At 39.2% G+C, this 144,179-nt stretch overlaps 6 protein-coding genes across 11 annotated transcripts; 3 read left to right on the top strand and 3 right to left on the bottom strand.

The window, feature by feature from the left end:
* Positions 1-265: 265 nt before the first annotated feature.
* agxta (alanine--glyoxylate and serine--pyruvate aminotransferase a) lies at positions 266-9,149 on the top strand. Its single transcript, XM_028028356.1, has 11 exons — positions 266-551; positions 803-995; positions 1,813-1,877; positions 1,972-2,072; positions 2,150-2,220; positions 2,340-2,424; positions 2,504-2,602; positions 2,683-2,752; positions 8,549-8,644; positions 8,719-8,847; positions 8,935-9,149. Exons 1-11 carry the CDS (start codon positions 393-395, stop codon positions 9,040-9,042), a joined length of 1,176 nt encoding a protein of 391 aa, XP_027884157.1. The 5' UTR covers positions 266-392; the 3' UTR covers positions 9,043-9,149.
* A 1,255-nt stretch (positions 9,150-10,404) lies between these two features.
* On the top strand, positions 10,405-13,549 carry dtymk (deoxythymidylate kinase (thymidylate kinase)). The gene is made up of 5 exons (XM_028028357.1): positions 10,405-10,660; positions 10,773-10,881; positions 12,822-12,912; positions 12,998-13,195; positions 13,308-13,549. Exons 1-5 carry the CDS (start codon positions 10,531-10,533, stop codon positions 13,422-13,424), a joined length of 645 nt encoding a protein of 214 aa, XP_027884158.1. The 5' UTR covers positions 10,405-10,530; the 3' UTR covers positions 13,425-13,549.
* Positions 13,550-13,890: 341 nt separating this feature from the next.
* On the bottom strand, positions 13,891-22,743 carry atg4b (autophagy related 4B, cysteine peptidase). The gene is made up of 13 exons (XM_028028355.1): positions 22,591-22,743; positions 19,837-19,938; positions 19,665-19,736; positions 19,489-19,587; positions 18,859-18,960; positions 18,705-18,777; positions 17,561-17,640; positions 17,054-17,241; positions 16,448-16,526; positions 16,128-16,273; positions 15,996-16,052; positions 14,747-14,840; positions 13,891-14,639 (listed from the first exon to the last, which is right to left on the bottom strand). The coding sequence occupies exons 1-13, from the start codon at positions 22,598-22,600 to the stop codon at positions 14,566-14,568; spliced, it is 1,176 nt and encodes a 391-aa protein (XP_027884156.1). The 5' UTR covers positions 22,601-22,743; the 3' UTR covers positions 13,891-14,565.
* Positions 22,744-24,247: 1,504 nt separating this feature from the next.
* On the bottom strand, positions 24,248-38,289 carry boka (BCL2 family apoptosis regulator BOK a). Of its 2 annotated transcripts, none has more exons than XM_028028358.1 (5): positions 38,054-38,282; positions 37,502-37,853; positions 32,815-32,943; positions 28,795-28,958; positions 24,248-25,626 (listed from the first exon to the last, which is right to left on the bottom strand). In XM_028028358.1, the coding sequence occupies exons 2-5, from the start codon at positions 37,713-37,715 to the stop codon at positions 25,501-25,503; spliced, it is 633 nt and encodes a 210-aa protein (XP_027884159.1). In that variant the 5' UTR covers positions 37,716-37,853; positions 38,054-38,282; the 3' UTR covers positions 24,248-25,500. The 2 variants fall into 2 exon arrangements, with proteins under 2 accessions (XP_027884159.1, XP_027884160.1); XM_028028359.1 differs by having other exon boundaries at positions 25,612-25,735; positions 38,054-38,289.
* Positions 38,290-39,976: 1,687 nt separating this feature from the next.
* farp2 (FERM, RhoGEF and pleckstrin domain protein 2) lies at positions 39,977-78,619 on the bottom strand. Of its 2 annotated transcripts, none has more exons than XM_028027508.1 (27): positions 78,313-78,619; positions 75,928-76,150; positions 65,141-65,245; positions 63,023-63,065; positions 62,870-62,948; positions 62,149-62,246; positions 61,848-61,962; positions 59,239-59,386; positions 59,060-59,155; positions 58,806-58,969; positions 58,623-58,691; positions 57,124-57,181; positions 56,032-56,284; positions 51,795-51,931; positions 50,273-50,362; positions 49,284-49,417; positions 49,110-49,191; positions 48,782-49,019; positions 47,817-47,947; positions 47,648-47,716; positions 47,477-47,566; positions 45,445-45,527; positions 44,647-44,765; positions 44,282-44,445; positions 42,462-42,569; positions 42,220-42,371; positions 39,977-41,326 (listed from the first exon to the last, which is right to left on the bottom strand). In XM_028027508.1, the coding sequence occupies exons 2-27, from the start codon at positions 76,126-76,128 to the stop codon at positions 41,233-41,235; spliced, it is 3,120 nt and encodes a 1,039-aa protein (XP_027883309.1). In that variant the 5' UTR covers positions 76,129-76,150; positions 78,313-78,619; the 3' UTR covers positions 39,977-41,232. The 2 variants fall into 2 exon arrangements, with proteins under 2 accessions (XP_027883309.1, XP_027883308.1); XM_028027507.1 differs by having other exon boundaries at positions 51,747-51,931.
* Positions 78,620-87,753: 9,134 nt separating this feature from the next.
* hdlbpa (high density lipoprotein binding protein a) lies at positions 87,754-102,603 on the top strand. Of its 4 annotated transcripts, none has more exons than XM_028027478.1 (28): positions 87,754-87,856; positions 90,303-90,373; positions 91,905-92,020; positions 92,078-92,259; positions 93,078-93,293; positions 93,375-93,581; positions 93,677-93,892; positions 93,985-94,191; positions 94,280-94,387; positions 94,474-94,578; positions 94,884-94,962; positions 95,064-95,203; positions 95,282-95,386; positions 95,475-95,588; positions 96,150-96,236; positions 96,319-96,450; positions 96,532-96,750; positions 96,981-97,202; positions 98,237-98,455; positions 98,561-98,699; positions 98,796-98,947; positions 99,025-99,129; positions 99,207-99,341; positions 100,128-100,271; positions 100,383-100,562; positions 100,823-100,939; positions 101,026-101,166; positions 101,245-102,603. In XM_028027478.1, the coding sequence occupies exons 3-28, from the start codon at positions 91,945-91,947 to the stop codon at positions 101,332-101,334; spliced, it is 3,837 nt and encodes a 1,278-aa protein (XP_027883279.1). In that variant the 5' UTR covers positions 87,754-87,856; positions 90,303-90,373; positions 91,905-91,944; the 3' UTR covers positions 101,335-102,603. The 4 variants fall into 4 exon arrangements, with proteins under 4 accessions (XP_027883279.1, XP_027883280.1, XP_027883281.1 ...); XM_028027479.1 differs by having other exon boundaries at positions 98,799-98,947; XM_028027480.1 differs by having other exon boundaries at positions 92,096-92,259.
* The last annotated feature ends 41,576 nt before the right edge of the window (positions 102,604-144,179 follow it).

The following is a 144,179-nucleotide window of genomic DNA, read 5'->3' on the forward strand; positions in this document are numbered from 1 at the left end:
GATTAAAACTGAATTCTGGGTAACTAGAGTCACTTATGTTGTAGTTTTCAAACAATTATTTGTTCAAAAACAAAAAAAAAAGAAAGAAAAAAGCATTTAAAATGAAGAGTACAAGAAATAAACAGTTAATTCTGAAAGCCTGTAAGCTAATTATTAACAAACAGCCACATGTCTGGTGACGTCCTTATCACTGGGAATAGGAACAGATATGTTGTCAGAGCTGGGTACACACTCAGTTGACAGAAGATGAAAAGGGTAAATACTGTGACAGACGTTTGACCCGAGGACTTCACTGGTCAGACGGAGGGGTGTGTCTGGCTGAGGGAATACTTCACCTCCGTCCCTTGCGTCTCTTTCATCTTTTTTTGCTCTGCTCGTCCTGCTGTAAAGTCATGTCGCCCGTCTCCATGCCTCCACCACAATGCCTGAAGAAACGAATGGTTGTTCCTCACCGTTACATGTTTGGACCAGGACCGTCCAATGTTCCTCGACGCATTCTGGAAGCCGGAGCCAAGCCGGTCATTGGACACATGCACCCAGAGACATTTGAGGTAAGTCAGCAAGTTCAACCACCATCATGTTGTATATGCAGGGGAAGACCAACACACAGCCATGGATTCCAGAATTGCATTCTATGTAGCTGACGGATGGCTTTCCCGATCCTGAATTTATGAACCACCCCAACTTTTGCTAACCCTCCTTTTTTGACCTTGGATTGTAGGCAATACGTTTCAGTTGGACCCTCAAGTAACAAAGGCAAAATATTCAAATTTTACCTACAGAAGTTTAATTTTAATTGCAGATCATGAGCGACATCAAGAGTGGAATCCAATACCTGTTCCAAACACAGAACAGGACAACCTTTGCCGTGAGCGGCACTGGCCACACTGCAATGGAGTGTGCCATCTTCAACACGGTGGAGTCTGGGGAAAGTGTGCTGGTAGCGGTCAATGGTATCTGGGGAGAGCGGGCGGCCGATATGGGGGAGAGGGTTGGTAAGTCACTGAAAAGCTCCTTGATAGAAATAAAGATATTTTATATTTGCATTGGCAGACATATATCTAAATTTGGGGATAAAGCCTATTGCCTTGAAATATACTCGGAACCTTGCTCTGTTAGTCTGGTACAAACCAGATTCTTACTCTAAGCTTTTCTTCGTAAAAAATGTTCTGGACTCTTGGTTATTAAGAAATTATTGCTTGCTGTAGGTGTGGACTATTAAAAGTTTTAAATGATTGGATCTGATTTTACCCAATAACTAACGTTTGATCATGACATAGGTAACTCAACTGTGAAGGAAGCTACGCTATGAAGCTTACCAGAAATTGCTTGCGCTGTAAACAACCCCATGAGGAGCAGGGCCACAACATCTTTGCCAATAATGAAATGTCTTAAACATTTCTTTGGCTCTGACTTGAATAACTCAATATTTGTAGGTGTGGCCAACAATGACTGAATGACTTTGTTCTCCTCCTCTGGTGCTGCTGACTTCAACCGTAGGCAAACTACAATTAAAAAAAACATGTAGAAACTCTGAATCCTTGTTCACAACTCCTCCTCCTTTCTGCTGATTGGCCAGGATGCAATTCCTCCTGAGAAATCCAGGTCAATGGGACAAATCCCAACTGGAGCACTGAAGGGAGATGACAGTCAAGATGGATTGCGTGGGTTTCCCTTTGGTTCACACTTCACTACTCCGAACATTTGTTCATTTTGCTCAAAACAAAGAAAATGTGGAACAGGCTAAAAACACATACATTACATACATATTTTGGAATGGATCCAAATACAGAATGTGCCTCCATCCAACAGGTGCAAAAGTAAAAACCATTGTGGCGCCCCCTGGTGGCTACTTGACTAATGCAGAGATTGAGAAGGTATTGCCACACATCACTGTAGTGATCAGACTAAATAAAGCAAAACTCTCCTGCTGCTATAAACTAATGCAGTTATTGTATGATCTCATCGCAGGCTTTATCAGAACACAGACCGGTTCTGTTCTTCCTCGCGCATGGAGAGTCTTCCACAGGAGTCTTGCATCCTTTAGACGGCATTGGCGACTTGTGCCATAAGTAAGACCTGCTGCTGCAGCATGTTCTCAATGTAGGACATGAGGTGATTTCCGATCTCTGCTGATTTGTTTCCCCAGGTATAACTGCCTTTTCCTTGTTGATTCTGTGGCGTCGATAGGAGGCACTCCTCTCTACATGGACCAGCAAGGTTAGAGCTCATTATGTCTTCCATGTAGATCAAATGAACTCTTGGATCAATCTGTTTGGTGTGACATAATGATCTTTACAGCAAATTAAAGACGTTTTAGCCAATGATTGTATATGCAGGGATCGACATTTTGTATACCGGCTCGCAAAAGGTTCTGAATGCCCCTCCTGGTACAGCACCCATTTCATTCAGCGAGAGAGCATGGTGAGAATGTGTTTTGTGTACTGCATATGCAAACGTGCAATGGAAAAACGTGTATTGAAGGGAGGAAAATTGTTCACAGCCAAAAAGTGTTCAGTCGCACAACAAAACCTGTGTCGTTCTTCTTGGATTTGAGTTGGCTTTCAAACTACTGGGGATGTGATGACAAGCCAGCAAGAATGTAAGACACCTACGACTGAAGACGACGCAAGAGAAAATGCCACTTTGCAAAGTTCTGTCCTCTTTCTGTCTTCTCAACAGATACCACCACACAGTGCCGGTCACCGCCCTTTACTCCCTGAGGGAGAGCCTGGCTGTGCTTGCTGATGAGGTGGGGCATGAGTTGGAATCAACTCAGTAATTACTCGTGGATCGTATGTTATACTAAAGCCAACAATAGGTCAAACATTTTGCCAGGTTCTGTCTCAGAGTCCCAAGATGAATTTTACAGCGCCTTGCCAAAGTGCTAATGCTTTCTGAACTGATTTATTTTTATTTATTTATTTATTTATTTCGAACAGACTTTAAAACAATCAAAAAGAAAATAAAATAAAATGGAATGAAACAACTTAAGAAATAAAATATGAAACAAATTATTATGCCCATGTGACATGCAAAATTTTTCTGTTCGAAAAGGAGCAGGTAGAAGATACATCTTATAATGTCCTGCCCCTTTCCTACTTGTCAATGTATTTACAATGAACTGTCATAACATCAAAAAGAAAATTTTTTCCATTTTTCCATCATGTATAACTATACAAAATTATTTTAAGTACTATTTATATCATCAATTACATTATAGCCTATTGGATATTAAACATCTTATACAGCATATTTTGAAATGAGCTCTGCTTTAATCAGCTTTTTAAATTGGTTTACATTTGTAATTTGTTTTAACTCATCATTCAATCCATTCCAGACATTTACTCCACACACAGATAAACAAAAACTCTTCCTTGTTGTTCTAATATGTTGTTTTTTAAAATATCCTTCACCTCTTAGATAATACCCACCCTCTCTGTCAGCAAACATTTCCTGTATACTGTGTGGAAGTTTTTGATGTCTGACCTTAAACATGAATTGTGTCGTTTTAAATGTTACCAGGTCCCAGAATTTCAGTATATTTGATTTAATAAATAACTGGTTTGTGTGTTCCCAGTATCCCACTTTATGTAATATTCGGATGGATTGTTTTTGTAAGAGGTATAATTGCTGTAAATTTGTTTTGTATGTATTCCCCCAGACTTCCACACAATATGTCAGGTGTGGTGCAATGAGTGTATTATATAGAATAAACAAAGATTTATAGTCTAGTACGAAGTTAATTCTTCTTATAACAGCAACACTCTTGGCTATTTTAGATTTTACTTGTCCGATGTGTGGTTTCCAGCTGAATTTATTATCTAATGTGACACCCAAGAATTTTATTTCATGTACTTCTTCTAAATTAACACTGTCAATTGATATTTTAATTGGATTATTTTCCTGTTTTTTATTGTTTCCGAATATCATAAATTTGGTTTTATCTAAATTTACAAATAATTTATTGTTTTTGAGCCAATGCTGTAATTTTTCTATTTCTGTGTTGATCACTTTAGAGAGTTGTTGAATGTTTTCTCCGGTACAGAAGATACTTGTATCATCTGCAAATATAATATATTTTATAAGATTTGATATTTTAACTATGCCATTTATATACAAAATGAACAATTTGGGTCCCAAAACTGATCCCTGCGGAACTCCACAGGTTATGTTGAGTACATCTGATTTCTGACCATCTAATTCTACAAATTGTTTCCTATCTCCAATGTAGCTCCTAATCCAGTTTAATGGCACCCCTCTAATGCCATACCTTTCCAGTTTTTTTAATAACATGTCATGATTAATGGTATCAAAAGCTTTTTTGAGATCCAGAAATACACCAATTGCACATTTCTTTTTATCCATATTGTCTATAATTTCTTCTGTTAATGCCATCAGTGCCATCGAAGTTGATCTTTTTTCTCTAAAACCATACTGACAATCAGTCAGAATGTTTTGCTTTTCAATGAAATTATCCAACCTTTTACTAAAAACTTTTTCTAGTATTTTTGAAAATTGACAGAGAAGTGACACTGGTCTATAGTTGCTAATTATATTCTTATCTCCAGATTTAAATAGAGGAATAACCTTCGCTATTTTCATTGCATTTGGAAATGTTCCAGAAATGAATGACAGGTTGCAGATGTAAGTTAGAGGATCTGCCACATCATCAATTATCTGTTTTATAAGTGACATGTTAATGTCCTTCCAGTCCATTGATTTTTTATTGTTACATTGATTAACTATTTCCTTAATTTCAATTTTGTCTACTGGTTTCAGGTACATAGATGATGTATTTTGCTTAATACATATTTCCGATGAATCCCCATCCAGTGGGTTTGATTTATTTATTTGTTCTGCTAACGTAGACCCTACATTTACAAAATATTCATTAAATCCATTTACTATCCCAACTTTTTCATTCAGGGTTTTATCATTATAAATAATATATTTAGGGTGAGTAGTATTAGAAGAATTTTTTCTTATCAAGCTATGTAAAGTTTTCCAAATTCCTTTAATGTTTAGTTTATTATTTTCTAATATTTTAGAATAATAATCTGTTTTGCATTTTCTCATAATAATAGTTAATTTATTTTTATAAGATTTATATTTTTGTTCTGCTTCAACCGTTTTATATTTTATAAATTGTTTATATAGATTATTCTTTTTCTTACATGCCTTATGTATGCCTTTTGTAATCCAAGGCTTATGTTTGTTTTTTTGCCTGTAATTACAAGTTACGATTGGACAGTTTTTATCATAAAATGCTTTAAATATTTCGGTGAATATGTCAAAAGCCTTATCAATATTTCTTTCTTCATACAACACTTTCCAGTTCTGTGATTGAAGATCTTTTCTTAATGCTCTTATTGAGTCCTCTGATATTATTCTTTTGTAAGTGATGTTTGTGACCTTGTTTATTTTTCTGCAAACATCTTCAAGTATAACAAACACTGGTAGATGGTCACTGATATCATTTATAAGAAGTCCACTTCTCAATTCACTTTCCATATAATTAGTAAATATATTGTCAATCAGGGTTGAACTCTGTGTTGTTATTCTGCTTGGTTTAGTAATTAGTGGATATAAACCTAAACTATGTATAGAATCAATAAAGTTAGATGTACTTTTAACCATATGTGGATTCAGCATATCAATATTAAAGTCTCCACAGATGAAAATTACCTTTTGATGCATCTTAGCAAACAATGTTTCCATGTAATTTGTAAAGATGTCAGTATCAGATGCCGGTGCTCTGTACACACAGCTGACCATTATATTTTTCTGCTTTTCAAATTGGATTTCAATAGTAATACATTCCATAACTTCATCAATTGGCATTGACATTTTTTCTAGCATCTTATATTTTAGATCATTCTTAATGTACAAAGCAACACCTCCACCTTTTTTATTCTTTCTGTTAACGTAATTGAACTCATACCCCTCCAGTGGGAAATCTACTCCCTTCTCAGAGGTGAGCCAGGTTTCTGTTATTGCTATAACGCTAAATGACCTTTTTAGTTGATGTAAATATTCTTTTATTTTGTCATAATTTGCATAAAGGCTACGGCTATTGAAGTGAATAATTGACATTTCTTGATCCGAATTATAGCATTGGCTATAGTTCTCATCAGTATAGTAATGGCAGTTGTCATTCAAATAATCAAGAAAATTGTTGTCGGGGTCAATATCTGTGTCTATGTTCATATATATATTTTCTTATCATCACTGGTTTTCAGAAAGTTGATCATGGTTACCCGGTTATCATGTTTCACTGATATTTGTCCAACTCTTCAATTTTTCTGATGAACAGTATCTTAGCTTCTTCCGGTGAACCGTTCAATTTGATATAGACTCTGCAGTTTGAGGTCCATGTTGATTGTATTTTCTTTTGTTTCCTGAGAAAACGTGCTTGTCTTGCTATATCTGCGTTTAGTTTGGTTAGATGCTCATTTATATAAACATTGGTTCCCTTTAATTTCCTTCCTTGTTTTAAGAGTTCATTTTTGTGTTTCCTGTTTGTAAATCTCATTACAATAGCTGGTTTAAGTCCTTTGTTTTTTTGTGGAATTGGATGGCAAGCTTCAATGCCATTATTATCAATGCTGATTCCCTTATTGCTGAAGAATGATATTATCTGTTTTTCAAAAGTTCCTTGCTCTTCATCCCTTTCTTCGGTATTGTTTGCTTCTGTAACAGCCCGGGCATATGATCGTGGCTTCATTTCCAACCCACTAATTATAACATCATTCATTCGACTGTACTGTTCCAAATCAGCCACACGATGTTCCAGGAAGGCTATTTGTTTGTCTTTCTCTACATTCTGTCTCTTCAATTCTTTAACCTCCCCCATTAAGTTCATTATTAGTTTTTGTTGTTGTGAGATTGTTGCTATCTCACCAGACATGAAATCCAAGGATTTCTTTATCTCCTCAAACTCCTCCTCTGTCGTGGATCGACTTTGCTTCGTATTTCTTTTCGACATTTCCGTTTACTCTGAACAATTTGATGGTCCGGCGTTGGAGTTCCAGCTCAGGAGTTGCAGCAGCTACCCTGCTTTGTTGCCGCCAGTCAGATACTGTAGTGGGAACCCAGCGTAGTCGCAGCCGCTAGGTGTTATCTCAGCAATAGCAGCCCAGCATTGTAGCCGTAGCTCAGGTATGGAGACCCACCTCAGATGTTGTAGCCGCCTACCATGTGTTGCCGCCGCAACCCCCTCTCAGCGTTGTCGCCGCCGGTCAGGTGTTGCCTCCACAGCAGCCTCTCAGCGTTGTAGCCTCCGGTCAGGTGTTGTAGCCTCCGGTCAGGTGTTGCCTCCACAGCAGCCTCTCAGCGTTGTAGCCGCCGGTCAGGTGTTGTAGCCTCCGGTCAGGTGTTGCCTCCACAGCAGCCTCTCAGCGTTGTAGCCGCCGGTCAGGTGTTGTCGCCGCCGGTCAGGTGTTACCGCCACAGCAGCCTCAGTGTAAAATCCCAAGCCACACTGAGGCGTGTGGCTTCACAGTCGTGGTAGTGACTCAGTGCTCAGTAAGTTAGCAAATACTTCCGAGAACCAGTGTGACAGGTTGTCTGCGCGAAAACCGGGAGTGTGGACTCAGCTCCACACGCCCGGTGTTTAATTTCTGGAAACCTGACAGAAACCTTTGTATGCCATTGACCCTCAGTGTATCCGCTTTGTCTGTTGACTTCTAATAAACAATGTGTTTTTCAATCACGGCTCAAAAAGCTACGAACACTGATGGTTTCATCCGCTAGGGGGCTATTTAGACTTTGTCGTGTAACAACCACATTATTCTGTGGATTTTATTTGGATGTTATGTCATAAACCAACAGAAAGCAAGGACAAGCTGTGAAAGGTTAGGGAAAGGATGCAGTGCTTTCAACATTTGTACAAATGCAGTGTGCATTTGACTTGATGCTTTGTAGAGGCATCTTCCAGGGCAACTGTGACAGAGTGGTTGTTTTGTAATCCAAAGATTGATTCCAGGTTCTTCCTGCCATGACAGTGTGCTCCTGGGCAAGGCATTTAAACCCAGGTTGTCAGTGGTCAGTATAACTATGAAAGTGCATAGTGGTAATTGGAGTGGACCAATTACCACTCCTTTTACAGGTGCAAGTATTTTGCATTCTAGAAACTGACATTTCTGCCATGTCTTTTTACATGATAGTGATTGGAAACTGTCTATAGAGCAAGTTTTAGATTTTGCCACAGAATCACAGTAAGGTTTGGTCAAAGTTTGTTATTGACAGTAATGTAAAGGACGCAGAACTAATATTGTTGACAGTTTGTCATTCGTGCAGGTTATGTGGTCTGGACTTTGACTGGGTCATTGTAACACTTGACTGCTTAATGTCATTCTTTCCATTGTAGCTTTTGCTCTTAGGTTTAGTGTTTCATTGAAGTTTGTGGATGAACTACTAAAAAAAACCATTGAAAAATGCACAGTTACAATGTTATTTGGTGTCCTGAGACGTGGTGACGCGATTCTTTTGTTCACATGAATACTCAGCTGATTTTCATCGTCTTTTTAACGGCTTTTCACGTAAGGGTCTGGAGAAATCCTGGGACAGACATCAGAAGATGGCAGAGTATTTCCACGCTGGCCTGGAGAGCATGGGTCTCAAACTTTTTGTCAAAGAAAAGGTGAGGCAGAGAAGCGGTCATAAAACACGCGGCCATCGAGGGCTCTGGGTTAACTCACGAACCGTTTGTTACAGCATGCAAGACTTCCCACAGTCACCACAATCGTCGCTCCTCATGGATACGACTGGAAAGAGATCACAACCTACATCATGAAAACACACAGCTTAGAGATTTCTGGAGGATTGGGGACGTCGGTTGGTTTGGTATGAGAGACTGGCACGTTCTGTCACGTGCAGCCTGGTTGTGTTCATGTGAATTAAGTGTGTTGATGTTGTTCCCCATCCTCTCAGGTGTTGCGTGTGGGATTGATGGGATGCAACAGCAGTAAAGCGAATGCAGACATGGTGCTGGCAGCACTAAAAGATGCCCTGAAACACTGCCACCGGAGCAAAGTGTAAGATGATGGCAGCAGGTTTTACTGTAACTCAAAAAATAAATGTGGAAAAGAAATATTGCTCCTTTTTGCATCTGTACGCTTTGCAATAAACTGTCATTTATGCTAGAATTGTTTTGTTTGAAACATTGTAATTTATATTTCAAGTAAATTCATAAAAATCTGTTTGAGTTTTAAAAATGCATGAGTGAGAAAATTTCTTTTAAGTTAATCTATACAGCAGATTTTAAAACTGCATCAATGACCAAAATGCTGTAGAGACATTTTTTTAAAAATGACTGCAAATCAATAAACTTAATTTACCGGTATGCACAATTTAAATCTGGACTGGGCCATAAAATACAACATGACCAATAAGACATAAGTCCAATTTGTATTCAGAGTAGAATAAGCAGGAATTCCACTACAAATTGAATGACTTAGTTTGACATCAACTAGACTCGCCAAAACAAAATGAAACCTGGAGAGCATGCATTACTTCAATTCTAGAAGTAAGGCTGTTTGGATGGGGACCAACGCAGAATTATATTTCGGAGCCCACTTGCAGTTTAAAACACCAGAGGTCAGCCACCGTAGCACCACCAACATGTTTTACATTGCCATCTTTGCTGCTTTGCACACAGTGTGTTTAACAGAACATGCTTGGTTAATAGTGAGTCAACACAGAATTCCTTAAATTCCCTGGATGACAGAATATGACCAGTTACTTTACAATATCTAAACAAATAAATAAAAGTACTTGAGATAAAGAAGTGTAAACCGCTGGATTAACATTTCCTTCTATAGTGGAGTAGTTCAATTGTTTTTCAGTTATTGATCATTGCGTGAAATGCGACATCACAACAAGCACAGGCCGCATAACATTCATAAATCACAACAGCAGCATTTAACTTTAACTGTGATACCAGTGAAAGTTTTGAGATTTTCCTTTGTTAAATTCTTTTTTTTTTTTTTAAGAATTTGCAAATTCTTTATAATCTTGAGTATAATTTAATTTGAATAACTTGGAAAACATTGGAGGCCGTTTAAAAGTACGCTCAGGTTCTTAGTTTTAATGTAAAGTTTGTAGGGCTGTTTCTGCTATTAAAACGCATTCTTGGGCGCCCCCTGCTGGCTTCGGGGCCTTAAGGAGCGGCTTTAGATGCTCTAGCTCGAAATACAACTTTAAAAAGTATCCGTTTAGTTTAGCTCATAATGCAAAAGAAGCATTGTCATTTCCAAGTCTTCAGTAACAGAGTCAACGACAGCACTCAGTGCCCCTCTTCCCTCCAGGACGGGCCGCCCATAGACATAATAAAATTCTTACATTACGTCTATGAGCCCGCCGCTCCAGGTGGTGGCAGTGAAACGAAGAAAACGTCAGAAAAAATGACGTCTTTCCTGTCTGTTAGTAAATGGCGGGTAAATCGTGAGAGAGCAGCTGTTAATTTCGCTACAAAGAAAAACAGGTTGATGAACTTCACCACGTCCCCGACAACCGGCCGACAGAGTAATGGCGTCTAAAAGAGGCGCCCTCATTGTCCTGGAGGGGGTGGACAGAGCCGGGAAGACGACACAGTGCAAGAAGCTGGTTCAGGCGCTGCAGCAGAGCGGCCGTCCGGCGGAGATGATGAGGTTTCCCGGTGAGGGGTGTTAGCATCTTTAGCCTTCAACAGTAGCCTTAGTCTCTGTCTTCTCTCGTCAGAGATGGTTCCTCTCCTCGAGTTTTACATGAACTTAGTTGTGTTTCTGCAGACAGGAGCACAACCATTGGGCAGCTTATCAGCGCCTACCTGGAGAAGAAGAGTGACCTGGAGGACCACACGGTGCACCTCCTGTTCTCTGCGAACCGCTGGGAGCTGGTGTAAGGCTAGTGCTTGTGTTGGACTTTACTGCGGTGCTACATTCCTCGAACCTGCTGGTAACACTCCTGGGGATGGATAATAGTTCAAACTAACCTAAATAATAAACACCGTGAAGCAGTCGTTTTATATGTAATAATAAGCCATTTTATGGCGGACCGGGTACTTTTTCGTTACTGTCAGCATAGATAACTTTATTAAATCTGCCCTCAACACAGTCGCTACTGATGCGTTCCAGTGGAAGTCGGGATTTCAACACAGCAACTCCGATATAGACATTGTTAGCAGTACTTCTTACTAAGATAATTTCAAGATTTACTTTCCATAAGTAGACCTCTAAATTAACTTATGGAAATGTCAGGATTTCCATAAGATTTCCATAAGTAAATCTTGAAATTACAAATTAATTTGTACAGTTTAGAGTTGCAGGCACTACATTTAACACTAATTGTAGACACACTCTTGCATATGTCGTTTAAAAGAAACATGTTTGCATAGTTCCACCACAGCTTACTACTGTTGCCATACTGTTTCAATATGGCCAGTCAACTTGGCCTTACAAGTTGGTACTGGGGGAAGTCGGAGTTGCTCCTAATTCCCCTGTAATTTAACTTCGGACAGTGCATTAGTTGATTCTTCTGACTGGGAAGTTTGTATTTCCTGGTTCTGACTACAACTGGAACGCAGCCTACAAGCTTATTGTCACACCCAGTTATTCAGGGAGAATGCCAGCAAGGCTGCAGGAAATAAGTGATGCATTGTTTGTTTTATCAGGACTATGTGGACCCTGATGGAGAATACAACCCGATTTTATTCCCATTTTATTAAAAATTCTGTCCTTTTTTTTGTCCCTCTTTAGCTCATTGCTAATATCATTCCTTCCCTCTCTTTCATTTCTTCTAATCTCTGAAACTTGAGCCTGGAACAATTTTGATTTTTGACATGAAACATGAGAAATGATCCTACACTTTCATTATTCTGTTAAAAAAAACAACTTTCACTATTAGTTTCTGTTGTGAACTGTTAAGCTTTTACCTATAGAGGAAAATATTCCTCATGTTTTCTCTGAACTGCACATATATATATATATATATATGTAACAGTTGTGATGAATCTTACGTTAAACACACAGATCCTCACGAACTTCTACCGCTGCACCATTGAGAGCATCCTCACCAACTGTATTACAGCTTGGTACAGGATCTGCTCTGTCTCCGACCGGCAGGCGCTGCAGAGGGTGGTGAAAACTGCCCAGTATATCGCCGGGGCACCGCTCCCTGCCATCGAGGACATCTACAGGAAGCGGTGTTTGAAAAGGGCCGGGAAAAATCACAAAGGACTCCACTCACCCAGCACACACACCCTTTTCCCTCCTGCCCTCTGGGAGGCGTTACAGAAGCCTACGGACCAGAACCACCAGGCACCGGAACAGCTTCTTTCCCACAGCTGTCACGCTTTTGAACGCCTCCTGACATAAAACATATACTATAAGGACTGTACTCCCCTATCCTCTCATACAACAATAACACATGGACTATCCTCACACACACACATCAAGGACTGTTTTCTCACACACACATACAACCTGTAATCTTTATCTGCCATTATTTATCTTGTATTATATTATATACATATATAATCCATTCCCTAACATTCTTGTATATTCTGTATACAAGAATGTATACAGAACCGTATGGCACAGATTATAAGCCATAAAATGGCTTATAATCTGTGCATATAGCTCCCATATTTATATTTATACACAATATCTATATCTCTTGCTATAACCCCTTATAGTCCATACATACATAGTCTTGTACATCTGTAAATAAATATTTATATCTCCTAGAGCACTTCTGGACAGATGCAAACTACATCTTGTTGCTTGTACTTGTGACAGTGCAATGACAATAAAGTTGAATTCTATTCTATTCTAATTCAGACCTGTAATGAAGAAGAAGCTGGATCAGGGCATCACTCTGGTGGTGGACCGATACGCCTTCTCCGGAGTCGCCTTCACCAGCGCCAAGCCGGTCAGTGTTCTCTGAAAACCCACATCTGTCTGCTGGTGTTTCCATGTGTCTGAAGAGCAGCGGCCGGGGTCCTTGTCGTCCGCAGGGCTTCTGCCTGGACTGGTGCAAGCGACCCGATGTGGGCCTGCCCAAGCCCGACCTGGTGATGTTCCTGCAACTGAACCCGGCCGAGGCCGCACTTCGAGGTCAGTTCGGCAACGAACGATACGAAACAAGCGCTTTCCAGAAATCGGTGCAGGAGAAGTTTGAGCAGCTCATGAAGGATCCGTCGGTCAACTGGAAGGTATGGAGATCATTCGCTGTTGTTGGGTTATTTGGGTTGGATCTCTCTGTTGTTCAATGTGGAGATGTAACTAAAGAAAAATAATTCACATGCTTTCTCTTTTCTTTTTTAGATCATTGATGCCTCCCAGAACGTTGAAGGTGTTCACGCCGACATCAGAACACACAGCCTCAACGCCATCAACGAAACCCAGAACATGCCTCTAGGGGAGCTGTGGAAGTCAGCCTAAGCAGGTCACGAAGAAGCCATAGCAACTGAATGATAAGACAGCATACAAGGGCCATTGTAGAGAAAGTTTCTAAAAAGAAAAGAAAAACTTCCAATTTTTCTGGAAAATAAAGTCTAAAGTTTTTAGATTTGTCTCAGAAACTTTCTAGAAAATTTAAAAGTGGAAAATATTTCCACTTTAGACACTCCGAAAATTTCCTAAACAGGAAAATGTTTGACTGTTTCCAATTGTTTTCTAGAAATTAGATTTTTGTTTATTTCCAGCAATTTCTTTCTTTTACTTTTTCAACTCAGAAATTTTTGAGGTTTCCGAGAAGTTTTTTTGGCCGTACATTTACTCTTTTTATTCATATATATATATATCTACAACGACCCTAATACACCATCTTATAACTTTTTTACACACCGCACACTTTCCCTCTTAGCAGCAGGAAATATGTAATATAACTTTTTCTTATACAACCAGAAAGAGATAAACAGTTGTGATTTATTTTTAGTCCTCTTACATGTCTCTTGCTCCATCACTTGCCTGCATGTTGTTTTGATTAAATAATTTTCAAACAAAACTAGCGTATGCTCTAGACTTGGCAAGGATACGTTTGCGTCAGCTGCTAACACAAGTCGCCTTTCCGAATTTGGTTTCGTTACAAGCTTGTTACAGACTGAAGATATTAGTGGACAAACTGCGGAAGCCGTAGGCGTCATGAGCCACTGTGGGTCTACTCCACATAAAACCATGATGGCGGCTTTTTTTCCCTCTTTTTTCTTTTCTTTTTTTACTTAGGGACTCAGGGAAAGGCACCAGATTCACTTCAGCATAAACATCGAAAGTGTTAAGACTCGAATGGAAACACACGTATGTGAGAGATGTGCATACAGAATTGATCCTGAGCTCCTGCTACAGCTGCCACCGGGCCGTCTGGATGTCCGGAGGCTGATGAGAAGGAACGCTGCGTCGACTGCCCACGGACTGCGCCACTGGAGCTGGACCGGCTCAACGGGTCTCTTAACAAATGTTCGTCTCCCTCCCTATCCCACCCCATGCCCGCCTCCCCTCGGGGATTTCTCTTCTGGATCCAGAGAAGAGACCGGAATCTTCCGCCTACTGTTCAGAACAGTAAAATAATTGTTCGTTGCGTTCCTTACAGAGACAAGATTTCAAACTCCTCGTCCTCCGAATCAAAGAACCGCTCCAGCCTGTCTGAGTCCGAGAAATCTGTGAAAGGAATTTCAGAAAAGAATTAAATACTTAATTTACGGTATTTAAAAATGTGTGTATATATATATATACACACATAAAGGAGTAGAATACAGTTGATTTACCAGGAGTAAGGTTAAAGGTGTCGACGCTGACCATGTGGACGGGCTGGCTGTCTACTAATTCAAACATGGGTAGGCCTCCTTTCTTGCAGGACAACTGGAAGCAATGTCACACAGATGCATCTCAATAAATGGCAAAAATCTGAAACGTTTATGTTTGGGTAAGGTTTATGAGTAATAATCTTCATTTCTGGTAAAAGCAGAAATGAAAACGTCCACATTTTAATGTAATGCCAGAATGCATTTTAAAACCAGAAATGTTTGCCTACTGAAAAGCACATCCATATCTTTGAAGGTCCTAAAAAGCACAACGCAAGTTTGATCAACAATTCTGAAAACTGGGACCTGACACTTTTGTCCCGGGTGCTACAAAATAAAATTGGGGCCGCAAGACACTGTTTTCAAAATATGTATTACCGTACATAAAATGTTTTATTGTGAAAGCTAAAAGATGCAACTATAATTTTTTCATTTTATAACATAACCAATACTCGATTACTAAAGAAAAAAATAAGTGAAATGAGGTTTCTATAAGTATGGAAAATGAAGAACGATGGATAGCCCAGTGTGAAGTTAGTTACTTTTTAAAAACATGTAGAGATTTTACATAAGAACTTGCCGAGAAAGACTCGTAAAAATTACAATTTCTTGTTTCATTCATAATCAAACATTTCCTGTTTGGACTTTGTAAGTAAAAAAAACCCAAATGATGAATTTGGGTTTTTTATTTGCTATAAGCCAAAGTTATTAGCATTAGCAGAAATAAACACTTAACAGATCACAGTCTAATAAATGTAAGTTTTCATTTTTTAATTGAATTAAGACTCTTAAGTTGACTGCACACATTCATAGATCAACATATTTCTATATATTTTAGAAATATGACCCACTTTTCGATGTTTTCTCTTTTACACCGAAGAGAAAACGTGAGGCAACTGCTAAAAATGATCAAATTAGGTTTATTAGAGTAAATATATTAAGTTTGACAAACTTAATTTAGTTACATGCAACTACGGTAACTTTTTTTTTTTTAAGTTGGAACTCCATTCTCTGTTTTTCAGTGTATTTCTATGACAGTTACGTATATATATATTTTGTGTGTGTGTAAATTTCATATTTGTATTTGCTAATATTTAACAGTTTGAGTATTTCAACAAATAAGCAATTTCAATAAAGTGCATTCTTTTCTACAGTAAGTTTGAGAAAACATAACCCAAAATCTTGCTTTATGAAACAGAGGAATGAGACGTACCCTGCGTATGCGCATACACCAGTCGTCGAAATCGTCCTCCGTTTTGCAGAAGAAACCCTAAAAAAAAAAAAAAAAAGGAAAAATGGAGTCTCCTCAAGGCTAAAGATGCCAGCGCGTCCCCTGGAGACTTACCGCCGCGATGGATGGGTCCAGCTCACAGATGTGCATGCGGCAGGGCGGGTGCTGACAGTGGTACGTGTCATCAGGGACCTGGCCATCTTCGCACGGCTCCACGGCGGGCTGCGTGGTGTGTGGGTCTAAATAGATGAGCTCCTCCCCTGGAGACAAAGAGACGAGTTCACATCCAAAATGGCCTCTTGAGAAACGGTTTGGAAAAGAATTAAAAAATAAATAAATCAACAAAATAAAATGTGATGAGTACAAGCTGCTTTTCATTATTGTTATTATTACAGCTGAGAGAGTTTATTATACAAACATGAGATCAGACATACCGACATAACCAATGAAGTAATGGGCACTGTTGGGTTTCCCCCCAATAACACCCAGCGACTGAGGCAGCATGAAGCATTGCTGTGAAGAAGACAACAGGGTTGGTCTCACCCCGACTATAGGTGAATTTACCTCAGTGTTTTGCATTGCAGTTTTTAAGGAGACTGGAATTCAAAAATCTGAAAGAGTTTCACTCATTTACTAGCTACTAAAAATATATATTAACTGTGATTACTTCTTAGGGCAAGAACCTTTCATTCAGGCAGTTTATTATAAAGCATGTGAGAGTGATTGACAGCGTTAAGACCCGCCTCCTAGCTCTGATTGGTTGTTTCTAGTTAGCACTGGGATAAGGCGAAGGAGCTTGATCTTTTCATAGATTATTTCTTATACCATACCGCTACGAAATGGTGACAGTTTCAACAAATATGTAAAAAGAGTTGCATAGTACAGCTTTAATTAAAATAAACAATAAATCTGAAAACAAAAGTAAGTACAAAATTTAATTAGAATTTCAGAGCTTATTTCAAATATCACCTGCATTTTTCCCCCCTGCAACACCTGTAATGTAACGGGGAGTACAACTCCTGGCTGTGGAGGTTTCTAACCTTGAGCGTTTCGATGTAGGCCTCATTGATGTCACTCAGGCCCAGCCTGAGAGGAATGAGCAGGACCAGCGGCCTCCAGAGGGCCGTCTCCTCCTCAGCCAGGGCGCACGCTCCCTCCAGACAGCCGTTCACCTCCCCCTCTCCTGCCGCTTCACCTGCTAGGTCCAGCCACGGCATGCAAAGACGCTCTGCAGGGAACACGACAGGAAACAGACAGAATTCCTCAAATTACGTGCTCACTCTACTGCATTCTCAACTCAGAATTAGTCTTTACACAGAAAAAAATGGAGATCGCCGAGTATGATATGAGCGACAAAGTGAGATTTGGTGTAAATACATCATTTTCATCGGATTTCAAAGTTTTAATCTCCATTAAATACATCCCAAACTGGCTGCCGTTCTGTGTAAACAATCTAAGCAAAGTCCACCGTATTTAAACTGGAGTGCTATTTAAAGAGCCTCCGCTGACGAAACAGAGAGCTGCAACACACACACAGCTGCACTCACTGATCTCCTCGATGATCACAGTGTTGTCCATCGCCACGTGTACAACTAATCTGCTCCACGTATCAAACACAGCCAGCTTCCTGAAAGAAAAAACCCCACAAATTATAGTTTCTATTCCAAACGGAACAGAAACTTTGAGCTCCCATTTAACAATGTTGTTATGTCATTCTGTGGCTTTTTGTGTTTTCTCCTCGCACTTGAACTTGGGAATAAAATAAAGACAGACATCTGACATTCTGTAAGAGTGAAGTGAAAATTGCACATTTTTTATGGTACTCTGTGCGACTGACTAAGAGACATGATCAGATTCTTACTCAAGTTGAAGAGATTATCGTTTAACTCCTTTTAACGTACGTTACTTCGTATGGGTTAACAAGGGAGCCAGTGGCAGAGACAAACGTTGTCCAGGCAACCAGCGATAAAATTACATTTACCCATGATGGACGCAAAAAACAAGCATGCTAGATAGCAGGGGAATATTAGCGGCTAGTTAGTCACTGAACTAGGCCTGCTACGAAACAAATTTTACTGGATGATAAACGGTTCCAGAAATTATTGTCAGAAACAATAATGTTGTCTTGAAACCACTCTCAAGTAATAATATTGGCATATTAATATAAGTCCACCCTTTCAACAACTAAAAAGTTCATTTTGCACAAAACTCTGCACACTGGAACTGAAAGACATTTAAAAGATCTTTAGTAAAATACAACAATAAAAAACAACAAATAAAAAAGAAATAAAAAAACACACACATAAAAAGACATGAGTAAAACAGATTATGAAGTCTTTGTAAACAAAATTGCACCTCAAAAAGAATTAATCATCAGAATGGGAATTATGGAGCTCATTTCAACTTATCATGCGATTCCTTATTGCGACAGGCAATAAGGAATCACACGATTCCTGCGATTCAAACGTTTGCCTGACAGAAAAGTCACATGAGCAAAAAACAGAAAAAAAAGACACAAAATATGAGATTAAATAGTACTGCCGTGACAAAATTTAAGACGTGTGATTGACATAAGGTCAACTTACTTTTTGTTTTTATAACGAATTTAAGACACTTTAAGGACTTAATTTTAGATATATGAATCTAACACCTTTTAAGGACCCCCTGATAAAGATAGGTACCAGTACTCACTTCAGAACTTGGGCGACCGTGTTAGGCCCATACCACTGTCCAATGGGCTTCCCCTCTCCGACGCCCATCTGGGCTGCAGCATTCAGGAACAAGGAAAACAATTTGATGAGCGCATTCTCGATCTGGTCGGAGGCGTCCGACTATCGCTACTCACCGATTTGATGGATGGAATAATAGCTGTCTTTTTTGTCGATGAAGGCGTTGAGAATACTGATGTACTCTTCTCTTTGTTTCTGCTCTCTGGCCCATCTCCAGTCTGAAAACAAAAAGCACCAGTTATCACGTCTGCCCCCCAGCAAGCTCTGCTTGGTACAGTGCTGCCAGTTTTATTATTTATTTTACGTTATATTTGAACTTAAAAACGTCACTTGATGAATCATCTGAAAGACAGTTCGTTGCAGTCTATTTTTTACACGTTTGATCAAGAGAGTCCACCTGTTGTTTTTGTTGTTCAGTTTATTATTATTTTACATGGACTTTTATGCTCATAATTGCACAGACTGAACAAATTAAAGTTGGTTTTACATGTTTGACCAAACTTGTGAAGCTATTGGTGCCTTTAAAAGTGCTGCACTGGTGCAGAGTTATGAAAATTAATTTGTAACTTTGTACATTTTATGTTTTCCAAAAAAAAAAAGAAAAAAGAAAGAACTTAAATCAAGTCAGCCCTGATCTTCTGTATTTTATCTGTTTTGGGCGATACTGAACATCAGATATCGGTATCAGTGCATCCCTACGCAACAATAAACTGCTTCCTACTTGCTGCGTGACAATTGTGCCTCACCTCTGCCTAAGTGTCTGCACATCAAGGCCTCTCCCAGAATCATCTGGCCGCACCGCAACATGCATCCCCATCCCGTGTCCGATGTCGGCCCGGTGCCTCCTGGAACACAATCGCCCTCTAGTGGTCAGTAGAAGCATAACTGAGAGGAGATGGAGTTCAACATTCTGCCAACTCACCGATGGGCGGGAAGTTTTTTCTGTACGTGAACCACAGCCGTGACGTGACGTCGGACAGAATCTCGTCTTTCTCTACATTCGGAAAAAAAATAAAAATAAAAACACACACTTGCTGGTCTGATTTTAGTGACAGAAAAATGATAGGAGGAGCAAACCACGGACAAAGTTCCACCTGTAAGCGCATTGTATTCTTTCCCCAAGATCCACACGGGCTCCGAGGTCTCGGGAAAATCTTCAAACTCTCCAAAGCGAAGTGTGTCGTATGTCAATGTAGCTACAAACAAACAAGCAAACAAAAAGAAGACAGTTATAATGAAACTGTTAATGTGCTGTGCATTAGGCTGCTAGACGATATGAGGCAGGAACTTAAATGGTGTGTCCATTAGCTTGCCTGATCAGAACCCCGGTAACTTCCAGGATGTTTATTTTTACACTGTAAGCTTTAAGTAAAAAAAACAAAAAAACGTCTACATCTTTGAATTAATAGGGCTTACATTAAATATGCAACAACAAACCAGGATGTAGTCCACTTTCAGACTCTCACAATTAATTTCAAATTGAAAACATGTCAGAGAGTCTAAAGTCAAACACGGTTCTGTTTATTGATTTAGCTCCACTTCGCTGATCCAACTTAGAGAGTAAATTCATTAATATGGCTTCATAATTCATGTTTCCATTAATACTAATGACAACAAATGTGAATAGTACATTTAAAATTAGCTTGAAGGTCAAAAGCAAACGACAACAGATAAAAATAACGTACAAGTTGAAGCATATCTGACTTAGTGGACATATCTATCATTATCTGTGTTTGCAGACTTATCACAACCTGGAGCGGGCCAAAAAGTCAAAGTTGACTTCGAGTTGGTAGGTCTTAAAGCCACCAACTAGAGGTTTCTTTAAAGTCAAACTGGATTTAGTTTTCATCACCCATTAAACATGTAAAAAGTATTTATTTTTCTTCCTTTTGCTGTCTTGTAAGTTATTATTTGGACAAGATCAATCCTGACCTCTCAAATGCAAGCTTCCATCAACACATGACTCCTGTGACATCAAGTAAGACCAACGATCTGATGGGTTTCAACTTTCCTGTGTTTTTTTTTACTTTTATTTGAATATTTTAATCCAATCCTTCCTTAGATTTTACAGATACATCGATCCAATATTAATATCTGCATCAGTCCTGATACTGAAAGAAATCACAGATCAGCTATCAGTGACAATGTGTACAATCGATGAGGGCAGATCTACTCAGTCTCACTCTGTTTTGTGCTCCGAGTGACGTCACGCTTTATTATTTATCTTACATTATATTTAGAATTCCTCATTACATTTTCCGAGCCGTTTGAAAAAAGGTTTGTTGCAGTTTATTTTTTACATGTTTGACCAAGGTAGTCAACATATTGCTCTTGTCATTTTCAGTTTTATTATTATTTATTTTCCATTGGTTGTTCTACTCCTAATCGTAACTGAACAAATTAAAGTTGTTTCTACATGTTTGACCAAACTTGTGAAGCTATTGGTGTAATGTACTGGTTAAGATTTATCAAACACATTTATCAATCAGTACATTTATGTCTGTGTTTTAAAAAAAAAAATCACTGAAAATCATTTCAGCTGTTTTTCTGCATCAGATCGGTATCAGGCTGATACTAAGCATCAGATATTGGTATCGGAAGTGGACAGAAATGGATCGGTGCGCTCCTAGTTAATTTAGAAAATAAAAATCCAAGTCGTATGATGGATTTTGAGGAAATTTTAGCAAAGATTTCCCAGATAGCGTAAGGAAAGTGATCACCATGCCGACAGGCTCGTGATGTCCACCATGCAGTACAACCTACGCCAGGGTAAATATATTATACTATATTATATATTGTGAATCACGTAATTTCAAGCAGAATCAGGCTCTTAAATACAGAAACCAACTGAATGAAACAGGAAATCAAATGACCTCTAAGATAGGTCATCGGGGGCAAACTCTGCCTTAAACATGTAAGGAGTGATTCAAAGGCAACCTTAATGCTTTAAAATCTGTTATAAACTATCAAAATCTGCTTATCTGCCACAAAGCTTATTGCCGCCTTTCGTGATGTCATCAAACTGAAATCATAGCAGAATTGGTTGGATTCTTCAGCAGGCTGAAAAAAAACTGTGCATTTCATGAAACCACAGAGGAAAACCATGCCTCATCACCTAACCGCATTTTTTTAATGTCAGTGTACATTAATAAGTACAAACCAGCCATCACTGAACAGTATCTTTAAAGAGGAGCCTAAATTTGGTAGCACAGTCTGTTAAAAATAAATCATAGCTGTTGACTTGGAAATGAACTCCCATAAAGTTTTGAAGGTTTTTGTTGGTAAAGAACGCGATATGGAGGTAAAGCAGCTCAATCGGTGGGAGATTCGAGGCTATTAGCGGTCATAAGAGGGGGAAATGAAACTAAGAGTCAGACTAGCCTTTAGCATTTTTCCTAATTGTAACAAAATACCTGCTGAGACGTTGGCGCATAAACTGAGATGCTCGCCTTGGGCGTAACACGGTGTCTACGTAAGCGGCCAAACAAAAGAAAGTAGAGTAACTTATTAAGAAGGAAACTTTACAGCAACACATAACATTGCTACAGTTGACAACGAGCGTCGTGACTAGAGTTTATAAAGCGACGCAGCAAGCTGTCAACGCGAAAATTTACAGCTAATTTACCAGTGACAGTAGGCTAACGTGAGTTAGCTTTAGTCATCACTTTAGCTGGCTAACGTCACCGAGGCTACAAAGCACTACAGCTCGGCTAGCTTTCCCAGTAATGACATGGCAAAAAGAGAAATATATCCACATATGTGATGATAATATCGAGAGTACTTCTAATGCTAATACGGGCTGATAGTGAAAGAAAAATAACACTCATTTTCTATAAAATATTGCCTACCTGCATCCATCCCGACGATCTTCACCCTATCTTGTTTGTTGTTCTCTGCACTCAGACCTGCTGGACCAATGGGAGTAAAGTACCACTGCGGAATTCCAAAGGAGGCGGGACACTTCCCCCAGCATCCAATAAAAACCGACAAGGGCAAATCAGCGTTCTCTGCTGAACACATTGGGGCGTTTAGGGGGAAAAAGGGGGGCGAACGCCCTCTAACGGCCTGAATGTGTAAGTTCAGTCACGGACGCAAAAGTATGAAGTAACGGAGAAGTTACTCATGTGTCATCTGAATGTTGTAACAGTAGCCCACTTTGTGGGAGTCAATTGTGTGAATTGTGAGACAGTTTTTTTTGTTTTTAAGCATATGCACTGACTGATGGCACCTTTTAAATTTCGTTGTTCTTGTGACAATGACAATAAAGATTTATCTTATCTTATCTTAAGCTACTAAGATATGAAGAAGACTTTTTCGTCCACAAAAAAGTTATTTTATTGGTCGTTTTCCATAACAATGCTTTTACATGGTCAGAGAAGAATATTTTAATGGAATTTAAAGTTGTAGGGAATTAGAACAAGCAGGAAGATGTCTGTTGGCCTAAAACCCAATGAATCATGATTAAATTGTGAAAACGTTTGTTTTTGGAACAACAAACGCCTCAGAATGTTTTCTTTTTTATTTACTGTATAGCTTTAAAGCGCTCGCACTCATTCTTAAGAGAAATTTAGAGACAAATTAACATGTGGCGCATATTTTTAGCCTGTGGGAGGAAGCCGGAGTACCAGGAGAAAACCCATGCAGGGAAAAGAACCTGCAAACTCAGTGTAAAAAGTCTCCAAGCTGAGATTCGTACCCAAGACCCTGATGGCAATCACAACCATGCTAGTGTGTTGCCCAGTGGAGTAGAGACATAGTGAAAATGAAAATAAAGCTTTTAGCAATGGCAGTTCAAATAACTGAAACCAAATGTTGACAAACACTGTAAAATAATAATAATAAAATAAAGAAATTGCATATTTCTCACATTACAGGAAATTTTTCATGGTTTAGGTCAGTTTCCATTCCCAAAATATGTTCCATTTTCTTAATGGCAGAATATTCCAAGAGATTTCTTACCCGACATGCACTGAGATTACTATAAACAAAAAAATTGAAAGAACAAATGATGACGCAATGACTTGGCAAGCTTCTGATAGGCCAATTCACATCCATGTTAATTAGAGAAACACCTGTGGATGTATCACAGATACCTCAAACTCACTGAAAAATCTGAAAAACGTTGGATCTCTGCAAGTCTGGTTCATCCTGAGCTACATTTCCTAGACAATGTGGGTAAAACAACTATCTGCAAGCAAAAATGTCATTAAAATATCCAAATATTGCAATAATATGGAAGGAGATGAGCCTTCGATGAGCGTGATCATGTCTAAAATGTGTGCATCCACAGATCTGAAGCTAAAAACAGCTTCTGAAGATAAATACCTACTAATATATCTTTAAAACAGAGCAAACTGATCAGAGGAACATAGCTGTGTGGAATAAACATTAAAAAAGTATTAATACAAAATTTTAGTTATTTTTGCATAGTGAAGAGTAAACAAAATCTAAAATATCCTCATTTCTACATTAAACTGCAAAGAATAAAGTCATTTGCAACAAATGTAAAAACTAATTTTATACCATTTATTGCTATTTACAGTTCTGACAAACATTTATTTAATAGGTTGCTTAATGCTACACACAGCAGTGAAATTATTCATGGAATAAAATGTATTTACAAACTGCATGTGTATCATCACTTAACAACTCCTTTTACAGTGCAGCAACAGTAGTGGTAACCATAGAGATGGAGGGAAACCTGCTCGGAAACCCCTCACTAGGAACTCATCTTTAATCTTTCTTAAATAATTTCTTTGTTCGTTGATATACATTTTTTTTTAAAACTGAAAAGCAGCAGAAAAATAAGAGTCGTGAGAAAGTAATGTAAAATTTCCCATGTGAATCAGAGCGTTGCAAAAGTATTGAACCTCCTTGGAATTTCTAACATCTGCTAACCTTACGGTGATTATAAGTGGTAGACAAACCCAACATCGTTGATGTTTTTGAAATGGAAGGAAATTTACACATGCTTTATTAACAACAACAAAAAAAGTGTTTTGCATTTGTTTTCCACCCACTTTTCAAATTCAATCAGCTACCTTCAAATTTCACCTAATTAGCAAATAGAGTCCACCTTTGTGTGTAATTTCATCTCAGTATGAACTCAGCTGAAGGCCTCTGATAGAGATAATTAGTGAAAAAGCATTAAGGAAAACAGCGGTCAAGAATAAAGGTAGCTATTTAAAACATAAACGATATCTGGTTTTGGTCTATCCCCTAAAATTTAAGTGAAATAAGTTACACTGCATGGTTGTGACATAAAAACATTTTTTACTCTTAACGGGTGTGAATACTTTTGCAATGCACTCTTTAGTGTACCTTTGTACTTCATGGCAAAATACATTTTTGAACTGCTTTCCCAAAACAATCATTTCAATGTTTTGAACTTTAACCTCTCTAATAATTTTCTCCACACTCTTGTTCAAATAAATAAATGTCTTGGTTATTCATCGATGTGAAGCATTTGCCCTTAATTACCACAAGGTGGCATGCAAGTCCCCCATACAGGAATACATACAGTGCAGCAGCTTGAGAAAAAAAAAGAGTTTTTCTAAAAAAAACATAATAATAATTCTTTTTAAAAGAGTTCCAAAGTGTGATTGCGTAATCTCAATTTAAAAAAGCGTGCCCTAACACAAGCAGCGCCAACAATAAATAGACAGGAGATCAGCGGCCCGTCGACCGAGGCTCAGTGCAAAACAGTGTAAACGTTGGTCCCACACGGCGGAGGCTCTGGTGGCGCTGGCGGAGTCTTTTCACTTCTCTCTGAGAAGGTACAACACCACGGCCTTCAGGTAATGTCCAAACGCAAAGGCAGCGGACACCAGCCAGTGGGAGTACAGGGTGGGGCCGGTGTTCACCACGCACTTCGTGATGTCCGCCTGCAGGGAGACAGAGATCTTTAAGAGACGTTTTGGAGGAGGACGTGGACAGAGGCAGGCGGCACAGACGGGATTCACATCAAACGTCAGCGAGGAGGATCAGCCAGCTCTGTCGGGATGAAAATAATTTAGAACTTTACGTGGCGTAACGGACAGGACACTGACTTGAAGCAAAATCGTCAGCTCTGGCTGGTCACTGTGCTTTGGAAAACTTTTCACCCAACATTAGAACCATAAACTTCAGTTTGTATACTGGAAATTTGCATGTTAGACAACATGACAAGCTTTTCCATGTCATGTCCTTCCACCCCCCCAAAGAGCATTAACCTCTGACCCAACTTGCAATACCTACATGCAGTGCTAAAAATCAATGCAAACAAGAAACATCCAGGTTTTTTTTTTTAAATAAACTATTCAATAATACATTCATTTAGCATAAATGCTGCCTCACACTGTCTGATTTTAGATGCCGGAGTTCTGTGGCGAAAAATGGTATTATCAGATAATATCTTATGACTTTACTACCAGAAAATGCACCTTTTCATCACAATCCCCTCTTTTTATTATAAGAAGATATGTAATATTTAATATTGACATCAATTTTTAATTTATTCCCACGGTTTTTATGGCTATGGAGCTGATGTACGGTTCCTCTGGTCTTTGTCTTGTCAGAAACTTTTCCATTTCTTGCTGGCCACGCTAGCTCGGGCTGCAAAGCAGCTTGATGAATTTGACAGGCAGCCAATCAGAAAATGAGCATCAGAAATAAAGTTTAGATCTATTATTTTAAATGAGATTTTATGAAAAAGATTGAAGAACAAAACAAAAATCATGATGAAAAACGTAAGATTGAAAAAAAAAATGACGGGATTCAGGTTGTTTATTATTATTATTGCATTCCGCCCCCCTTCATCTTCCCTCCAACCTCTTGAAGCCACCACAGCGCCCCCTGGCGGCCTCCACTTTGAAAAACCGCATTAGACCAAAGCAAAGAAAGGTAATGATGCCGTTTGTTCACTAATGTTCTCTTACAAAACTCTGAAAACGTGTGCCACATTCCACACTTTTCTCTCTCTTTTTTAATGAATTTTCAGTAATGCTCTTCCTAATGTTGGTCTGTCACATACAATCTTAATGACAAAATGTGGAAAAAGTTAAATGCTTACAACTGCTCTACCAAGGCAGCTTACAGAACTAGTTTGACAGAGAGTGACATACCCCAGGCAGCACGGCGCAGCATCAGCCCTGACACTAAACACGTCTCCCTCCTCAGATCCCCCTCCGCCTGCCCGCCTCTCTGTGGAAAACTTTCTGGGTCTGGTTTGGCGCTCCGCTCAAAAACAGGCCGCTCCCCTCTTTTGAGCTTGTGAGGTCAGAGGCACAATACGGCGCTCATCATTTTGTCACACTCCACTTCTCCTCAAAACACCGCAGGCATGCGAGCCGTGGTTCTGAGCAAACAGCCGCCTTTCCTGCAAATGCAGACAGAGGCACATCGTCGGTCGCTCTTCGCCCGCCGTGTCCAACTCTGTTGCTGGAACATTGAAACACACTGAAACAAACGGGACTATTCCCTCTACCTTATGTTTATCTAAAGAAGGAACTTCTTGTGAATCCACTTTCCCACGATTCAAGACGTACAATGCAAAAGCTAGGATTTATACTTGCGTCTTTCATTTCCTCTGTAATTTCGTCTGTGTAAAAGTTATCCATAGGTTTTGATCAATCAGCTGCAGATGTTAGCTCATTATCAACGAGAATACCCAGAAGCAGCGGAGCAAAGAGGAGGTTTGCGGCAGAATCAGCGTGAATGGTTCCAGATGGAAACGACATTAAATAAGAACGTAGCCAGCGAAACAAAGCTGCTGGTGGTTCAGGACATCCTGGAGATCAGAGTATTAGATCAAATAGAAATTGCTCAACACTAGCAACAGTGTTGCTAGTGTTTGGGTGGGGGTGCAACTGCAAGCACTTTGAGGTGTAGACTTTTTGGGGAATGGCCTTGTAGCAAAAGAGCAGCAGAGAAACCACTTCTTTCCCAAGAAAGACATGAAAGGACAAACAGTTCTGCACACAGATGGGCAGCTGAAGCCTGGTGCAAAGTTATCTGGTACATAAAAGAAAACAGTCAAAGGAACAGCAAGATCTACAGGATGCAGCCTACATCAGGGTACCCTCCCAATAATGAAGAATGGGATCATAAGTCTTCAGAAAAGAATTTTCTTTCAACATTCCCGGCATATTTTGGTGATGAACCACACATTGTGTCGAGCTTAAAACAATCCAGATTGCCAAAGACCTTAACATTAAGCATTTTGGATGAGGAGACTGGTCTGGCTTCGGACCAGAGCTTGGTCATTTTCAGGTCAGTACAGACTGTAAACACAACACACCTGGCGCCAATACAGCAAGACTCTTTGTTGTAAAAGCTGCTTTTAAATGAGACTCAAAGTTAAACAATGCCAGTGTCTGAGGTGTAAGAAAAAAAAAAAGAAAGTCGGAGAAAGTTCATAGGTGGATGATGATATTCGAAAGGAAACTATTGGCACATGCTAGATTAAGGCAGAGATCTAAAGGAAAGGAATGAACAGAGCTGTAGTGATGCTAGCTAAATCACTAATACTGGTTGCTAAACAGACATAACATTATGACCACCTGCCTTATAGAATATATCTCCTTCATTTGCTGCTAAAGTATTGACTTAATTAAACTCCTGAAGCCAAATTTGGCCACAAGATGTTGGCTGTAGATCCTTTAGGTCCCGTAAGGTGCAAGTTGGGGCCTCCATGCATGGGATTTGTTTAACCAAAAAAAAAAAGAATAAATAAAAATCACTGATTTTAAGTTATCTTCTTAGATACTACTCAATCTGAAAACAACCAAAAGATGCTAAAGTTTCCACTGAGATTCTTACGTCTTCTGCTTCTACAGAGTCAACTTTAATGGAAAAATATGTTCAGTTTCTGGCTACTGAGTCCCACCAATTAATACAAATCATGATGGAGACACAATCTGTCAGTTCTCCTGATGTTAAGCCTGAACGAATTAATTAATTAACCATTTAATATTTTGAATTCTTTTTTTTACTCAGAAATCAGTGTTGGCAGATCGAAGCTTTACTAAATTGTGATCGGTGCATCTCTCGAAATGGGTGAGTGTCTTCCTTACCCATCCTCCTCTTTTCTTCAACCAGGGGGTCAGACTCTTGCGGACAAACTCCCCCATGCAGTCCACGATGGTGTGAACCATGGCCGGATGACCATGGCGCACACAGTCCACTGCCAGGGCTCCCGCCACGGCGTACAAGGAAACCACCTTCCCCCACGTCACTCCTGAGCCACACATGCGCACACACACACACCCGTGCACACACACACACACACACACAGACACATGAGTTAGAGCTCAGAGCAAACTGCACTGAACGATCCCTTGAAGGGCCACACTCTAATGTGCAAACATGTTGAGCGATGACGATCATTTAAGGTTGGAAGCCGAAACACAACACAACAGCGTGAGGGTTCTGCCGAGGTTCAGATCCGCAAAAATGGGTCTTTTTGCGGTTTTCCCACTGTGGTACAGAGGCAAAAGCATCCCAACACAGAAATTAATGACAGCATGCGGACAGAAAGTCTCACTACATTAGAGAAGCAGATCCTTTTATCAGAGCAGCGTTCCTGTCAAATGCCGCCACGCCATTTACAGTCAAAGTTTCAGACTATTTCTGTGGTGTTTATATATCCAAGACAACCAAAAGGAGCCACAGCTCTATCCAAAGTCTGTCCCTGCCGTCTCTAGAAGCTCCTAAAAGCAGATTGAGTTTCTCTTTATTGGTGGGATCTGGACTTTCTAACACCGGTGGACATCTGGAGAGTTTTGAAGAAACTCTCCGGAGTTGATCATTTTGTTTTTCAAGCTAACAAATGATGAAAGAGGTCCAAGTGAGGCATAACATCTTATTTAACGTGACAAGTCACATTTATGTTTCATATCTTTTTTTCTTTCCTTTTGCAATACATTTTTTGTGTGTGTTGCTGACTTTTACTGAAGTGGTTGTTTTCTACACGTCTCTATCGGTTCCTCACATCTTTGTGGGAGAATTTCGACCTGAACTTCCTTTAAACGTTGCTTCAGTTTATTGAGGTTTGTGGGCATTTCTTCCTGCGCAGCTCTCTTAAGTTCTCAGTACAACATTACTGTCATTGTTCATTAGCTGCATTGTGCTGGGGACTATTATCATTCTGCTGGAGGACACAGTTTAGGCCAAGCTTAAGCTAAAAGACAAATGACCTCACATTTGACTCTAGAAAACCTAGAAGGGAATCGTCAACTGAGTTGTTGTAAAGGTGCATAGATCATGTGGCTGCGAGCCGAGCCGTCTTGCTCGATAGCTTGTTTTGAGTTGTTTGTAACAAAACTGCGTTATGGTTTTTGCATTGTGGCAAAATATCTTCACACTGATCTCATCTGCCAAAATGGCCTAAGTTACAGTGTTGTGTTCCTTCCAGAAAGAAAAGAACTTCTCTAACATTACTACTGATGTAAATCCTGCTTGGGATTTTAGCAATTTCTGAGTTTAAAAGGAGTTTGTACGACACATGATCATTTCTAATCTCGAATGCTAAAAATGTGGATGAGATCATTCTACACCAGGGGTGTCCAAACCTTTTGCAACACGGGCCAAAAGCATCAACTGAAGAGTACTTGTGTGCTAAAAAACGCAACAAAAACACATTTTTTTAAAAACTTCATCACAAACGTTTGGAGAATCTGTTTCCTGCCCAACAATGAACATGAAATATGAACAAATAAATGTATTTTTCTGTAGGAAAGGAAAGTGTGAATCATTGTACATCCAAAACATCAAAAGGTTTTCACATTTTCCTTGTTGAAAGGAAGTCAGCCAGTTTGCTTCTTTACTTTAGACTGCATTGAAGAAAATTGAACAAGTTAGTCTATTCTCAGCTATAAAAACATGATTCCTATTATAGACAGAAACGGTTTTACTCTGCGTTCTAGTTGTACTTGGAACTGGGAAATTCTGACTGGGAAGTCGGGGGAAAAAAATCAACTGGAACCGAGACCAACTCTAACTGCCCTCAGCTACGACTTGTAAAATGGACTTCATGTTTCAATATGGCCGCTCCTAGCATCAACAGTAGTAAGCTTTGGTGGCAACATTGTTTATTTTACGAGATGCACATGCAAGACTTGGCAATGTTACATGTGGCGCCTGTAGCTCTAAACTCAACAAATGAAAAGCCGCGTTTGCTTACTGAAAGTAAAGCTTAAAATGATGTTTGTTAGAGATGCTAACAGTGTTTACGGGCGTCGCCATGTTTACTATAAAACGCTGTTAGCCCCGAGTTCCCACTTAACTGGAACGCAGCTTTACAGAGCAACTACGCGTTGACAAACTCAAAAGAGGAACCGCAGCTTCTCTAGCTAGCTCCTCGTGCACTTCAGCATGGCGCTAACCAGCTAAATGCTAACGCTTACAGGTGGCACCATTTCATTTGTTTATTTCATTAATTCCCTTATGAGAATCAGTGAGAGTGAGGCTAAAACTGAAAATGTTATTTTTAGGGTCAAACCAACGAGGAAGGATGCTTATAGCGGTGCAGATATCTTTGAGTCAAGCTCACAGCAAGCAGACAGGAACTAAGAAGGAATGACTTGGCAAGTTTTATGAAGGATTCCCCCCTCACTCCTCCCAGATAGTCTGTTTTTTTTATTTTTTTATTTATCTCTGCTAAACAAAGCGCAGTGTGACGTTTGAGACCAAACTCTCGCGGATGAGGCATTTGCGGTCGTGATCTCCAGCTGCTCAGGACTTCCTCTCGACACAGTGACTCGTCTGAGCCCATTTGCTGCACGTTCGCTGTGCGTTCATGGGAGGACTGGGCCATCGATTAATCACTGAATGGAATTCGATCATCACTTATCCTGACCATTAGAGCATTCTTGAGTAAATGTAGCTAATCTCAAATTGGACCAGACTAACCTGATCCAGCCCAGATAACCTGTTGCAGCTCATCTCTTTGTTATACTCCCTGAGGAAAAGAAGCCAGCTGAGAGCCATGCCTGAGCTTCTTGAGTGGGGTCCAAACTGTCTGTAACAATCACAGTGTCTGATAGCGTTTTACCCTAATATGGGCCGAAGGTTTTCCACTGAAATTCCTTTCCTGGCAGGGAATAAAAGAAAGAGAGAGAGAGAGAGAGGGGGGGGGGGGGGGGATCCTGGGTTCAGATGAAAAGTAATGCTCTAACTTTCAAGTGGGTTTTGTTTTGCTCAGTGAAAGTTGTGAATCCGTTTTACAACTACTCAAAAATACACAATGAGAGAAGTAGAAAGAGTTCCCCATTTGCTCGGTATCTTCATTGTGTTTGCCTGAAACTCTGAGCTTCCTCCCTTCCAAAAGGAGCTTCTCTAAATGGAGAAACATCTCTTCACCATTACTGCTTTGACATCAGCCTGCCGGCAAAGTTCAGTGCGTCTTATTGTGATTTTGCGACAAGCGAACCCAAAATGATGTAAAATAGAGAGGTGGAAGTGAAAAAATGTTTGAAAAATGTGGCATGGATCCATATTCAGCCACCCAAAGTGAAAACTTTGTGGAACCAGCTTTGTTCTGTATTCACACCTGAAGATCTGTTATACAGCTCTTATAGCTTAATTAGAATTTTGTTTCTTTAGGGATGCCCCGATTCCAAACTTTGAGCCGATATCAATGTCCGATACCAATACAGCTGTTATGGCCGATAACCAATATGGGCCATAACAGAGGGGGATTGGTAATATCACATTGTCAATCCCCCTCCCCCATAAATACATTCACAATTATAAACACGGTCATTAATATTAAACCAATTCTATTGATCGGACCAATACTGGTATGTTTAAAAAAAATAACTAAAATTAGCTGATACCGATATGTCATGCATCCCTATTTATTTTTTGCTCTTTTTTTTTTTTGCAAAATAACTATGGGAGTCAAACTGCCATGAGAGCTCGTCATCAATATTGAAGGCATACTGCCATTTCTTAATTGAATTTTAGGGTTGGAACTTTAAGTAGGACATCCTAACAAGACGTAATCCTTTGGCTCCACAATTATGCACTACTTTAAGTTGGTCTACTGTATAAAATCCCAGTAAAACTCACTGTGCAGCAAAAGGACGACCCACCTGTTGAGAAGATGTCCGCAGCGACAGCCATGAAGGCGTCGGACACCACGCCCTCCACCGCCACCGTGATGTTCAGCTGCCGGGCCACATTGCGGTAAACGTTGGGACGGAGGTACTCCAACTCGTCACCTGGTCGGAACAGAGCAATCTGAGTTCAGTCGGTCCATCCTCTCACCGCCTAACACACAGGTAAGGTTGGATTTCACAACATATGTAGATTTAGATTTTAAAACGTGCACGAAAGCAAAGAAACTACTGGAGCTGAACAGCTAGCATGAGCAAATGCAATGGTGGTCAAGTGGCTTTTGATATACAGTACAGACCAAAAGTTTGGACACACCTTTTTATTCAATGAGTTTCCTTTATTTTCATGACTATTGACATTGTAGATTCACACTGAAGGCATCAAAACTATGAATAACACATGTGGAAATATGCACTAAACAAAAAGTGTAAAACAACTGAAAATACCCCTTATATTCTAGTTTCTTCAAAGTAGCAACCTTTTGCTGTGATTACTGCTTTGCACATACTCTGCATTTTCTTGATGAGCTTCAACAGGTCGTCACCTGAAATGGTTTTCACTTCATAGGTCAACCTGCCCTGTCAGGTTAATAAGTGGGATTTCTTGCCTTATAAATAGTCATGAAAATAAAGAAAACCCATTGAATTAGAAAGGTGTGTCCAAACTTTTGGTCTGTACTGTATATATATAATATATATATATATATATATTCTGCAACATTTGAGTTGCAACTCTGCTAAAACTTTTCAATCTGTCTTTTGTGGGAATATTTGTGGTTTGTAAAATGAGGGAAAGTGAAACTATGCTAGCATCTCTCTTCAGCAGTCACATGATAGTAGCTCTATATGTATGAACTCGAAACACACAGTTTAACCCTTAACCGAACAACTTGTCTGACAGCCGGAGGATGGATTTTCTTCTTACTTCTTACTTCTCTTGGTGCTGACTGAAGCGATAGCGATAGCATAGGCTGTACTGTAGGTGCTAGCATGATGCTAACTGGAGGAAGTGGGCTCATTGTAAATCTGCCGCAAGGTCATTTTTAGCAATTGAGGCAGCAAGCTCTAAATATGATAAAGAACTAACTAATGTTTTTATACATAGATGTAATAAGAAATGCAGGTTTTCACCATTTTGTTTTTGCAATATTTGCATTGAATTTTTACAAAGAGTAACACTAAGAGTACCAGTAGTGGGGTTTTAGATTTGTTTCTTTGGAAATTATGTAGAATCTGTTTGCTTTCTTTTCCACAAATAAGCAGAAAAGATTCATCCTCTTTTTACTAAATTTTATGTTTATTTTAAAATCAGAAAAAAAAGGATAACATTTTTGTTGTTAAAGAAGACAGCAAAATAGGGAAAGTTGTGAAGTTGTCTTTTTTCAAAAACATTTATGGCTCCAAAGTTTTATCTGGCTGGCCTGAGAGCAGAAATGTATGGAGCTAAATTGGATCCATAAAGTTTGTTCCAGAGAAAAAAAAATTGAAACAGATTTTCTTTTCTTTTCTCTTTTTCTCCAGTTTCAAATCTCTTTTTTTCAGTTTTGAAACTTCTTTCAATTTCATTTTTTTTCCTTTTGAACAAACTTTATGGCCCCAATTTAGCTCCATAGAAATGACTCTGTCACAGGCCTGTTTGATTTTTATACCAACTCAGCTTGGTATAAAACGTAGCCATTGCTGTTTGTCCTGATCCTCTTTGCGAACCGCATCATTTTATTGATGCCAAATTTTCCTGAAATCGATGGGATTTCTTCGCCTCACAGAAAACAAGTAAACACCGTTACAGGAGGAATTTAGCTAAAAACAGGTAAATAAAGCGGAAAAACACATCAGTGATGAGTTGCCCAATCGGTTGTCGCCAGAGGCGTTCTTTAGGAAGCGAGATTTCATCGTGATCAAATACTTTATCACACAAAATGTAGAAGAAAAACTAACCACAGCACACTGTTCTATGGGATAAAAAAAGAAGAGTAAATGGCTTTGCAAAACGGGGAATTGAAATGTATTCCAGGTAAGTGTAATTTGTTCAGGGGATTGCAGCAGCAGCCAGACCTGCCCATCCAGTCTACCTGCTTTAAAGGCAGATTCAGGTGAAGGACTGACTAAGACATGATGAGCCGCCTGGACCATCAGTCTGAATGATCAGACGCTCAGGTGAGCGGCAGTCACAGAACATGTGACCGATCCAGGAAGGGCGCCAGGACTCAGCTCGGTTAATTATCGACTTCAAAACGCGGTGAATCAATGTGGATTTTCTCGCCGTTTATCAGTTCGCCGTATTACTTATCCTGCTGAGAGGCCCGAGATGACAGATTTCAGGGCGGTACTCATCTCCAACGCAGAAAGGTGAAGATTTTTAAAGGAGGTTGAAGTTTTCTATCAAAATCTGAGGGCAAGTTTCCAGCACTAAACATGATTCACACACACTCACACACACATGGCTTCAAGTGAATTTCCTATCCTAAAACGGAGATGGAGTCATAACCACAAAACGTAAAGCAATACCTTAACCAGAAACAACCTGGTCTACTGTATGTTTTGTTCTGCATTGGGAAATTACTCCTGAGGAGAAAGGATTGCATAATCCCGTTCGTTAAGACAGAGATTCCCCTGAAGAGGTTTCACTGGAAACTCAAGGAGTTCCTCTGATATGTGACTCGAACACAACTGGATTCCACTTGACTTTATTCGCCAGACGTGCCTTCGCCGACGTCGGCTTTTTTTTTGTTGATTCTTTGAAAAGGGGAACGCAACATGAACGATTAGTATTTAAAAAAAACCAACAACAACATTGTAATCTGCGTTTTGTCTCCATGATCTAACTAATAAAAATGTGGAATACGTTACTAGATGCTCAAAATAACTCATAATTCTCATCTAAATACAGACTTTACCGCCACTAACAGAGATCGTAAGCTTTAAACATTCCCAATCCAAGAAATAACAGTTGAAAAGACGCAGATTGATTCAGCGTACAGATCTAAGGCAGGAAAAAAAACCCAAAACATCACCAGCAACCAAGATGCAGCTTTAATCCACTGGAATATATTCACATCCAAACCACTCCTGGTGCTGTGTGGCTGAGTTGAGGCTCATCGATCCCCCCTTCTCTCTTATTGGACAACAGTCAAATAAAGTTCCAAAACAATCATTTTTATACAGTTTTTAAAAGATCTTCTTATCCATCTGTGGTCATTTTTAGCTTTTATTAACTTAAACTGGACTTTATTTTTAGAACAATTAGTGTGAATTTAGGGGAATTCATTACTTAAGTCCCTCGTCTTGTGACTTTTGTCTGGTCCAAAAGTGTCTGAGGTGAAAACATGTGAGCTCCACCTGGCGCCTCCAGCAACCCAGCAGAGAATAACAAACGATCGGTGTGGAGGGGGAAAGCATTTTTTGTTTGTTTTGTTTCTTTGGCAGGTGAGATGAGGTCAGACAGAGGACCAATCAGGGAGCTCGAATGGGCGACCGCCGCTCAGGACATCCCGAAACGACGCCTCACCTGGTGCAAATGGTGAACACGATTTCACATCAGAGAACTGAATCATATTCTACCTCTGAGCTCCTCCTGTTGCGTTTCAATCAGCGTTTTCTTACGTCGCGTCGCAACTTTGGAGCAAATCGCCAGCCGCGCGGATTTCTGGAAATATGGCAAAGCAGAAGCTCCTCCAATCGAGTTTGTTCACATAACACAGGCTTAAAATAATTGATTGTTTGTGCGTTTAGATGTGATTGGTCTATTTGACTATTTTTGTTTTTTTCAAAGTCATGTTTTGCGTTGCTACATGATGAATTTTAATATTAATGTTTCGGAAAGAAGCATTTGTAGCTACAGCCTGGTACTCAGTCAGTGGTTAATTTGTGTTGTACATTGTCAAATTTTTTCAAAATAAATTAACACATGGAGTAAGGAGAATGGCCTCATAACTATTGTGTTGAACTATTAATGGGGGAGGAGATTTTTTTAGGTAAACACTTGGACAAAAAGACATGAGAGAGCCTCAGACAAATGTAAATGTTCTGTCAGGTAGCATATTTTACATACAAACATAACTTTAAAGTGGTTAATATCACTAGCAGTTGTTCATTATACTTTGAAGACTTTGTAGCTTCTGGTAAATTAAAAACAGCCTACTTGCTAATAAATAGGCAATCCATTATCAAAGAATAAAATCCTTTAGAATTTTTTTTTTTACTAGTGAGGCACATTTGGCATGATATTTTTATTCTTTCTTATAATGTGCTGCTGACATGTTAACTGCATAAACATGACAATATACGTTTCTGGAAGGACATGCTATAGGGTATACAAACATGGGATTCAGCTTTGTTGGCCATCTTTTCTTCTAATCCCTCTTTTCCAGACAACTGAGATTAGAGTTCATCTTTTTCCTCTTGCTTTTTTTTTTTTTTTTTTTTTTTTTTAAATTTCTCCACACGTCTATTTAAAGTTTTAATATAGTTTTCTTCCAGAGTGAAAGTTTGTTGTGAAAAGTTGTCCTTAGCAACTCGGTAACGTTTTTCTCCCCCTTTTAATCTAATTTTTATAGCATAAATGCAATGTACCATATTGATTCCAGTTCCATCAGTTGGATTTCTGCAGAGGATCCCAGATGGATCCCGACCAAAACTTCTGCAGGAAGCATGACGGACTCACCCAGCCACTGAACCACCAGGGACACCTCCGCCAGCTTTCCTCCGGACGCCGCCACTCCCTGCTCAGGTCTGGACCAGCCGATCCCGGCGCGGTTCAGCCTGGAGTGGATGTAGTCCCTGCACAGCGCTTTAGCCTGGGACACCAGCTCCTTGTCGGTGGGAGACCGGTCGAACACCTCGGCCGCAAACACGGAGGAGCGCCGCAGCATCTCCATGTCCCCGAGCGTCGCAGCCGCCGCCGCCGCTCCCTGCGCGGCTTCAGCAGATCAACGCCCCCCTCTCCCCGCTCTCACCCTCCACCGCACCGCGGATCTCCTGCTGCTATTATCAGATAGAGACTTGCGGAGATTATCCTGCAGAACAAACACGCGGATTAGGTTGTGGGTTGATAGCCCGGATAAAGCGCAGAGCTACTGTCCCAACCAATCAAAGTTTACAGGGGGGATAAGAAATGATCAAGAGCTGGAAAAAGAAACAGAAAAAATTAACAGCAGGGAAAAAGTTCTGAATTAATCAATGAAGGCGTTCTAATATTAAAACAAGCTGCACTTACCTAAAAAGAAAAATATATATAAAATACGGAGTCCAACGGTATTACGCAAAGAATAATGATAAATAAATAAAAATCTTGTAGCAGAGAAGTGAATCTAATGACGGAGTTGTTGTTTTTAAGCTGGAGTCAGTCTGAGCCTTAAAATTAATAAATAAATAAATAAATAAATGCTCCCCTGTTCGCAGACTGACGGGCTTTCCTTCTAAGGGCACTTATTGTGGAGTCCAAAGGCGGAGATAAGCAGCAACTATAAGCCCCGCCCATCGGCACCTCCACACACACACACACACACTCTCTCAAAGAAACTCGTTAATTATTAACAAGCTTTATGACAGGTGGAGGCCACACTGATTGTTAGTTTCCCTCTTGCCTAATAAGAGGTAAAGCTTCTGCTCACCCGATCATGGCCTTTAATGGATTTTCTCCTCCATTTTGTTGCATGGTGGTTTTTCGGAATCCTCCACTGCATGGAGGGTTGCGCGTCAGTCTCGCGTTTTGCCGTTTCTGGAGCTCCACCTGGGTCAGTATCATAACAGTTAGCCACTTCATCCCAGTTTTATTGGATTTCACATGCAGCGGTGTGGCCATCTTCACTGACCTAATTATCCATCGCTGCTTAGATTGAGCTGGCTACCGATTTCTGGCGTAAGGAATGCAGCAAGCCTTATAATCTTAACTGTTCAATTCAAGCCCCTAAGTTTGAGTAAAAAAAAAAATGCATAATTCAAGCAATCAAAGGCGTCACAAACAAATGTGCACATCTTGAAGCCGTCCCATTGAACAACACCCTGCTAATGAGGTTTCGTGCGGCCTCCTTGTTTGGAAGGAAAACACGCTCCAGTCTGGCTGCGATTACATCCACACCCACTTCATGCCACAGCAGAAACCTGTTGGAGCAGATCTCCCAGGCTGCACTGGTGCTTCTGGGGGGGGGAAAAGCCACTTCCTCCCGCTGGCCGCTGTCAGGACATGCCAGAGGAATGCCCTGCTTTGTTTATGAGTGGCTGACATCAGATGCCCTGACAATCCCGTAGAGGCAAAGTTCAGCCGTAACTGGAAGATTATTCACAGAAGAATATTTTACAGCGGACACAGCAGTGAAGGGTCTCTCTAAAGAAAAAAAAAAAAAAAAGGGTACACGCCCCTGCGTCTATGTAATAAAATGAGACCAAGATGAATCATCTCAAAACCTTACCCAGCATACATTATGACATTCATCTTGCAACTGACAAACAAGCAACTACAGGAAGGAACTGCAACCTTTTAGCGTGAACGTTGTGGAACTGTACACACAGACCAGGCTTGTCCTTGCAGGCGCTTGTGGACTTGTGCTAATCCTGATGCTAATGCTAGCAGAAAAGTTAGGAATCAAAGGGATTCAGCTTATCCGTCAGGTTCCACAGTGTTGTACTGAATACAGGCCATGCCATTAGCAAAGGTAGTCACCGAAGTTAAGCTTGATATTTCTCCAAAAAAAATATGAAGAGGTGATGCTGAAACGTCTTCAAGATGCTGAGAGCATCACTGACGGAGCTGCAAGAGAATCCAACAGGTTGTGTTCTGCATGTGGCAAATTCACTTCAGAAATACTCTGTTCCAATGGTAAATTAAACGTTCATGGTTCTCCTGTAATGATGAGTTGTTTCTCCACCATTACCACATTCAGCCGCGCAGTCACGAGTTGATTGACAGCGCCAAGACCCTCCTCCAGGCTCTGATTGGTTGTTTTTGACTAGGTGTGGTGCATTTCTTTAGAAATGGCTCAGGGAGGAGGTGGAGAAGTTCAGAGATGATCTGTCTCATAACATACAGACACAACATGGTAATTGTTTTAGCAAATATGTAAGAAAACATATTTCTTAAATAAAAGTTACATACTGCAGCTTTAAGACAAAAACCAAACAAGAAAAAAACAACTCAAGAATCAGTCAGATTCAGTTTTATTTGTTATGTTTTCGGTGGAATAACATGAAGTCTACACCAGGGCATTCAGAAACACCGCTGACGACAATAAATAGGTGAGACACGCTGTTGGTTACCTGGGCAACAGGTTCATACACATGCAGAAATGACTAGTGGGCAGGAGATAGCCTCCGTCACATTCTTCTGAGGCCCCAGAGGCGGAGGTGTAAGAGTACATGGATAGTACCTCCCCTCCTGACACACGCACAGACACACACACACACACACACACACTCACCCACACACAGAGGGGATAAAGATTCCAGTCTTCACAGAAAATATATAAACCGTACAATACCATTATTTCTCTTACCAAACTAAATCAGCTGTTCAGTCAGTCCTACCTCCTTTAAATCAACTCCCGTTTATCTAAAACAGCTTGATAGGAGCTCAACATGTTCTTCAGCTTCATTAGAGGGAAAACCTTCACACTTAGATAACCCTGCACAGTATGCTGCGGAGATGTTATCCCTATGTAAACTAAAAACAGGATAGATTTCATTAGTCGATAGCTGAGAGAGAAATATAGCACCCAATTGACAATAATGCAGCTTATATGGGGGCGTAAAGCAGAACATCTACCCTGTAAACAACTGAAACTCTGTTATTCTGTTAATTAACAGACACATTTAACCCATCATCCTATTTCCAGCAATATTAGCTGCACAGTCTGAGTCAGCAGAGCAGCAACCTCCAAACCTCTCGTCCCCGACGACAAACTGTTCGACATGACTTTGACTTTCTGCTCGCCCTGAAACACAACGCAGAGCGCATCCTAGCTGTACCTTCATGTCCCACATGCCGTGCTTCATCCGCCTCCCAAACATGTACCAAGTAAAGTCGTCATGCGTGATGACCTTTCAAAAGCGGAAAACTTAAGCCCTTTGAAATGTGGCTGGTCCCATAAAACTGGATTTACCTTCAGTTTGTGTTTAAAAAAATCAAACTGGGTACTAGACATGCAAAAAAAAGTCACAAAAATAGATAATAATGTACACATCTCCCTTTCATTTTATCCCTTATGCTGAGATGTTTGTTATTATTTATATACCTAATAGGAAAACAAAAATGCACACATATTAGAAAGAAGCTGAAAACATAAACACGCAATCTGGCAATATCTTTCAGTCTCCAGTTGTTATTCTTCAAAAACTGAACTTAGAAATAATTATGTGATTTTTCCCAGAGGCCCAGCCTCAGGATGCATAATGCTTCATTTAGCTTCCATTGATCTCCACAGCACCACCTTTAGGTATGAGCAGGCTCATCCGGCCCGTGGTGCTCGCCGCACTCTTGATTACCTCCATCCATCTGAAAAACAAAACAAAAACAAAAACAAAAAGGAACACAGACATATTTTATTTATACTGCTACTGAAGTTGGGAAAACTTGCAAAAGTAAACAGTGCAAAAGTATTCACATCCTGTTTTCACATTTATGGGGTTTCTGAAGGTTTCAATGACTCAAATTTAAGACTTTTAAAGACCATTATGAATGAAATTTGAGCAATTTTGCACAACAAAAAAGTAGTGGCAATATTTCTTTTGCACAGAATGCACCTAGCATCATACAGGTCTGCTATGGCAAAGACTAATGTCATCCAGCCAATTGCTGATAAATTAACTTACCCATGATAGTTGCTAAAAAGTTAGCTATGTAACTAGCAAGGGTTTATTAGCAGCTATATGGAGGTGGCCTCAACTGCCTGAAGTGACAGAATGTAACAAAGCTGTCTCCATGTGACTCAAACTTTTACTGATAGAAAAGTTTAACAAGAAAAATAAACTATAACATTAAATAGTCCACAACAAAATTTAAGACCAGTGATTAATGTATCTAAGGCCAACTCCCATGCTTTCTAATTAACTTAAGATATTTTAAGGCCATTATGACTGGAATTTAAAACCTTTTTCATGACAGAAATGTTCAAAGGAAAACTGCATATTTTAAATAGTAGCACCAAATATTTGGGCATAGAATGAATGAATAAATTTAAGACATCTTAAGGCCTTAATTTTAGATGCGCGGATTTAAGACTTTTTGAGGATATGCAGATACCCCAATTTAACTGGGATTTCTCCCCCAGATGTTTTCTTAGGCTTCTTTGTTTTGATTTATGCCATAAAATACTAGCAGAAGGCATTATTGTTGTGGTGGTAACTGTAAATACATCTGATGCAAGCGAAAAGAACCAGGCGACGAACCTCTCAAAGGTGTACTCGCTCTCAGCTCTGAAGAAGTAAACGTGCGACTTGAACTGCAGCTTGAAGACGTACTCCTTGTGAATGCTGTCCGACTCGTCGGGGGTGCTGACCGTGTAGCCGAGCAGCGGCAGGCTGGCCAGGGGGAAGTCGTCCTGCGGCAAAGATAAAAGCAGTTTTTCTTGTTTGTCTGTTTTCATGTTCCCGGAGCAGCACATGGAGAATGGGCGGACGTTCCGGCCCACCTGGTGGGTCTTGTAGAAGAACAAGCAGAAGTTGGTGAAGACGACCCAGAGTTTCTGCCAGCCGTTGCTGTTCTTAAACTTCCTCAGCAGGTAGCCTGACAGCTGGTTCTAACACACAGAGAAGCAGAAGGATGTTCAGATGCTGACAGATGGATTTATGGTTTAAAATACATGTATAGATCTATGTCACTTAAGGTTATGAAAGGGTTTTACTGCATGCTGTGATTTCTAAATGAAGAAAAGATTTAGGAACACGAGTCGCCATGGTGAAGTTTGCTTCATGCACATGAAAAACAACCGGCTAAGCTACAGAGCTTAGCCTCGTTTTTAAATCTCTAATGAGTTAGCTTGGAAAAAATCTTTTATTTTCTGGAGAATAAACTTAAATTCACATAAACTGAATGGTTTCATTTTATAATCCACTTGTAAAATCAGGAATTTAGCTATTCAAAATGTGCTAAAATAGAATAAAGGAGATCTGTAAACATTTATGTACATTTAACATTTATTTACGAAATTTTTATAATCCAGTCTCCAGAGTTTTAAGATGCAAAACCTACAGTTCCCTCCACCATAAACATATAAACTCCCTTAATAAAGATTCGTATAAAACAATATAATTTAACGGTTGCTATGGAGACCTGGTGAGCTCCAATTTGTCAACTTTTGGGGCGTTTTAATTATTGCTCTATAGATATTGGCACATCCAGGTGATTAGCTGTTTTAAGACATTTACTGATTTATGAAAATCTGCTCTATTAGAATATGTACTCTTGTTTGTCCCATTTTGAGTGATAAAGAAAAAAGACCATGTAATCCATTTGACCGGGCCAAATAGATTACAAATTAAAAGCTTCCAAACACAGATCAACCTAAACCAGTGAAGCAAACATTACAAAACATCTCTTTGTTTCATTTAATTTATTGGGATTTTCAGCAGTACCTATTTTGTAAAAGAAAATAGAAATAAAATTCTTATTTTCCAAATTGAATAATTGGTTTTCTACATTTTTGTCTTTACTGTAATAAAAAAATAAGTAATATTTTTTCAGAGTTATTCTAAGATTAATCTTTGGTAGATGTGGCATAACTAAATACATTTTAAAAAAATCATTACTTATTTTAATTTTAATTGCCTTAAGACTTTTTGGTACCAATAGAATTTTTTTCAAATGAAAGGTTTTCCCTATTACTACTCAGAGTTTGTAGGTTGTTCTTTTCTAATTTCCTTTCCATTTTACAGTTGATTTCATGTGATTTTTTGAAAGGTTACTGTCCTATTAAAGCTCCTGGTTCTGGTACCTGATTCATGCGCAGGTAATCAGTGAGAGACAGGTTCTGATTTCTGTACCAGCAAACATGCGTGATGGTGTTTGGTCTCTGTCCCTGACCGAGGAGATAGCGAGGAGGGAGCTCCGGCGACACGGCCGGAGAGCCGAAGACTGGAAGTGTGAGAGAGAGAAAGAGAAGAAAGGGTGCAGAGAAAAGGTTTAGTGTGTTAGTTATGATAAGGAAGTCGGGAGGAAATGTGAGTCGGGGAAAGTCCAGATCTGTGGAGTGAAAACTTGTCAGACGATGTTTTCTGGCATGCACGATAATGAAGGGGAGCAGAAGATGACACATCTGTTAGGATAGAGGGAGGAACCAGGAAGACAGGGCGGGAAAGAGGGAAGCTTAAAATAAACAATTAAAATGCTTTAAAGAAAAGATCAAAGACTCAGATCCAGACGGAAGACACTGCTCTTTCCACAGGTCCAGTGAGGAAGTGTGTGTGAAACGGTGTGTGTTTTAGTGTGTCTGCGTTCCAGGAGGAGGGGTACCTCCACGGCCAGGCTGTGATCAGACATAGACACACTGGTGTTGCGGTGCCAGCACACATGCATGGTTGTGTTGGCACGGTGATGCGTCTGCTTGTCGAGGGAAGTGCGGGAGGAGTTCATGTCGTCCTCCGACTCCTGCTCCAGAGAAACCTCATCAGATGATCCTGAAGAGGAAGGAGGGGAGGAGGAGGGAAGGATAGCAGGAAGTTGTGTGGAGGAGAGGGGGATTTACTTCTGACTTACTTGCTTTTTAATTTCGATTTAATAAACGGACAAAAAAACAAACAAAAAAAAACCCTATCCAAAAGACACAAGAGGCTTTTAGGTGGGGACGTGAAGGCGGTGAGGTTGTTGGGAAGCCTTACTGTTGGAGTGATCGTTGAGGCCGGTACTGAGGAAGACGCCAGATTTTTCCTGAGACTTCTTAGCCAGGTCGATGGCCATGTTCAGATCCTCGATCCATTTCCCCATCTCCACCTTAGAGCTGATAACACAAACGAAAACAAACATCATGTGATGGCTATTCGGCAAAAAAAAAAAGAAAAAAAAAAGTCCGGGTCAGAGTGTAGAAGAAAGAAAATAAATAAGCTTTTAGTGATGTGCACAAATGCTGACGAGTAAGAAAACTGGATTAACTGAACCATCATGAGTAAAGAGATTAATTCACCAGCGGAGTAGTTGTCTTTAATTGTTTCTTGGGTTCCTGCCAACTTCCTTGTTCCTTGTTGTTAATATCATCCGACAAATAAACTAATCGGCATGTCTTCACTGGAAAAAGAACAGCACTGGAGCACAGACTGAGCATTCAAACAGTTCCGATTTCTGTCTGTTTCAGGTCCTGTGAAAGTTTGAGCTACTTTTAATACTAAAAAGAAAAATTTGTACTAATATCACATAGCAAATTAATAACAGCAACAAGAACAGGGTTGTATGGAATCACATTTCTGAACTTTAGTTTGAGCTTAAGCAAAAATTTTACTGATCTAACTTCCTGCTTTTAAACTGGTCTTATTGTAATAAATTAAGGTCGTATGCTGAGGGGACTTTTGAAGTTTTTTTTTTTTTTTTTTTTTTACAAGATTCAGGAGAAAATTTAGCAAAGTTAAAGTTTCCTTCCAACGTATTTTCAAATTGAATTAGTTCTCAGGCTCTTATTGGCTCACCTGGCAGCCACCACGATGGTCCTCTGAGCAGAGTAAATGGTGAAGCAGTGGGGCACTGACCATTCGTTCTCACTTTCCTCCACCTGTGGGAGAACATTCACAAAGAAACAAAACTTCAATTGATTAAGGAGTGACTACCTTCCATTATTGTGAGGGATTTAGCAGGAGTGAAAACAGGAGGGGGGGAAACAAGACAAAAAGTCTGATAGTAACATGGAGCAGCAGAATCCATCATCAGGAAAGTAATGTTTGTGAATTAAGTTTTTTTGTTGGGTTACCTTTTTTTATTATACCTCAATTAAAATCATAAGAAGAAGCACAAAATACACATAACAACTTTTGTTTTTATTTCTATACAAACTAAAACACCGATCATTAAAACGTTGCAGTGGTTTAGAAACTGTTCATTCATCTGTTCATGTGATTGAACAGACATATCTTAGCATTATCTATTTCCCCATCGTTTTATGAGTTGACGTAACTATTTGTGTATTTACTCTCCAAATAAACCCATAAAAGTAGTAAACAGGTAATAAGCAATGATGTCATTTCAAACAGATAAAAGGATCAATAAAGTGACTAAATAAAACTAAACTGCCCAGGTTACAGATGTATATAAATACATAAACAGGAAAGTAAGGATCACTGCCATGTTCTAATTAGCAATCCCCACACAATGGAAATTTTACTTGTTTTAAAGGGGCAGTAAAATGTATTTTCCAGGCACGTAGTGCCGTTTTATAGCACAATTGTGTAACTATGTTGCCTTCATAATTATAAAAATGCCAATTCTATCAAATATGACTATAAATAAATTATACTTTATAATTTAGCACCTTGAAATTGGACCTAAAAAAAAACAAAACTCTTGCTATTCTTAAACCCTGCCTTGAGGAAGTCATCACAACATGGCTCCTCTATTAACAGTTTAACAACATTTTTACCAGTGTTGCTCTGAGAAATAGCTCATATAATGAAGTCAGCAGACACACAGTTCCACCGGGTGTTTGCTGATTGTTGCTGGCTAGTCTGAAGGAGTTCAGTAGGGGAGTCGTGTGGGAGGGCTGCTCTGTGAGGCAGAAACTCAGCTTAAAAACTGTGGTGCCTTCTCCACCCAGGCATTTTGCACAGCTGAATGGTTGCTGTTACGACTGGCTCAAGGTCATAACAGATACGGGAGACCATGCAGTGGTTAAGGTGCAGAAAATTAACATTTATTAACAAAAACTACAATGGATTGTGAAAGTCAGTGCAGGGGGCGAAATGCAAATGCTTGGATGTGTTGTATGAGTGCATATGAAAGTGTTGGGGTGCAAAAACAAAGACAAACGCAAATGTGCATGAGGAGGGGAGCTGAGGCCTGACAGCAGAGCAACACAAGCGACAAGAGGCAGAGTGGACGCTGAAGGCGACCCTAAAGGTGGAGACGGCCAGGTTTAAATATTCTGTGCTCCAAATGAACAGATCAGCAGCACCTGTAAAGGGGAGGAGCACAAAAGCAGACAACAAAAACACCTGCAGCCCAGCCCATAAGGCCCAGGGCTGTTACAGTTGTCATGGGAGATTAAAGGATTTCTCAAACATGCACGAAATAATCTAGGCAACACTCCAGGCATGTTTATGATGAGGGAATAGCATTATATGATGTAAAGCACAGGAAAGTTAATTTTACATGATACTGCCCCTTTACGTTGATGCATAAACTTACAAAATTTGACACTGGTGTGTCTGCAGCAATCTGTTAAATATGCTTTTTATTTAGTCTACATGGGGGAAGAAAGGCTGGTCTGGGCATCTATGCTGGCAGAGTTCACTTACCGGTGCATCCAGCACTATGAGCTGCAGCCAAGAGTGAAACAGAAACATGCAGAGTTAGGAGACCCACACTCCTCCGTTTTGGAGGTCTGTCCTAAAACCCTAGTGCTAACTGAAACGCCATCAGGAGATGTCCTCCGCAGACTGGCGCCTGTGTGTGTGTGTGCATTAAGGTAAAGGCAGAAAAAGTTGAGAGAGTTTTGTCTTCCAGACTCACAATCATGCCGTGAAGTGGCAGCTGTCCATGCACTTTGAACTGATTGGTTGCCGTGACACCTTTGCTGGTGTAGAGGAGCATGTCTGAGAACTGAAAAGAAAATACCCGAGCATTAACAGCTGATTGTCGGCTTGATTAGCAAGTTGAAGGAGGAGTCCGTTCTGGACCCACCAGGAAGAACATTCTCTGCTGCAGCCCCTTCTTGGTGAGTTTGTACAGACAGCCCTCTCGGATGAACTCCTGCAAACAGAGAGCCAGAAAGAGGACATCTTTGTTTTTCTCTTTGTTTCTGTTGGCGTCTCTGCTCCCACTGCCATCTGCTCGGCGTCGGTGCACTCACCCGGCCCGGAGCAGTTAGGTTCTCGATCCCGATCAGGTCTCTCTGCAGCTCCGTCAGCTTCTGGAAGTTCTCCAGCCGGATGAGACTGCTCTGGAGCTGGGTGGCTATCTCCGCTACTTCCTTCATTGCTTCTGCAAAGGAGGAGGGAGAATATCAAAACATGTCACGCATTGCGCCACCGAGGAGTTACGATTACGTTTCACAGAGTTTCAGACAGTGCTTCCAAACACAATACTCATGAAATTAAACTTGACAAATGTTTTTTTTTGTTTTGTTTTTGTTAGGACTAATAAAGTTGTTTTTTTTTTTTAAATCAACCCCAGTGTGTCCTGAGACTGTGGAAAAGAAAGCTTCACACTGTCAGAAAAACAGAGGTAGAAAAGGAGTCATTGTGCAAATACATACCAAAGTTTACTCTGCCTTTTGAAATTGATTCTCCTTAGAGTTCCCAGTCACTTATACACTTGCAGTTCCTTTTTTTAAATCCAATTTTAAGAAAATACTTGTTGTTAACAAATATCACTGAAGTCAAAGTTGTGCTGCTTTCCCCCAGTTTGGACACTTTATCTTAAGGGTCCCCTCAGCCTATCTTAAACAAGTATTGTTTGTTTTGTTTTTTTCCTCCCATTGATGTTGCAGTTTGTTTGCTCGTTAAATTTATTTGCTTTGTACAAAAACTAAAAAACAAAAAAATTAATGAGAAAAAAAAAGACTGAATAGTTTTTAAGAAGTAACATTTACACTTAAACAGTTTATTGTATTTATTTATGGGAACTGAAAAAGGTACTAGTAATGTAAAAAACAAATACATATAGAAAAATCATGTTTTATGAAATTTGAAAGTCTCTTCAGTATCTTACGGCTTTTTGTCGAAAAGATCCAGATTAGTTGTACTTCCTTTCAAACCGGAGCACCTTGTTAAATGGATCTGTGGTCTACAGGGTGATGAGATGTGGAACATTTACCCTTACAGTCTTCATAATCACGGTGAGCAGGAGAGTAGTGCTTGCAGAGTCTCTCCAGGATGAGCTTGTAGTGCATGAGGCGCTGGATGGGTTTGAGCAGGAACGTGTTCAGCGGCAGGTAGCACACCTTCTGCAGCTCAAACTCTTTGTAGACCGTCTCCAGCTTCTTTATCCTCTTGGAGGCTTTCTCTAGCTCCGTTAGCACCTCGTCGTGCTTCTGCAGGTAGCTGGTGAATTCCTTAGGGCAGAATCGTTAATGGAAACAATGTGTTTGATAATCATCTGAGGGACTGGAGTTTGGTATTTTAAAAACTAAAGGCATCTGTACCTTAAGAGCACTCATGTTCTTCAGCATCACGTCACCGATCCTCTGATAGTCACCTTTGACGTGAGCGTTCGACCGTCCCTCCCTGTCCAAACAAAGGCAGGTTTAATTGTCATCACCATGTCGACAGGCAGGAGTCGCGGATGAACTTGCGGAAACGGAGCGACGGAGTCGTACCAGAGAGCCAGCCTCTGGTCCAACTCCTTCAGGAATCCTCGGTGGAACTCGTAGATGGGGTCGATGTTGGAGAAAAGGAGCGTCATGAGGCCCTCTGGCATGGCGTTTTCTTTGATCACAGCGCTACGGAACCACTGGAACAAACAACCCACTATTACACAGAAGACACTGAAGATGTGCAACATTTTTTAAAGAAAAATAAATCACTAAAAATGTCGACCAATTCCTGAAAAATTCTTGTGATTAATACTAAGTTGAATAGTTGTGTTTTATGCTCTTTGAATATTTTTAGAACACCAAACGGCCATGTTTCCTCTTTCTCTGAACACTATTTTGTCTGCGTGTGATTATTACAAGATATAAAATGTAGAAAGTTTTCTTTAGCTTTGAAAGATGCAGTTAGACGTTTGAGCCATTTGACAGAATTATGTTTGGAAAAATCAAGGCGAAGCTTTCAAATTGAAGAATAACACACCAGCTGCTGAGCACAGTGGTGGCAGCGTACTTCTGTGGATTTATTTAGCCGCCAGTCGTTCTGATGCTTTGCACAAAGAGAGCAGAATATTGAAAGAAAGACGAATCCTTACAAATCCTTAAACTCTACTTAACAGGACAATAATCCCAAACACAAATCAGAATCATTATATATCAATATCATGAAAAGATATTGAGTATCTTTCCAAAACCTTGTTGATAGAAAGAGAAAGTTTGTGATTTATCCAAATTAGTGTGGGTGTGTGTATTATGTGCTAATTTGGATGAAAATCAACAACAGATTTGAATTTGTGCACCTAATTCGTTTCTAAAACTGACAGAAGTTATTTGTTGTGTTATCATTTCATCCTGAATAAAGAAAAGACCAAATAATTACTTAACAGCCCAACGTGATAATGACATTCATACCAATACTGAACGAATGTAAAACTTGGACTCTGCTACAAAACAAAATTATTGTCATTTTTTTGTTTGTTTTTTGTTCTCCAACTCACCACGGTGATGACCTCGAGGTCTTTCAAGTACGTTCGCTCTGTGGTCAAAATCTCTTTGGCAATGAAGTAGGCCTTGTCGGTGGGATATCGCTGGAGGAAGAAAGGGGGCTTCATTGTAAAAAGACAATAAGCAAAACTGATTCCAAGCAAGGAAGTGCAAAGAGTAAGTCAAATTCTCCAACAACAACATGCTTTCCTTTAATAAAAACCTGAGGAATACAGTGCCTTGCAAGAGTATTGATGCAGAAAGGGGAACTTAAGCTTTTTGGCTTTCATGTAAAATACCGAACGCACCGTCCACAGGGTGAAACACGGTATTGGCAGAGTCATGCTGAGGGCAGACAGGGTGATACTATAAGAAAACCTGTTCTGTGCAACAACCCTACCCATACGGCCATTGCTACAATGGAATAGTTTAGATCAAATGCATTCATGTGTTAGAGTGACCTAGTCAAAGTCCAGATTTTGAATCAACAGGACAATGTCGACTCAAGACTATAGTTAGAATATCCAATTTGACTCAGATTGGGCTGCTTAATGAAAAAAAATTGACAGAGATGCATCCCTAAAGTCCTGCAACTGCAACCATCAATGAACCATCAACTCATGCAAGTGCACACCACACTCTTGAGATTTTTATTTGTTAAAAAAGTAAAACCATGTTTTAAATTCTTTCAGTTCTTGATTATTTAAATCTTTGACTAGAATTAAGAAGGGTTCTTTGAATATGTGACACTTGCAACCGAGATGTTTTGTTTCCTTTTTATCATTTTCTTTTGTCCAAATATATGTTCCCTCCTTTCTTTAATGTTCTCCTTATGGATATTGTGGGAGGAGCTTTTATAGGCTACAATATGATAAATTCTTAATTTTGGGAGATTGGTGATCAATCAATTCGTACACATATTGATGTGTAAGAATTCACATCAATCCATTTACTTTATCTACCTCTACAAAGATCTAAAAAATTAACCGGTCTCCTCTTTTGGTCTGCCATGAGAGAGGTTTGACTGTTGGCTCCGCCCACCAGGTCATGGATGGACGTTTGAAGTTACCAACAGTCACCCCACTGTTGCCAACTCAGCGACTTTCTTACTATATTTAGCAACATTTCAAGCAAAAAAAAAAGAAACAAAAAGCTGGTATTGCCCAAAATTGGAATTGGTAGGTGAGGCTCTTTAAAGATGAGCAATCAGTGATCGGCCAGAAAACTGCAATCTGTGCACCATTACTACGGTACTCTGTAAAATGTCTGTTGTGTATCTTTACATGTTGGTGTCCAAAAATGTAAACAATTGAATTGGGAACAACAACAACAACAAAATCACATACAATCCCAATAGACCCAACAAAAACTAATTTTTTGTTTGAATACTTTTACAGGGCACTATACGTGAATCGGCTTTAAATGTTTTGAGTTTTTGAGGCAGGTGGGGGGCGGGGGGTTTGGAAGGGTGGCATGCAAGCAGTGTACCTTCCTCCTGCCCTCCTCCTCCTCCTCTAGCCTGGCAGTGCTGCCCACCTCACTCAGGATGGGGCTCTGCAGGGGAGATGGGGCCTGGCTGGGCAGGCTGAGGGTCGACATCTGGAAGGAAGGCGACAGGCTGAGGGGACCCTTGGAGGTGAGGGGCGAGAGCTGAGGATTGTCCATTACTGAATCTACGAACGGAAGAGGGAGAATCAAATTAAAAAAGGCAAAAAATAAAAAAATAAAAATAAAAAAATGGGTGGTTTGATTTTTCAGGTGTCCCAGGTGATGGGAACGTGGTGAGAAAGGCACAAACATGATCTTCTTAAGTGGCGAGGGGTCTTAATCTGTGTATACAGAGGAACTAATCCCATATATTAGACTGTATTTTGTCACATAAGCAACACTAAACCCTCACTTAACCCGGTTCCCTCTTTCTTTTGTTTCTGTGAAAACACAGCTGAACATTACAAACAAATCGCAAGTCTAATCTCACACACAAACACTGGCAGTGCATGAAAGAAAAGCTGCAAATCAGACTGCAGTAAGTATGGGTTCCCACACTTTTTAAATCCTGGTCATAAGTTTTCCAAATCCCTCTAAAGCAAAAAGAAAGAAGACTAAATGATAAACAAGCCTGCCTCCTTCGACTGCGTCTGTTCGCTTCTCTACACAGCCGATTCAGCAGACAAAACCCGACCCATCCCATTCTAACAACGGAGTCACCACAGCTGCTCTTCCACTTATAAAATGCAGGGGTGGAGGGAAGACTGACGAGAGAGGGGGAAAAAAAACAACAACACAAAACAAAAAAAACACGGGATTCGCTATTTGACCCGGAAATAATTGCCCGAGTGAAAGTTATCCGGAATGTGGCTTCTCTGCAGGGCAAATTGGTTGTTTATGGTGGATGTGGAGCAGCCCACAGGGACTGACACAGAGAGGAGGGGGAGGACAACGCATATCAGACTCGTCAGAAAGAGAGACGGGGGGGTTTGGTGTGGAATGACTTGGCATGAGGCCTGCCTAAACAACGAGCGCGAGCACACACACACAGCTGGAATTAGGTTGAGGAATCTTGTGTGCGACTCAACCCTCCACCCCCCCTAACTGCATGTAGTTTGCTGCATCAAATAAAAAACAGGGAAAACTACTGTTTGTATAAGTTTGTTGAGGGATTATAAAGCGTTCTTCTTCAGGAAATAAAATACGGACTTTGTTCAGAAGTGGGACGGCCCAAAAACACTCAGGATATTTCTGTGAATAAACAACAGGATCATCCGTTTCATCTTGCATCGTTTGAACACTATCAGCAAAGAAGAAACTTCGGTCTCCAAATTAAGAGGCAAATTATTTCTCCGTGACCACCTATGAATAAACTCTAAATGTCTAAAACTGCAAATAAATGAGAGGCAGAAATCCCTGTCGTGACTTCAGTCCGATTTGCAATTAAAAGAATTTTAAGTCTGACATTCATGGTACCCAAAAGTGATTCCTTTATTCTTGAGAATAAAACATACAAACATTAAGTACATGTTGATGATGACTAAGCTTAAATACACACAGGATTAGGTGATGATTACTTGGTGGCTAAGTGTAGTTAGCTTGTTATTATTGCCATCAGCTCAGTGTAAAATTGGGTTAAAGTAGGGAAAAAATATCATATTATGGCAAAAATAGTGAATGAAATGGAAAAAAAACACACACCCAAAAAAAACAAACCCCTTCATCAGGTCAGAAAAAAAAAAAAAAAAAAGATCTGGAGCTGAGCACACGTCTTACTGCAGAGGCTGGAAATGCCGTCCAACAAAATGACAATGAGAACAGATGAGCAATTAAAGAAACTATCATAAGCTTTGGATCCCGTTTAGCACATTGTGATTGGTTGTAATTATTTCACATTAATCATACACCTGAGTTAAAGACACACTGCATGGAAGTGCTTTAAGGCACCGTGGTGCGAGGGCTGCAGAAAGGGAGGCTCAGAAAGACTTAACTAAAACAGAAAAAAAATGTAAGTCACTATGGAAGGACATCAGTTTTGCAATTAAGTCTTTCTGATTTGAACTGTGCAAAACAGATTCTTATGCCAATACAGAATCAAAAACAGATTTGCCTTTGTTACTGGATTAGAGTCCAGAAGACTGATAAGAGAAACATGCACATGTTACTCCTTTAGTGGCTGAAAACCTTTGCTCGCATACCTGTGCTTCAACTGTTTCTAGAAAAAGCAACACATATGTCCAGTTAATGTGCAAAACACTGCTTCTTGTCAATAACCTGAATATTTAGTTGTTAAATTGAGAATAACCTGTTTTATTAAATATGGTAAAGCATCCTTGAAGCTAGAGGTTAAAGAGAAATGTTTTTTTAACAACTTTGTTCTAAAAATACAGGACTAATGTACCAAAAAGGGGTTTCCTTAAAGTTTCTACATTATGAAAAATCTTAATATCACATCTTCTTCAGTCTAGCTTTTATTAATTATGTAGAAAAATGGTATTAAGAGTTCAAAAATGATACATTCATCTTATATAAAGTGGTATTAGCATTTTACATTATGGCTCAACAGTACGAGGTCTACATTCTATTATTTATCCGAACATGAAGCTCTATGGTTAATCATGATGCTGCTGAGAAATAACACGGCAGGTGTAAACACCATTTCAGCCAGCAGAGGTCAGTAATGGACAGAAATGAAACTAAAAACACTGTGGCATGCCTTGCCTTGTTTTTTAAATAAAGGAGGCACTTTAAAAAGATTTAAATAAATCACGCAAGGTTTCACTTTTACTCTGAGTCTCGATGTTCACAAAAAGGGCTATTGAAGGAAGTAGACATTTCAAAGGTCATAGAAGAACCCAGCAAATGGTTTATTACAAGAAAAGCTGATTTCTTTTTGTTGATTGTAAATATATTAAATTAATGTAAAGTTCTACAAATTTATGCCAAATAATGGAATTAAAGTTTGAATGGAAAGCAGTTTTCAAAGACTGTGTTCAGCAAAGGATGTGGAGCGATAAGTAAGCTAATTACTGCTTTCTTGCTATTTTTTGTATGTCAAAAACGTGTAAAAAATCTTTTAAAAAGTAACAATGTAAGCTAGCAGACTAGACTCCCCCTTTTTTCTTGTAAATAGACCACATAATGTAGACTGAAGCAAAAAATACTCAAAAAGAGTAATTTTGTTAAAAAATGCCACAAATGGCTTACTCTGTGAAAATAAACTGTTCCATCCTCTACTGCTTACATTGACTTACTTCTAAAAAAATGGTGATCTATATGTTGCTCTTTATATTACTCTTATAAGCAAACACTTCTCCTGTAACTGCACCGCAACAGTTTAAAGGCTTAAGTGCTGTAAGGGTTTACATTTTAATCTGTGAGGATCCGGAGGGGTCTGTCAGTCCCAGGGACTGCAGGTTGTGGCATTGGAGCAGGAAGCCCTCTATCCCACTACTTCCTGTTAGAGGGTTGCTATAAAACAGGTCCTGCTCAGGGGGAAGGTTGCCGTCAGAACCCCAGTCGGAGTCCGAGTCGGAGCTGCCGTTCCCGGATCCCTCGGTGGCGGTGGGGGGGTAGCTAAGCTGCTCGAGCTGCTCCACCAGGTCACTGAACTGCATGGCGGAGCTGCTCTCAGAGCGGACAGAGTACGCCGGGAAGTTGACCATTGAACTGGCCTCTGACTGGATGCCAGAGCCCGGCAGGCGCAGCGAGGAGGAGTCCGGGACTCCGTACCCCACCGACATGGACTCCCCGGCAGAGCTGAGCCCCAGGTTGTCCAGGGAGCTACACTCGGAGCGGTTGTTTACCAACGAGCTGGTCTCGGAATGCCCCACGAGGCTGTCTGGAAATGCATGGAGATTCCCATTCAAGTCCTCGATTCCAACACTAAACAGCTGATTTTTGCTGATGTCAGACTCCTCCGTAAAATCTAACCGGTCTACTTTATTCTCATCAAGCCCGAAGGGGTAGGCCTCTGCTCCACCTCCGTAAAAAGAGATTTCGGCGGGATCGTCATCAATGAACTCCTCTGACACATGTAGAGGCGAGCCGGGCATCGAGAACATGGCATTCTGCTTCGTCCTCAACAGTTCTGCCTCGAAGGCCTCAGGTGTAAGAGGCCCCTTCAGTTTCCCCCTCCCCCCTTCGAGCGAGCATCCCGTTCCCCGTCTCCTGCCTTGCTCACTATTCTCATTGTCGTTTCTGGAGGGCAGCGATAGGGATGTGCTGCTGTCTAAACACACAAACATGGGGCTGCAGTGTCCTGCTGCCTGGTTGCTAGGGGCACCTTGAAGCGAGAAGTGTGACGGGGGAACGGCCTTGACGGAGTCTTCCTTCGGAGGGCTGGGGGGTCTGGCTGCTCCCGCCGGGAACTGCGGCGGCTGTTGCGCTGCTGGAGACGGGCTGAGTGCGGAGAAAGGTTGGAGCTGAGGTTGTAGCTCAGTTCGTGGAAAGATCCGAGTCATGTGTGCAGGGAGGAAGGACTCGGTGGTGGAGGAAAGGGAGCAAGGGGCCCTGGGACTGTCACTGAACGACAAGGTCTGGAAACAAAGGCAGAACAAACAGACAAGACCAGGGCCAAAGAACATACAGGATGAAGGCCACAAAAGAAAGAAAAATACATGTTTTGATTAGTTTATCCATTCTGGCACAAATTATGGTTGTATCTAGCTGCATTTCCATTAATGGTAAAATTGCGCAAATTAAAATTGCAAAAATTATTTTGCTTAATTGAAGTACATCGATTTCAAAAAAGTTCGTATTTTTTGATCAAATGTTTTTGCGATCGGATGAGATGAGGTGGTCATGTCAAAATTTTTTTGCACATCACACAAGTCATGTGATCAACAGCCGGATGTTGCATCTGGCGAAAAGGACAAAGAAGACAAGAGGAAGTGGTATTAGGACGATGGTTTGTTTTTTTGGAATATGTGCATCTGGCTCCACCAGAGCTCTCACAGACACACAATTCATAAAAAGTTGTGCCATTTTAACATGTTCAATCCATAACCCTTCTGTAAAATCTGCAACTACAATTCCCCAAAACGCCACACACATAGCCGCTTTGGGTTGTCACTCCAATGCCTGAATAAGACGCCGACGTTTCCTCTGATTGGCTGATGAGCATTAGCGCCATGACTGAATTATGACTTTTTCTCATGTAACTGCTTACATTCGTCGCTGCCATGATTTTGAATGACTTATTGAGTGAAGAAGCTTATTCATGTGTGATTTTAAATCAATTTCTTATTTAATCAAAACACTAATTGCTCAATTGTGATTTTATTTTTTACATTTGCAGAATATAGACAAAGATTTGCGCACATTTGTAATGGAAACACAGCTACTGCTACATGGTTTTTCTAGTAGTTTTGTTTACCTGTTTTGGCATGTCAGAGGTAAAGGAGCGAGCAGACATTCTTACTTGGCTGTTCTTCCTAAACAGAAACAGACCTTACTGTCAGAACAATTCATTGTTACTAATACGGAAAACAAATTACGGTATATGACTGATGGTGTCCAGTTTGGGTCAAATGTTTACACACTCATCACAGGCATGAACAACACCAAGTTTGGGGTTTTATTGATTTAGTTTACTCTAACGTTGGTGTCCAAACTTTTTCCCTTATGATCTAAAAATTGCCACGTAGTCACACTTCACAACAATTCATTTTTGCCTACTTTGTTTTTAATTGGTCAACAATAAACAAAAACTTTCAATATTTTAATGAAACAAATTTGTATAAATTTATCTGTGAATCATGTGAAACATAAAACAAAAATATTATTACTCTTTGATCAGCAAAAATAACAGAATGTACGATACTGTCACTTCATGGAAAGCCCTTGGTGATTTTACAGAATGGGTACGGCTAAGTCTGAGTAAAGGTTGCTAGTTGAAAAATGTGTCAGTCTCCATCAAATTCCTGCACCAGTGGCCAAATTTGTGCCATTCTTGAATATGCATCATTCTAAGGCCAGCACTTAGGATGCACATGGTCCAAGTTATGCAAACACTCCCATTAATGTTTGATAAATGTGCTTGATAAAGCTCTTTGTAGTCATGGCAGCAAAATGCTGCTGCCACCATAATGCTTTAAAATTTGTATGCTCAAAAGCCTCTCTTTGGTTCCTCTGAACATTCTTCTTCTTGTGTCGAAACAGATCAAACTGCACCCCATCTGATCATAAGCTTTTCTCTAAATATGCATTTGGCTTCTTTCAAATTTCAGTCAAGGCTATATAGTTGTCGCACATGAAAAACTGGTTTTAGAATGGATAAAGGGAATGAGCATAAACCTTCTGGAATAACCCTCACAAAGCCACAACCTCAATCCAGTTGAAAATTTATGGACTTTACCCTCAAAGCTCGGCCTGTCCCAGAAAACCGACCGGGTTTAAAGTTCCACCAATTCTGCCAAGAACAGTGGTCAAATATCCTGCCATAAGTGTGCCAAAACCTTGTCGTCAGCTTTAAAAAAGCTTGTGGTTAAAGTACAACTTACTATGGGACATTTAGCCAAATAGTCACCAGGATATTTGACCCCTGAATGTGCAATTTTTGTATTTGTTGCTGTTCTCTCAGCCAAGATTCCTTTGGAATCTCAATGGTGGTTTTTATATCCATTTAAAATAACAGTTATAAATAAATAATTCTCACCCTGAAAAATAAATGACACCAAACAATTGATAATTTGTGCATAACTTGAAACTTTTAAAACATAATTGAAGTTGTGCATTGTATATTCATTCCACGCCGAGAGAAGAATCATTTAAATAAGCCATCAAAGGACCCAAATTACTGAAGTTTGTGCCCATGATGTATATATGTAAACTTGTCACCTGGACTGTACCATACGTCTATTCAGACAAACACACCTCTGATAAGGGGTTCTCTTCGCTCCGTTCTCCCGAACATACTCCACAAGTTGTTTCTGGGTCCTTCCACTGACAGAGAGAATTTTAGATTAAAAACTAAATCCAAATAAATAAATTGATAAAATGCTTAACTGTACAACAAAGGTCAAAAGTCCGAATGAACGGACTTTAAAGAGTTCCTACCTGTATCTGAAGGAGGAACCTCGTGTAAAGAGGATTGCTTTGGTTTTGGGTTCCGGTTGATCAAACAAACGGAAGAACGAATGGTACTCCACACAGATCTTCCAGAAGTTTTTACACTGGTCACGACTGGCCATCATAAACTCAAGAATGTCTTGATGGGGCCCCTGAAAAAAAGGTTAAAAAGAAACACTGACCTGGTCACGTTTACAATGACTGTAAAATCTGAGATTAAACTGAAGACCGTGAAAGCTTACATGGACTTCTGAGTGGAGTTTTATGAGGAAGCGTTTTCTCTTAAAGCTCAGTTTGCGAATCTTGGACCAGTTAAAGGTGTTTATTTTCGTGTTGCCCTAGGTTACAAAATAACAACAGAAAAGTAAACCAAATGATGACAGAGTGAAGTCATGGTGGCTGCGATCAAAGCAGTAATCACCTGAAAGACCTGAAGGCCCATATGAGCAACAGTCAGATTGATCTTTGTGCCTTCTCGGTCAGCTGCTGGGTGAAAGCGGACACCGTACATTTCCAGTTTACGAGCAATCTCCAGAATCTGGAAATCTGATTCAGCAGGAGTCTGGCCACTGGTTAAAAAAAAAGGTACATAAACAAAAACATTCATGGCATGTTCCCTTGATACAGGGTAATAGTGAGCTGTGGTATATGGAGTCCTTCTCGGATCAATTCTAAGAGCCTTTTTTATTTAATTAAACTATACAACAAAACGACACAAAAATGTATCCACACAATTTCATTTGTGGTCAAAAATACTTTAACTTGGTGAAAAAATGATCTCTGTTTAACCAATATCTCTGTGCTACCAATATTGATTTAGTTAAAATTCTAGCAATATTTGCAATAAATAGAGAGTAAAAATTGCCAAATGAACTATACTGATCACTCTTAATGTTTTCTTCTAATTTAACCACATAGTGCCAAAATAAAACGCGTCATATAATTTGTAGATGTCTTCAACCTTTACAAATGTAACAGGCACATATAAAAGCAAGTGATTACAAACAAACAGCGTATTAGAAACATATCCATCCCATCATTACTCCATTCTAATTTTGTTCATCCTTTAAGCATGAAATCTCCTTAGAGCCCTCCCCTGCCCCACTGGCCTTATGGCTAATAGACTAACCGGAGCAAAGGATTAAAGCAGGGAACTCTCTGCTAGCGCTACCACTCTGGCAACCAAGGAAAGAGATTAGCAAAAGTCTTTAGAGAACCCTTAAGTCTTTAGGGCTTTTTTCAACCTGGGTGTTGAAAAAAAAAAGCCTCTGTTGGCTATGAGGTAGCACTGTGCTCCTTTAGAGACTGGCTGTGGGAAAAGTGCTGTAAACGGTTTCTGCTAAACTCTAAACCGACAGACATGGGTGAGGAGGACTTGTTGTGTCTGTGTATGAAGAACACACAGTCACGGTTTTCACCAAGCATAAACTGCGTAGAAGCAATGGGGCATCATTTACCACTTCTTAAAACTTCAACATGAAACAACATGTGTCGGATGAGAAAAGTCAGAGTTTACCTTCTGTAAATCATAATTAGATAACAGAATGAGCTCAAAATAGCAACATGAATGCCTTCCATTAAGGCTAAGAATAGGAGGGGGCGAAGCAAGCACTGGCAGGTCTGCTAAGGCCTCACTTTTAAACAACGCTAAGTTACCGTTCTTTAAAGTATTATAGTTGAACCTTTGAAAGACAAAATGTTCACAGAAAGGTGATAATTAGCAAAACTATGAAGGTTGGGGAACAAAAAGCTTGCAGTTCACTTTTCAGCAGACATGCAGCTCATGTCTGCTGAAATGGGTGATAGAGCCAGTTCTTGTTTTGGTTAAACTGAGGAATCGGCTGAGTAATGGTTTGATTTTACATAGCCAGGCGGTGACTACAGAGCCTGCCCCCAAAAAGGAGGATCATTTGTAGAAATGTTCAATAACCACACACAGTGACTTGCAAAGTTAATATCCCTCGAGGTTTTTAAATGTTATCAACCACCAACTTCAGTCTATTTTGGGAGGGCTTTCTATGACACACAAACTCAAAGTACTGCTTAGGTAAAAGGTCTTGGGAAGTGAAAGGAAAATTAGGCATGCCTTGGAGGCTTGATAGAGAACATTACTGAACGAACAGCATCACAAAGACCAAAGAACACATCAGACAGGTCAGAGGGGAAAAAACAAGAATTCATCAAGAAATAAGATTCCAGGCTTCAAATATCCACGATTAACAATAGTTCCTCAACATTATCTAGTAGGTGAATACTGAATGAAAGCTACACTATTATGGTCAGGGAAAAGATCAAGCTGTCAGGAGCAATGCTTTAAATAGAGATTTAAATGATATTAAAATCATGAGGTGAAGGTAAATCACATTAAGTCTTGCTAGCTGTAAAAAACCAGAGCAACAGCCCAGACACAGCTGCTAACACTAACCCTCTAGAGCACAGGTGTCAAACTCCAGTGCACAAGGGTTAGGGTCCTGCTGTTTTTAGATGTGCCACAGGTACAAAACACTGGAATGAAATGGCTTCATTACCTCCTCTTTGTGAAGGTCAGTTCTCCAGAGCCTTGCTAATGACCTAATTATTCTATTCAGGTGAGGTGCAGCAGAGGCACATTTAAAATTGCAGGACAGCGGCCCTTGAGGACTGGAGTTTGACATCTGGTACAATTGGTACCGGGCCGCGCAAGAAATAATGAACTACTTCCGGATCTTTTATTTTGAAAATCCTAAACTGGATTTTACCGGTTACGTCTTGCGCGTCAAAATTGAGCCAACTTGCAGCAGAATGAGTAACAAAACAACATCGGAGTAATGTGCGCGCGCGCACCCCCCCCGGCAGCAAAATTGCGAAGTGCTGACCGGTCCGCGCGACTAAAAAGGTTGGGGACCACTGCTCTAGAGTAAAGTCCAAAACCTGACAATTATTATTACTTAAGTGGTTCCAGGGATTTGTGGCTGATTTGGGTTGGATTCAAATATTTCAAGAGATGTTTGTCTTCAGATCAGATATAAAGGAACAGGGGCTGAAACTTACAGGTGCCTGTGGTGGAACTCCATGATTCTCTCTTGCACTTTGTCTTGATAAGGCAATAGTTTGTTTGCTCTCAGGAACTCCCTGTCTGCAGCGTCATCATGGTCTCCGATCTCCGCTGTCGGTTTACACAAGAGAAAACATCAGATTCAGAATTATATAAAGGCCACTTGAGATTATTGTCATTTTACAATGTGCAATGAGTAAGTCCTTCATCTCAGTTTTGAAATTCAGTGATCATTACGAGGCAGTTATTGAGTATTGCTCTGTGTTTTTGATGTTAAGGCAGTAGAATAAAACATACACTGAACTATGTGTGAGGCCAGCAGCGCTCCAGTATTTTCTGTACAGATCAACCTGCCCTCCATCAGATCTCTCTTCATCTGCAGGGAGAATAAATACCTGTGGGAGGAAACGAGAGCCGAAAATTACTCACAATACTTGCAGATTTGAAAAACATTTTAACTCAACTGAGAAGATGCTACGAAATGAGACGCACATCTCTCAAAGGATAAGAAAATGACATGGGGAAATATCAGTACATTTTAGAAATAATTCATCGCTTTCATTATTTGTAAAAATAATGAACATTTTACTTTTAAAAACTGCACCTTTCTCAATAAGAAATGAAAACTCTTCATTATGATACAGCAAATCAAACCCTTCCTCCAATTGCTGACCAGCTTTTTGCACGTTTTCTCTAATAGTTCAATAATTTATCTTTTGTGATATTTTTAAGGTCAAGATTTTCTATCAGATTCAATTCAGGCCTCCGACTGGGCCACTCCACAATAACACCATCACTACCTGTCAGAATAAAACTGTCAGTAAACCTAAATTAAAATATTTCAAACCTAAGTGATGTAACTATTTGGCAGCACAAGCGTAATAAAAATGTTATTTATTTTTCTAATGATTATTGAGAGATTTCTGAAAAGAAAACCAAAACCCTCAAAGATTGTGAAACTTCTTCCATGAAGACAGGAGCCAAAACAAATACCCAGATAAAATTTCACTTCACCGACCTGGTGTACTCTTCCTGCAGTTGACCCGGGTCAGGGGGAAAGAACTTCACAGAAAGTCGGAACAGCGTATTCGCTGGTCCTGGAAAGCAATAACAGAAATATTGAATTCCTCTCTCTATCAGGTGGCTTTACAGCCAGATTGATGCTACTTACTTCTGACTTGTCTTGCAATGGGCTTTGTCGGTTCCAGCCATACCTAGAGGGAGACAAAGTTTTAGCTTTTCAGCATTTCAAGCTCCAATTTTGACCAATTGTTACAACAAAACTCAATGCAGGTCTTCTAGTATAAAGTGACAGCTCTATAAGCAACTGTCTACTTTTCTTGGGTCAGAATTTACAGTTCCAACTAACAACAACAAAAAAAACCCCTCATTTCTGCCTCATTGTAGCTCAGCTCCTCTGTTAAAACTGTGGCTGATTGATGAAGGAATGTGCAACAAGAAACCAGCATTGAGAAACATTTCTACCCAGAAAGAACTGTTGTAATCCGTTTATGTACACATTTCTGCATCTGTCGTTGATCTAAATATATTGGAGCACATCTTCATGCAGTAAATCAGTTAACCAAACCCCTTTCCAGCAGGCTGATGAATATCATGTCATTGTATATCATCCAAATTAAGTAAGATCAATAGAAAAATAAGACCAGCTGATGCAGACTTTAACTATGAAAGTCTTGGAGCACAATTTTAAAAGAAGATACAGTTTGAGATGTACGGCCAAGTGAATCCATTAGAGAAAAACAGTATTGTTTCAGAATGTGAGTTATGGGTTGGATTGTGGCCCCCCATGTTGGTTTATAAAAAACACTAAGGTGGTATTACATTCCAGTCGTGTTTCTGGAAAGACAAAAACAGCAGAAATTCTGACAGGTGAGTCGAGCCAGACAAGTTATGCCTCATTTCTGCCGAGTGATTTCCACCGCCAGTGGGACTCTCACTGAGCAGGCGACGTTAAACCTAAACACCTCACGCTGCGTCGACTGTACGTACCATTGCCCTATAGACCTACAACTGAAATGTGCCCAGAAAGGTTGCGACGTGTTGGTTTTTTGGGCCGCTTTAATCATGGAGACAAACTAACGTACCAAACCACAGCGATCCGTAACGCTCAGTGGAAACGAAGCATTACGACACTTCTAAATCGTCTCCAGTGAAAACAACACTACCTTACTGCTTGTACTAATCCAGAGCAACAAAGTAACCATAAGATGATGTGAAAGTGAACAGGGTTTCCTCTCCATTCGCATTTATGTTATTATATTAAGAACTTTGATCTGTCACCAACAATGAGTATGCAGTGTAGGTAAGAGTAGTGAAAAACCTGAACCTTTTCATGTGTGGTCATAACAACCACAAACGTTAATGAATTTTATTTGGGATTTTTGTGGCACAAAGTGGTGAATATTTATAAAGGGAAGAAAAAAGGATTCAGTAGTTTCAACACTGAACATTCAACATTTTACAACAAAAAAGTGTGCAAAAGTATGGATGAGGTCCCTGTTGGTCAGTACTTTGTAGACCTACCTTTTGTTGCAGTTAGTTATTTTGAGGCATGTCAGCTGCATTTCCATTGACCATATTATAATTGCACAAATTGGAAATGCAAAAATAAATCTGCTTAATGGAAACACGGCAATTAAAAAAAATACAAACGTACTTTTATTTTTTAATTAAACGTTTTTGCATAAGAATGAGGTGGCTTTTCGGCAATATCAAAATTAGCACATCGCACGATGTGTTGTTGTCATTGCAATCAACAACCGGATGTCACGACTGGCAGAAGAGACGAAGAAGACGACAGGAAGTGGCAGGATGATGCTGTGTTATATTTTTTAACGTCTTATCGTGTGAACAAACTCATTCACATGTAATTTTAATTGCGCTTCTTATTTCTTATTGTGAAAACACCAAAACATTTTGAGCACATTATACATATGTGCTCAACATGTACATATTGAACACATATGTAAATGAGCTACTGACAATTTTACATATTTGGAAACCAGTTCAAACACATTGGTTGGAAACATTTCTGAATATCCATTTAAAATTCCTACTACCGAGTCTCAGTTGGATTTAAGTTTCAACTTTCAGTGGGCTAATCTAACATTTTGCATCTATTTACCATGAAAGACCCCAATAAAATACATTGATGTTTGCGATTGTAACATGACAGAATATTAAAAGGTGTATGAATAGCTTTGCAAAGCACTGCAAAATCTGTGTGCTTCAAAAAAACAAGTGAAAGATATTATTGCGGAGTACATACCCAATTCATCTGCATGTTCTGAAACTCGACGCCAAAGTAATCACTTTCGATGAAGTTACCCCTGTGGAAAACTTCAGAGAGGAGGTTTTGTCCAGGAAGTTTTGGCTGAAAGAGAAGAAAGAAAACAAACTGAGGCATTCCTTTCATCTATATGCCAACAACGTTTTCTAATACCCTCCTGTGAAGCATCTTCAACTAGCACTAAAAGCAACATATAGAGCATTGGTTTCAGTCAAAAAAAAAAAATATATTTAGACGGGACACAACTCATCCCCAGAGATCCTTGGAGAAAGGCCAATGTAGCTGTAGCTGAGCGCTGGGTAGGTTCTGTCTTTCGAGTAGAAAATACTTGCCATCTGCAAATAATTCTCTTCATTGTGTTTTATGAGTTTGTTATGCTCCATCTGTTGAGTCAAATAGCCTCCTTGATGTTGACAATAAGCTGGTAGAATAATTTCTTTAAAAAAAAAAAAAAATAATACAAAAGGTGTCACTGCTGCCTCACCCTGAGCTGAGGGGAGAACAAATCTCAGGCAGAAAATCTGCAGAGGTTTACCTTCTCAGCACTCTGGGGTTTGTTTTCACTAAATGAAGAACTAATTACTATGTACTAAGAGCATACTGCAGTTGAGGTTTGGAAACCTAGGCTGTGACTTTTAGAGAAAATTATAGCCTAAAACATCTGGTAGTAATGTAAAATAGTATTTTTAAAAGCCTTATAAAAAGAACTGCATTGCATCGGCTAAAGTAAGGTATTATAGCTCAGCGGCCGCCAAAAGCTCGACTGTAGATGCTCTTTCGTTACTTTGATACAGTCCCATGTTCTGCATTCAGACAACAAAATAAATCGCAGGTGAAATCTACAAAAGCACCATCAGCAAGTGTGGAAATCTGCTGTAAAAGGCTTCAAGTGCATACACTTAGAGTCTGATTACCACTGAACTAAAGTGGGGAACAAAAGCATATGTGTTGGAATACTTTGTTCTGGCTTTGAGGAGAAGCCAAACACACATTCTAGACGACGTCAGTAAGTATGCTGAATGAAAACAGTGGGCAAATGTGAGGAATTCAGGCAAAATGTGTCACTTTGACAGACTTTCAGTCGTAGATTCAGCATAAAACACCGAGCTCTCAGCAGATGGACTTCTTCATTAGTGAGTTTATCAAAACCAAATTCTTCACTGACATTAGATCTAACTAACGTGGATCTCTTTCCAGCCGCCATTTAATGACGTTAGCGGTGTTTAATTGATTCTATAATAATCTGGTAGAATGAGGATGGAAACATTTGAAAAGCTTCAGTTTAGTGCAGTAACTGCTCCAGCATCCACACGTGTACTTTTAAATACAAAATGGAAACACAAGAGTCAAACCAGAGAGATGGGGCTGATTAGAGGTGAAGTGTTCACTAAACATTCGTAACAAAGTTCATCATAGTTTTTGGTTTTGTTCTCAGATGTCTCTTCTGTGTAAAATTCAAAGGTGCAGTACATAACTTTTATTAAAGAATATGTTTTTACAAATCTATTGAAACTGTTATGTTGTGACAGTATGGCATGAGACAGATAGCCTGAAAAAATAAAGAAATAAAAAAGAGCTCCTCGACCATCTCCCAGTGCTAACTAGAAACAACCAATTAGAGCCAGGAAGAGAACTTAGCGCCGTCAATCATCCCTCTATGTGGCACTGCTCAGCCCCCTCTTCTTCTCCTTCTTTCTCTTTGTTACGCTACAGCTAGCATAGCCTGCCGTGAATGCTCAAGCTAGTTAGCATAGCCACTGATGATGACGGATAAATATTTTTCATGGAACAGTCAGTTGTTTCTCTGCCATTAGCACATTTAGCAGCAAGTCCATGAGTTGATTGACAGTGCCAAGACCCACCGTCTCTGACTGGTTGTTTTTGGTTAGGAGCGATGCATTTCTTCAGATGTGCACTTCTTGTGGAGTAGATAAAAATTTTACAAGTTATGGGTCTCATAACATATTATCCCAACATTGTGACACTTTTATCAAATATGTAAAAAAATATATTTTTTCATAAAAGTTACACACTGCACCTTTATCCCTGAGAAGGAGTGTTTAAATTAAAACCTCAACAGTCTAGTAGGAGAACAACATGTGAGATGACATTTTCACAGAACTAAAGGAAAATGTGGTTCCAGAACAGCATAATAAATAGAGACATGAATCTGCTGATTTTCAGCTTCATCTGCCCTGACCAGTGACAGGCTGGTCAGAAAGTCAAAGAACAACCTTTTTCTGATCAAGTCATACCACCATGCTACCAGGTTCCACTAACACTGTTCCATATGGATGCTGTTATTGAGGAAAGCTTTTTAAAGTGAGGTGCTTAAAAATTAAGTCAGAGGAGGTACACTGATGATGAGGGGATGATAAGAGAAAATTGTATTTTCGTTGCATGTTGAGATATGTTTGCAGCTCAATCAGCTTGTGAGAGAGCAGATTATTCAGCTGATAGCAGGTTGTCGTCTGATAAACAACTTTGATTGCATAACTGAATTTAGAAGCTTGGAAATCACCTTTTACTTCTTCTTACAATAATGGGACAGAAATGATGGTTCTTCAAGATCATTCCTGAAGTTTTACATCTTTCACCTCACAGTAACACTTGAATGTTTTAGCAAACGTTCCACGCTACCTTTATTGGGATGTACAGATTTAGTAATCGTCGGTTATTCAATGTATTTGATCACCGGCACCGCTACTAACTTAACTCTAATCAAAATGTTAAAAGTCAATTAGTTTTCTTTCACATTGCTTCTTTTCTATTTTTCCTTTTCAGATGTTACTTTTATTGTATTTGAAGATCCAATGACTTTGGTTTAAGATGTGCAACCTTAATTTGAATTTAAACTTAACCTTAATTTACCAAGCCAGCAAAAGGACATTACAAATTGAAATGCTATATTTGTGTAACCTTCTAGTCCAGTGGTTCCCAAAGTGTGGGGCGCGCCCCCTAGGGGGCGCCCAGTGCCATTGCAGGGGGAGGGGGGCACGGGAAGCGGTATGGATGAATGAAAAAAAAAAAAAAAACAGTTACACAAAAGTGTTTCACTGTAAAGATGGTTTGTAGTTTGTTTTGTTGCAACCTGAAGTGTGAAATAAACTTCAGTGGAGTTTGAAAACAAATGATGTGTATAGGTTTATGTCTGGTTGAATGATGTGTGTGCCCAGTTGATTTTTTGTCTTTTTTAGAGGGGATTTTATCGCAATCCATAGAGGGGCCCAGAAAATCTTTGGGAACTACTGGGGGGGCCCAGAAGAAAGCCTTTGGGAACCACTGTTTTAGTCCATGTCACTTGAGGCCTCCTCTAATGAAATGAAAAATGAAAAATCACTGTAAACACAAGCAAAGGACAGCTTCACATTCCATCAAACATCAACATCTAAGATATCCTGAGGAATGCACACATAATGTCATCTCTTGATAGTGAGATCCTGATAAGTCGTCAGCAGTCTGAAATTTGCTGGTCGACTGCATACTTTCAGAGAACAAACAAGAGGTTATTTTCACCTTGACCTTTTATACAAAACAAAGGACCTTAGCAATGAGCCAAACGCTAGTGTAAGTCTACTTAATGGCTTTCTGAGTTTCATTCTGATGAAACCCACTGGATCCGTTTTAGAATTTCCCAACATTCATTTTACGTCAGCAAAAAAATTTTAATAATTCAGTTTATTGCACTTTTATCCAATCTTGGTAACAACAGTCTATTGTGGCACACCCTGCAAAGACAGTGAGCAGCTCCAGGCAAGCAGCAGAACAAAGGTCACTCCACACAAGAAGAAAAAGTGAAAATGTGCATCTAAAAAAGGTCCTATTGTGCCAAAACAAGCCTACAAAGACATGACAAGCTATGAAAACTAGACATACCAGGTGATGAGTCAACAGTATTCTGGAATGAGCGGCAAAGCTCCAAAGCAGCAGAGCACAAAGGCTCTTTAAGCCAAAGAAACAACTAGTGTAATCTTTCAGGAAAATGGCTGCATTAGTCATGAAACAAAAAATAAAGATTTTTCATAGAGACAAAGAAATTTACAAGTACATGAAAAAATAAATTATTCTGGTTAGTGGAAACTAAAAATTAGCTTTATGGCCATCTAGATTAACTACAAATGTTAAGTAAAAAATCATTTATTATTTTGTATAGCCATGAAACACTTATAGAAGCAGCCTTTTTTCTTGGGGAAAAAAAAATTCAGTGCTTTGGCGAACTGAAAGGAAGCTGGAGGGCATGAGTTGTGCGTGTGTGTGTATGTGTGTGTGTGAGGGTGGGGGGCGTGCCACAAGCAGCGCTCCGTTATATTCCCCAATGCAAACACAGCTGTAGTACAGGGCTGGTTGGGGAAACACCAATGAACAACATCTTCTTAAAACAGTTTAATCTCCTGACACCAGTTGTGTTTCCACTGCCACAAAAGAAAAAGACTACAGCTCTAAAAAGACTTTATCATCCTAGCAACATCTCTGAGCTAGGCCAGCAGGATGAAACATTTATTAGGAGCGACACATGGGCTCATTGTGCCAGCACTGGATAAAAATGATGTGAACACCTTCTGAAATAGGTTCAATAATGACTTGGTTAATTTACAATATAACAATAATTCAATTACTATTTTGATATTACCCACTACAGAATTCAAGTACATGATTGTGTGACATAATTCTTAGCTTAAAGCAAATATACTCCACCACAAAGCCATTTCTGAATTTTAAAACCAAGCAGGTCTGTCTGGTTGTGGAAAATCAAACCTTTTTTTCCTAAGATACATAAAGTAGTATTGGACATTTTGTTATATAAATGTTTGTTTATTTTTTTTTCCAACTGATGGCTAAACTATAATACCTAAAAAAAAGAACAAGCCTATTCTTAAAATATCTATCTATGATAAAACCATACTGACAAAAATATAAATTAAGAAACAAAATGCAGAGACTTGCATTTTTTTTTTCATTCTTAAGCTAACTATATTATGATCCTTCTTCATCTCTCTGCTGTAAGTCAAACTTCACTTAAATCTGCCGGGATTTTCTGCTGTTGTCACAAGTGAGTCAGAAAATTGGTGGGTTGCTTTTGAAAAGTTCAAACAGCATCTAAAGCTCAGACACATCGGCGGTATAAGAGTTAGCTCATGTGTTGTTCACACCCAGCTTGTGGTACATGGACCACAGCCTTATCGTGTCAATGGGTCACCTAATCAAGCTTTGAAAGCAGAAGGGATTATGGCAAGCAGATGTTTCTCTGAGAGACAAATCTTTCTCTGGGTGTGTTAGCAGAGCGGCGTGCCATTTGGTGCTGTTGGGGAAATACAAGTAGGAGTTTGAACATCAGCTATCTGCATGGGCGGGGGGACTGAGTTTCTCATGCATGGGAAAAAATAAACAGAAAGAAACAGAAAGGTAACAGGTGAATAGCAGATCTTGCCTAACCCAGTTCAAATCCAGGTCTTGGGTGTGCCTTGTGCGACAGGTTAAGCACGGTTTCATCCCAGATTCTCCCACTGGCAGCAGGGGTGTGTTGGGGCTTGCATTTAGCACAGTGGGACACACACCATTTTTTCATTTTAGCTCTGCCATCGCTCTCTCCGTCTCTCTCGATATACACTTTAAAGTTCTGCACACCAGTGACAACAAGTATGTGAAGTGAATTTCAAGGGCCTTTATCTGCTTTTCTCAACCAAAGTCAAGCTTCATTCTAATGAGTCACTGCTGGGGGTTCTTTTCAGAGAGAGCTGGTTGCAGAACACACCTGAGGACAGCTGCCTTCAGGCTGCATTTGTTGGCACATAAACAGTATTTGCTGATAGTCGGGATCAGGTTGTTTGCAGGTGACCTTCGACTCACGTTTCCAACTCAAGCCATTTCAACATTCTTAAGCCTGCCGCTATAAAACGGTGTTTGTTACACATCAGGGTCATTGTGAAATTCTGGATGGGGTGGGGACTGAATTGTCATTTGTGGAGAGAGAGTGTGTGTGTGTGTTGCCTTGCAACTTTCTAAAGACAAATTTAAGCCAAATTCCATACTTCAGTGTTATGCGACATCATTCACCTATCGGGGCTTTAATGTGGAGCCTGCCATCTTTTTTAGCTACTTTAACTAGCCTCTGAGGTCAGTTGGTGAGTAGGTGTGAAGTAGGGAATTGCTACTAGCTGCCCTCCTTTGTGCTCTACAGAAGTGCTGGTTGAATAACGCTGGTTTAATTTATGTTAGCACACATTTTGCATAATGTTTGATCTCATAACATACGGTGCAGGTTTGTGTAGTAGCTGTTTAAAATGTTTGCAAAACTTTATTCCCATTAAATAAGAAACAATTAAAATCACATGTGAATACGTTTGTTCATACAATAAGTCATTAAAAACATGCAGCGCCATCATCCTCCTACCACTTCCTGTTAAATTCTTCTTCATGGTTTGTGGTGGTTGTTGATTATGTGACTTGTGGGATGCAAAATTGTTTCCATTGCAGTTTTGCAAAATAAGACAATTTCAAAAATACTACTTGATCCTAGTGCGAAAGCTTTCTATCAAAAACGAAAGTTTTTGGCGTGTTTTAATTAAGTGAATTTATTTTTGAAATATCAAGATCCACAATAATATTGTCAATGGAAATGACAATATTATTGTGCAAACTGTTGTGGCACAGAATCAGCAATGTTTAGAAATGCACCAATCAGCAGCCTGAAAAAACAGTTCACATGTCTCTGTAGTAAATGCTGTTCCCTCCACACCTTCTGTGTTTCCCCTGGCTTGATCCCAAACTAAAAGTGAGTCCTCTTGATCCAACACCTTCCACACCGATTAGTTTTGTTGCAGCTGTAACCTGTAAGCTCCAAGGTATCGGTCACATACTGACTGGAATAAGATTTGACTTTCTGGCTGAACAGTTCGTGGGTCAGGGTTGGTCAAGGTGAGAAATAAGACTTGTGCAACAGAATCAAGTTATTTTTACAATTGCTTTATGCAGAGTCTGTTCACATCTTTCATGTAAAAGTTCAAACTGCCCAAGGTTCACCTTTCCAGAACAGCAAATCCTGAACTTCAAACAATATAAAACAGAAAAATTCAAAAGGAAAGAAAGCTTGAATGAAAGAGAGCTCAAGAACAAGAAGGAAAGAAACCACTAAAAAAAGAAAGAAAACTCAAAAGAAGAAGAAGGAATGAAAAAGAAAGCTCAAAGGTAAGGAAAGAATGATGGACACAACAATAATGGACTGAAGGAAGACACAAGGAAGGAAGAAAAGAAGAAAATGGAAAAAAGGAATAACACAAGGACAGGAAACAACAAAGCAAGAAATAGAAGGAAGAGTGCAAGGAAGTGTACAAGTAGGGAATGAATAAAGGAAGGATACAAGTAGGGAGCAAAAGAAAGAAGGATACAAAATTTGTTTTAGTCAGTGGCAAGTAGTGACACCAAATTCTACACTCGTCCATACCAGCAAGGAACACCTTATGATAAAACTCTAAAAAGACGACCCTCTATGTATTGTTCTTCGCACTGTGGTTTTTATGACTACTTTCTGGACAGGGAATACAGGAAAAAATAGCAAAAGAAAAAAAATCAAACAGCAGTAACACAATGCACTTGAATCACACAAATATTATCGTGTTGCTCTGACAGAAGAAACCAAATGTGAAGTCAACATCAACAAAGAGGCTGAAATTCCTGGGACAAACTTTCAGCAAGGCTGCACTGCTGTGTGAGCCCCATCCCCCACGTTCTCTGCTCAAACTTTGTCCTGGCGGTGAGCGCTCTTTCCGAACATGAGACACTGGCCTTCACTTCTGCTCCCCTTTCTTCCTACCTACTTTGTTTTTTGCCGTTTACATGCTTGTTTGCCAACACTAAAGCAATGCTGATTCCCTCCCCTCCGCTGTGCATTTTCACACCGCTAGGTTTTACAACCTACACCCCCTTTGGCTATTTTTTTTTTTTAATGGAAGTTTTTGAGCTAGAAGTTAAGGCCAGAGAAGGGGCTGGCTGTGCTGGATAAAAGGAGCCTGTGTTTCCTTGCCCTGATGGGCCTTCCTCCACTGTCCAGAAACCACAAGGCTGAGCTTTCTCCTGCGCTGGCCATGGGAGGAGCTTGTGAACAGGAGCTATGCAAACAAATGTCTGCTGACCATGCCAGGTAACTGTAGTAAAGGTTAACAGATCGCAGAGCAATGCTCTCTTATCTGATTTTGGTCTACTTTGTGCGCCACTGTCACAAGTATTCTGTCATACAACATATTTCTATCACAAACAATAAAAAAAACAAAGGAAAGAACACAGGAAAGTTTGCTTTCTGTGAATTATTGAGCAAAATTCCATTAAACAGTGGCCTTATAATAGCTGTATATTAATGCAGAGTCAAGGGCACTATGGCAGCTTGAGCAATGAAACTTCTTAAATTAGTGAATTTGCCAGAGTTAATATTATAGTTATTTAGTGAAGCATTGTATAAATGTACATAACTCCTAACTGTGCCAGTCCAACATTCCTCAAAAAGTATTCATGTCTCCATGATGATGGTGGAAGAGGAATATCAACGTTACACTCTGAGCACATTTACATATAAAACACAGCAACAAACTTGTGTCTATATCAATGAGAACTGATATCGGCACTTCGCATGTAGAATGTCGGGGCCTTTATGGTAGCAGGGGAGGGAAGGTTGATAGTGCCTTCTGACTTGTTAATCACACACTTGAATTGGTTTTATTGGCTTTAAGTATCACATAACTGTGAAGTGGACAAAAAATGGTTGCACTCAATTTCATTTATCAAAGTAAAGGAGGCTGAATGCGAATGGGTCTCAGCTCTGTAATTGTAAAAGACTTTGAAGCCCACTCCGCAATTTTGTCCTGGTTTGCATTGGTCTGTCACATAAATTCCCAATATAATGCATTGGGTTCGTGGTTTTAGCATGACGATATGTAAGCAAGTTTCAATAATTTGGCAAGCAGCTGCATCCTCTTCTACTAAATAAAAGCAATGCTATGCAGTCTTTCAGTGGAGAGATAACTACTACTCTCCCACCAACCCACGGCTCCTCAATGAATGAACAGACATATGAGGCAGCGTGGATGAACAACAGAGCCTCTCAGAGAGCCATCTTGTTCTTGCCAAACTGCAGCCTGCTTGACAACAAGACTGCTGTCATTCCCCCTTTTGCAGCTATGTATTTCTTTCTGCACCATGTGCAGAGTTCTAATCAGGCCAAATTCAAAAACAGTTCCAGCACAAAAGCAGTAAGGGTTGAAACGAATAATCGTGACTAATCGATTATTGAAATAATCGTCAACTAATTTATCAGTTGATTAATCATTAACTAAAGCATGCAGATTCAAAAATGTGAATTACTGAAAGAACACCATACTCAAAGCAATACCTCTAAATTGTGCAAAAAAATATATACACTTTGTGTTTAACATAAAAAAAACCTCGTCTATAAATATGTTTTACACAAAACTCCTCAAATGACAGTTTTAGCTTCACTGGATTCAAATTCTAAAAAATTAAAATTAAATTTTTTTTAAAAAATGCTCTTGTTAGCACCTTTTGCTATCCATTCATTAAAAGGGTAATCCAAAAAATAATCAACAGACTAGCTCAACACTGAAGTTAAATTAAGAAGAGCTGAGCTTTTCAAATCTTGATAGAAGTATTTTTTTCTCTGTAGATGCATCCTTTGCTACACATGATTAAGTGTACACTAAAGGAATGCTACATTGTTGCAATGTTTGTTTTCTTATTAGAAAAGGAATCGAGTTATTTGTATCTTTCTATGCATTTCTAATGTATATAAAAAAAACAACTTAAATGAAAAATCTGCAGAATGTGCCAATTCTTTCTTATCCGATTAATAGATAACTAAAGTAATCATTAGTTGCAGCCCTAAAAGCAAAACAAAACACAAAAGTCATCAAAAGATTATTTTCATGTTGACTGAACATCATGCCGAACCGTTCTCTTATAAATCAAACTTAAATCTGTCACAGTCCATTAGCATCAGACTTGGCAGTAACACATGGCGGATGAGATTATAAAACGTCCGTCTCAGCGGTGCTCCCAAACTGCATCTGCTGGAACGGTTATTGTTGTGGCTACAGGAGGATTTAGGACACCTGGAGTGAGGAAGAAATACTCCATCTAAAAACACAATTAGCAGCCACCAAACTCAGCATTTGCTCTTCCCCGTAAATCATGCAGCGAATTGAATATTTAATCCTTGTAGCTGACTCCACTTTGACAGTATCCTCCTCACGGCAGGAAACGACAGGAAACAAGTGCTGATATAGTGGCTTCCTTATTACTTCCTATTTGTCTACTGAATTACCCCAGCTGCAAATTGGAGAGCTACAACAGGAAAGCAAAGGAACGTTGTTTAAGTCTGGGCACACCAATAAATAAAGCTGGTGTACAGGCTAGTCTTAGGTTAAAAGGAAAAAAGAAAAGAAAAAAAAACAGAAAGAAAGGAAAGCGCACCCTATTCCATTTCACCACCAACTTCTAGATGTGAAGCAGAAATTAAAGCCAAGAAACCAAAAAGTGCCCTGGAAAGGGACACAAAGCTGGAAGCAATAAGAGGCCTTAAGAGAAGGGGATTTTAGCACCAAAGCCATGTGGCAGCTGTCACCGACCGAAAGCCACACACAAGTAGGGTAACCAAGACATGCAGCCTGCTGTGGAACAAACAGCAGGCTTATCTCAGAGTAAATAAAACAGGACGAGGGGATTGCAACGGTGACCCCGGCGGGACAACTGCTGATACTCACGTCTATGACGAAAAACTCCTGGGAGTCGTCCAGTCCCTGCACACGGATCTGGAGGCCCAGCCCGTGGCTTTTGCTCCCGCCGACCATGTTGCCGCTGAGGCTTTGGCCGGGCTCCAGCGTGCTGATACCGGCGTTGAACTGGGCTCCCAGCCTTGTGCCAGGGGTCTGTAGAACCCGATATGAACCCTCTATCTCCCCCATGATTCTTCTGGGCCGCTAGCTCCTGTAGGTCACAGAAAAAAAGTTATTGCAAATCATGAAAACAAAAAGCAGGATAGAACTTTCTTTTCAAAGGAGACTTCAGATTAAATGCTCAATGTGTGCATTTGGCTCATAGTGAAGACTCGCTCAGTTTGGACACATGAGCCGCATTTGTAGGCACTTAACAGAACTATTTCGTCCCTTCGCAGTCGTGAATGTTCTTTCAAGGTAAGTAAAAGAGCTGTCTGCCACAGAGTCTACTCCAAGAAATGTAATTATGTCAGATCACTTGGACTTCCTTTTGTTTTATTCAGAGATCCTAATTTTTCATTTTGGAAGCAGGTATCTCCCTCTCTCTCTAGTTTTGGCTAATTTCTGACTTCTAGCGATACATATAGATGTCTCCCAACAGGAAGACGTTGCAAATCTGCTTGGACAGCCAATGATTAAGTTATTTTCTATGATTAACTTCACTGAACTTGTTTCAAGAAACTTTTAGACTGACCGAACTCATCTCCTTTAGTGCATTTAAATTTAAACAGTTCTTGAAGCAGGTCCTATAACATGTACCAGTTTTTACAGCTTGACATTTTCTTTTAGCCGTTTATTTTTTCCGTTTTGTATTTGTTGCTGCCTCTTGGCCACAACTCCCTTGAAAAAGAAGTTTTAAATCTCAATTGTTTTTTTTTTTTAGCCTGGTAAAATAAAAAAAACTAAATAAATAATATGTTGTATTCAAAAGTAATATCAACTAGGAGCAGATCGCTTATTTTTTCAAGTTAAAGTTCAATTTATGGTCATAATCTGCCATTATCTATTCTTATTTCATGAAAGTTAACAGGCCCAATTGGTGCTGATTGGTGGAATCAGCACCAACATAAATGGAAACAGAGTGTTTTACAAGGTTTTTGCTTAACGATATGCAGTTTAATTAGCTTCCATCCAAGATGAGAGTATGGCGGTGTGATTTTCTCCATAATTAAGGGGAATACTTAATTGCAAAGGAAAATTAAACAGATAACACGTTTAAGTACATAAGGGCAAATCTGGTTTTGCTTAAAAGCACAGAATGGAAGTCTGAAGGCAAAGTGAAAGAGCAGCAGTTGTACTTATTTTCAGTATTTCTCAAGTTCAAATGTTCATGTTCTCCAGCCCAACATAATATTATTAATGAAGTCATAGTGGCTCATCAAATAGACCAAGGCTGGAAAAGAAGAACGGTCATTCTACTGCAGATCAAACCACCAGCAGCTACTCTACCCACTGACATAATTGGTAAAATAAATTGATATGTTTAACACGGGACTTTATCTTGAGTTTAAACAAACACAATATTGCCTACCTACATGTCCTCTTAACATAAAATGCAGTTCCCTTTGTTATTTTCAGATATAATTATGTTTTCAATACATTATTGAAGCAAGTATCAATGAACACATTTTTAATATGAGTGCATTTCCGATTTTATTTAACGCAATAACTAAAATCGATATTTATTTAACAAATTATTGGATACTTTTAGCCCTTGCTACCAAAACGAGTATCGGAACCATACTAAATGGAGAAGGGGCAAACAACACACGATTACACTATATCTGAGATTTGAGCATGTTTAAGACTACTTTTCACTGTAGTTAGCGAAAGTATTTAGCAACAAGGACAAATAAACTGAGCAGTTTAGGTAAATATATACAAAATGTCATACTAAATGGGGCTAAGAATTAGCGAAATGACCCGAAGCCAACACACATCTGAGACGGTCGCAAAGAGACGTGGATGTGGTGCAGGAGGCTGAAACGCTGCAGAAGCCACTGTCTGAAAAAGAAAAAGAAACCTCGGCGTGCAGCGTTAAAGACGGTGTGAGTGTGGGTGTTTTTTTTTTTTTCGATGTTTATTTTGAGTGTTGGACCCAACTAGGTCAGGAACATACGAATGTTGTTGCTAAATCGTGAAACGGAGGAATTACAACAAATGGCGCAGAAGACGCCAAGAAAACGCACGAGCACAGTTTTTTTTCCCTTTTTTAATTCGTGTTGAAAGACGTTTGATACACTTCAATACAACAACACCGAAAGAGTGGGGACGCGAAGTTAAAACCTGAAGTTTACGGTTACGGCTACCTATCCTAAATAAAAGTCACACGTGATTAAAAAAAAAAAGGATGAACGGCGGTATTGAACTTACCGTATCTTGCTGGAAATGATACAAAACGTTAAAACTTCGCAACACCGAGAAGGACACCGCTCCAGTCCATGGTCGGCGTCGCCTAAACCAGTGTGCGCTCACGCTCCTCTGTCATTGGCTGAAACCGTCGCGTTCGTCCTGTCATTGGCTCAGATGTGGCCGAGAGTTTGTGGGCTGTGGGACGAAGATTTACCTTCCTTCACTTTAAATAGCTTGCGTGGATGGAGAACAGAAGAAATATGTCGGAGGGAAAAGCACGTTGTGTTTTCTTCTAGGGTCTAAAAGAAACTTTCGAAATGTTTACGGCGGTGGCTTGGCTTTTTTTTTTTTTTTTTTTTTACCGGAGCGGTCAACCCTGATAGAAAATAAAATGGTTGTTCTTCTGAGTTCTTTGAACGCTGAGATTTCACTCACAAGATGAAATCTCCCACTCCTCCAGTTTGTGTTAGTTTGATATAAATAATTCAGTATAAAGGTGTATTTATCTATCAGTAATGTTCAGTTAGGCTATGTCTCGTTTAACCAAAGTCCAACGTCTTCTAGTAGCTTTCAGGTGAAGAAAGAAAAAAAAAAAGATTAACATCTGAGAGTAAGGCAAAGGTGTTTCTCACATTGTAATAGAGCTCCCCCTACTGGCCTTTTTAAAAAAAAAAAAAAAAAAATAAATGTTTTAGCGTTTATTCCATGAGTTAAATTTATTACATTTGCAGCAATCTATAACGTATAAGTTAGGTTTCTTTAATTAGATAGCCATACAAACGTTATCTCTAAAGTTAGACTTAAAACTGTTCTTTTACGTTTACAGCACTTCTAGCCTGAGCAGACTTTGCTCATGCCTCATGCTTAACATAATTTGAATTCAATCTAGACAGATCTACAAGTGCTATGTTACGTGCCATGGAAGACATTCACAGTATGAATGTTATATTAACAGAGTCCTTAATTATTTTTGCTACCTTGTTCTGGTTGGGGAAAGTTTTTTGTTCGTACAGATCAGCGAGAATGAACTCAATATTTGTGACAGCAGACTATTCTCGGTGCAGAAATGTGAATTTGATACTCTTAAATCTCTGATACTTTTCACATAAAAAGTCTTATTTTAACTCCTGAACTCCAAACAAACATCTTTGTCATGTTTGAAAAATACTTTTAAAGTTTGTGGTTGAATTTTCACCTTGATCCATTTTCTTGTTGGAAGTAGTCGTATAAATAACAAGTTTGATTGATTTATCGATTGATTATATTACAAAGAGATTAACTTTACACTTTTGAATATACTACAACATCTCTACCTGTAAGCAATAAAATGGAATAAAATAAAAACTAAAAAAAAATAAACAAAAATAAAAATTGAAGGGTGAGCCTGGTCTATGCATGTTCTTGTTGTTGATTTTAAAAGTAAAAAAAAAACATAAAGAAAATATTGCTTTCAAACTCAAATATCGGCCATTTATCTTGTTTTCATGGGCAAAAACGGATGAGGAAAGCTGTACATTGGATTGAATTTTTCTTTCATCAAAGCAAAAACAAAAAACAAGCAAACCAAAAAGGAAAAGATATATATATATACAGTATATATATATATATTTCATATTCCTAAGCTATTCTAAGACCATTATATGTTGTGAATGTGACACAAGGAGGCGCTGTTTCCTCTGAACATCTTGACTTTTCTCAAACTGAAATGTGAAAAAGCAGCAGGTTTGTTTGATTTGTTTTTCTGTGTTCACAGCTGATTCTATTTTTTTTATAAATACTATCCACCTTCTGCATGTGAAGTATTACAATGGTCTGCAGATGAATGCAGTGTTCATAGATGACTGTTCAAAATAAATTATGTTCCTTTTTTTCCCCTCAGCTATATGTAACTGTGTCTCTTTGGTTTATAAAATCCATAGCTTCTCAGATCTCTCAGTACGAGTGTCAGTTTTTCAGTTCAGGGGACAGTCAATGTATAGAGGAGAAGCAGCGCCCCCTAAAGCCACAATGCATGATGGTCGGAGAAATAGTTTGTGGGATGATAACAAATACAGACCCATTCAACAAATTAGAAAATTATTGAAAAGTCAGTTTATTTCAGTCGCTCCATCATCAAGTGAAACATGGTTAATTAGACGACAACAGCTGTTGTATTTCACTTAGTTATGATGATTTTCTACTGATTGCTAATGAAAATGCAACATTTAAGATTAGAGGATTACATCAGCCCAATATAAACAGTATTTTTAAAAACAGAAATGTGTACTTAGTGAAAACTGTACTTAATACCTGCACAAAGGTTGTTATTTTCAAAGGGTACTTTTAATCTGAAAAACGAGACTCATTGGAACGTATACTCTAATGTATTGAACATGTCTGTATGTGGTCCATCTAAACCTTTAAACCTATGGTGTTATCTTTAATTCTGCAACGTCCTTGTATATCTCATAAATGAATTAGCATTTAAAATACCTTTTTCAGTTTAAAAAAGCATTTCAAAACTTTGAAATGATAATTTGTGCTTTTGTTTCCTCTCATCTTTATTATTGCAGCAGCCTTGTTCTGTGTTTGATTGAGAATTACCTCAACCATCTGCAGTCACTACAGAGCGCTGCAGCAACCCTGACACACAAAGGAGACAGCATAGTACTCCTCTTTTAATCTCTCTACATTAAGTGTTGGTATATTTTAGAATTTATTTTCAAATTTTAGACCTTTTCTAGAGCTCTGCTTGGTCAAGCCCCAGCCTATGTTTCGAACATTTTAGAACCCTACAGTTCTTTTGGCAGTCTGAGATCTTCTGGTCAAAGACTGTTAATGCTTCCAGGAAGACAGGGGATTAATGCTTTGGAGCGCTGACCCCTCAGGTTGTGGAATGTGTTGCCTCCATCTCTGTGCCGTGTCGATTCTGAAACGGCTGAAGGCCCATTTATTCAGACTGGCTTTTAACTAGTTGACTGCTGAATGATTTTTTTCTGTATAATATGAAATTGGTTTAGTCTTCTGTGCTTTTATTTTGTTCCTGTTTTTATTGTAAAACACTTTGTGGTCTTTCAACCTGTGACAGGTGCTGTAATATATTTATTTACTAAGCCTCTCTAACAGAGTTTTCATTTATACATCTTAATTGGGCAACAGAATTCAGCCCAATTACATATACTTTGATAACCAAAATAATAGAAACAACATAATAAATATTATTGTTGTGGAGCTCGTATGTCTATTTATTCAATTAATTAGAACCAAAAAGGGTTTTGAAGTAAAATCTTATTTATTTTGTAAATATATACAGTTTTTGATTATATATAATTATATGATTAATATATATGATTAAATAAAGATGATTATGGTTGGTATGATTATGTACATGATTAATTAAAGCTCCTGCAATTGACACGTTTAATATTTTAAAGCGAGTTCTAGTTCTAATATCTAATAGTTTTGATGCCAAAAACTTTTTTTAGCAGTATAAATTGCTTTTTATGTTTTAAATATGAAAATAAAATTAAATCAAAGGCAACTTATCTGTTTGCGTCTATAAAACAAAACAATGGATCGCCTTTGATTTTCACATTTTGTCATTTTAAATAAAAATCAAATAATTACGTTTTTTGTATCTATGGTTTCTTATGAAAAAAAAAAGTCAAATTACGGGCCGTTTCCCACAAAAGCTTACGAATGGCTGTGTTATGTTGTATAAATAGGCAAAGCACCAAGACACCAGGTCAGACTGCATTGGCAAGATTTGTCCTCCCAGACAAATGCTTTAAAGGGGCTCTGAAGGAGCACAGAGAAATAGAAAATCTTGAGCGTCGTAGGCAGAGGGACAGGTCAAAGTAACTTAAAGCAGAGGATAAAAGAAATGTTGTGTTTACTTCCTTTTAAATCCTTTTAAATAAGATAATTAGCAGTGCCATCAGCTCAGAATTGGCTGAAACCTGTGCAGAAGAAGTATGCAGAAAGGTCACCTCTGTTGTGAAAACCTGACAAACAAAATCTAAAATATGTGGCAGTAGAAGAGGACAAGAGAGCAGTACAATAAATATAGGTACATTTAATAATGCTGAAAAAAAGTTCAACATTTTTTATCCTTTGCTTAAGAAAGTGAAACTCATTCATTATGCAGACTGCTTGTAGACAGAGTGAAATATTTCAAAGCCTTTATTTCTTTTATCTATGGTGATTATGGATTATATATAATGGAAATTTACCATATAAAATCTCAGAAAATGTGGGTATTGTGAAAAAGTTAAATATTGTAAACTCATGGTGTCACTCTCAGTTGACTCACTCACACTGTCCTTTGCCTTTAAAAGGTGTTTCAGTCTGGGTCAGTAAACTCCACAACCATGGGGAACACTTCCGACTCCCCAGTGAGAGTAAGTCACAAAGGTCATAGCCGTATCCAAGCACATTCATCGAAAATTAAATTGCAAGAGAAATCGTGGTGTGAAATGTTGCGACAGGGATAACCACAGTCTTGTGAGGAGTGCCAAGCAAAACCCATTCAAGCATCAAGAGCCACTACACACAGACAAATGACATTCCTCATGCCAAGGTTCTCCTGAAACAGACACTGGAGTGTTGCTCAGTGGTCCAAAGTCTTCTTTCCTGAAAGTAAAGTTTGCTTTTGATTTGGAATTCAAGGTTCCAGAGTCTGGAGGAACAGTGGAGAGGCACAGAATCAACGTTGCTTGAAGTCCAGCGTGAAGTTTCCTCTGTCAGAGATGATTTGGAGTGTCATGTCTCTGGGTTTCCTGAAGACCACAGTCATTCTGACAAACACTGTAACAATGCTGAATTTACTGCCCAGCAGGACATGGTACCTGCTGACATTGCCAAAGGTACCAAGATCTGGTTCAGTGACAATGGTGTTACTGTACTGCACTTGACTGGGCAGAAACAGACCTGACCAGAACACCAAAGAGGTCCTGTCGATGGTCAAGAGGATGATGAGACGCCATTCCAACATGGTCATGTGCTTTATGGACCTTAGAAGACCAATAGTAATGTTCCTGTAGCTACTTTGTGGGAGGCACTGCTGTATTATGGGGTTGCTTTTACCCAATAAAATCATTCCCGTCCCCTTACCGGTTTGGACACTGGCATGGTGTTTGTCACTGATTTCTTGATCCTGTTGAAGATATTCAGAGACAGGATGTTAAGTTGTACTTATGAAGAGAAAGGTTTCTGCTTTGGGACATCAGCATCTTTGATTCTGAGTGATTAGGTTCTTCTCATTGACATCTTTGATCCATTACCTTTACCATGCAGCAAAACAAGTCCAGTTACTTAGGATGAAGCTAGAATAGAAATTAGCTTCTCTACATGTGAAGCCATGTTTCTCAACCTCAACAACGAGGGCTGTCCCCTCCAGTTTGGGTGTCTTTCTGTGCCTCAAGCTGTGTTTTTGTGCATGGTTTGGGTCCTGTTGTCTTTTTCTTTGCTGTTGTTGTTTCTTTGAGAACCTTGGTGTTTCTGCATGCAGACCGTAGAGCTTGGATGTTAGAAAGGTTAATTCTGGGTGAACTCTCCTAGAGTGTTATGTTTTTTCCCCCTCCCTTCTAACCTGACCGTTCAGTTTGTTGATCAGGGTCTGGATCTGTAAGTGTAAAATAAGCTTATTATTATTGTACTCTTCTTTTGTTCTACCAAATCTTAAATAACCACAATTACAGACACTCATTTACGGTTTTAGATCTGCTATTTTATTCAGATGGTCATGGAGTGAAGTCCCAGCATGCATTGAGAGTGCCTGGTCAGCAGCAGAGCTGTGTGTCTGTTTGAGATGCAGGTCCTTGTCCCTGTTTTTAACCAACCACTGCCTTTGCCTTGTCATCTTTAAAAATGATCAAACACTTCATCTCTCACTAAGCTGTCTGGCAGTGTACTCATACTTTTTCTATCCTCGTTTTTGTTTCTGACAAAACGTGTCACTCATATTTCCTAGTTTTAGTTTTCAAATGTCTAGATGTTTTTAGTGGATGATCATCAAAATAAAGACGGCCACTAGAGAGCGTATTGATAGAGTCATGGTCGATTGACTTGGCTGTTTTCAGGCTATCTTTTGATCTGTAGTCATTATTCTCAGTGAATCCAGGACCTCCTCACAGTGTCTGTGTGTAATCAAGTTAGTCGTGATACATGGTCCTGTAATAACGCGAGGCAGTCGGCTGTGGTGTTCCTTTATGCATCGCACAGATTACAACTTAATACAGAGTGAAAGTGGTAGAAAGAATAAGAAGTATATTGTTGTTCATTTATATTATTCTCTGTTTACCACATCATAATGGCAATATGAACATGAACATTATCTACAGGCTTCAGTGCTAAAAAAAAAAAAAAAATCCCACCTGCCTTCCCAGGATTGAACAACTGACAGCAGTTTCAGGAAGCAAACTGAAATACTGAAGAAAAAGGCAAAAAAAAAAAAATAATCTAGTAAAGATAGCAGTCAGAAAGTATTCCAACGCTATAAAAGTGATTTCACATTGTGTCATGTCACGACCATTACATTATTTATATTATTTTTTAAAGGTAACTGTATGGGTGTGTCTGCATGACACAGCAAGCATAGCCCCATAAACAAAAACATTGCTCTTGAAAAACATTCCAATTTGTAATATGCTTAAAGAAGGGATTTGTATCGCTAAACTTCACATAGTTTAGCAACACAGTGGAGAACATAGCAAAAATAACAATCCTGAAAATCCATACATTTTTCTTTGCATTAACTGGAATTTATCATGTCAGCAATAAATCAAAATTCTTATCATGAAAAGAAATGTATCATGATAAATTTGTCATATCATGATAAATGAGACAATAAATGCCTATTACCCTTAAGAAAAGGTTATTTCTGTAACCTTTTCTTAAATGTATTTTTTATTTTGCTTGCTCTAGTGCACTGAGCAGCCAAATTTCAGTTTCAGTTTATTAACTTACTCTGTCCTTTGCATTAGCTCCAAAAGCCTTCTGTGGTTTTCCAGATGTTACTTTGAATACTTTCTGTTCTGACTCAGAATAGAAAACGCTGCTGCAGTTTCTTTCTTGTGAACGGACCACTATTATCTCATGTGCTGCATCTTTTTTTCCAAAATGAATTTGAACTCAAATTGTTTTCTGTACCTCGTGTGTAGTTTAGGCTAGTGTTTTTATTCCAAGCAAGAAGCATTTTAATATCATTTTAATACAATCTCAGGTTGGAAGGAGCAGTGAGCTTCATTTTCATACCATTTGGCAGATGATGATAAAACCCTGTGGCAGATGGACACCATAACAAACTTTTATAGAAAAAAAAATCATTATTCTGAAAGATGTGACTATAAACTTACCAGTAGAAAACTAAATCGCACATTAAATTTACACAGCAAAAGGAACATCCTGTCTACAGTGAGGCATGGTGGGAAATCCCAGATAAGTTGGAAAAGGTGACTTCACTGATGCAGAGCAGGGCCAAAGAGCAGAGAGAGAAAGAGGAAGTTCACACCATCTCCTCCATTGATCAGAATGGACAAGGATCAGATCCCCTACTCCAACATCTCTCTGTCCAGCTTCCAACTACACAACCAGGCAGAGATTTATAGAGTAGAGGCAGACGCAGATGAGGTGGATTAGCAGTGCTTGCCAGTAACTGAACATGTAACTGGACATGCACTGTGGAACATCATCTCTGCTACCCAGAAAATTAGCTAACTTCTGTCAGGGGCATCTTCAGATTTGCTGCAAGACTAACAATTACTACTCCATGGATGATATGAGTCATCACAAAATTGGCTTTGTGATAAATAAAGTATTTGTTGACTTTGAATTGAATTTGAAACTTCTAATTAGTGATACATGAATGCTTGTTTTCTTGGGCCATGTCTCTTATGGGAGATATTCATGTAAAATTTGTATTCTTATTTATTTTTTTTATTATTCTATAATAATTGATTCAATTTTCTTTTGGAATCAGTAAAATATTTTTGAATTTGATCTATTGAAATTAAATCTATTTCTCTGGCTGAATGTAAATATTGATACTTGTAAATGGTGTAGCAATCTTACCAGGTCCCTCTTGAAAAAGAGATTGCAGATCCCATTATTATTATTATTATTATTATTATTATTATTATTATTATATGATGTTGAATGGTGACTCACCTCTATCATCAACATTTCAAAATGGGAAAGACAACAGAACATGGCATAAAACAAATATGTGTAGTTCTACACTATATTCAGTAACTTAAAAAAAAGTGATTAGACATTATCTTCTGTCCTAAAGTGGTCTAAATCTGAATTTAGAGCAACAATAAATTGTCCTAAGCCAATTAGAACTGTGACCAAGAGCAATGGATGAAGACCTAACTTTATCTTACCGCTATGTGAAAGAATAAAAAGGAAGGATAGTAAAGGAGGTAAAATGAATCTCAAACTCACTCAAAACTGCTTCACCAAGTTTCTATAGCAACTTGCTAACTACATCCAACCTGTTTATTTGAGAGGCCTGCCAGGAAACAGACTCTTTCTCACAACAGCAAATGTTTGCAGGTTGCCACGCTCCACTGGGCGTTTCATCTGAAACTGTTTTATTTGCTTAGATGAGACCAACATGGAGTTTGTCTGCTAAAACCGCCTCAGGTGGGTTTGATGTAAAACAGAAATCATTATGGAAAAGTACAACAACTCAGTATGGTGGAGGTTCTGTGATGCTGGGGGTCTGATTCTCGTCTTAATGTCCTGATGTCCTATCCCATCCATCCATCCATCCATCCATCCTACAGTGGAGTGGAGTTATTGAAAAGTGAATGAGTTCAGTGGTGATGAAGAGACTGTAACTTGGATGAAGATGGCTGTCTGGGATGATTTGTGACACAAGGAGGAAGAAACCTGCAATGATGCATGGTTTTAGGATGCCTTCATGTCACACAAATAAAAATGGAAAGCGTAAAAAAGAAGGAAGCAGTTCACTAAGCATGACCTGCCACGACTCTTAAAGTTTGATGCTGTAATAAGAAAAAGAAGGCTGATATTTAAGCAGTTTTTACCAAAAGATAAGTATGTTTTTCAAAAAATTGCAAAGAAAAAAATATTTAGAAGATTAATTTAAAGTAAAAACTCAGCATCTTTGACCTGTAATCTCAATATCTCTTCTTCATATCAAATGCAATTCAATGATAAAAAAGTTATAAACTTTATTCCCTCTGTTGAACACTTCTTTGCTTGCTTTATTTGTTTATTACATCTGCACTTACTGTACAGTCAACATTATATGTAACTTAAAATAATAGAAAAAGTTAATTCCTTGATTGTATTGTAAGTTAGTTCATTGTCCACTGCAAATGTTGCCTCACTCTAACGTTTAAATTGTCTAAGAAAAATAAATAAATTACAACACTAACCACAATGTTTGAGGGGAATGAAAATAAGTTATTTGTAACCGGAGTCTTGGACGTGACGTTTTAGGACATGATTGGTGGCGGGGACCTCTATATATCCGTCAGGCTTCACTCCCACCTTCTCGCCAGTGGAATTTCAGCTTAGCTCCTGCACCTTCAGGGCAGACGAACACATAAAAGAAGTAAGTACTGGCTTGTTTTCAGTCCTATATCTCTGTATTCCCGACATCCGTGACTTCTACTGACCACTAATAAACCACCGCGGTACTTGTCCTTTGGCCAGTTAAGATGTAAGCTCTATATATTCCACTATGTTCTGGCCTGACTCCGTGTCATTTCAACCCTCTCTCAGCTGTGTGCCTACGTGGACTTAGCTCGCTAGTCGAACGTTATGGAAGCTAACGTTAGCTCGCTAGCTAGGCTATAGTTGGACTTGTACTTTTAGTGAGTGTACTGATGTTGTATAACCCGTATAAAACGTCCCGGTCACTGTCTAAATGTACAGTTGGGATTATTGTAAAGTTTTTAACTTTTAATTAGCTGACATTCTAATGTCACCAACTGTAAAACAGACAGACTTAAGTTGTGTTTTCCAAGTGAGAGTGAGGCATGCTAAGTTAAGGCTACCTATTAGCCGAAGGGCTACGTGTCACAGTCGTACACGCCGCAGTCAAAGTTTTTAGCAAGTTTGCTAACAAGCGGTGGTTTCTGGGCTAATATTCAATTATTCTGTATTTGTCCTTGTGGCTCTCACAGCTCTACTCAATGACCCGAGTATCTAACGTTATCTCCGAGTCCTTGTTTGATATTATTAGTTTTTGTCAGCCAGACTATATGTTTTATCGGCTAGGCAAAGTTAGCCGATATGAAGGCACCTAGCATTAACTGTGCTGTAAAGTGTCGCTGGCAGCTGTCAGCTAGTTAACATGATATCCTGTTAGCTGCCTTCTTAAGTCTATAAGCTGGGATTTGGACTATAATGTTATTGAGGCTCGAATGTTGGCAGGCTATAGGAAATATTAATGGAAGTTAACGTGGAGTACAGAGCAACAACACACTGACTTATCAGTAGCTTTTTAATAAATACCTGGCGTGTTGCATATCTTTTCTCCTTGGCATCACTATGCTTTATTTTAAGTTTCATAAAATTACAAAATTATGTTGGCTAAATTCTCAAATGAGTATATTTCAGAAGTAGAATTCAAAACCTAATTCAGAAAAAAAAAACTTTTGGATGCCAAATTCATGTAAGAGGGTATACATGGATTTCTTTTAGTAGTTTTTTTTTTTTTTTTGGATGCACATGATTCTGAGGTCATTAATAATCATCTGTCTACATTAAGCAATGTCAAGGTTTGGTTTGAAGTATAGAGGAAAATGTTATACTTTAGATTTTCCACCTGTTCGGTATTAAAATAAGTATACTTTGAAAGCATGAGTTGTCTGAATCAAATTTTGCTAGTATCAGCAAAGCATATCAATGTTTGTTTTTTTCTGTATTCATTTTAAACTCGAAACTCGCCAGTCTATTTTCAAGACAAATGGATCCAAGCCATTATCATGCAACGACATCACTGGGTATAGATTTGTTTTTGTGAATTTTTAAAAAGCCAACTTTGATATACACTACCTTTTTATTTTTTTCTCTTTACTTTATTTTGGGAGCATAGCCAGTAATTGGTACAAAGAAGGAACCCATAATAGTACATAATTGGTAACATGCCAAACTAGAAGTCATGTTTTGGCTGCAGGAGTGCAAAGATGTTTCCCTTCCCCAATGTTTAGTCAAAAGCTTCATCATGTCACTCATGACCTAGGAATTACACAGTTGACTAAAAGGATTTGACTTATGTTAATAAGCCTCCATAAGAGGCAGAAGACTAGTGAAACTTCTCACTGGATAAGGTCTGTTTATTGTTTTTAAAATATTTTTACCTCGAGTCTAATTCACATCGCTCCTGAGATTCTTCCATGGTCCAATCAGAGCGAATCATGCCAGAGTTTCCCCCAGAAAACTCGCTAAGCCCAGCGGAAGGGACGTCAGGGCGCTCCCCCAAGGACCTACCGTGTGTTCGTGTTTAAAAAAAAAAAAAAAAAAGTTAACAGGAAATGTGAAAATATGACAAGGTGTTATTGGAAGACATTATTCACAATACTTAAGCTCAAATTAGAGACTTAAACAAGCAAGCACAATGAAATGCAATAAAAATCACTTCTTTTGCACTTCATACATAATTAAGTTATCAATGACAATTAAACCCATCTTAAACAGTCTTATCTCTGTTACATGTGTGTAAAAAGCTGTTTAAATGCAAGTTTACTATTTCCCCCCCCAAATCCTATAAAGGCTGCAATCTTAGTTCATAATGCTTTTTGTGGGAAAGTCTCCAAAATTTTCAGTTTTTAGGTTTTGACTAGACTAGACCAGAATTATTTGTAGGATTTGTTTTAGGAAAACAATAATCGATCCATCTGATTTATCATTGAAGAGTCATTAGCTGGTGTATTTATTGCAAATCTGCTTGTTCACCAATAAAACAGTACAGGAATTTAAAGCTTAAGGTTTTTCGTAGACAGAAATAATTCCTTTTGGAGTCCTTACCTTCCTCCTCTTTGTTTTTTTAACAGGTAAAAGCTGGCAGGCTGACGGGAACTTGCATTTTACAGGACGGATTATCTGGTAACTGACCATTTAGCTGGTAAGTTGTTTGCACACATGCAGCATTTTTAAGTCATTTACATAGAATAAATCTTCTGTTTTTCATAAATGTTGAGTCAGTCCAGTTGTATACAGAAGATAGGTTCAAAGTCGATAATGCGGTTTCCAATTTCATCCCAGTTGTAAAACAGTGCAGTCAGTTTCAGTTTACTATGCTGAAGCAGCAAGAGGTTATAAAGGTGGGATAAACTTGGACCAATAGTAAATGACTATTTACTGGGGGAGGGGAATCATTACTAAAAGGTGTATTTTTTTCATTGCACATCTTTATGTTTATGATCATTTAGCCTTTTTAGACTCTGGTGTCATTGATATTGAACTAGCTTGGCAGAAAGAGGAGACATGAAGACACCTGTGCAGTCAGGTGGCTGGGACTTCTACATGGTTCACATATTTTGAGCACACGGCACACCTCATACGCACACCTGCACGCACAATTACACACACCTGCACACACGCATGTGGACGGGACTGACACGAGCACATTTCTTTATCATGTTCCCACCTTTAAAGCAAAGTGTGGTCATAAATTTATGATGTGAACGTAGATTATAATAGCTAACTCTTTAGATTATGATTTCAGTAATAGTTATTAAAACCTCTAGTTGAATGAATGGGTTGTTGCTGCCTCAGTTTGCAACAGGTGTTCTCTATGCAGATTTACCATTTCTATTGTAACTCACTCAAGTTGTTCATGCTTTTATATCCTTTTTCTGCTTTTCTTGGAGGAAAATCCACCCTAATATTATTCATTCTTTTCTTTGTTGGCAAGAGTTTCTTGACCAAAACACACAAACTAGAGACTCCCCTGGCTATATCGAGTTTTTGTTTTATATGTGATCAGATTGAAACAAGGTGCATATCCTTTTTTCAAGAAACTATATTCCCTCATTAATGAGGATTGCTGTTGGAGCTTAAAGCATAAAATTCAACAAAGTGGAGGTGGTGCTGAGGACTTCTGAGTTTTGCTCTTGGAACTGAACTGTTGGCTCAAAGATCTAAGACATGGACCGCTCATGGACTTTAAGCTCTTGCATTGTGGACATAGAGAGAGGTCACCGAGTGAAATCCTCTTAGCTGTCACCCTACTATAATTCTTGGAATAGTGCTGTTTGAAGAGACGGAGATGGTGCACTGCATTTGGCATTGTTAATAAAGGTGATCATGATCTCTGGAACATGGGGTTTTCTGTGGTAAAAGTAGATTAGATAAAGGGAAAGCCAAAGTTCAGTTATAATAAGCTTACATGGCAGAAAGAGGAGCTTGATCATGTGACTTTATTTAATTTAAAAAAAAAAAGAAAAGTTGAGTTCTTGAGCTTAAACGTTTCCCGACCCGTTTGAATGTAATTGAACCAAAATTCAAATTGTAATAACATGTGGCTCACATCACTGCTGTTTTTCTGAGCTCTACCACGTTCCAAAAAGTGAACAAACTATAATTTACTTTAACCGTTACTTGTTAGCTGCATTGTGGTTGTAACTGTACTAAACCATGCGCTTTGTTTCCAGTGGCACACTCGGACTCTGTCTTTGACGTGGGATCTTAACCATGAGCTCAGTCGCTGTACTTACGCAGGAAAGCTTCATCGAGCACCGCAGTGGGCTTCTGCCAGAGCAAAGTGGTGGTGAGTGTTTGACCATTTATGTACTTTTATCACTTTATGTCTTGGTAATCCGAGTAGTTTCATCCTACCCTCCAGCTGCTGGAGGCCCCAATGCTGGAGAAGAGGAGGAGGAACTTCCTACCTACAAGGATGCCTTCCCACCTCTCCCTGAGAAAGCGGCCACGCCTGAGGGGACGCAGGAAACTTCCAATGCCTGGACATCAAAGATTCGGCCTCTCAAGTCCTCCATTATCACCCAGGTGAACCAGTACTACTACCTTAACTTATCATGTGGTCCTGTGTCTAGTTTTGCTCAAATTTATAATAATTTTACAGTTTCCTTGCATCCTGTCTAATGTCTTAAATGCAAGTTGGCCTTAAATGCATTAATCACAAGTCTTAAATTTTGGCATGGTATGACTATATAATTTTATTATATATAATATTCGCAGGTAAAAGTTTTATATGCAGACATCTTCCTTGTGTTCTGTGACTTAAGGCTACCAATAACTAGCAGCTCATGTACCCTAGTTAGCTTTTTTTTTTTTTTTTTTTGCATCTATCAAGTAAGTCAGAATTTATTGATGGTCACTTTTGCCCCTGGATCACTTCTGTTGCTAATCCATAAAATATTGCGTTATTTCGTGCTAAAAACGTGGGACTTGGGAGGTTAAGGCTGTATAGGGCCATATGCAGAGCGGGAAGCACAAAGCTGCTGCTAAGAGCCACAAGGAGACCCCAGAAATGTCAGTTTTTGCTGTGCTTGATTGTAATGCAGCAGCATCCTCTGACCATTCTATAGATGTACTGTTTTTTTTCGGTCTTAAATTTAATTCAAGGTGGCATTAAAGAATAGAGTCCTAAATTTGACCCTGGTTTTAGTGGTGGGACTTGATTAAAGATTAATGTAGCTTCTACATCAGATTTACGGGCATGCCAGAAACGCAACACAAAGTTCTGTCTCGTGACTTTTGTATGCTTAAAAGAAACTGGAACTGAGTTTCACTGCAGCTATTGTGGCACCCATTAATGAATTCATTACAATATCAGTTTTATTTTATTTTTTTATACATCTCAGGTTTTCCATGTGCCGCTGGAGGAGCGCAAGTACAAGGACATTAACCAGTTTGGGGAAGGGGAGCAAGCAAAGGTCTGTGTGGACATCATGCATAAGACCGGAGCCCACCTGGAACTCTCCTTAGCTAAAGACCAGGGTCTCTCCATCATGGTGTCTGGGAAGCTGGATGCTGTGATGAAGGCCCGCAAGGAGATCGTGTCCCGACTGCAGACTCAAGTATGAAGCTTTGGAATTTCTATTGCTCAACATTTATTGTCTGTGACAAAGATGGCTGAAATGTTTTTTGTTTTTTATCAGGCTTCAGCGACTGTCGCTATCCCAAAGGAACACCATCGCTTTGTCATCGGCAAAAACGGGGAGAAGCTTCAGGAGCTAGAGCTCAAGACTGCCACCAAGATCCAGATCCCACGACCCGACGACTCCAGCAACCAGATCAAGATCTCTGGTACCAAGGAGGGTCTGGAAAAGGCAAAGCATGAGATCTTGTTGATCTCTGCTGAGCAGGTAATGTTGATGCACTGCAGAAGCATTTCCACATTCACTTTTATTTCCCAGTTTTGCCATTTTTAACTTTTCTTATGCATTTAAAAAAAATATAGGATAAGCGTGCTGTGGAGAGGGTGAACATTGATAAGGTGTACCATCCCTTTATCACCGGTGCCTACAATAAGATAGTCGGAGAGATGATGCAGGAAACTGGTGCTCGCATTAATGTCCCCCCTCCCAGCGTAAATAAGAATGAGATTGTCATCACTGGGGAAAAGGAGCAGGTGGCCCTTGCTGTGGCTTTGATCAAGAAGATCCATGAGGAGAAGGTGAGGTGGAGGCAACAAAAAATCAGATTGTATAGAACAATGTTTAGTTCCTGTCAAAAGGTACAAACAGCTGGTCTTTATATCTCCTGCAGAAGAAGAGTACGACCACGATTGCGGTGGAGGTGAAGAAGTCTCAGCACAAATATGTCGTCGGCCCCAAGGGAAACACCCTGCAGGAGATCCTGGATAGAACTGGCGTCTCGGTTGAGATCCCACCTTCAGACAACAGCTCAGAAACAGTCATCCTTCGTGGGGAGCCTGACCGCCTGGGGCAGGCCCTCACCGAAGTGTATGCCAAGGTACAGGCGCTTTCTGATGACGAGTGAAAATGCTAACCGGAGGGCATGAGAGTTGGAGGTGAAACTAACTTTTTGTTTCCGTTTTCAGGCAAACAGTTATACTGTTTCCTCTGTGTCAGCTCCTTCTTGGCTTCATCGTTTCATCATTGGCAAAAAGGGACAGAACTTGGCTAAGATCACCCAACAGATGCCCAAGGTGAGTGTCGTCTAGACTGGAAGAAGTTTGAGGTTTGAGTGTTTATTAGTCCTAAGTGAATTGATGTTTTTATCGTTTGTGTTCAGGTGCACATTGAGTTCACCGAGGGAGAAGATAAAATCACTTTGGAAGGACCAACCAAAGACGTGCAGGTTGTGCAGAGTCAGATTGAAGCCATTGTTACGGATTTGGTGAGGATTCCTTTTCACTGAAGTCTAGCAAATGAATTATCTTCTGTACATGAAGAAAATCTTTGACCTGCTGATACCAAAAACTTAAGATTTCTTCTCTGTGACTACTTCTACACCAAAGAGTGACATAATTTGGTAGAATTTAGGAATGGTGCATTCAGTCATTTGCAAAAGATAGGATTTTTGACTTTCTGACTTGATGAAATTAAAAACCATCCGATTTTGGTCAGAGGCCATTTGTGGTGCATCTCTACACATTGAAGGCACACGTTTCATTATTTATTTATAATTTCGCCTTTTAACAGGTAAGTCGAATGGACTATGCAGAGATCACTGTGGACCCCAAATTCCATCGTCACCTGATTGGAAAAGGAGGCGTCAACAGTAAGTGTGCTCCTGAGACTGCGTAATTTAAGAAAAATAAAATAAAAATTTTATTATTTTTGTGCTTAAAAACAATCTGTTTTCTGATTTTTAACATTTAGTCAACCGCATCAAAGAGCTGCACAAGGTGACAGTCCGCATCCCCCCTGACAACGAGAAGAGCAACCTGATTCGCATAGAGGGGGATCCCCAGGGTGTGCAGGAGGCCAAGAAGGAGCTGCTGGAGCTAGCGTCACGCATGGTTGGTGCACACTGCTAAGACGCTACATGTAGTTCACCGTACGATCTCGTGTTGCTCAATAACTTGTGGGGCTTGCAGGAGAACGAGCGTACAAAGGACTTGATCATCGAACATCGTTTACACAGAACCATCATTGGGCAAAAAGGGGAGAAGATAAAGGAAGTGCGGGACAAATTTCCAGAGGTCAGTTCTAACTCCTCGTTTTGGTTTGCATTTGCTCTGTACTGAAGCTGCTGGCGGTCTCTGAACGGCTCCTTAACGTTTGTTCCAGGTCATCATCAATTTCCCCGACCCAGCACAGAAGAGCGACATTGTTCAACTTAGAGGGCCTCGGAATGAGGTGGAAAAATGCTCCAAGTTCATGCAGAAGATGGTGGCTGAAATGGTAAACTCAGTTTTTTAAAATAATTTTTTCCCTCTTTTATTACTACTGTGATGCACATTTTGAGGTGCAGCACAGGGTGTCTGTGCATCCCTAAAGTATTACATGCATGTATCTAAAATTAAGGCCTTAAGATTTCTTCATTATACTGATTTTATTTTTTCAAAAGAAATGTTGCCCCTTAGTACACGGCCCCTGGTTATCATTATCTAACGTTACAGGTCTTAAATTTTCTCTTGGCAGGACTATTTAATCTTGTATATTCAGTTTGTGTTTCTTGTGGGACTTTTGTCAGAAAAACAAATAACTCAAACTGTCAGGCAAAAGTACTTTATTGTGCTCTGTGACAAGGCGGTTGAGGCCAACAGTTCCTCACTAACATACACTTGCTAGCTGTCTCTTTTTGCATCAATTACGGGTAAGTGCAATCTCCACTTGGCTGGATGAAGTTTGTACATTTCTGTGGAGATGTAGGTCTTAAATTTAAGACTTTTGTGAATGGAATTTGAGTTGGTGAATCCCTTCAGTAAATGTGCGTTCACATTTTCACTTTTGCTGGTTTAGGTGGAGAACAGCCAGACTCTGTCCGTCCCCATCTTCAAGCAGTTTCATAGGAACATAATTGGAAAAGGAGGAGCAAACATCAAGAAGGTGCTGTATGTTGTACTTTTTTTTTTCTGTATTGCACCGCCAATCCAAGAAGAAGCCTTAAACAAGATCCTTAATGCTGTAGATCCGAGAGGAAACAAACACCAAAATCGACCTCCCTGCCGAAAACAGCAACTCTGAAATGATCGTCATTACAGGGAAGAAAGCAAACTGTGAAGCTGCAAGGAACCGCATTTTGGCTATTCAGAAAGAACTGGTAAACACTCGATAAACCCTGTTCATCTGGTTGTATGATAGTAAAACTACAGTTTAGTAACTCTTGTCTCTCTGCGTTCAGGCCAACATCACAGAAATGGACGTGTCCATCCCCTCCAAGTTGCACAATTCGCTGATTGGCTCAAAGGGCCGCCTGGTGCGCTCCATCATGGAGGAGTGCGGCGGCGTGCACATCCACTTCCCCTCCGAGGGCTCAGGGATCGATAAAGTCACCATCAGAGGCCCAGTGGAGGAGGTGGAGAAAGCAAAGCAGCAACTACTTGCTTTAGCAGAGGAAAAGGTTCGTACAAGTCTTTCAACTTCCTTGCTAAACTTGCAAGCATTTTATTTTGCCATGTGATTATACAATTGGATTGATGTTTGCCAGCGAGGAAATGTTTAGCACCCGTCCACCCCAAAGCCACCTACACTTTAGGGTGGTTACCACCTCTTCAACATGGCTGTCTACTATCATAAATTTATTCTGAATAGCCCTACCGAACTCAAAATTTGGTAAATCATCTTTCACAGCAAATAAAGAGTTTCACTGCTGAGCTGCATGCAAAACCAGAATACCACAAGTTTCTCATCGGGAAAGGCGGCGGAAACATCCGGAAGGTCCGCGACAGCACTGGTGCCAGAATCATTTTCCCCACCTCTGAAGACAAAGACCAAGAACTCATCACTGTGGTTGGGACAGAGGAGGCGGTTCGGACAGCCCAGAAGGAGCTGGAAGAGCTCATCAAGAGTTTGGTATGCCATTTTCAAAAAAAAAAAAAAAAGTCTTTTATAGGAATGTGCTGGTATGTGGGTTCAATGGGAAAACCTTGAGGCCTATTTGATATTTCTGGTGTAGTGTTTTTTTTTCCTCTTGTGGGACTTTTTTTTTGTAGGGCAAAAGTTTGAGTTGCACTCAAATATCTTTGTGTTCTGAGACTGTGGACTTTTGAGGCTACTGGTAACTCACTAACACTCTTGCTAGCTAGAGTATGTTAGCAGCTACCTTGCTAGCTTTGTTTGCATCTATTATGGGTAAGAACAAATTTAATGCCAGTACTACACTTCAGTAGATATGTAGGTCTTAAATTCCATTCATAATGGTCTTAAATTTGAGTGGGTGAAAGGTGCAGATTACCGTATTTTCTGCACTATAAGGCGCACCTAAAAACCTTCAATTTTCTCAAAAGCCGAGAGTGCGCCTTATAATCCGGTGCGCCTTATATATGGACCAATATTGAGCCACAACTGGTCTCGCAACTACGGTAAGCAGCCGCCGACTTCATTTTCCCCCGTAGAAGAAGAAGCGCGCGGTGCATGCTGGGTTTTGTGTAAAGACCCCAAAATGGCTCCTATTAAGAGACACGCTTACGACGCAGAGTTTAAGCTCAAGGTGATCAGTCACGCAATAGAACACGGGAATAGAGCAGCAGCGAGAGAATTTAACATGATGGAATCAATGGTGCGGAAGTGGATATATATTGTGATTGCACTAACGTTTGATTTACCGTAACAGTACTAGACTGTTTTTTACGTGTTTCTGTGAAGCCATTTTGAACTAATTTATGGTTTAAATAAGCTGATTCATTCAACACTTCTAAAAATGGCTTGATTTAAAATCAAAACAAACAAATGGCACAAAATGTCCCTAAAGGGTCAACCTTAAACTTTTGGAATGTTGTAATAGGAAACTTATCGCTAACCAGCCCATTCCTGATCCATAATTTAAAAATAAATAAAAGTGCATATCTTGTGGTTTCTAAATAGTGATGTCCACTTTGTGGTTTAAGGACAACATTGTGGAGGACACGATGAACGTCGACACCAAGCACCATCGCTACTTTGTGGCCCGCCGGGGTCAGGTCCTCAGGGACCTTGCTGATGAGTACGGTGGCGTCATGGTGAGCTTCCCTCGTACCGCCTCCCAGAGCGACAAGATCACCCTCAAAGGAGCCAAAGAATGTGTGGAGGCAGCCAAGAAGCGCATGCAGGAGATTGTTGAGGACCTGGTAAGTGTTGGTTGTCCTTTTTTTTTTTTTTTTTGACCCTTGTTTCTTTCTTCTAAGATTTTTACTTAATGATTTTTTTGTTTGTTTGTTTCCCCTCCACCCCAGGAGGCTCAGGTGACCGTCGATTGTGTGATCTCTCAAAAGTTCCACCGTTCCATCATGGGTCCCAAGGGCTCACGTATTCAGCAGATCACCAGAGATCACAACGTGCAGATTAAGTTTCCAGAGCGTGAGGACCCACAAGGTAAAAGCAGGCTTTCATTGTGTTTCTGACCAAACTTTAAACAAAAAGGAGTGTTTTTGGCTCAAAACAATTAACGGTGTGTATATGTTTGTTTAGCAGCACCTCCTGCAGAAGCTCCCGTTCAGGAGAACGGAGAGGCCAATGGTGAAGTGAAAGAACCTGTTGACCCAAACGCTCCCAAAAAGTGTGACGTGATTTTGATTTCCGGTCGCAAAGAGCGCTGTGAGGCTGCCTTGGAAGCACTGAAGGTCAGAGCTGACGCCACGCCTCAGTTTGGACTCAGTCAGTTGCTTTTCTACATCTAAGTGTCTTCTCCTCTCTGCAGGCCCTGGTTCCCGTCACGATTGAGGTGGAAGTGCCTTTTGAGCTTCATCGATACATTATTGGACAAAAAGGAAGTGGAATTCGTAAGATGATGGATGAATTTGAGGTACACCATCTTTTAAAATCAGTTAAAACGCGATGTGGGCTCAGTGCAGCTTCCTCATGACTTCAACATGCTTCCAGGTAAACATACAAGTGCCTCCTCCCGACCAGCAGTCTGATAAAATCGCCATCACCGGCTTGGCCTCTCACCTTGACCGTGCCAAAGAAGGCCTCTTCGAGCGGGTCAAGGAGCTGCAGGCTGAGCAGGCGGAACGGGTTTGTATTTGTAGTTCTTTCAAGTCGTTCTGCTTCAGCCTCTTTCACAAGATGCAACACAAAACTGGGATGATTTTCTTAGTCCTGCACTTAAACTTTAATGTTATCTCAAATGGGACCTATTATGCAAAATTCAAATTCTGTACTTTTAAAACTGGTGTTTTTTTTTGGCAATGAATTCATGTTTTCTTTTTTTTATGTTTGGAAAATGAACGTTTCAAAAACTTCCCAATTGTAAAGTCAAGAATGACGGGCACTGCACTGTTACTTAGGAAAAGAAGCTGAGCTAGAGCACATTTGGTCGTCTAGTTTTACTGTTGTATGGTCCGTACAATGGCTACTGGAAAAGACAAGTGTTTTGTTGTTGACTTGTCATCCAGAATCCACTTGCTTCATTCTTGTTGGTGGTGCAGGAGGCTCCACTTCTGCTTTTCAGAGAGGTAAAGTCGTATAATTGAGCATCTGTTTGCAGCTAACAGTGAGTTCAGGGGTGTGGCCAGCAGCAGCTTATTTGGATTGAAAGTGACAGAAGCCCTAAAACACCTCATTGTGAAATGACCTTGATACACAGAATTGATCAGACTCAAATCTCGTTATCTAAGAATATTGGTACAAAAAAATGTAAACATGTTTTGGCCTGTCCTAACCTGCTCAATGAATCATAATAGGTCACCTTTTAAAGGTCATGCACAACACATCAGCACAAAAGTCTCAGATTTCCTTTCAAATGCATGAAATCGGGCAATAAAACAAGTTTTGTGCAAAAAATCTCTCCTGAACCTGCAGGCACTCAAGAGCTTCAAACTGACCATCACTGTGGATCCAAAGCATCACCCAAAAATCATCGGCCGCAAGGGCGCCATCATCACAACCATCCGCACAGAGCATGATGTGAACATCCAGTTCCCAGAGAAGAATGATGAAAACCAGGTATAGTATGGCAAACTAATGCTTAAAGTTATTTTTTCTTAACACATTTGTAAAATAGAATGGCTCAAATCTTTTTTTTTTTTTCTTCTTTTCTTTTCTCCTTCTTCAAAGGATCAGATCACGATTACAGGGTATGAGCAGAACGCCATAGCTGCACGGGAGGCTATCCAGGCTATAGTGGACGAGCTGGAGGAGATGATCACCGAGACCATCACCCTGGACAGCAGGGTTCACGCCCGCATCATTGGCGCTCGGGGCAAGGGCATCCGCAAGATCATGGATGAGTTTAAGGTGAGCTTCAGTAGAGCTGAAATGTCCTCCTGTGTAGAATATGCACAAAGGAACTCAACCAAAACCTCACTGATGCCATTTAAATGTTCGTGTAAATGTACAAATTCTTGATCACAGTAAGGCAGGAGTTAAACATGTAAATTGAGCTTTTAAGTCAAAAACATGTTCTAGAAAATTTATAGTCCGATTTGTTTTCATTGAAAATGTCAATTTTTTTTTTTTTAAATCATGACTTAAACATGACTTCTCAATGTTTTCAGATTGACCTCAGGTTTCCACAGAGTGGCGCTGCAGACCCAAACCTTGTGACAGTAGTAGGTCGTCCTGAACATGTGGATGAAGCCATCGATCATCTCCTGAACCTGGAAGAGGAATATGTAAGCTCCTCTGAACATTATTATTTGTCCTGTCACAATCAAATACCAAATGTTTGCTGATGCACTTTTTTTTGGTTAATTTTCAGTTGTCAGATGTTGTGGAAAATGAGGCGAAGATGGCATACATGAGGCCACCTGGTGGCAGCGTTGCTGCTGCGGATGAGCAGCGTGGCCATTCCAAAGGTTTCGTGGTTAGAGAAGCTCCCTGGGCCACCGGCAACGAGAAGGTGAGACTTGCCCAACCTGCTGCTATTCCACTCTGCCTCACTAGTTTTTCTGAATCCATTTGCTCCTTTTTCTTTCAGGCTCCTGACATGAGCAGCTCAGAAGACTTCCCAAGCTTTGGCGCACCGGTCCAAGCGAAGGCGTCACCCTGGGGACCCAAACGCTTTTAAGCCATTGGCTTAAACGTAACTAGTCAAATCTTCCCCTCCACCAACTCCATCTGCATCCCTCCCAACCCCCCCAAAAAAACCTCTGGACCTGGACTGACCTCTGACCCTCAAAGTCTTTAGTTCTCAGAATATCATCCTGCATCTCGGTCACTAGTCCACAATAAGAGCTTTCAGATACTGTAATCCATGGTGAGCTTCGTGTCTGCGTTCACTCGTACCGTCTCGAGCCAGAACGGCCGTGTTGCCGTCGTGTCTACACCGATGTTTTAAATGTTTTAGACCAGAAGCCTCATTGTGGTTTGAACTGTTCTACCAAATTGTGATGACGAAGACATCACTACGTTTTACGTGAGCTGCCCTGATCTTAGTTGCCTTTTGCAGGAACACAGGGGGTGGGGAGATACTGATTTTAGTGTTCAAACTTAAATGTCAGTCATAGAAGGTTCCCACGCCCCTTCCTGCTTCATCCATGTAGCCCAGTGAAAATGACGTAGTCATCCGTTTCCAAGCACACTATAGTGATCGTCCAATCATGTCCTTCCATGTGCTCGTACCTGTGCTGCTGTGCGAACGATCAAACTTCGGCTCCCACCTTGTAGCCTTATGAATTGGTGAGCTGTGATGGAAGGTGTTGGGGAGGGAAAGAGGGGGAGGGTGTTGGCTGAGTTTCAGCCACCACAGAATGGCACCAACTCAAACTGCCAGATGCTTGGAGATCATGCCACACCTAAACTTTGTACAACACTAGGCTAGAGCTCCACAGCATCAAAACCTCACACTAACTGTTTTAAATAGATTCGTTACATTTATAAAGTAGATCACTCTACGGAAGTCGACCATCTTGTGCCAACTTTAACGACGTCCTGCGTTCTTCGCCCTCTGTAATGGGTCAGTGTCCAGTCCCTTTGTCTTCCAGTTGCTATGCAGATCCCCTCTGTTATATAGCAATGGCCCCTCCCAGTTTTTTATTTTTTATTTTTATTTCAGCCTTACAACTAGAAAGATACAAACCAGGTAGAGATGAGTTGCTTTCAGTAGACAACCGCAAGGTGTTTCCTCATTCTTTCAAAAACATTTTCTTCCCAGTTGTGTGTTTTACTTGGTGTGTACGTTTAGCCTACTAGCTGCTAAGTAAATGTCTAGCATCTACCTACCTTGGTTTATATCCTCCTAGTATTGAACGAAAGATTATGCAAATACCATGAAGTGAACGGTTATGGGCGACACTGGAAAAAACTGTCCAAAAGCCAATAAAAAAAATTGAAAACATTTTTCATATCCGTTGTCATTTTTGGGTTCATCACAAATGAATATTCATGATTGCCCAACACAAAGCTGTGAGGCAACTGGAAAAGATGGATTTTTGAGAATTTAGCAGTTCATGAGTATATCTAAAAATAGAAAATTGTGGAAGGTCACTATAAAAATTAAATGACAGAATTTGGGTTTTTTGATCACATATTGAACACAGATTCTATTCAGCAAAACATTAAGTGATTTTCACCATTTCAGCCCAGACAACAGAATGATCTCTGGTTACGTGGTGATCTCCATTGAATGTCCAGACGTTCAGCAAAAACGATGAAATGGAAAAACTCGTTCTGATGCGGTAGATGAGCTGTAGTCCTAGCTGATGGATTCTTTACATTACAACGGCATATCCGGTATGAATTCATCCGCCACACCGCGGTGATTGGCTCAGCCAGGTAGCGGAACCGTCTGTTGGCTAACAGCTAATCACGTTGGAATAACGATTAAAAAACAGATGGCGGATAAAGAAAGAGAGACGGGAAATATAAAAAGAAAAGAGTGTGGCCAAGATTCGAGGCCACACGATTAAATAACTAAGTATATTGGGGGTTTTTAAACATTCCGCCGCCCGGTATAGTCGGAAAAGCGATGGAGTGACATTATCAGTCAGCCAATTAAAGGACGTGAAGCCGCTACGGACTGTAAACAGAGCCTGGTTCAGAGGATTAAAACGATTCGAGGTATGTCTTACTGGACCGAAAATACTTTAGCCAGATTACTATAACGTTCTTAATGTTGCATTTATCAAGCTGTTCACGCCGAAGGATATTCTTACTGTTGGTTTTAATGTGAATTGTTTATTGAATGGAAAACACAGAAGCGGTACAAGCTCGGAATATTTAGTGTGACGCTAATATTTTAATAACTTGACTTCAAGGATGTCATTTATGTCTTCCAATACATACTTGCAACACTTGAATACTTAAACCCTGAGTATTATAGGTGAAATTGTGGATATTATAGAATAAACTAAAATCATTTTCTTTTTGAAAAGAAGTGTTTAAATTGGCATATTTTTTTTAATGTTGGGTTCTGCACAATAAAAACAGCTTACATTCTATATTTCTTTCTACAATTTCATATCGACTCATTCGTGTAATTTTGTTGGGACAAAGTAATCGATACTTTTGTTGCAGCCTTGATTTGCCTTGTACTCCTGCGAGTAAAATAGGCCACAAACAAATAAAAGCAGTCAGGAAAAAAATAAGTCAGATTTATATTTATCGTGATAAACTTAAAAAAAAACGTGATACAAATTTTTACTCATACGGCCCAGCACTAGTTGGTTTAAAAACCAAAAAAGGCGCCTTACGTCAACGGATGCAGAGGCCGCTTCAGCTGACGTCAGAGGATTTTTGCACGTGGACCTTTCTAAACGTCCTTTTCCTGACTTCAAAGACGCACGTATGTTCAGTTCTTTAAAGCGGGTCCGTTCGTGTTTTAGCTCCAGCACAATGAATGCTGGGAGATGCAGTTTGCATAGTTCGTTTCTGCAACGTGGAGCCGAAGACGACAATTATTCCGCCTGGTTTTGGATGTTGGGCAACTGGAAGGTTTTTTTCTTTTTTCTCTGTTTTTTTTTTTTTTACAAGTGGAAGCAACTGATTAATATCTGAAATGCTCCAATGACACCTGAACTATGACCCCAGAAGAGCTGAGAAGGCTTCATGCTAACAGCATCACCTTCCACAATGAGGTACTTGATGAAATGAGTTGCATTGAATTTTCCTTCGGGTCTAATTTGAATTGATTTTTTTTATTTTTTGCTAATTTATTATTATTAGCTTCTCACATAAATTCCCAATAAAATACATAGAAGTTTGTATTTGGAGCGTGTCAAAATGTGGGAGAAGTTGATTTCACTCCAGTTGACTTCTCCTTCTTTAAATTTTGACGCAGAAATGGGGTTAATTTTATTTCTCCAAGCAGCCTTTCTGTTAAAATCCTCCTCCTTCTTCCATGTTCGTTCTCCATTTTGGTCAGAATTATGAACCGAGTGCAGACGACTCTTTATTTTTTTTCCTCCCATCCCTTCTCCTCCTGAGACTGAGCTGACAGAGGTGCATTTTCAACACTTCCAAAGTGCTCCTGTGTTTGAAAGGAGCATTGGAAAAGCTCTCACCGGAGCTCTGAGGCATAATCACGGCACAATTAAGATAATTTCCCAACGACTGCTGGTGGCAAGGAAAGCAATTTTTCTGCCTTATAATCGAGTCGGGCTGTCAGATTAAGATAGCAGGTGATTTAAGAGAAAGTGTCTCCGCTAAGTGTTTGGAGAGCGATCTAGGTGGCCTCAGGATTCCCTCTGCCCACTGAGATTGCCTTGAAAGTCAATGCAGTTCTGAATCTGAGAAGAGAAAGAAACATTTGAGAGTTGGATTCGTGTCTCTGGGCGTTTTTTTTTTTTTTTTTTGTCGCCGTATTACTCGCCTTCTGCTGCCGATCTGCTCCTGCATCTTGCAACATGAAAGAGTCGAGTGGCTTCTTATCTTCTCTCCCTTACTTTCTCGTATCTCCTCTTTCTGTCTTTTACTTGCACACCAACAACAAACTTCGACTTCAGTACGTACTGTATGAGATTATCCTCTTTTTTTAGAGGATTGGTACATGACCAGAAGACAGATTCCTTTATACAAGCTGTATATTTTTTTTAGATTTTTTTATTTTAGATAAGCAGTTTTTTTTTTCCTTCTCAGTGTTAGAAAGGTGTTTGCATCCTTAGAGCCTTTGAACCTCACCAGATGAAAATTAGAGACAAAAAAATCACTGTTTTGGAGTTACGTACAGATGGAACAGTGTTATGAAATATTCTAGTTTCTGTTTACATGGTCTAATGTTTTTTTTAAAGAAAATTTCACATCACAATTCTTAAAAAAAAAATTGAACACTACTGCCTTGAACCTACCCTTTTTTATAAGAGACGATGACTTTCAAAGACACAATTCCACTCAGCTAACTATTAATAATGCTGCACCAGTTGGTTAGATAGTGGTTACATAAACAAAGCTATGTAATATTATGAATTTTCCAGCCAGACAGGGCAATTTAATGTAGCACAACCGAATAATTGTGACTTTCTGTTATAAAAATGTTGTACATATCAAACACGACTTAAAAGAAATGTGACTTTGCAATTTAACGTCTTCAAACTGGACCTCTGTCGCTTTGAGAAGCTCACGCTCTTTCTGACAGTCCGCCTTCAACACGCCGTCGCAACGACATTCCTCTATTAACGTTTTTACCAGCGTTTCACAGAGCAGTAGCTCGAGCAATGTGTTAAGCAGACCCACACTTCCACCACGTGTTTGCTAATTGCTGCTGCCGCTTGTCTGAAGGAGCCGAGTGGCGGCGGCGTGGGTGAGGGCGTCTCGGAGAGCGCAGCACCGAGGAGGAGCTTCGTGGGAAAGGCAGCGCTCGGTTAAGCCGCACTCTTTCTGCAAACCGAATGGCTACCAGTGTTTGAGAAGACACTAGGGGACTTCTCAAATATGAATCAAAGCAACACTTCAGGTATGTTTTTGATGACATTACAATGTAATCTAAAGCTAAAAAAAAAAGTTGATTTTACATAATAGTGCCGCTTTAAACTGCAGCCAGGACCTGTAAACACGCAGATGGGAGGGACCTTACAGAACTCTCTCAAATCTTCTGCCTGTTTGGTAGTACTATGGCGGCGTATTTTTAAGACATTGTGGAGAGAAAAAATGAGTCAATTTCTATATTAACCTCAGACATTTTATAGAAAAAAAAAACAAAAAAAAAAACAGGGAAATTTATGAGCTTCAAAAGTTGAAAATTTGCTAGAAAATAAAGAAGAAATTTTTAGATTAAAATTAGAAATTTTCTACAAAAGCATTGAAACTTTCTGAGTTTCAAATGTCAAATTTTTGACATTTGAAACTCAGAGATTTCCAAGTTGTTTTTTTTTTTTTACTTTCTGAGATTAATCTCAAAATTTCTGAGTTTTTGGCAGAAATCTACTCTGGAAATTGATGCTGAACAGGCTCCTCTGACAAAAAGACAGGGAGAACAAAACATGTTTTTGCTGAAATGGTGTTACTATCAAAATGAGACAAGTCTGTATTTTTCCTGCAAGAGCAAAACAGCTTTGGAGTCCTCTGACTTGATAAAGTGCTATACAACGGTAGGCCATTTTATCGTTCTTTGACCCGCAACCATATTTCAGGTTGTTGCACTTTGTGTGATTGAGATTGACTCCATTGTTCTAAGCAGGAATCCATGACTTTTCACTTTCTGTGGGGCATAAAAATGACGTAACTGTAAATATTTTCTTCATGTTAAGATACCTTTTCCATCCCACCATCACAAACGTAAAGATGTGGAGTTTTCTAAACTCTACTGGGAATTCAGATGGAACTGACCTTTTACTCTGATGAGTGAAAAGTTGAGCTTCTTGTCACCAAACTCTCCAGCTGATTGGCAAACGTGATCTCAGAAAGACGAGGTAGTTGCCTTATAAAACTCCAAATTCACTGTACACCTGATTTAACACAGCACTGGGGATAATTGCAAAATAGTACGAGGCAGTACTTTCTGTGAATTTAGAAGTTACTTTCTGGAATTTTATTGGAACTTTCCAGGCACTTTTCTAAAAGTTTCAGGATAAAATCTCTGAAGTTCACCCCTCACCCCCCAAAAAACAAACACAAGTTATAACTCCTGGGGCATTACCCTGTTAGCTGTAGCTATAGCTAATGTAGTGTTCCTTTAATTTATTCTAAATATTTTATTTTTAAAAAATAGATCAAGTGAATATATACTGTATATCTATATCTATATACAGTACAGACCAAAAGTTTGGACACACCTTCTCATTGAATTCAATGAGAAAGTGTGTTCAAACCTTTGGTCTGAACCAAAGGTTTGAACACATATGTATATATATATATATATATATATATATATATATATATATATATATATATATATATATATATAGTAATACTCTATCTCAAGTTTATTTTCCACATATTTAAGGAAGAAAGCCAAGAAAGTTAAAGTTACACTCAACACTTTCAGATGGTGCAACAGTTACACACCTTTATCCACTAGATGGCGTTGGCAGACTGGGATTTCTTACTCATTGATTTGTGCAGGGAGTCTAAAAACTGAACAACTCAAACTCTACATGTGTCACAAAAATTGGCCGCCATCTGTTACATAGAGAAATACTATTATTTGGACATCTTTGTTATGTAATTCTTATTGTATCCAAACTGGTATTTTGATGGGAGGCTGGTTTTCACTGATCACAAATTATTGAACAGAAAAAAATCACTTTTTAAAACACATTCACAAGTAAAAGCAAATAACCAAACAAACAAATATTGCTTTTAAGACCAGTCAGAGACTTTGTTATGAGCATTAAAACCCCAAACATATTATAAAATAGATTTATTCAATAAATTACCTCTATTAAGTTCATAGCCTTTTGTAGTGATCAAGATGTACAAAGTGACATAGAAAGCACAAACAAATACAATATTATGTGAAAGCCTTCCATTTAAAAAAGAAAATACACAAATAAATCAAACACAAACTACTTTCTTTTTTTTGAAAAGTTGTGTTTTTCTTCTGTTATGTCAAATGTTGCAATCAATATAGAAATTTACTTTAAATGTAGCCATTTAAAGTAAATTTCTATATTTACTTTAAAAAGTAAATGTAGCTTTACTATGATAATCACCGGAATGAGAAGTGGTTTACACCAGGTATTGAGTTTATTTAGTTTTAGTGTGGTAACTGTGTAGTTACCACACTAAGATTTCTGACTGAATATCCTCAGAATTAACCAGACATTGGTAATTCTCAGTTGTCTTGAGTGAGTCTTAATATGTTGTAAATATAATCCATGTAGGATGATAAAGTAAAGACATTTCACGGCTATCTTCTATCCTCCCTCCCAGAAAGAGCTCTTTTGTCTTACTAATTACCAACATTGTCAACGCTCAAGTACGGTAGTGGTAGCATCAAGCTGATGATCTCTTTTGCTGCCATTGGAACTGGTCCACTGCATTCCACCAGTTCTGATGAAAGAAGATGTAAAAATTACCATCAGATTCATTTCAAAACATTGCTTTTCTTCAGGTACAGTTCTTCTTTTGTTGGTTTGGATGTTTGGTCAAACTTTCTATGATACTGAAAACAAAAATTCATGTTCATTTTCAGCTTTCAAGCAGACTCCCAAAGGTTTTGGGTCAAAAGTGACTGATACTTGGATACTATTCACAATTTCATCTTTCATGATTCTCATCTCCCTTTGCTGCTCCGTCCAGAATGTCTCCCATTAACTTGGATTCCTGTGGTAGAATTTCAACCTGGTCAATTAGCGAACAGGAGGAGAAGTTGTGAATGATGATGATCATGATTTTTGTTTCAGAATTGTAGTCTACCTGCAGTTTTAGCAATGGCATTGGAAGAAGTGAACAAAGCCGCTCTGGCCATATTAGCCACGCTTCCAAAAGTATTAAAATATTGCAGTGGGGGATGGTTGCAGGTGATTTTTTGTAACCTTCATTGTGTCAAACTGGTGCACTAAATACATCAAGGCCAAATGTCAGCTATTGTGTAAGATTTTAGTCTATGCCTTCGTCAAGCAATAGTTTCTCAACAACCGAGGGTCCAGACCGTCTGTATGAAGCTCAGCATGGAACAAGGGGCTGGTTTTCTTCATGCTAGCATGATGTTGGAAATACCACATTTCTTTGTGTGTTGGTTCTGTCACAAACAGACTTTAATAAATTGTTGCTCAAAGACTTCAGTTGGATTTAATTTTGAGATTTCATCCCTGGATATATATTTTTTTCTTTAGAAGAAAATGCATCCATCTTGCAACTCTAGTTCTTAGCCGAGACATTTGAAGGATTCACCAGATTGTTCTACCCATAGAAAGCAACTAGTACTTATTAGCAATTGCCGAAGCTTCTTCAGTGTTACTATCAGGCTCTTGGCAGCCTCCCTAACTGGTTTCTGTCTTGTGTTCACATTGGTTTCTACTGACCGATACCTTTGTATAATAACGTCCTTTCAATCATTTTAAACCTGCCTTCCAACAGTAACTTTAACAAAAGGATGCAAATGCAGAAAAAAAAATCATGAACACAACATCTTATCAACTAATTTTGGTCTAGTTTCTGGTGCAAGTATCTTAGTACAATAAGAAATAAGACAAACCCAAATTATAAGTAAATTTTCAGCAAGATACAGGATCTTGTTTTAGGTCAACAATTCCTTCATGTTGATGAAAGAGTATTAGTTCCATTGGTAGATTATTTCATCTATAAGAAAAATGTTAGAAGTGTATGGAACTAGTAATTTTTCAGCAATACTAAGGAATTATTGGCCTAAAACAAGCTCCTGTTTGTTGCTGAAAAGTTACTTTTAAGTTGGCTTTGTCTTGTTTGAAGTGTACTGAGATACTTCCACTAGAAACGAGACCAAAATCACTTGGCAAGATTTTGAGTTTTTGCAGTGTAAAATCTCTTTATCTTAATGGAGATGTGTTCACCTTCAGTGAATCTGCTTTACTGCTGCCTTTACATCAGCTGTAACTGATATCATCGGTGACTGTGATCATTGTATGCTTGTTGCCAGTGATGTCAACAATCCCTGATAAACATAATTAGACTATGTGTTGAGATACTGTTTAATAATAATAGGCTGCTGTGAATATTTTTCCTGAACCACTCGGCAACCTTGTTTTCCACTTTTAGATCTAATTTAATCAGTGATGCAGCACACTCACACATTTCCACAGCCTCTTACGCATCATTATTACAGTAAAGTCATGCCTTTAATCGCAGCACAATGGGCTGATGACACAATTCACCTCTAATTACTGCCAAAATTACAACACTTGGCATGTTACAGAGTAAAATGCCGATTGCCCGAGTTTCTCCAAAGGGAGGATCTTCACCCCCACATTGCTGTAGCAATCTTTTGACTTTGTCAGCACTTGAGTGGTTAAAAAGGAGCAGAGAAATCCAGCCGAATGACCAGCAGGGGTCACATGTGGCCAAAAATGTATTCCATTCCCCTTCTTATAGTTCATTCTTACAAGAAAAATGTCAACAAAACGTTTCCCATCGACTCAATCAAAATTCCTCATTCTTAGCTCACCGTTATTTTGACGGTTTCTCTACATTATCATTCAGTTTCTGTGGAGCATGCAGACCAGATTGCAATCACATACACTAATCAGTCCCTGTGATATTTACTCCTTTAAGAGATGCAAAACAGGTTCTAAACATCAAGCCCTCCAGATCAGTAATTAAAGCATCAGGACCACAGGGTTGAAGGCAGAATTTTGCTTCTGGCTTCTGCGTTTTTGTGTCATCATCTAAAGCAATCTCTAGATCTCAAACACGTCTGGGTTTTTGTTTTACCTCTTAAAACCACAAATGTGGGAAAACCTTCAGTTGAGTTCCTGCTTGGAGAGGCGTTAGATGACATGCAGAGCCTCGTGTTCCTGCACGCTCCGGCCACCGCCCGCTAGCTAACTACCTAGCTGCTATCTCTCATCGTTTAGCCTTGTTTCTAAGGCAGATCTTCACCTTTGCTATCCGACATACAGACACCACTTGTGGTTTTTGCCCGAAACTTTTTAATCTAAACGTGTTCTTGTTGCGTGAACGTAATTAGCTCGAGTGGAATAATTGCTTTGTATGTCGATGTATTGAAAGTGTTCCATTCAAGCGAGCCCAACTGCTGAGAAATGGAAAAAAAAAACAACTATATATATCTTCATATAACTTTGTGTGTATCGTAAACCAAGTATTGGTTCTGTACTTTATCAGATCTCTCCAGCGTCTCTTCCTCTGGAACTGCAGAGGTTTCATGCTAGCTGGTGACGGGGGAGGCAAGAGGTGGGTAGTCCAGGGAAAAAGGAAGGGATCTGCTGAGGCGCTCTCGCACAATGACATTGTCTGAACTACAGCCTCCACGACTTGCCGTGCCGCAGCGACAGCCCTTTAGTGTTTCCTGTCAAACGGAGCATTGTTGCTTTTAGTTCACTTTAAGTGTCTAGACAGTGGTTTTGCTGCTCCGTTGGTTCCCCTTGGATTGAGGCCAAATCTTCACTCCTGGCGGTGATAAGAGTCTTATCTCGCTGTTAGAGGGCCTGGAAACTGGAGCAGAGCTCAAGAGAGTGTCACTCAGGTGGGGGGGAGTGCGGGCACCTAGAAGAGCAAGCCGGGGTTAGTCAGCCGACTCAAACACCACACCTGCATATTCACTTTGAAGCCTCTTCTGAAAGATTATTTGATTTTACCGGCTGGATGTTTTGTATCGCCACCTCTGATTTTCTGTTGCCTCAACAGGAAGATGTGCGTGCGTGTGGATTTCTGTGGTTCTCTGCATTGTTTCAATGAGTTCGACCAGTGTTCAACAGACAAGGGCGCAGGAAGGAGCTTATAGCTCCCAAAATATGCAGAAAAACTTTCCGAATTATAAACCTCGCCTAAACAGCTCTCTAAAAACAACAGCCTCTGAAGGCAGCTGTTTACTCCGCGGCTCCACGCCGACGAATTATGAGGCTGGGGGTCACCCATTGACGCACAATGAATGGCCCGCATTCTTCCCGACAAAGGCCAGGAGGGTAATACAACTATTCAGACGCTCTCTTTTATGCTCGTCGTTGCTGGAAACTGTTTGTTGTAGAAAAAAAGAGAAAAAGTCCAAGGTCCCTCAGGTAAAAAATCAGTTGGCAGATTGTGCGCTGGTTTCTTGTTTGAAGTCCATTGTGGCTTTATTCCCCAGCCAGGTAACACAAGAATGCCGCTTTTCTTCCCCGCATAGTTGATCCACAATATTGGCAAATGGTCCTTAATTCCCTTCTATGCAAGGTAACTCTCCAGCTTGAAGTAATTCAGAGTCCTTTTCTTTTCACTCTGAATGGTGGGGCCTGTGTAGGAGAATGAAAAGGATTCAATAGAGGTGGATGATTTATTCAAGGAAAAAGCACTAAGACTTTGGAATGAGAAGCATGACTGTATTCTCCCGCGAAGGACACCTTGTTTTGTGCGACACAAGGCGAAATCTATGGCTGCTCAATTCATTCGTCACCGCATAAAAGAGATTGAACTGATAAATATATATATATATAAAAAGTGGGGGACAGTGGAAAGGAGAGGGTGGGAGGAAAAAGTTAGCCTCCCCCACTCCCATGTTTGGTTGGTTGTGGACGTAATGCAGACCGTAGAGCTTATAGCTTCGTAGCGTCGACTCTGACTCAGATATTCTTCAAGGATTTTATGTGCAATGAATACAATGGCATGCTGGACAAAAGAACTAGTTCAGTTGTTCACCACTGGTGGTACTTCGGGTGCCGTTAGTTGTCGTACGTATTTGTCAGGGGTCTCAAAGTCCAGCTCTCGAGAGCCGGTGTTCTGCAACTTTTAGATGTCTCTCTGCTTCAGCACACCTAGCTCCAGTATTAACTCATTAGCAGAATGGTTAGAGCTTGGCGACATGCTAGTAGCACACTGTCACCATTTAATTCCAGTGTGTAGGATAAGGGACTCATCTAAAAGTTGAAGGACTCTGGCTCTCAAGGACTGGAGTTTGAGACCACTGTTTTAAAGAGCCAGTATTAAGTACTTTCCAGGCACATAGTGTCATTTTATAACACAATTAAGAAATTTTGCTAACTCATGTTGTTATAAAAATCCTATTTAAGTCATATATGACTTAAAAGGAATTTGACTTTGCAATTTAATGCCTTGAAATTGGGTCTCTGTCTCTAAAAAAAACCTCTTACTCTTCCTGAAACTCCGCCTTCAGGAAGTCAGCGCAACATGGCTCCTCTATTAACCCTTTAACAACGTTTTTACCAGCGTTTCACTACAAAGTAGCTCACACAATGAGCTCAGCAGATGTTCAGTTCCACCAGCTGTTTGCTAATTCCTTCTGGCTAGTCTGAAGGAGCTGAGTGGATGGGTCGCGGTAAAATCAGTATTTTAACAGTACATAAAATGCGGTTTTCAAGTTTATTGCATATTAATGTTGTCTTGATGGCAAAAAGGCAAAGAAAATACAGACTGTTTATAATTTCACAAACTAGTTTCATGAATCTCAAAAGGTTTTTGAAAAATCAGTTTGCTGTGAAATGATTCAATTCTGGTTTGATGAGTCTGAAGTAGCTTAGACTTTTAACTAAAGCTGATCAAACACTGTCCGGATTTATATAAGCATCAAACAGGAATCTTCAATCAGATTCATTGACCCTGGTGTACAGCTTCATGTCCCCACAGGTTCAAACTGAACATGAACAGTTCTCTCTGAGAACAGAAAACGTCTTTGGTTCACAAGTGACAGAGAACCATCTTTTTTATCATGCGCTCATGCTTCCCCGGCTATGGTTTCTGAGTAGGGAGGCACGATATGTCACCAGCATTGGGATTAGCCAGTGCTGATAACTTTTTAACATACCGGTATCGGGGTTGATGAGTAAAACTGGCCGGCAAAAACAACCGATACGTATTTGTTTTTTCATGGTTTCGAAAGGGTAGCGATATACAGCAGTTGTCTGCAACAAACTTCCAGAAAACTGCCAACAGCTGAAACACTGAGTTCCTTTAAATCCAGAATAAAAAGTGAGCTGTTTCTAGAGTTGCTTTTAAAAAATTTAACATTGACCAACATATTTGAGGTGATAATGATTTTAATGATGGCTCTTGTCAAAATGTAACGTCTGTTATTGGTTTTCACGACTGTTGACTGTGTGATGTGTTCACGATGTGTTTATGTTTTCATGATAATAAAGCACTTTGAACTGCCGTGTTGCTGAAATGTGCTAAACAAATAAATTTGATTGATATATACAATATCAATAAATATTGGTTTTCGCAGTACTAATATCAAATATTTATATTGATCCAAATATTTATATCAGTGCATCCCTAGCTGTGGGTCAGTTCACTGTGTTTTGAATTAGTTATTGAAAACACAGAGGAAATTGTTACTTTTTAGCATTTATTAAAGGACGCTAACACATAATCTCCTAGTTGCTCCATCATTAGTTTACTTTTATGCATATTAGTTGGTAACTGGTGTCTCCAGCGGTCAATGGGGAAAGTGGGTGGTCCACCCAAAAACCAGGTCACAGACTCAGAACCTGGTTCTAGAGAGTTTTCTGTGAAATTTCCCATCTTAAAAATAGGAAATTTCCACTTTCAATTAAAAACCCGGAACACATAATAACACTCCAATCAGCCATTCAATGCCGCGCCGGTCCGTTTATGCTTACTGTCAGGCATAGCACACTGGAAAAATCCAAGTGTTTCGGTGCAGCTGTTTACTGAGAATACACGCTTTATAAAGTTTTCACATCCACTGAACTATTGCGTATTAATCACATTTTTTTTTCTCATTTTTAAGAAAAAATATGGAACTGGCAAGATTATTAACATTTAATGGAGATTTATTTTAAATGCAAAGTTCATATTTATATTATAGTCCAATATAGAGCCCCCCAACCCCCATCCATCCCCACTGAATAGTCTATTTTTATTTCTCTCATATGTGTTGTATAATCACTGTGTTTTGATGCTTCAGGCGCTCTGACATTTGATGGTGCCGGCTGTCAGGCCTTGTCTTGGATTAAGGGCAGCATCAGGCAGACATATGTCCTTTCTACTTTTGTAATGGTTTGAGATTTTTTTTTTTTTATCTGGGAGAAATATAATTTTTATCTCACTTCATTCAGAATGACAGTTCCTCAAAATCGCTCCACACCGAGGGATATTCATTACTTTTTGTAGACCTGCCCGGGTAGCTCGTCAACTTTTCATCTCCCTTCATCTCTCGTCTATTTCACTCTCTCAGAAAGCCTGTCTTTTTTTCTTTTTCTTCTTCTTCTTCTTCTTCTGGCAATTTTCCTGCTTTACTTTGCTATGACCTTCCTGCTTAAATTGCTTGGCTTGTGTTATTCACAGTCTGAGATTTACAGAGAATAATATTGCACCACAGGATTTCCCACACTCTTAGGTGCCCAATAACTTGTGACAGAATTTCTGTGACCTGGTTGTCTGTATTTTCTCAGCTTAGGTTGAGGTGATGGGGGGCTGTAGTTCTCATCTCGCTCCCCCCCAACCCCATCTGAACATAATGCTCAAGCTGTCATGTGCACCTTAAACTGCGCCCACAGTTCAAACGAATTGATTTATTCCGGAAAAATGTAATAAAAACAGTTAATAAAGAATATTTTTTGGGCTTTTGATAAGCCAATCAGGGGCCAGCGGGTACTGAATGAGCAGGTGCATGTGTTTGTTTGTGTTAGCGGCACTTTTTTTTCTCTCCTCTGGGCAAAACAGAAAAGTTGAGGTCAGAATGGCAAGTCTAGATGGAGCTAACACACTTTCAAATGCGTAGTCTAATAACAGCCATAATGGAGGATGTAAAAAACCCTCTATCCTTTTTTTTTTTTGCTTCATTTAAGACAGTGTGAGTGCTTATCTCCTGTCTATTCGCGCCACAACAGAAAAAATACATGGAAAAACTACAAAAGGAGATGTGCACGAATACGCCACATTCAACTTTCCTTCCCTCTATCTTCCCAAAAGAGGCTTTTACATTGTCACTCTCTCATTTGTGGCACATAATAGTGTCTGGAACTCTCCGCGGCCCATTGTCAACTACAGGACTGGTTGTCCATTTGGGAAGAGCAAAAAATACTGGGAGGGCTTTAATCTTTCTTCATTATTTTCCAATTTTGGATAAATGTGCTCATAATACCCCCCTCCTCCTCTAAATGAAACTCTTTGACACTCTCTCTCTCATTTTTTCTTTTTCTTTTTTCTTTTTGCTCCACACTGCACTTTTCACCTGCTTTCATCTTTTACACAGGACAAATAAGTAGTCCAAGTGTACGGTCAAAATGTGGAGATAGAAGGATAATTGAGTCAATAAATATTAGGGTCATGGTGTGATCATTGTTGGAGCCTGTTCAGGAGGTCTTTAGTGCAATACCAATACGCATATTACCATATTTTTGTTATTTGCCACAACAGAGCAAATTGACCCAGCGAGGGCTACTTTGCAAAACTGTGATTGTGTGGATAGCTAACAGCACAGACCGGGTCTCTCTCTGTGGCTGCCTTGCCCACTGTAGCATTTTCTGTATCGCCGCGTTTATAATGCGTCGTCCGGCCGCTGCGCAATTTATTTTGATATCTGAGATGAGAAATTGAAGAAATATGACTGCTCTAATTCTGCCATAGACTACATTTATGATGTGAAAATTTCTATAATTTGCAACATGCTCAGTAGAAATGGGCCGCGTGAAATATCAGCGCGTCTCGATCTGACCCCCAGAGAATGCTGCGACTGTGACAGATGTGATTGGATGCAAGCACGCACATCAGCCTGAACGCCCCGGAGCTCTTTGCTGTTGGTCACCCGCACTCGGCAGGCAGCCATGACAGTATATGCAAAACACTTGAGCGATAGTGCTGACAGAGAAATTGTTCCACAGTTTACTCCCTCTGCCACCCCCCCCAAAATGAAAGGTTAAACAGCGAACATACTGTAACTACGAAGTGTTCTTTTACACGCTTCGGTACAATAAATGCATGAATAAATTGTCCAAATTGAAGTGGGCGTGTGTGGATGGGTGACAGTGACATGCTAATTGCTGTTTCATGTCCTGGAAGTGTGTGTGTGATTTTTTTAAATGTTTTTTTTTAGAAATATATGGCAACAGAACCCTCGGCAGATGCTCTCTCAACAGCCATGTCCTCCATGTTGATTGAGTAGCTGTGGGTTTTGACCGAGACATGCAAAAATGTCATGCTATCATATCATTAGTATGTAATGAAATCTAATTTCTACCCCTTCAGCATGTGTTTACTTAAATCAGAAATGATCTCTACATGAAAATTGAACTTACTTTTAAAAGTGATATCAGTCACGTCCAAGTGGCTGATTTGTTGTAAACTCTTGGAGTTCCATGGTCAGAAGGGCTCAACGTGAGTCGAGGTAGTTTTTAAAAGAACAAACTCTTGATATTAAAATAGTTTCTTCTCAAAATTGTATTCATTTATTCACATCATGTACATTAAAATACAATTATACAAGTGTTCTAAGAATACCATAGCTCAACTCAATTTGGACGCAAGTTGTCATTGAATATGTTGAAACATTGCTGGTATTTTTCAGGATTTGTTGACTGAACCTTAGCCCACCAGTCTGATAACCTCAGAATACTGTGGTCTTCATTTACATGGAGCTCAAAATTACAATCTTTCATGGAACACGCTTCATTACTGAACCTTTTACTGAGGCTAAGACAGGTAGAAAATCCCCCCCTTCACCACATTCAATGGAGTCATCTGATAATGCGTTAAATAGTTGTTATATATACCCAATATCTGGAGTACTGTGAAGAATAAGCAGGGTTTTTACCTGGGCTAACGATAAAGACAATAACTGTAAGCATAACAGCATTTCCATGCTGATTCTTTAAATATAGTTTGCTAATGACATATTATTAACAGGGGGCTTAGTTAATTTTTTACACCCATGGTTCATTTCTGCTCTGATTAGCATGGTTGTTTTTGTGTCGGCTTTGTTAGCGTTATCAGTGCTGTTGCTGCTGTTTCCACCTGGAATGTGTGTCCTGTTAGCTAGCCAGAGCTGAATTCAGTCAAAGGCAGCATCAGGTAAATATTCTTACATGTTGTTTTGGAATAAAAGGATTAGTGTTAGAGAGGTCCTTCTTCATATTTATGCATTACATTTTTGACAGCTTGTGGTACTTAGTTTTAGTTTTAAGTACTAAAAATGACTTTAAGGTGATGCAATATAGCATATAGCTGCAATTGTTGACATGTTAGCTGCCATTACCACAACTTGCTAGAAAGTTGTGGAAGTAATACTACAGGCTTTTAGACTATGATAATGTTATAAGGTATATGTTTCTTCAGTAAACACTGCATAGCTTTTGATTTTTCAATAATATGAGTAAATGGTGGGATCTTTCAACCTGTTTCCAACAGTGTTGTAATTTTGAGTAACACTAGCATCGAAGCATTTTGCGCCTGTTGTAAACTATCCACTAAATAGTTATTTATGCACTTATTTATCCACCTCAAAGTGTTTTCTTACATCTCAACATCCTCTTTATCTAACCACTTAATTTTATTTTATTTGTAGAGAGTCTTCAAACGTTACTGATTCTATTTAGCTTCACATAAATTTAACATGTGGATGAAATAATTTATGAAATTAAATGAATACAAGATAAAAAATTGCCAACGTTTTTTTTGTTTTGCCAAATTATGACGCTGAATGTTAAAATGATCTCCTATTAAGGGTTTGTGTCTTGGTTGGCAATCATTACATCACTCAGAGACTTCTAAATAAGTACCTTTTTTGCATTAATATATTGTTGTAAACTTGATAACATTTCCAATGATAGTTTGCATTTTTTAAGTTGGACAAAAATACAAAAGATATGAAATACATTTCCAAAACTGTTTACCACTATTTTACATTCAGACTGCCTAAAATTGTCACCTTTCTGTCTGATAGCCTTCTCATTAGTTTTTCTACCCATACAAGAGAATTGTCCCTGGAAAGTTATTCTTCTGCCTCTTCCTGTGCTACAAGACATTTCATTCTTGATTCATTTATATGTTCAACATTGCTACCTTGTCAAGCATTGTCTAGCTTGTTCTATTTGATTGAAACCTCATACGCATTTTACCGTAAAAATTATCTTTAGCCTAATAAAAATTACAGAATGATTCTGTTAGTTTGTTCAAACAGAGTTACAACTGCTCACTACCATTAACGATTCTGGTTGGGACCAGCACTTTCTGCCCACACAAGTCTTGTAAAAGTTCACACTAACAGTATGAATGCTCACTTTCTGGTCCTATGCTGTTGTGAGATTTTGATAAAGCACATTAGAACGAAGGACATCAGTAAGTAAAGCGGTTAAGCTGCTGTCAGTGTTTCTTATGATGAACGTTGGCCTGTCTAAAAACAGTTTCGCGTAGGTGTAAATGTGAAGAAAGGAATCGCATTTTGTGAAACATGATGTCCTGTCATGTCCTTAAAGTATGGGTGTCCTTTATGTTGAGCTCTGTTTCATACAGCCACACAAACACTTGGCTTGTGTCAGTTAGCTAACACGTCAAAAAATAGATTCTGAGTACTTTCTTGTTTGGAGTCACTTAAAAGAATTCAGCATGCTGAGGTGAGTAAATCTGAGGCTAGCAAATTGTTAGTGAGCTAAATGTTTAGCTCAGAGCTAAATATTTAGCTAATATGCAAATTCACTTGCCAATAACCGGAAATGGACTATCAAAATAAAAGCTGGAGCTTTCATACCTCTGTATAAGCTCCTGCTGGTGAGACTGGATCACTGCTACAGTCACTGTTGCTGTGGATCCACTGGTAAACATCTGTATTGTCGCTAAAACGGTTCATTCTATGAAACTGAAATGCTGTACATGTCGGGAGAAAAATTGAAGCCAACCACTCTCACCAGCAGGAGTTTATTTAGAAGTTTGGTAAACCTAGCTCTTATTTTTATAGTTCACTTCCAGCTAATAGCAAGTGAATTTGGATATTGGCTAAAATGTACCTCTAAATATTGCTAAATATGCTAAATATTTAGATTAATGCTAAATATTTACCTCTAAGGGCAATACAAAGGTCAGGCTATGCATGTGTAAAGCAAAAACAATTAGCTTGGAAGCCAGGTATTTTGCCTGCAAGCTAAGTATTTAGCTTTCTAATGTTTAGTTTGAAATTGTGATATTTATAAATGAATGAATAACAGAGTGAAAATGTCTGAAAAATGAATCTCCCTCCCCCCTATTTTTTTCTGTTATGACAGATAAAATTAGTGTTAACCCAAAAAACCCAAATTATTGCTGTTAATTTTTGACTGTGTAATTTTACAAATGCATCCCCCATAGTTGAACGCATTGAGGATTTAAATGTTATTCTGAGGTGGTCAGACGAACTTAAATTATGGAAAAATAAATAAAAGTACTGTACATGGCTAACTTGGTGAACTCCACCGTATTTATCTCAGCATACATGTACTATTCACAACAGGAAGGCGTCAAAAGCGACACACATATTTCAAAGAGGTGACAGGACTTGATTTTCTACAAATTTCCTTCATTCACGTTTAGGCCCACGTAACACATTTCTCAAAATTTCATCCTGTATGGCAAGATAAACAGTGCAGCAGCAGCTTCAGCTTTAGAATAGTAAATGTTACAGACATGCTTATTTCGAAACATAATAGTCTTCAAAATCCAACACACCACTCACTCTGTTATTTCTTGGGAGATGGCGAGTGTTTTAAATGTTATTTTGAAAACAACTAAGTCAAATTAAATATGTAATTCTCAGTTAAACAGGAATATCTTCTGGAAGTAATAGATCGACCCGCCATACAAGAAAGTCTAATATAACCTGTTTTTCATTTTAAATGCCGTTGACATATTTACTACATTTACACCAGTAATTTAACTGAATCCAAATGTCCAATTACATTGAAATATGTTGTTTTTATGCAATTATTTATTTATAGTATTTAAGATTACAGCAGAGAGCAGAATTTCTTACTTAGATTTGCACTGACCCACTTAGCGCAGCGCTGAAAACGTATCAGTTTATATGATGCTTCCAGCAAGGACGGTTAATGTGATGGTTTTGGGTTTTTTTTTAACACCAATGCTGTCATTAATGTTATGATGCATTATGAATCTTATGAGCAATGCAGTGACTACACCGTACTCACAGTAGAAATGTGCTTTACAATAACTATAAATGAAAGGAAATATCAATTACTCAGTCTAAAAGTGGGATTTTCACATTCTTTCTTAAAAATAAAAATACAACCCAAATACAGTATTCTGGCAGAGTCCACTTGTTTTTATTTCCCCTTGTATGTGCCGAAGAGCGAGTTTGGGTGGTGGGAGGTGGGTGGGGGGTCGAAAAAAAAAAAATCACACAACACAGTCTTTGAGTCATTGGCACTGACCAATAATCCCACCAATCCATCACAGATATCTTCTCACTGGAGCAGTAAATCTGACTTATTGACCCTCAAAGCCCCTCAAAGGGATCATTTTACAGAAGTACCCTTATTTTAGAAAAAACCAAAACTTCTACTTTTTAGCTTTTTGAAAATATTCAAATCATTTGAGTTTATGGTGTTAAATTTTAAACCAAAATTGCATTTAACTATTATTTTTTTTAAAGCTGATATCAAGTTTCTTTTCACACATTGAACCATAAAAGCCCCTGACTTGTGTATTGCCCTTCATGCTTGGCTGCTCACCTGGTCCATGGAGCGTTTCGGAGACCACCTTAACTGAGCACAGAAAAACAGCCTTATATCAAATTCTACTGCCCTATTTTCTCTTTATAAATATATATATCTATATATACATATATAGATATATATTTCAATTAACGTGTACTGGTTCTTTCTGCAATCACACAGCACATCAGTAATTATCGAATCTGCTTTTAATGCCCCTCAGCAGATTATTTCCTTGTTGTAATGATTTATAATAGATCAGTGTTAATTTTGAACACATTGCATATTTTTAAGCAAAGTAAGCAGATTTCCCCCAGTTTGTTTGGTGATGCCTTCCAACATTTGCATCTAAGAAAAAAAAAAAAATAGGGCTTATAAAGCAATCACAAGACACAAAAAATGCGTCTTTATGTTCAATATAATATGAGAGCAAATAAAATGAAAGCTGATGTTAGGCAAGAGGAAGGAGCAAAGGGAGGGGAGGAAAAAAAAAGCACTTTTGACTTAAGCATTCATAGGAAAAAAAAAAAAATCTGAATTTCGGGGTCCTAATCTTTCGCTCCGAGCGCTGCCGTGCTAAGCTCTGGTTCGGGATGACAGGTCCCCCACCTGGACAAGCTTGGACAATGTCTCCGCTGTGTCTCATTTCTGTGGGAACAGTGCGGCGCAGACAGCTAATCACGTCCGGAACCAAAGGCACCTGCCCTATCTGCCTCTACATTTGGTCGGGAATCTTTAAAGAGGCTAAACCTCACTTTCATGCTTGTCTTTTATTCACGGTAAGTGCTTATCGAGAGCGAGCTGTTGCCACTGCCCCATCTTCCCTCCCACAAGCTTCTGAGAATGCTTGACGTAAGTACAGCCAATCTGGGTAAATACGAATCTCTCCTTGCTGTCACTGCTGGCATATTATGCCCCTGAGGGAACATTCTTTTCATAATATCATAAGCTGCTTAGCGGTGTGCTTCTATTTAAGGCATACATATTAATAGCTATAAGGAAATCATATTTGAACTGTTCCCTGCAATCAATGTCTTTGGGTTTGCTGTTATACTTTGTATAAGAAGGTGCTAATAACTTGAAGGCACTTACACTGGGCAATCTAATCCCTTTGTGTGATAAAGACTCATCTTGGCAGGAGAGTGCGGCAGATCACAGGACAAGGTGCCGCCGAGGTTTAGTCCCCTAAATCACGACTAGGCTCTTGCTCTCCCTCGTCTTTTCTTGGAGACAGAGCGAGATCCGGCACCGACGCATGAAGTTGTGCGAAGAACACGACAACAGCTGGTTTCAGCCCTTTTCCTCTGGTCTGGAGAGAAAAGGTGACATTACTCTGGGGCCTCCTTAACGCTGGCATAGAAGATTACACAATGGTACATGAATAAATAAGGGAGAATTATAGGATTTTCTTTTATTTTAACAATGAAGCTAAAAACCCCCCAAAACATTTGGCATCTTCATTCATCTATATTAGAAAAATAATAATCAAAAAATGTTTGGATCCTTATTTAAGGTCTGTTACCTTAACAACACACAGAAAAAAATATGTATTTTCTTTAGGCAAAGCAGATAAAACTGTAAAATAAGCTCTCAAATCAGCAGTACACAGAGAAAAGTAATGCATGAACCAAAATCTGACCAACATTACTGCTAGGCAGGTTAAATGCAGAATCAGGAATAAAGGCTCAAGCTGGTGAATTGTAAGAGTTGTTTGTCTTCAAATAATTTTACTGCAGGTTTTTTTTCTCCTGTAGAGAACTGTGCATGAAATAAACCAAAGGAGAGTGGTCATAATCTACAACGCAACCCTAGTTGGTATTACAGGCATGTTATCAAAATGTTACGACGCTTCTTTATTATTAGAGATTATTGATATAAGTAGATTTTTTTTTTTTTACCAGTTTGTCACGTTCCATAAATTTTCGTCTACTTTGCTGGGATTTATGTGGCATTGCAGCACAAAGCGAAATGGCTTTCAACACTTTTAGTAAAAATAAAACTAAAATCTGTAAACTGTGGGGTGCTTTTGCCTCCAACCCATTTTCCTCTGACACTAATAAAATCCTGGACAACCAACTAGTTGTCCCTCACAAGTTACAGTTTTTTTCTGTTGCCCCCCTCCCCTCCATGACTATGTGTTACTTTCTGTCCTGTTCTGTTCTATCATACAAAACTCCATACTGTGAAGTTTCTGCTTGCAGTGTGACAAAACAGCAGAGAAAACTCTGGGGGTCAAGATGGCTCTGGTATTAGAACTGCACATTCACAAACACAATACTCAATAACTGCCTTTTATGCAGATGCATTCATAGACATATGCAGGCCAAAGCCTTGTGCTAGTAATTAATTCTAGTAACATTCACATTTTTCTCGTGTGCAATCACAAACGTTCATTTACTTTTTTGGGGGGATTCTTTGAAATAGGCCAATAAAGTAGAACAAAACCGGTATGACATGCTTTTAGTTTAGTTTATTTAATAAAAACCTTTAATAACTTTGTATAAAAGGGAGGAAGGCAGAAGTGTAAACTTATTTTAATCCTGCCCACTTTCTTTTATATGTCTTACTAATTGTCTTCTACAAATCCAAATCCAAAAAGTGTGACATTCACTTGTGTTAAGCCTTTTTTACTCGAATGCCCCTGAATAAAATCAAGACACAACCAATTGCCATCAGAAGGAAAGAATTATGTTTGTAGCAATATTCTGAAAACCACGTACTGAAACTCTTTCCACTACACAACTATGTGCTACTTTGTGTTGGTCTATCACAAGTTTACGGCTGTAATGTGGAAACGTTCCACTCCAAGGAAAAGCAAATACAGTCTATATATTAATAAATACAAACTCATTCATACACTGGTTTGGTTCAACAGCTTCTGCTTGGTGACTCCTGTCAACTTCAAGTCACTGGTATAAAAACCCGATCAGCTCTATTCTGCAGTAGCTTCTCTGGAAACACATTAGACAATATTTTGAACGTTTGCTATGAGGGAAAAGTGAAAGGAGGAAGTTGAACCAAAGTTACTTCGTTGCCTCCGAGAACAGAGCCTTTATTTTTCCTTCGCTCCTCCGCTCAATTTATGCAGGAGTCAACAAATGGAAAGACGTGATTCTAAGTGTCTTTCCCCAATCGTTACACGTGTCGACGCCGATTTTAAATGTATGACACAAACAATTGCAGCTAACTGCTCAAATAAGAGTAGTGAGAAAGGGACTCGTTTGCCCAGCAGGGGGTGCTGAGGGTCCAAGCAGGGCTGTGGCGTGTGAGAGCAGGAGGAAGGCTCTGGAGCTGGTTGCCGGGGCACAGCTCTCTGAGCTCAGATGAGTGCTTCAATTGTGGGGATATTTTCCTCTAAGCCCGTGGTTGACAGCAACACAGTGCACTTATTTAAAGCAATTTCAAACATGTCTTGTCTGACAAGTTTTAAATCCTACTTAACACCCCGTAACAGCCACGAGTTTACTGTCAGAATTAAAGAAGAGAATTCTCAAAGGCAGAGAAATTATCACTTTCATTTTGTTCATCGCCGTTGTTTATAAAGGACATGGTAGGGATGTTTACCTACGGATGAATACGTTATTAGCGCCTTACAACTGTGAGTTTTTCACGCCGGGAAAAAAAGGATTTTTAAAAGTTGAACTTAGATATTTTATTTCTTTTAATTACTGGCATTGCAACTGAGGGAATAAATGGAAGTCTGGGACGAAGCCCGCACAGAACGGAGCCATTTTTATGGAAATAAAACATGAAACCATAAATATTTTTACTTCATATTCCTTGTAAAAGCATGTAATTGAAAAGTAGAATTAAAATCATTTCTTAAAAAAAAAATCACACATCCAACAAAAAATATATATCCACATTAAGACACATGGGAGCAAATCTAGGCCTGCCTTAGCGCTGGCTCATGTCATGCCTGCAAAAAAAAAAAAAAAAATGCTCAGATTCCACATTCTTTATCAACCCAAGAAGAAGAAGAAGAAGAAAAAAAACAAATCAACAAATGTAACAATCTTCCTCCTGTCCTCCTTGTGATTGCATGTTAGGGACTGAGGCGATAAGCACACTGGTACGTGTTGTTGCTGTGTGAAAGACACCCTTTATCGGCTCATACCTCTGACTTGTGCTTAGTCTAGTCAGCCGGTGAAATATGACGGAAATCTGATGTGGGTACGGTCCCATCTTAACATCAGCGCGAGAGCACGCCTAGCAAGCCAATGTTTATGCTTCCCTGGCCTTATGTTCGCAAGGCAAAAATGTCAATAGTGTCAAAAGGAACATCTTGCCAATGAGAGGTTTTTCTTCTCCTCCTTTCCTTTGCAGCGGTTTTATGTGTTTGCAGAGCATCACGTAATCAGTGCCTACCCATAAAAAAAAAAAAGTGAGGAAAATGTTGCTGGAGGTAGATTTAAGCCTAACCTTTGTTTGATTATGTAAACTACGCATGAAAAGGGCCCGGATTTCATCATTTGTAGGAAGCTGAGTCTGTCTTTGAAAGCAGAAAAAAAAGTATTTTCCTCTATTTATTGTTTCTGATGGAGATATGATGGGGGTCAGCTTGCAGGAATGTGTAACATCTCATGCATTTACTTCACAAAAACAGGAGGATTTCAAGATAAGACGTTCTGAAGTAAAACCTTCCTTCCACTGTAAAAAGGAATTTTGAAAAAGCATGCTAGTTTGTAAATGTTCTTGAACAGTTACAGCTGTAGCCAACTGAGCTGCTTTTATAGTAATTAGCGGGTTTTCAGGCCCCTTTAGCAACTCCTTTTTCAAAAGTATACATGTAGTAATTTTTTTTCTGATATTATCAGAGCCTTTAAGAGATTTGAACAGCAGTCCCTCCAAGGTGGAGCCAGACTAGCTCCCTCGGCACGAGGACTGCTAATAAATCATGTATGTATGCGAAGCGGCAATGAGCCGTTTCCCTTACAGGTAGGGAAGGAATTAAAATATACAAATATTCTTAGACTATTATAAATGACTGCCTAAAAATAACCTCTGGATTTCTGTTGTCTCCTTTTGGTACGTTGGTCACTGGAGCTTGTATCCCCTGAAAAAATATTCAAAACAATAAGTTTTGTAATAATTAACTGTGACTTGTGGTATGTTTTATAAATGGACCACTGGGATAAAAAGCAAATTTAATCAAATAAAAATTAGAAACTATTTTTGAAAACCCTCTAAAAGTAGAATTTTGGTTCTAAGCATATTTAGTGTTTTTTTCTCACTTATTCTTTTCTCTTAATAATTCATTATAATTACATACACATGGATAACTATATAAATTAGAGTGGCTTTATTCAGTGACTTTTAGCAAACTGTGAGACAACCAGTAGATGCTTTTCTTCTTGAGGAGTTGGCAACAGCAGCTGTTATGCTTGTTATTTTGGATCTGTCGTGTGGTTTTCAGCAGAAATGCTATGGCTGATACTGTATATGGGTTGTAGTATAAATCAATCTATAGACGTATTAAAGTTAAGATCAGTCTAAAGATATATGACTTAGAAAGTGTGTGATGGAGGAAGAATATAAGTTTGTATCCAGCTATAACCAGTTTATTGGAAGCTAATGCAGAAGTCAAACTTACAGAACTTTAAGAATAATTTTTTTTTAAAAGTGCAGTGTCTAGCAGAAAATGGTCAGGCTAGTATCTTAATAGTGACTGAATTTATCAACTTGGAAAAAGTCAAGAAATTTTATAAGACTTGTTGAGAACGTTTTTTTTTGTGGGAGCAACAAATTTGAGCTTATAATGAGAAGTGTGGCGACAGCGCTAACGCTAAAGATAAACATGCTAGCAAGCTTCACACTTTTGTTACTAACAGAAGATAAATTTTACAATTTAATAAGGTGTAAATTGTATGACACCTTGTTAAAATACACGTTAAATGTTTGGTGCTATTTCGCAATCGCAAACCATTCAGGTCCAGACATTGGACTACATAGCAGGCAAGATAAGCTGTGGACTACTACTACTAAATTATACTACTACTTTCTGATGACCTTTTGTAAAAATACCACTTTTTTAGTCGGTAACTCCTGCGAATTACTGACCACATTTATTACATCTAGAGACAACTCTCATCAACCTCGTGCTTTCTCTGGCATCTCTGTAATACAACTTTAAAAATATGAAATGGCTGGACGGAGGAGTGCTTTTGAAACGGTAACTTTTTAAACATTAATACTAGTTTCCGGCCCGTTACAGTCCTGATTATGCAGCCAAGAAGGTCTCAGCAAAGATGACAGAGGGGATCCTCAATCTCCATAAATCTTGTTTGAATGCTCTAATGATTGCAGCTGTCAAACCGTGTCCTTCAGTGTGTATGACATTCATCAACCAGAGTTTAGAGATTTCAAATGTACAATAAAGAAGATCATTCTGAGTTATGAAACTACAAGCCGTTTCCCCGTCTGTTCTGAAATATCTATAAGCTAATAGGGCAAACTGTCCAGATGTACAGTTAGTTTAACTTACTAAACAGCTTGAACTTAAGTTGTTAAAGTAAATAAATTATTTAATTTGAGTGAACCTATTCTAAAAATTTTAATTGAACAATATTTTGTTGAGTAAGAGCAGTCTAAACATTGCTTGGAATTTGACCTATTTAAGTCACTTAGACGTTAAGCTAATTTTGACTCCGAAATCTGAATTAAAATCTACCCAAATATCAAGTATGCAAATTGTTACCAGTTTTATTGGTTTAAATCAACCTGGTGATTCGCGGGCGCCCCCTAGTGGTCCACAAGTTATTGCATGTAGACAATCGCGTATTTGCCATGACGTGACCTCAAAGTACGACGTGTACAATTAGCTTACCAAAATATTGTGTATTTTGCTGCTGCGCGCCCCTTGCTGACTAACTGCATATATTACACCTAAAATAAAATTCTTCTTTGCACCTAACAAAGTTAGAATCCACACTTTCAGTAGACTTGTTCACAGTCTTGTCATATTTACAAAACTGCACCACACTTCTCATTAACAATAAGTTAATTAAGAGACTAATATTTTTTATTTCAGGCTGCATATATATCAAGATGTTACGTAATTCCTGGGGCGATTTCAAGTGAGGCGCTCCGTGAGTGTTTGTTAAATGTGTTAAGCTGAAAAAGTTTGAGAAACACTGTCTTAAATGTAACAATTTGTTTCATCGGTGTATCTGCGTGTTTCCATCGGGAGATAAAATCAATTTTTCTGTGTCCACCCACTACAACGTGGCTATTAAATTTCATCTGACAGCGTGTCGTACATCATCCGCATTCACATCCCAGAAACATGGGGTTATTTAAGGATCAGGCATTCTAAAGTAAAATTGGAACTTATAAGACAGAATACTTTAAAACAATTCAGAATATTCTACCACCTATTGTGTGCGTGGGCGTGTGTGTGTGTGTGTGTTTTTCTTCCTTTCTAAAAGTCCTGAAGGTTATCTCGACGTCATATCTGCTGGTGGTCTTTGCACCGCTACTTCTCATCGGGTTTTGTATCGTCTATTGGAACACCTTTTGATTTTTTGATTTTTTTTTGTGGGGGGGGGCTCTTTCGAGGTTTGCTAAAAGAAGGATGAAAAAAAAACCCCATACACACACAACCACGGGGGTCTCAGACAAAGAGTGAACAAAGACATTTGTTTCCAGCTACATTGCCACCATCAACAGTAGCATCTTGCTTGTTAGCTGTGCAGAGCGAATGGGAATGTGGATAGGGGTATTTGGAGGTGGAAGAAAGGAGATGCTATCCGGACTAAATGAGGGAAGATTCACACAGCATAATGAAGGCTGGACCCATGGCTTCACAGCTGATGTGTATCTAAAAAGGCCTGGTAAATACTGTTTCGGAACAGAAGGCTTTATCTGCAGATATACATATCCCCTGCAACCACTGCCCCCCACATGAGGGCAAGATCTATCTTTTGGATCACCTTTATTCTTGATTTTTTCTTCTTCTTCTTCTTCTGCCTTTTTTTTATCTGCAAAGGTGAAAAAAATGTGAGACGTTAGTTGAACTCTTTTAGGAATCTGTGCACTCTCCCTGCAGTTAGAAAGATATGTTGGAGAAGAAAGTTCAGGGAAATTCTACAATGTTGAACAGAAAATATAGATAAAAAGAAATATTTCTAAACAATCCCCTTGTAAATACTTGGACAATATAATAAGTAAAGCGTCATGCAACGACTTGCCATTTTAGACAGAGTTTTACCAAGGTTTGACAGCTACAACGTGTATAAAGTAGTGGTGGGTCTCAATTAAAAATTTCAAGCAATTTTAATTGCAGGGTCTGTGATTAATTGCAATTAATCACATTTTCATCGAAAACCATATATTGACAAAAGGCCTTTTTTGCTGAAAAATTTCTGAACAAGTACAAGACACATGAGCTTAACAACAAACACATTTGTTGTTTTTTAATCTGTCATTCAGATCAGTCAACCATCAGATCGGTGCAGAGAGCTGCCTGTGCTGCTGCCACATCTTTGGCACTGAGATGTTATTTTAGGCTGACAGGCTAATGCCTTCTAGCACAACTTGCACACGACAATAGTGTTTTCCAACGTCCAATCAGATAGTTGTTTTTTTTAAAGCAAAAATATACCACCGTTGGGCTAAGAGAAGCGGATTGTTGTTGTTGTGATGCGTCAGATTTATGGGTGTACCGGAAACGCAACACAAAGGTTCCACCTCGGGACTTTTAGTAAAAATAAGAAATGCGATTAATTGTGTTACAACTTCTATTGTGTTAAAATTTATGTATTCGTTTTTAAAAATTAAAGGGACAGTATTATGTGAAATTGACTTTTTTTTTTTTGCTTTACATCATGTTATAATGTTAGCCCCTCATCAAAAGCATACCTGGAGTGTTGCCTTGATTCTTTATGCATGTTTGAGAAATCCTTTAATTTCCCAGACAAGCCATTCATCTGTGCAAAACCCCTGGTTGGATGTAGCTCCACCCAGGAGACGCATATCCTCTTCTGAGCTGCACTTTCCAAGGTTCTGAGCTTCCATCTCAGAGAGCAGCCCCTCCTGGAGACCACAAAGCTCCTTCAGACTAGCCAGCAGCTATTAGCAAACACCTAATTGCTGCTGGCTATGAAACTGTTCATGTGCTGAGGTCATTGTAAGAACTACTTCTCAGTGAAACTCTGGAAAAAATGTGAAAGGGTTAATAGAGGAGCCTTGTTGTGACTTCCTGAAGTTCCAGAAAGAGCAGGAGTTTCTTAAAGGGACAGGGGCACTCTTTTAAGACATTCAATTATGAAGTCAAATGTCTTTTTAAGTCATATTTGATATGTATAACATTTTTAAAATAACCGAAGGCAACATAGCTTCATGATTGTGATATAAAATGGCACATAATACTGCTCTTTTAATGCACTAAAAGAATGATTTAATAAGAGATGGATTTAGCAGGTCATGACTTTGAATCTGATGACTTAGATTTGATTCCAGTTCCAGTTCTAGTTAATGCTCGACTCAGACTGTCTTTATTGGAACCTCAAAGGTCAAGGTCATGTTATGTTCTTCCATGACTCTCAACATTCATCTGTCCATCCTCTGTACAGTCCTTGAGGGTGTCAGGGGGATCAGCGAATGTCTGCAGTGTCTTAATTATTTAGCTTTGATTCTGAAAGAGCTACAAAGGTAAGGAGCAAACAAAAGACGCACTCTCTTGGAAAAATGTAAGAATCCAGCATCCTGTTGCCAGCTGCAGGACTAAGTGTGACGAGTAACGGTGGCGTCTCCTGCTCACATTGGCTCCGTCTGCCTCTGCTCAGGATTTCCAAAAAATCAAAAATAAATAAAATAAACGCTTTTTACTGGACTGAAATGTCCTTTATGTCGCAGCACATGATGACACTTTACTCAGATTTTTTACATCAGCACTCGCTGTTAGAGACGCTGTGGAAATTTCTTATTATAAGTGTGAGAAGTGTTGAGTTGTGGTCAGAAGCTGCAGCTCGTGAGATCATTCACCTCTGACCAAGCGGCATAAAAGGAGCTTATTCTTTGAGGGACAATTGAACATTTGTGCCAAACAGAATGAAAGTCTCCTATGAACATATCATGCTTCCAAAAAAAGGGGATAGAATCATGGTCACACAAAAGAAGAAGAAGGAGCTGTTTTTGTTGTTCACAACAAAAACAGCTCCTTCTTCCAAATGAACATTAAAAAACAAACTAAAGAAAAATGGAAAAGGAGAGAATGCTGATCTATTTAATTACCAATAGCTTACAGCTACAGTATGAAACTCTACATGCAAAAGGATTAAACACCTTGAACCATTTTAACTTCAATGTATTTTATGTGTAATTTAATCTCTTTACAGAACAGCTGTTCTGTAAAGCCTGTAGATGTTTGATTTGGAAGAATCTGATGACTGGACAGATTTTAGCTTTGAACTAAACAAATATGTCGTTTACGAAACACTGGAAAGAAGAAAGTCACTAGAAGACTATTTGTAGTTTTGTCAAAAAAAAAAAAATGGCCACGTGCACCCAGAGCTACAGGTGAAGGGTTTCAGATCCACACACCATATGTTACAATGGCCTACTCAAAGTCCTGACCTAATTCAACTGGGATTGTGTGGTGATATATATATATATATATATATATATATATATATATATATATATATATATATATATATATAATAATTGAAGGGCAATTATTCTGTTTAGAATTTGTTTGGTCTTAAAATCCGTCCTATTTAACAATGCTTTTGGACAACAGAGTATTATAGTCATGGCAAAAAAAAAAAGTTAGAAAAGCTAGAAAGTTGTACAAGAAGAAAGTCAAAAAAATATATATATTCATACTATTGTGATGTTATTCACATAATTTTATTGTTTATTCTCTTAATGTTACAACTATATCCTCATAATTTGATAATATTATTGTAATCTGACATCATTCTCGTAACACTGTGACTTTATTCCCATATTTTTTTTTACATTATTCTCTTAATTTGATGACTTTACTCTCGTAATACTCTGACTTTAATCTTGTATTATTTAGACTTTATTGTCTTTATTCACCTAATATTATAACTTCATTCTTGTAATATAAAGACTTTATCCATGTAATGTTGCGACTTTATTCTCGTATTATGACTCTACTGTCATAATACGTAAGAATTATCAGAATTTTGACTTTACTCTTGTAATGCTACAACTTTATTCTTGTACTTTTATTACTTTATTCTCGTAATTTAATTGTGTTATTTCATTAATATTCCCTAATGCTCCATCGTACCTTTGTGACCCATACAGTGATTGTTTTTTCTTTTTTTGAGATTATTCACAAAGTCCTGAAACTGTGAGACTCTTCCAGCCAGATGTTTGAATCCTCTCTGTCAGGCCGTAAGAAGCACATGCATGTAGAACCTAAATAGTCAGTAAGACTCGAGTGAAACCTTAGAGTTACATGTGAGGAGTGAAGACCTTGTCATTTTCCATCCCTGCTCCACACCTTAGATGATGCATTTAGCGAAAAAAAAAGAAGAAAAAGATTTCCTTTCCTCCTGTCAATGCAATTGAGCTATTGCAAAAGAGGTGTGTGTGTGTGGGGGGGGAAAGTAAGAAAAAGGTCAGCTGGATGTGAAGCTCCTATTATCAGCAATCTTCCTTTAGCTTCCATAAGCAGCTTGTTTCTAAGCTGCAACCTAGCCAAGCATGAAGAGAATATAATTTCAGCCAATCTCCCGGTAGCAAGGATGCACGGAAAACCATTGTAACGCTAGCAAAATAGCCACAATGGAGTCCGTGGCCTTTCTGATAAAGATCTGCATGGGTAATGCCAGGGCAGCAATGAAAGCAATTTTGCTTCTTCGCAGTTAACCCGGCTTCCTCCATCTGACCGCTGTCCCCTCGGTAAAGAAAGAGGTGGGTGGCAGGTTTTTATTGTGTATAATTATGAGCGGCAAAGCGCGGCGAAGTTTCAGGCTTTAATTCTCGCCTTACTGGCAGCTTGTGCTGAGCTTTGCTGGTTTTTGTACGCTCACTGTTTTTAGATTTTTTTAAAGGTCTGCCAGGGCTACAAAGGGAAATGCTGCAAATGCTCTTAGTAATCAAAGTGTTAGCGCATTACGGGGTGAGCACACACAAAGAGTCTGTTGTAATTCAAAACTGTAAAGGTCATTTCGGTGCATTTTGGGGGATAGGATGATCTTGATCGGTGTTAGAAAGGATTAAATAAATCTATGCAATCCTTCTGAAAAGTCTGCACAGCCCTACTAAAGGTCTGATTTTTTAAGAAATAAGATATCAGTAAGTAATATCCAAAGTTTGATTCCCTTTGTTGTAATAAACATTCTCTACAATACAAAGGGAAAACATGTAAAACTGGTATCTTTGCACCATTACAGCTTCATTTGATTATTTGCTCATTTACAGTCTGTAGCTAAGGCCATAGTTTGCAGACAGGTGAGAAAGCATCAAGGAGCTCATTGTACGAAAGTACTAGTCAGGAGAAGGGGGAAAAAAAATCTCCAGCAAGACATATACACTACAGCGAAGGCAACAATTAATAACTGGAGACAGTAGCTGCGTTTCCATTAACCATAAAAATTGTGCAAATTAAAAATATTTAAAATCGTCAGGTAGGGGCGTGCTGTGGTGGCGCAGGGGGTTAGCACACCCCACGTTTGGAGGCCTTAGTCCTCGACGCGGACCTTAGTCCGCGTCGAGGACGATGACTAAGGTCGTCGGGACTCCTGGTCCCGACGACCTTTGCTGCATGTCTTCCCCCCTCTCCTCACCCTCCTTCCTGTCTGCCTACTGTGGAAAAAATACGAGCCACTAGCGCCGCAAAAACTCTTTGGAGAAAAAAAAAAAAATCGTCAGGTTGCCTGGGCATCAGCTGTGAACAGCAACTTTTCAAGTCCTTCCACATATTCTCTATTGGATTGAAGTCTGAGCTTTAACTGGGCCACTCTAGAACAACCACCTTGGTGTCCGCCAAATATAGCGTCTTGTCTGGTGGCCAAAAGGCTCCATTTTGGTCTCATCAGACAAAGGAACTTTCTTCCATTGGCCAATGAGTCTTCCACGTGTGTTTTGGCAAACTCTAGCTGAGCCTGGATATGAGTTTTCTTCAAGTGTTTTTTTTTTAATTTTTTTCATTGCTAGTCTCCCGTCAAGCTTTGAAGAACCCGGGTTGTTGAACAGTCGTTACATTCAGAGTCTTTCCCATCTCTGTTCCACTAACTGTAAGACTTCCAGCTCCAATTGGCTGGACCTCTGTTGAATTAGGTCAGTCACTATGCTGGCAGTTTTTTATGTCATGGTTTTATTTATGATTATTTTGTAGAAATCAGTTTCCACATTGACATTAAATGTGTTTTTGTAAAAAAAAAAAAAAAAATCGTTTTTGCAATAGTAATTTTTTGCCTGAATTTCTTGAAAGATGCATAAAAATAAAGTGTTGCCTCAATGCATGAGGAATAACAAAACTCTTCGCTCACTTGGGACCTCCACCTGAAGAAGTAAATTACTGGTCATGACTGCATGTTGCCATGTGAACACAAAGGATGAGACCATGCTAACTTCATCTGGTGAATGTGGCTCTGGCAGACTGTCACACGGTGCCTCAAAAGAATGACCTGCACTTCACGACTCGCTCCAGCGTTTTCCTGTTTTCTTTTTCTTTTTTCTTTTTTAATTACTCTGGCACAAACTGTAACACCTCACATGGGTCTGTCCAGCCCTGTCTTTAATGATGTCATGTACCAGTACGGTCTTACTCTGTAACTGGGACAGTGATGCTGGTCTTTGTGTAAACTCTTCCCACTCCAGATGGTAGCTTTTCTAATATATGCTCTTATATGTAAATGTAAGCAATCAGTTTCTGTATGTTCAGTGTAACGAGGTGGACAAAAACTCATTTAGCGAGTGTTTGTGCAATGAATAGATTTATGCCTAAGTAGGGTTTTAGCTTTAAACATCACAGGCCTTAGTAGTCAGATAAAATACAGATCAAAAAAAGTTCATTTGGTGGCAACCACCCAACATAAGTTGCAGGTCCATTGACCTTAAAATGATGCAAAGTGCAATTGCAAAATAAATTTGGTTAATGGAAACACGGCAATAAAAAAATAAAATAAAACTCAGTTTTTTTGATAAGACATTTTTGCACTATAAGAGTTCTTTCGCTTGTATTGAAATTGGCGTATTTCGCTAATTTTGTGACTCGCATCACACGAGTCACGTGATCAAATGCTGCATGAGCAATAATGCCAGCCCCTAGGTGGATTTTGTGGGACTCCCAACTGCAATTAAACAAAAAAAGAATCTTCTTACTGTCATGTTCCGTGTTTTTCTGTATTTTTATTTCGAGTTTTCTGTGTCTCTGTGCCTCTGTGTTGCCCTGTTCTCACCTCGATTACTCCCAGGTGTTTCTCGTTCCCTAATTACCTCCTGTGTATTTAGTGTCACCTGTGTGTCTTCGTCGGGTCCTCGTCTAATGTGCTCTGAGTCCTTCGTGTTGTCCGTTGGTTTAACGGTTGCTACCGGCGTCGAGCCCTGGCTTCTGCTCGGCCGTGCTGCCCGTTGGTTGGACTGTGTTTTTTACACTTAAACCTCCATTGCTCATCTTACCTGGGTCTGCTGTGTCTGCCTCACCACCTCCACCACACCATTTCATGACACTTATCACGGAAAACGTTTACTGCAGCAAAGTTCTAAATACAAGTGGGGAACGTTTTCAATCACCAATTCTTTCATTTGCTACAAAAGATCTCACTTCTTTATTGGTTTAATTAAAGCATTGCATCATATTGCTGGGCAAGTAACATTTATTCACCATAAAAGTTTTGTGTTTTCGTATTAAAAAAGTAATTTCCATATCATTTTGGTCCAAAGGTTTGGACACCAGAGTTGTACCTGCAGCTTTCTTCAACCCTTCATAATAAGTTTTAATCATGTATTAAAAAAAGCTGAAGCTGTTTAACCAGCTTCTGGAATTATTCAAAAGAATAATCTGAACATTGGATGCACTGTGTGCACAGCCTGCAGCATGTAATTCAGCCCAGATATTGTTTAATTACAGGCAGTTATCAAGTTGATTAATATTGACAATCAATCTTACGTACCATAAATGATGCCTGCATTATTACTTAGAAAAAAGAAACATTTTGTGGAGATATAGGGGTTATTTTTTTAAGTTTAAACAAACATATAATGTAATCAAACAAAGCCATTGGTGACTGTCTTACCAGCACACACAGAAAACTATGCATGAGTGATTTATTATTGATGGTAAATTGATCCTTTTTGCACATTTCCAGATTTTATTGAAAACAAGAATCATAATATTAAGGCATTTGCGCACAATTTTCTTCTTTTTTTAACTCACCAAATATTTTGTGTCACAGTCACAGCATAAAATAAAATACATAAGTAAGAGTACGAACAGTGTTTTATATCAATGCAAAATATTCATTCTTTTTTTGTTGTTTTTGCTGACTTGAAGAACACATAAATGGTTCCAAAAAACATAATTGATAGAAAAAAAATGACAAGATACACTTTAGAATATTTGTAGTTGAAGTTTTTAAGAAGCTTGTTCCTGAAATGAAATGACAGATATTCAAACAATATAAAAGGAGTACCACTTTTGATATAATCAGACTCTCATTGTAACTTATAACCAACTTGTTCTTTCTTTTTTTCTCATATTTTTAGGACTATAGCAGGGAGGAGCTCCAGGTTTTGTTTGGAAATCCTCCTTTTCATCACCCTAATCTTTAGCTCCTTCCACAGATTCTCTATCAGATTCAAGTGAAAATATCACTTCTGATTGTGGTATCATTACTTTTTGGTTTAAATGTCTAACGTGTTTCCGCCGTTTTTATTGACAGCTTGTTTGACATGTTCTGGACCGTTAAACTCATTCATCTGTTGCGTCCCTACCGGATCATCTATTTATAGAAAACATCTATGGCACGTTTTTAGATTCCTCACAAAGAGTGGCGAGCTTTTGAAGCCCTCTCCCAGCCAAAACACCGGCCCACGTCGCTGTTCGGGAGATAAAATTCCCGCGATCTTAAAAGTATCACTTGCAGCTGTTGCTAAACCCATCAGAGCCGTCTGCGGTCAAATTGCCGTATTGTCTGATGCAGAGCAGGTTATAATGGAGGCCGGTGACTGAAGCCACAATACAAATTCCATCTCGTCTGTAATCTACCGCAAAACCTTTTAACGCTTCCTGGAGGGGTTTGAAGAAGCAGGATGAAGAAAAAGACTAAGATTAAGAAAACTACACAACAAGGTTGTTTTAACGCTACCTTTGACACAGGAAAGCTGTTTTGAGTGTATGTTTTTGTAGTTTTCGCAAGGACACGCCAAAGTGAAAATAAGGCCCGTTTTTTCCCTCAACGTAATGTACAGTCTGCCTTTTAACAGAAAGTTAATTATCTGAAATGAGTCTGATGATGGTGAGACGTGACCCCCTTCCTCCCACACGCACAAAAGGCAATACGTTATTTGAATGTTTAGCCATTATCTCCAGAGCACTTTTCAGATGATTTGTCCTTAACCGCGCCAAACACAGGGGTCCGTCGCCGCCTTTTGTTTTTTTTTTAGTTTTACTGCATTGCACAGTTCACAGGGAGAGGTCACACTTTTGTATCGGTTTTATGGAAGGAGAAAAAATATTATTTGAAAGATAAACCTTTTTTTCTTTCTCCTTTTCATCAGAGCAAGAGCGAGAGGCAGAGAGAGAGAGAAAAAGTGTGCATGCTCACACATCTTGAACAGAATGAAGGGAAAAAAAAAAAAGCTACAGTCTCACGTATTGGCCCCCCGTCTCGGCTGGAAGAATGCCGCTTCGCTTGAGGTAAGGAGAAGCAATGGTCATTTAATTAACCTTTCCCGCTTCAATCTGCTCACAACAATTTTGCCTGTGACTCCCTTTAATAGTTTAATGACCTTGCTGTCAGTAAGACTGAGGAGGACTGAGTCAAAGTATGATTTAATTAAGAGTCCATATGTTTAAGACTGTTCCGGCAGAGATGTGGAAACATTGGGGTTGTTGGCAGCGACAGGACTGACCTTGCTATTGAGTGTCAAAATGACAGCATGAGCCGCAGAGTAAATAATTAGCCGAGAGAAGTAAAAGAAAAGCAGTCTTTGAATAAGGTGTGTGCGTGTGTGTGTTTTTTTTCTTCTTTTCTTTTCTTCACTTGGGTGGTTGTAATCAGTGTCCAGTAATGCTGACTCCATCCACAATATGGTGCTAGTGTCCCTTCAAGGGAAGACACTGCTTATATATGCAAACCAGGTGCGGTAAAGGAAGCTCACAGTTGTGGCCAGCGGTTTAGGTTTCAGAGGCTAAAGGAAATGAATTCCTCCAAACGTTTTGGACCGTTTCAGATTTCGACACGACAGACAGCAGAAATAAGGTGAAGATTTTAGCAATATTCTTAGGAAAATCAAGAGAGATGCACCGATCAGATATTGATATCTGTATCGGCCCCAATATTGACAAAAAGTATCGGTGACAATGAGCCTGATCCATAAGGGCAGATCTAATCAGTCTAATTCTATGCTTTGTTTGTTTTACATTATATTTAGTAATATAACTAACTAATTGCACTTTCTGAACCATTTGAAAGGTTTGTTGCAGGTTTTTTTTTTATTACATATTTGACCAACCTATTGTTTTTATCAGTTTCATTAATTAGTTCACCTTTCTATGCTCCTAATTTACTGAACAAACTAAAGTTGTTTTTGCATGTTTGACCAAACTTGTGAAGCTTTTGGTGTATTTAAGTGTGCCGTACTGGTGCAGTTATCAACTAACTGTATAATTCAGTGCATTTATGTCTCTGTTAAAAAAAGAAAAGAAACGTCAATTCAGCTGTTTTTCTGTATCTTATTGGTATCAGCCGACACTAAACCTCAGATATCGGTATTGGGAGTGAAAAAAAGTGGATCTCTAAAAATCAACTATCATAATTTCTATTCTCCACAAATAAATGTTCCAGAAACCACACTCTGTGTTTTAAAGAGTTTAGAATCAGTCCAGATAATTCTGGACTGATTCTAAATCAATAGTTTGACTAGGCCATAACGTTGCCGTTTTTATGCTTCTGTATTTCTAATGGGATCCTAATGACCCAAAAACATGGCGAATGGTCCATTTTTGTGTTTTCACACAGTGTCATATTTCTGCTCAGTTTAAAAATCAAAAAGTTCAGGTTTGATCAGACCAGGAATTCACTTTTTTCCCCCCAACTGCCCTCCAAACGGGATAAAAAGTGGCGATGCGTTTTAGTTTTGCTCCTATATGACTTTAAATCCATTAGATATTCTCATAATCACTTGGCTTTCGTCTTCCTCCCTATGTTTCTAAACCGGGTATGCTAAATTCCGCCACAGAAATAGTTCAGAATGTGGTAGATGCTTGCTCAGTGCGTTAGTGAGTGAGTGTTGTCAGCCTGCACAGCAGAGATCCTTTATTAAGACGCTGTCAACGCAACGGGACAACTCCAAAACTACTTCCTGTCATACTTCCAGAGTCACATCCTGACAGCAACCGGATGGGATTCATGTTGACAAGAAACATTGTAGCCTGTGTCATATTTATCAGGTCTTCTATGTGTAAAAACTAAATGTAAAAAACAAAAAAAAAATCAATTTACAATCAAAATGCTTGCAGTGTTTTATGATAAAATAACACAGAAGAAAGTTGCAATAAACCTCTTGTTTACCAGACATAAACTTACACAAATACATTTTACACTATTAGATTTATTTATTTATTTAACTTTTTAGACTTTGGGTATATGAAGTATTTTTGGAATGTGTGTATTTTTAGTGTGGTAAGTTGATTGGTTGTTCTTGTCTGAGACATTCACCTCAACGACACGCAGTGAGGCTTTGACTCCTCTGCAGTCGGATGTAGAAATATATAAAACCCAAACCAGAAGCTCATTTTTACTTTGACCTTTAATTTAATTGAAACATGCAGTTGCTCTAAAGTCTTTAATTATGCTTTAACCAGCTCTGTGCTGTTCAACAATATGATAGCAAGAAAAAGAAGAACATTTCATACAATTTCTTTTTGTTATTAAAAATCAAGATGATCTTTTTATTTTTTATAATGTAGAGGCTCTCTGCACCTCTACATGAACATGAGCATCTGCATCACTGTTGTAAAAATAGACCTCAGTTGCTTTTATTTTTAACACTGACTTCTTCAATGGAGGACGTTGTTGAGAGAAAAACTTCACATTCAGTAAGTATTTTGTACTGTGAAATGTAAGCGTGTGGGGCAATATAAAGAGAGACATCATGACATTAACTTAGCTGATTTGACGGCTGCTTGTTAACCTGCATTTGTCAAATGTGTGGGTTAAGATAATCTAAGCTCTTAAAGTAATGATGACATGCTGCATGACTCCCAGTAGGATGTAACGATCAGATGGGACGGGCCAGTCCAAACATGTGCATTATGAGTCTTAAGTGTGGTCAGTGAGGAGGCTGTCCAGAGGGGCTTTCCAGAACGGAGCAGCAATGTTGCTGGAAGATCTTAGACTCATGGTGGAAAACTGGGCAAGAGACGTGGATATAGAAACGCAGAACTAGACCTTAGAGTTAGAGGCAGGGATGTGGAGTTATTTGAAAAAAGTTGTATTTAAGTACGATATGAAAATTTACCAGAAGTAAATGCATGTAAAACCATTCTGTCAGTTTAATGGAGTTAATAGTGGAAAAACAACCTAAAATTACAGGAAAACTGTTTATCTGCCATCATCTGCTAACCAGCCTTATCATTCGTGGCTGGCTATGTTGTGATGAACCAGCTGTAGCGTAGCACTGAGCAAGCCAGAGAGGTGAGCATGAGAGTGATTGACAGCGCTAAGCCCCTCCTCCTGGCTCCGATTGCTTGTTTCTGACTGAGTGGTTTATTTCTGCAGCTAGCACTGGGAGAAAGTAGAGGAGGTCAACCCCTCCCCCCTCCACCACCCCACAAATTATCTGTCTTCTATTATACTGTCACATAATAATCTTAATAAATATGTAAATATATTTTTAATAAGTTGCATACTGCAGCTTTAACTGACCACATATTCAAACGACCCATGCTGTGGTAGTAAAATGGATGGTAGCCCAGTTATTAATAATATAACGCCTAATAACAAGAACGGTGGTAAATGACAGTTTACTACTGCACAGGTTTCTTTTGTCTGCTACATTTAAACCAATAGGAAGGTCAGGAGTCACGGGACGTCCATGAGATGCTTTGTATGTCCTTTTGCTTTGTGGTTCAGATGAGACTCAGCTTCACCGTCCTCCTCTTCCTCCTCCTCCTCTTCCTCCTCCTCCTCCTCAGCACGCTGCCGGCTCCGGGAGTGACGGAAGGCAGCCAGGGTCACCTACAACAGCTCAGCTGACTGTCACACAAAGTGCTGGTCCACTGATGAGAGTTAAATTACTTCATAATAGTGAGGGTGTTCCTGGGTTTATATTATGATACGATAATCCTCTTTCCACACAATGATGATAATGATCATTATTATGGCAGGGGAGTAGGGGGCGAGGAAACCACTCGGAATGGAGACTTTGCTGCATAATCCTCCTGCCTTGAAAGGTTAAATACGGATTTGAATATTATGATCCCCCCCCCCCCCCCCCCCCCTACTCCACCACCACCACTCTGAAAATGATAGCGCTGCATTTGAAGCAAATGTGCTCGTTGTGCACTTTACCTTCCGGAGCAGTCTGAGTGTCACACTGCACCGCAGAAGACATGTTTTGCACTGCGGTTATTTTCACAACTACTCCTGGGGAAAAAAAAAAAAAAAAAAGATTATGTACTAGGACTCTTCTGAGAAATCCAGTGTTGGAGACGCTAATGTTGAACATGAGCTTAAAAGAGGTTGTGGTAATCTTTAGAGTAGCAAGGCAGGCTTTAGGTCCCAGTTTCTCAACCAGAACCGTGGTTGGAAAGTAAATGTGAGCCATGTACGCCAGGGGTGTCCAAACTTTTTATCACATGGGCCAAACTGGTCAAGTTAATAAAATTTGTGAGGAACCCCCCCCCCCAAAAAAAAGACTAGTCAACAATAAACTAAGCTGCAACAGATTAAACCAGTTAAGTAATTTTTTGTTGTTGTTGGAAGGACTTGTGTATTGAAGATTCAAAATAAAAAAAAAAGGTTTTGCAGGTTGGAAGAAACACACTTTGAAAGGACTTGACAGCAAATAATATAACTTAAAAAAAAAATCAATTCTGAGCAATGAAAACTAAATTTAGATCACTTTTATTGAAAAGTATGTAGTCAAGTTTAATAAATTCATCAAACGCTGATCTTGATGGATCAAAGCCTACAGGAAAGATGTGGTTCTCGCAAGAGCATATAAAAAGCCTGGGTTTTGAATACTTTGTCGTAGCCGACATTTTCTATTGAAAGATTTTAAAGTTTACTGATTAAAACTGAAATGTCTCCATCTGCATGCGAGGGGCTGGCATAGTTCTGTCATTCTTGAATCGCAGTCATTGGACGCACCAAATCAGTCCTGTGTTTATAGCATCAAACTTTACTCCCAACATGGTCGGTTGAGCATTACATGTTAAAAAGTAAGATGTAATAATGACAGTAGGACTCGTCATAAACGCTAAGCAGAAGTTGGGGCATCGCTTCTTCACATTTAGACCCACATAAAATATATTTAGGTGAGTTATAACAGTTCAATGTCTTGATTTAGATGAAGGAGTTTTATTTCTGTTAACACAACTTATTTGTCCTGAAAGCGTGTTAAATGTTAATGTATTAACGCCGTATGTTGCAACACTTATCGAATGGTTCGCGGAAAATGGAAAACTGGTCGTAATCTAATGATGCATTCAAATGAGGAGATGAAACGAGATATTGGGTTCACGTGAAAGCAACAAAACACATTTTGATGTATTTTTAAGTAAATATTTCACATGCAGAATAGGATTAAGGCCACTGGGGGAAAAAAAAAAAAATCTGACGTTGATCTCAGAATTCTGACTTTGGTGCAGATGGACACCTGGGAGCAACCAACTTTAATAACAAATGTGAAGGAGGAGAATTAACTTTCTGGAGAAACATTTTGGATTTAAGCATTTTATCTAAGTGAATTGTGAGGAAAAAAGGCATATTGTTCCTCATAATTCTGTCTATCTCTTTTTGTATTTACATTTCTTTACTTAATTAAGCAAAGCAAAGTATTGCAAAGGGGAAAAAGA

This window comes from Xiphophorus couchianus, chromosome 9 (genome assembly GCF_001444195.1).
Source record: "Xiphophorus couchianus chromosome 9, X_couchianus-1.0, whole genome shotgun sequence".
NCBI lineage: Eukaryota > Metazoa > Chordata > Actinopteri > Cyprinodontiformes > Poeciliidae > Xiphophorus > Xiphophorus couchianus.

Coding starts and splice junctions, on each gene's coding strand:
- hdlbpa (XM_028027478.1), top strand. CDS start 91,945: ATGAGCTCAGTCGCTGTACTTACGCAGGAAAGCTTCATCGAGCACCGC. Junction 94,192..94,279: donor TCACCGAAGTGTATGCCAAG/GTACAGGCGCTT, acceptor TTCCGTTTTCAG/GCAAACAGTTATACTGTTTC. Junction 98,700..98,795: donor AGAGCGTGAGGACCCACAAG/GTAAAAGCAGGC, acceptor ATGTTTGTTTAG/CAGCACCTCCTGCAGAAGCT.
- farp2 (XM_028027507.1), bottom strand. CDS start 76,128: ATGGGGGAGATAGAGGGTTCATATCGGGTTCTACAGACCCCTGGCACA. Junction 59,387..61,847: donor GAGTTCCACCACAGGCACCT/GTAAGTTTCAGC, acceptor TTTTTTAACCAG/TGGCCAGACTCCTGCTGAAT. Junction 47,948..48,781: donor TGATTATGAAGACTGTAAGG/GTAAATGTTCCA, acceptor CCTCCTTTGCAG/AAGCAATGAAGGAAGTAGCG.
- dtymk (XM_028028357.1), top strand. CDS start 10,531: ATGGCGTCTAAAAGAGGCGCCCTCATTGTCCTGGAGGGGGTGGACAGA. Junction 12,913..12,997: donor CCTTCACCAGCGCCAAGCCG/GTCAGTGTTCTC, acceptor TGTCGTCCGCAG/GGCTTCTGCCTGGACTGGTG. Junction 13,196..13,307: donor ATCCGTCGGTCAACTGGAAG/GTATGGAGATCA, acceptor TTTCTTTTTTAG/ATCATTGATGCCTCCCAGAA.
- agxta (XM_028028356.1), top strand. CDS start 393: ATGTCGCCCGTCTCCATGCCTCCACCACAATGCCTGAAGAAACGAATG. Junction 996..1,812: donor CGATATGGGGGAGAGGGTTG/GTAAGTCACTGA, acceptor TCCATCCAACAG/GTGCAAAAGTAAAAACCATT. Junction 2,603..2,682: donor GATGACAAGCCAGCAAGAAT/GTAAGACACCTA, acceptor TCTTCTCAACAG/ATACCACCACACAGTGCCGG.
- atg4b (XM_028028355.1), bottom strand. Junction 16,527..17,053: donor CCTACATCGAAACGCTCAAG/GTTAGAAACCTC, acceptor TCTTCTTCACAG/CAATGCTTCATGCTGCCTCA. Junction 14,640..14,746: donor CACCTTTAACCTTACTCCTG/GTAAATCAACTG, acceptor TTCCTTTCACAG/ATTTCTCGGACTCAGACAGG.
- boka (XM_028028358.1), bottom strand. CDS start 37,715: ATGGAGATGCTGCGGCGCTCCTCCGTGTTTGCGGCCGAGGTGTTCGAC. Junction 32,944..37,501: donor CCTGGTGGTTCAGTGGCTGG/GTGAGTCCGTCA, acceptor TGTTCCGACCAG/GTGACGAGTTGGAGTACCTC. Junction 28,959..32,814: donor TGCGGACATCTTCTCAACAG/GTGGGTCGTCCT, acceptor TGTGTGGCTCAG/GAGTGACGTGGGGGAAGGTG.